This window comes from Pogonomyrmex barbatus, unplaced genomic scaffold, assembly GCF_055798465.1.
Source record: "Pogonomyrmex barbatus isolate J1 unplaced genomic scaffold, ASM5579846v1 scaffold6, whole genome shotgun sequence".
In the NCBI taxonomy this organism is placed as follows: domain Eukaryota; kingdom Metazoa; phylum Arthropoda; class Insecta; order Hymenoptera; family Formicidae; genus Pogonomyrmex; species Pogonomyrmex barbatus.
In genome coordinates, this window is record NW_028297160.1 from 7698326 (window position 1) to 7820479 (window position 122154).

Sequence of the window (122154 nt, forward strand, 5' to 3'; positions counted from 1 at the left end):
TATTTATAAATTAATATTTATTTATTCAATTATTTATTTCTGTTTTTAATATAATTTATACTAGAAAAAATACCTACTTTATCGTCGACGATAAAAGCATAAACTGTGTTGATAACAGATGGATATTGAAATTTCTATTTTCTATTTTCTATCAATTAGATAATAATAATAATTATCATCAAATAGTAAAACATGCGTTTTATTTATTTTTGTACAAAAAAATTCACATAGATGTCTGTCAATATTAGAGAATCTCAATAGAGAAATCAGTATCTGGACATCTTTGACTTCCTATTGATTTAGCTAGTCTTATATTAGGTCAAATATAAACTCTTATATAACGTTTGCATTTCAACATAAATTTTTAAAAATAAATATATTTTTAATTAACTAAAAATATTTAAAATTGTAAATAGAATTTAAATATCTAAGATTAATAATAGAAATAAAAAAGAGAAATATGTAACATCACAGCCTATATAATCTTGAAAGATGATTACTTAAATATCGTTTGTATACTTAAATATCGTTTGTTATACTTTTATTATTCAAAGTTAAAGATTTTATTGTCAAAAAGATCATGCTTAGTTTTTTCATTTTCTAGATCACCAATATCAATACTTCTATTTTTCTTATTTTACGAAATTTTTGTTTTATTAGTAAGCTAGAAAAATCCTGAACTTTAGTTTAGTTAATTAAAGAAATAAAATTAAGTTAACATAATAATTTTTTATAAAATAAAAAAGAATATTATATTAGAAGTTAAATCTGTTTTAATATTTTTAAACACATTGTCTATATGTTTGATGTAATATGTAGATTTAAAAGTCTCCATTTTGTCGATTCTTAAGCTCATTGCTCAAGATACGACGAAGGAAGGGGGATATTAAAAATGAATACAATTAAAACGAGAGTCAAGTATATTGTATCGTACTTTAATGGTAGTCTCTTATCCAAGAGTACGCCGCAATGGCTCGCGAGGATCTTCTGCTCAGAATTTCCCTCGCAATTTATGTTACTATAAAATGGTTAGAAGCCAGAGATTTTCGCATTACATACCCTCGCGAGATTTCTCGCGGCTTTCGAATTATATCTTGAAAGATTATTAATTGCGCTGTTACTTTCGTCGATGAGAAAAAGCCAATCCGATGCAACATGTGCATCCTAAAATTGGATTGGCTGCAGATGTATGCGGAAGAAAGCTCGAAATACAAAACATTAACAATTTTACGCATCTTAACTATATATAGTATAACAATACCATATATACTACTAATAATACTAATATTTAATTGTAATAAATGCAGTTAAGTATTGAACATATCTAATATTATATTTATTGTGATACCGTTAAACAAATGTGTAACGATAATAAAAATTTTTATTTATTACATTTGTCGAAATTAGGAAGAATTATTTAAACTTCATATAGAATGCTTCAATATATTAATCGTAAATATTAAACTTTAATTTCGCGGCTCTCTCCCACCTCTCGTCTACTTAATTAAAGATCGCTCTTTTTGTTTCTATCTATACTTAATAATATTAGTCGATAATATTTCAATCATACCAACACTCTGCTATAACGCGCCTTCTTAACAAAAATAAATAATGGTGAAAAAAGATATATCGATAAATGTTTTCTGATATTCATTATTACTGATCAATTAATTTACAAACATGCTCATGGCAGATATTAATTATGTTACGTATAATCAATCATTTGATTTAGTCATCATCATCCCATTTCCCAGTGTAATAGAAATCATCCTCATCATGTTAAATTGGGTATAACATTTTTTTATTACTTTCTGATAAAAAGAAATTTAACTTATTACTTTCTGATGAGAACAAATTTTGTTTCATGTTTGATTCATCATATTTTTATTTTGTTAATATTTAAAAATTTGCTGACTACTTGTTTTTAGATTTTTAAAGAAATAAAAAGATTCATTATTAAAAATATTTATAATTTTGATAACAATTTTGTTGTAACTCTTTTTACATGTAAAAAATTATTATCGTTTCCATAAAGAATTTATTTGCTCGATTTTATGATAAATCATAACGACTTTAGGTCAAGAAGAGCGCAAATCTACTCATTCAAGAAGTTAGAAGAAACTTGAGGTTAAGACTGACTATAAGTCATAACTCTATTCATTAAATCTAGTATTGGTAAAACATCTCATTGTAAAAAGTAACAATATTATAATAAGAATTTAAAAATTATAAAAAGTTACAAAATTATAAAAGTCTATAAGAAACAAAAATGCCGCGCTTTTAATTTCTTCTAACGACGAATTACTTATTTGCATGCCTCTATGTGAGAAACATGAGATTTTCAATACTCATGCTTCTGAACGAGAAAAAGCTGGATTCATCTCGCCCAAGATTTATAATACCAGTCTCTCTGAAAGTTCACTTTCAAGTTAACATAATAAAGACAAAAATTTTGATTGAAATAAAAGCGAAATTATATAAAGAATTATTAATATTCCATTTACAGTTAATAATGAAATGTTCGAATGTTAAATTTGAATTTTAATTAAATCATTAAAAGTTTTATGCGAGAAAAAAATACATGAAAATTCTAATTTTTCATTCATTATTATACGTTTCTTAAATGAGATTTTATAGATATTCCTGTTATGACTATTTTAGAAATCAGTTTTATTTATTTACTTTCTGAAAATTTGAAAAATTATAAAATACTTCAATACGGTATACAGGGTGTTCCGCGAGACTTCTGCCACTGCTCGTAAAAAAATACATAGGACCGAGATGAAAGTTCCATTTTGTGATATTTGCAATAATAATCGGATATTAATTATTAAAAATCACAGTGCAAACGCGCGGTAAGATACTCCCGCTCGGCGATCATCATTGATAAGCGCGTGAGGAATTGTTTATTTCAAGCGGATCGTGCGTAGCTACTGCCGTTTGAAGTAAACAATTCTTCACGCGCCTATCAACAATGATTACCGGACGGGAGTATCTTACCGCGTGTTTGCATTTGCCGGGCTAATACGATGATTTTTAATAATTAATATCTCGATTATTATTATTGCGAATATCACAAAATAGTATAGAACTTTTATGTTCATCTCGGTCCCATCTATTTTTTTACGAGCGGTGGCAGAAGTCTTGCGAAACATCCTGTATAATTATATTAAGATTAAATTATTAGAATACGTTGATTCAAAAAACTAATATATAACGTTATAAATAAAAAAACTAATAACAACTTAATGTAGAGAAAAAGTTTTGCGAGCAAAATGTATCGGATTCTTACAGATTAAAGATCTGAAGGTAAATATTTTATTCCAGTTTGGTATAAAATTTTATCGAAGCGTCCAAATATATAACGCAATGGTTTAATCAACATACACGTAGAAGTTTTCTTAACAATTCGATTATTTATCTGGCAAGCTTAGCAATAAATTATTTGGCACTTGACCCTCTTTGAAATCCCTGTTAGATATATCGCTAAGCTTTTTTTAATTCTTTGTGATAGATACAATGCTTTCTTACGTTCATACCTTCTTAATTTATGCCACCTAGTTCGAAATGCGCAACGTAATTCAGGCCTAATTTCGTTATCGTTACGTCGCTTACACAATTACACGTTGCGAGAAGTCACCTTAACCTATTGGCTGTTAATTCTAGAAAGACATTTCATTTATATAACAAATAAAAACTTCGCTACGAGACATTGTTTTATATCGCAATGGATATTCCATTTTTATGTACCATTTTTATGTTTTATGTCTTACAGGTTGAGGAAACTTACTCGCCATATTATTACTCGCGTCTCCTTAACTCAACGTAGAGTTCTTAATAGGAGAGGGTTACTTTAGAAAACTTAATCGAACATATTGTATATATTCAATTGCATATATATAAAAGCTATACATAACATCGTTCGAAATTATTTTCACCACCAGGAATGTTTCTTTTCACTTAGCTGCGCGTACTTACTGATTAACAATTTATTTCACTAAACTTAAATATAAATAATAATATAACATAAAATAATAAATATCATATATGTGTTTGTATATATATGTACATACACACACATATGTGTATATATATTTCATATACATCGCGCAACAATCCAATTAGACGATACCGATACGTTTAGCTGATAGATGACCGAACAAGTGCGAATACGTTGCATTAATTATTAATTAAGATATCCTATCGTAAAATTTTGGCGCTATTTGGCATTATTTAAATTCGTCCAAATTTTTGAGCCATGCTTTATCATCGTTTCTGAACGCAATTTTCAAACTTTTGACGATACAAACATGCGAGTCGTTGCGCCACTATGAAAAAACAAATAATTTGCAAAAATTTTTTAATTTATATTATTATTATATAAATTTATCAGTATTCATATTGTATCATCGTGAAACAAACGTATTTGGAGAGATGTGTCTAGATAAAAATTTATATCACCTGTAAAGCCTGATGCTGCATTTATTCAATGAACATGGAGCAAATAATGGTCCAATCATACAAGATGTCGGGTAAATTACTTGGCAAGGAAAAGTATACATTTGCATAAATTCTATGGAGACTTACAAACTACAAAACAAACGACTCCGTTTTCCTGTTATCCGATATTCGATCGCTATGTAATATCGCACTGGTTGCTTTCAGTCTCGCTAATTTTTGTTTTTAACGTGAATGTTATGCATTTGCCGGAAGATATTGACATGCCGACGACGTCATCATCTTCTTCTGGAACATATGGCAGAGCGGACTAAGGGGTCGAGTTCGAAATTTTCGTCTGCTGGTCGCCTGCTACTGTATGGAACACACAGTGAGATGATGCGATAGAGCGTGGTCCAATAGAATAGGAGTGCCTGCAGCCAATTCTGTACCGGCATCCGCGCAATCGTCTTCACAATCGAAGTAGTTGCTCTGCGCAAAAAAGGACAGTGAATATTAATGTTTGCAATAAGACAATAAAACACTTAAACCCAATTTGAAACAATATAAACTTATAAAAAAAACATAATAAAAAAACAGCATCATTAATAACATATTTATTATTAAGAAATTAATATATTTTCTATTTTTACAAATAATATTATTTTTAAAAAAAATTTATTTTTTTCGAAGCATGATTAAAATTATATGCTAATATGTAAAAATGTATATTGTTTTTTTTTTTTTTAATATATTAATCGTTTGAGTGTATTAACTTGGAAATATTAATTATTTTTTTAGTTCTTGAACATTTCTTTATTTAATATTAACAAAAATTTTATAACTAATAGTTATAAAATTCATAACATTTACATCGGCCTTGCAACCTTGATAGAATCGAATCAGAATTTTCCGACCGTAACTAACGAACCCTGAAGTGCGAGCCAAAATGGAACAAAATGGAGTAAAAAGAGTTTGTTCCGTAATCGATGTAGTAACAGAATTGTCCAATTAGTATATAAACTAGCCAATATCAACTCTGTGCGAATACAATTGTTGACATCATTTTGTATGCAATTGCATCTGCATACGCGCGATTCATAAAAAGAATAGACTGTGAATATTAAATAAATCTAACATGTATGTCGGTTAATAATTCAAATAAAATTCTAAAAATCACAATATTGCCAAAATGTAGCACTTACAAACATAATGCGATAAATCGTATATACAAAATTCTTAATATAGAAAATTCTTTAAATATAGAGTAGTTACATTTTACTAAATGTATTTCATTAAATATATATCATTCACTAAATATATTTCATTAAATTTATCTTACAATTTTGTTAAACATAAAAAATTACAAAATTGTGCCAATATAATTTCAAAATCTCCAGTCATCTAAACAATGCAATCTGATTGAAAATTAAAAATTTGATTCTTTTGAGATTACAAAATCGTTAACAAATTCTATTCAAAATTAAATCATTTTTTAAATAATCTAAATACCAGATATCGATATCAAATGAAGTATTACGATGTGATTATAAAAAAGCGTAGCATCATAAATCATCATTAAATATCATTAAATCGTAAGTAATTACCTGGCAGTCGATGCACCGACAGCTATCGGTCAGTGAGCAAGTGAGGCCGAGGATCTCAACAGCTTCCTTGTAAAGCTCGGCGCTCGACTTCCGCCGTCTTGGCGGCGAGGTGGGTGCGCTGACGGTGCCGGTGCCTGATGGTCTCCTGCTGTTCTTCAGCCTCGACGAGAACTCTCGAGACAAGGAGGACGTCGACGTTGATCCCCTCGGTCGATTGTCGCTCGTAAGCAATGCTCGACCTGCCGGAGATGCGAACAGCTGCAGCATATCCATGTCCTACAATCATACATTCGCTAATTAGTGGATGCTATACTTACGTGTTACGATATCATCGTGCAACATGTCTAATATTTTTTAATAAAATTTATTAAAATTATCTTTTTCATTAATTATAAAAATTTATATATACCAAAAAAGATATTTTATAAGCTGCAAGGATATAATAGGTAATTTGCTTCACTTTAAATAGTTTAGGTAATTTAAGTAATAATCTAAAATTCTGTCAAATTATGTCTGAAAAATTTGGAAAATAATATTTGTCATGGAAGATGTATATAATGCGATTTTGAATTACACAAATAACATCCAGCTTGTTAAAAATAGTTTTTATTGTGGAATCAAAGAGTACTACGCACCCAACGGATTTCTTTCCCCGGAATCCTATTCGTTTTGGATTGCCAAGGATTTCATTCGCAACACGCTTTCAAGAGATTTCTTTAACAACAGCGAGTATACCGCGAATATTATGACAATGAAAAACATATCTCCGAGATAGAAGAGATGTGTTATTAAAATTGTAATATTAATTGAAATGTTTATTGCGATGCTTGGGAACATTACTTTCCAGAATATTTCCTAAAATAAAAATGCATAAGACAAAATTCACATAATGATTTCTTTCCGTGTTTTTTTTTTTTTTTTCGTTCTCGAGAATAGAAGTTATTAAAATTACGTTATTAAAATTGCGAGTCTGCACGAGGTTCCCATTTAATTTTATATTTTAGTATTCTTCTCGACTCGATGTATGCATCTTCGTAACTATGTAAGACAGATATTTCGGGGCAATTTTTCACCGCGTTTCATCTTTATGGAGCTTGGAATATACTTTAAATCGAATTTTTCATATAAACGCATAAAATTACAGACAATGTTCTGAATATTTGTTCATGGATTTTATTTTGAATTCTTCTCGTAATGACCAAATTTTTTCGTTTAAAAAAGTTTTTAGCCATATAACTTATCTTCATTTTTTATGGAGAGTGGTGCAGGCATCATTAAGAATAAGAAACTACGTGCGGTCTTTTATCACCTATATAAGAGAAAACTTCTCATGTGCAAGACAAGAGGATATGTAAAAGTTGAAAACGTAAACTCGAATGACGATTTCTACTAGAGCGATTTGCTTAATTGCGAGCAGATCATTAAAAATTGTTCGCTAAAATGAACGTATTCATGTAATGAATGCGCTTCTACATTGCTAGTGCCCGAATCGCCTCACCGAAAAAAAATAATTGGGAGAACGAATAATTGAATTCAACTTGAAAAGTTAGAGAATTTTAAATAAAGATATCTCGTCTTGAGCGTGAAAAATCTTCCTTTTGCGAAACTTCGCAACTCCTGCATGAGTACCATTCCGTCAGTGTATTGAGAAAACCGTAATTTCGCCAAGTTGCTTCTGTGCTGTCCGCCATTATCTAGCTTGCTCAATGCTTGCTTACTCGTATTTTCGTCGGAGAGACTTTTCATCGAGTTTGCTGAAAATCTTATTTAAACTAGTTGCGATCACCGGGTCGAAGCAGCGCGGTTTTAAAGGCATCTTCAGTGCGTAGATCGGCGCTCGGGAACTGTTGCATATTGTGAACTCTCTCCGAAAATGTAAGATACACTTTTGCGAGCGCAACGAGCTTCGTCTATGAGCGCATTTGAAGCAGCTTAAGCTTTCCGCTTAATGTATCTCAATCTGCAAAGGATTTAAAAAGGAAAATGGAAGTCCTCCGAGAATAAAATCCAGCAATATATCGCATTCGGTGTAACTTGAAAAACAAATTTATTAAATAATCTCAGTTTTATTCGATATCAGAAAATGTTAATATTAGTATTAAATCCTTGACGTATTTTCATCATTGGTTTTACTATTCGTTTGACGAATTAATAAAATATGAACTAATTAAATATACTTAGCGTCAACTGTAAATTAATTAATTTAAACATTTGACTCAATTTTAATAAGAGAAATTATAAATAATTGAAGACGCAAATGTCTTATAAAATATATCAATAAATTTTATTATTTATTATTTAATTAAATTATTATATATATAGATTTTATGACGAGAAAGATAGAAAGAGAAAGATTTTATGTGGATAGTTTAAGTTAACATATAACGAACATTAGATTAGAGTATCGCGTTTTTAAATATGTACATATCTCAAAAAATTTAATTTAATATTGTAACCTTTAACGATAGCAGCTCAAAAATTTAATAAATTTTAATTACCTGATCAAATCGCATTTTATCGAGAAGTTCATGGCGAAATACATACGAAAGAGTCACTCGAGCGCGAGCGGCTCCTTTGTTTCGATAGGAAACGTGTCTTTGTCTTCTCATTGTTCAGAGTCTGTAAGAGATGCGGTTAGTGCAACTTTAACAAGAACGTCGATACATTACTGTCACGAAGAACTCCAATAGAGGTGCAATTATCATTTAGTTGTTTATCGCGTTCAGCGAAATCATAATTTAATTTAAAATATTTGTATAATATGTTATGTATCTCGATGCAGCAAAGTAGAAAGACACGTTATATTTATTTATTCGATGCATATTTCATTAATTATGCAGTAATACAAAATAATAAATTTTTATAATGTTTATAATTTACATATATATATATATATATATATATATATATATATATTAATGTAGAATATTATTACTTATTTCTTTTATGTATCGTAAATTTATAACTATAAATTTCATGGAAATCATCGATTTTCAGATATTCGAATATTTGACGTATTTGCAAAAAATTTCCGATTAAAGAAAATGATCAAGATATTATCACAGACTTCTGCGCTTAGGTTTAAAGTTACAAAACTGGAAACCATTCTTTCAGCGTTCCAAGTTCTTTATCTCTTCCTATTTCTAACGTTATCCACTATGAAAGAGGGATGAAAGCGATATCCTTAACCCTTTACCACGACCGATCAATTCTGTGCGAGTTCCCGTATCGAGCGATTATATCCCGGGGAACAAAAACTTTCTTTTTGGCTATAGCTATTTCTCTTCTCTCGGCAGCGGAGGCGCGATCTTTATTTTATCATTCAAGGATGATGTCTGAAGAAAATATCATCTTTAGGATAGCTAACAACGAACAAAAGAAAATAATGGAAAATGACAAAGAGATCAAATAGTGGGTGATAACAAGCGGCAAGTTGATTCGATGTACCAAGTATACCTTGGGAAAGATAGTATTCCATACCGATCCCTCGGGACGTATATCCCGTCGGTCGTAGTATATTTCCAGCTGCGCACGAACTTTTCTCGAATCCTTCAACGCTGATAAATAAGCCGGTCGAAAGGGCGAACTCAGATAGAACGACTGACGAAGACTTTTTGCCGCAAGGAACCGGATTCTGAGAAGGAAGTTTATGTAGTGGGGAAAGAAATAATTTTTACTTGATGTTGAAAAATGTACTGCAAGATATAGCTCGCCCACGATGTATTATCCATTATATTTCTTTTTACAAGCTCAAGTGGAGAAATTTCATTTAGGTGAATTTACTGATATATCGAGATAATTTCAATTATAATCTCATAAATACATAACATACAGACAAAACATTATATAAAAAAAAAGACTATTCAAATCTTTTTTGAGATTCAATTTTCCTTGTTCCAATTTTCTCCTGTCAGTAAAATTTTTCTGTTATTTATCAATCTTTAGCAATATTAAAAAATTGAACTGCGGAATATTGTTAAAATGAAATCTATTAAAGCTTATTCATTAAAATTGAGAATTTGACCATCCGGAAATTAAATTCTGTGTAAATTTTCAATATGCTTTGGATAATTAACTTTAAATATTGATTAGAGATTAGCGCAGTTATCGGTTAGCCGATGGAAAATCGGGTAAACTAAGAATACCACAAGCAATAGGTAGATTATAATACGTGATTTATCCAATTTATGTATGCCGAATAACTTAATTGTTTACACATCATTCCGATTGCTTACATTTATCAAGCCATGAATGAGGAATTATGTTAATTTTAGTCAAGAAAAGAAAATTATAAAATGAAGTGAGTTAATTAAAAAGTATGAAAAGTAAATAAAATCAATGAAATATAGACTAAAATTAACTTCAATGTAGAAATTGATATTAATTCATATTGCAGCTATTGCCGTTATCATTTAACAAATATACATTTTAAAATTTAATTAAAGAAGCTTTAATTAAAGAAGAAAAAAAATAATATAGAAAATAAAATTTTATTTTATTTCTATATTAATCAGCATGATACATTAAACCAAAAATGCGAAAATTGCAATAATGGGAGCAATAACAGGAAGTTCATATAAACAAAAATATCTTTATAATAACGCTTCCTTCCGTTTCCAATAATGTGCAACAATTTTCCAAATACCAAATCGGTATTGTTATATCAATGTTATATATTACATAAAGCTATTATTAATGTTCGTAGAATTTATGGATTTATAAAACGTGTTTAATGCAGTATTATTTTGTGATTTAATTCTTTTCTGTGTGGATATTGGATATTAAACATTTCCCATTCAGTGCAATCCAGCGTCATTAAACAGCAAATGTGCATCGTTGTACGGACACGTACAAGCTCGCGTGCAAGCTTTCCTGATCATTCCTTTGGAATTACCGTTTATCACTCTATCAGAGAATCGAGCGATGCAGCGATAATATTCAGCTGCATTTTGCTCGCTCAGGAGAGCAGCGCTCATCCATGTCGTTAATCTCCTATAATCTCATTGTCAACAGGAACCATCGAAAGACAGCTGCTAATGAAGAGAACCCAGCTAATTAAGTTAATTAATATCGACAGCAGCTCTATGAAAAATTTTCGATAAAGGGATGAAAACGGATGAAGGGGAGGTCACAAATGTGCATACGAGAAGGACACGCAAGGCGATTTGCGAAACGGGATAATTATGCCGGTTCCATCGTACCGATGGCCAGGTAATGGGAGAACATTATTCGTCAGAGATGTTTAGCCGAGGATTAATATGCGCGAACGATATGGCGCGTTAATGTGATCAAATTAGTAGAATACGCGCATGGCAAATCCACTTTTATTGAAACTGGTATTTTTATTAAACCCCTTGAATTAAGTTCGCGCACGCGTTCCGCCTGTAGTAACGATGATCTCACTTCTTTGTGTTTCACGAAAGTTCAATAATTGTCACGTGTGAATACGAGAGCAGTATTATCAGCGATATTTAGTCAAATCGTTAATAATAATTTGTGTAAAATGATTTTCTTTTTTAAATATCCACTTGACTGTATATAATAGTCAATTGGAATATGTTACAACGATTATTATTATAATAGAATGTCTAACATACACATATATATATATATATATATATATATATATATATATATATATTAGAAGCTAAAAGCTAATAAAATTAGAAGCTAAAAGCAAATAAAATTAGGAGCTGAGAATTGTTTTGTACTTTATAAAAGAAAAAAATATTAAAAGAAAAGATTGAAGTGTCAAATAACAATCTCAATGTTAAAATCTGTGTTTATCAACAGAAAACCCATTTCCAATTTCACTCTGATTATTGGCAAAGAAAAAACTGTTGGAGGATCATCTTCTTATTCTTTCATTGTGATTAATGGCGTCTACGACAAAGACATAGGGCCAATTTTGAATTAAAAGTTGCAAATTAATTAATGTTAATATAACAAACATCAAAACAATATTAAAGAACTTAAAATTGGAATATCAAAGGTCTGCGTGTGCGTGCGCAGGTGCGAGTGTGGATGCGATACAATTGCGGTTACAGTTGCGGTTGCGGTGCGATTGCGGTTGCGGTTGCGGTGCGATTGCGGTTGCGGCGATGGTGCAATTGTGGTGCGGTTGCAGTTGCAACGCGTTTGCGGCTGTGGTTGCGGATGCGATTGCAGTTGCTGTTGCTGTTGCGGTTGCAGTTGCGTGCGTATACGTTGTCTCTCTTTCTCTCTTTCTCTCTCTCTCTCTCTCTCTCTCTCTCTCTCTCTCTCTCTATCTATCTATTTATCTATCTTCACGCATTTCAAATTTAAATGTAAATCTTAATATGTTAAGAGAAACACATCTAAAACAAAGTTGAAAAATTAAAAAATGGTTGGATATCTTAAATTGTCATTAAATACAAAAATTGTCTCAAAGTTTATTATATTTAGATTATCATATTTATTTCGGATATTATATTTATTAAAAGTTTCTCCTAAAAGAAAAGCTACTATAAAATATAAAAAATATGATTCTAAGTGTACGGCTATGCATTATATTCTTTCTACACTTCTTTCATAAAAAGATCATTAGTCATTTTGTTTATTTTTGATTCAAGGAATATAAAAAATTGTAAAAAATTTTTTGAAGAAACATTACTTTAGAAAAATTATACAAGATATTGAAAAATTAAAACTGCTTAAGAAGCGTTTAGATCAGAAAACTTTTGAATGAACCATTTTATACATATCTTACGTCATATTGTTATATATTGTTTATTGTATTATATTGTCTGTTGTATTATATCGTCTATTATAAAGTGTTTGATGCATGAAATATAATTTAATACGAGCATAACATTCGTGACAACAAAACATATATTTGATTAAAGTTATTTTGATATATTTTCAGAAAGCACAAAAAACAATACGCGCTATGATGCGTAAAAAGGGCTTTAATTGACGCATACGACATTCGCTTAATTAATACATTTTTCTACGTTTCGAGCGAATCGTTTCGATGTGGATCGTACACATCACAAATTGCAAATCGTTTCTTTTTTTCCCTTTTTTACGCTGTCGCTTATATGCGATGTTCCAATAATCACAGGAAATCGCTTGCAAGCACACGTTTGCGTCGCACTGCTGATTTCACACTAATGCAAATTACTAAACGAAATTACTAAAGCTAATGCACGAGTCCAAACGAACGCACTTTCATTGGGAACAAAATGCTTCTCGCATTAATTAGCCAATCATGAGGCACGTTTAGTCGGTACTTTGCAACATCTGCAGGGCATTCCAAATGTATTATAATCACGTTTGTTAAATGATGTTATCGCCAATAGATTATCCGAATAACATATCAGTGGTACCGTTGCGCCTATCGACTTTGTATCAATTTATGCATTCCTAAATGCGCGTTTGCATCGTTATTCGTAGATCCGATTCCGATAGGCATTGTTATCGAGATAATTATTACGACAATTATTGTTTCCATAAAGGACGTTATAATATCACCATAAACATTTTAACACTAGTTGCAGCAATAATCTATGCATGTGTGATCGTGCATGTTTGAAAAAAAATCAATAATGTATTCTTCAATACTTTTCATTTTATTACAATTTATTCTGATATTTGCTGCGATCAATATCAGAATAAATTGTAATAAAATGAAAAGTATTGAAGAATACATTATTGATTTTTTTGTTTTATAATATACTAAAACATTACAAAGCGCGCCATTCGCGCACGCCATATATGGTTTAACATTATAATTTTATATAAAATATTTACATCATATATTATATAATCTCATCACTAAAACTTCACAAGTACTATTAATGACATTAAGATTTAACAGTTATTCTTGTAACACAAAGAGATCAAAGCGAAAGAACAATCAATGCCGCGGCAAAGCATCGAATTAAAATCTTACATGGCCTATTTTACGAATAAAATCTAATATAAAAATAACTCTTAATATATCCACAGTGTATTAAATTTTGTGTGAAATATACAAATTTACAAACATATTGACAAATATCTCCGAAAATGTTTAATATAATTTATTTTATCATATATCAAAACGATATATATATATATATATAATAATGGATTCACTATAATTACGAACAATTATTTTTATAATAATGATCTAATTCAAATATTTTTAACATTGGACATTTTTAAATTCTTATTCTGGCTCTTATTGTAATTTGCATACTATTATTTTGTAATACATATATATATATATATGTATAACAACAGCTGGTTCATTTATTGTAATAATTGTTTAGTGTAATACACACAAGGTATATAAGATATCTATATATCTATCTTTGATAAATCTTTGATAACGAGTCTATTAAACAAAATAGTAAACGCACGATAATAGATTATTTAGAATAGAAGTATTTAAAATATAACGATTACAGCATTTGATGTTGAGTCACCAAAGACATTATAGCGTTTCGTGTCAGTTATGTAGATATTCGTAATATTGTTGAATATTTCGTCTTACACGCTTTGTTAGGGCCTTGAGAATTGTTTACGCGCCGTGGTTAGCGCGTGCGGTGTGTACATACGGCAGGTAGCGCGTGGCGTGTTTATGAACGGCCCATGTGCTATCATTCATTCACCGGCGTTCGTACGGGCAGGTCACGACGCACGTCGCTCCGCATTTTTTTAATTTAGTACTTTAAACGTTGTTATATCTCATGAAATAATATCTTATATAATAATAAATGCTTATTAATTCACATAATTAACGATTCGTAAGCGTACCGAAATTACGATTTATAACAAAATTATATATATATATATATACTTCGTGACTTATTCATAACTTTTTGTAAATAATACCCCTCTAATGGGTACGGCCTTGACGTGGCAGAGGGGCTCAGTATTCTGGGATTACTCAAGTAACACTATTAGTCGGCAAAATACTGACTAGACGTTAGCCACTGTTGGTTCGATGATTTTTTTCTGATCAATTTGTCGATCAATTTGTGCTACTTGAGTACGTATCCCAAAGACGAAGAAGCTACCCGTTGCACGATTATTAGTAACATTAATATTTCCATTAGGTAATATTATTGTTATTAATAATGTATTAACACAACATAGCCACGAGTCGTGAAATGGCTCTTATGTGGCAAAATTGATTAATGCGTTTCACGCGTTTCATTTTGAACCGACATTCCGCCGTCGATTTAATTGTGAATGAACGAATTGCAGCCAGTTCGTCGCGTCGCGCGTTTGTTTCGGGAGTGCCGTGATCGGACTAAAAGACTTTTCCTCATCCTGCGAAGGCTCGTTCGAAAAATCATAGTTCGTCGGACTGTCCGGGAGTCGCACTGTCAAGGGGTGCAGGGGGCACGGGATCTCATTAAGTAGTCCTCACGTAACGAACTTGATATTTTTACGGGCAGTTAAACGCGGAGTGCGGAGTCAAGTATCGCGCGAAAGACTTTTATTGAAAGTTAATCCACGCGCGATTATAATAATTCGCGAGTGTTTTTCGCGAGTGTCCTGTGCTGTGAGGACATCCGACGACCCGACATTTTGAGAGGAGGAGGAGGCCTAGGACAGGCATCGGGCACCGGCGGAGCAACCTTGCGGTAAATATATTTTTCTTCGATATTAAACTCGATATTAAACTAATTGTTTTTTTTCGTTTATTTGCATCATTAAATTTAAATAATTTAAAATTTATAATTCGGGAAAGAAAAACAAGTTAAAATTTAATATGAATTTATTTCTTAAAGATCTATTAAAGATTTTTTTTTAATTATATAATTATTTTAATAAATATCTAATTGAAAAAAAAGTAGATTCGATATGTAAAAATTACTAAACTACTACATTTAAAATATCTATTATTTAGAACGTTATAATTTGCATATTCTATTTGTGTGTTACAGAATCATCGTAGCTACGTTAGATTAACTCCGCTGTTGCGCATCGTGTCGGTGAGTAATACATTTTTTTTTATTGGGGTAACAAATCTATGAAACTTACATTAAATTATTTTTATGTATTTATTATAAAAGTAATTGGATATATCTTTATAGATTCGTTGCCCTAAAATGGATAAACTTATATAGTTTAGGATATATACTTCGTCCTGATATAACATCATTTATTAATATATTATATTATAATAATATGATAAAAAACTAATCCTCGCGGAAAAGTGTCAATAATTAGAGTCTTACACTTCTTTTTATGAATGGATTCTATTTATTATATATTTTGTGTTATAAAAGTTATTATAGTAAAACATATTACTGGCAGATAATTTTGCTGTAAAACGATATTTGATAAAATTGATATATTTCTCATATTATACTTCTTGTAATTTGATCATTCAGATCTCTGTTGTTTTTAATAATATGAAAAAAAGAAATGTTGATTTCGAAGAGATAATTATGATATGAGCAGTATTTTTTTAATGCCTATTATCTTATGAAATTTCGAGATTATCAATATTCTTTTAAATAAAATGACATATTTTCATTAACCTAGTAATATAATAATATAATATTTTAATCTATATCTAATAAATAAATCTAGTAATATAATATTTTAATCTATATCTTATATGGTTAAATTTGTATTTTATGAATTACATTATTATGTTAATGAAAACGTTTCATCCATCATTTAAAAAAATACTGATGATCTCGAAATGATCAGTGATGAATTATAGAAAATCCAGTTTACTACATTAATTTATTCGTTAGATAGTCACAAAAGCTTTCACGTTCACTAATATAATACAATTCTAATTTAATAATAACAATGCATAATATAACACTAATATAACACACAGCTAATTATTTGTTTATCTCATATCAGTTCCTATTCCATATGCATTACTGCGATTAACATTATCTACGAACAACACAAGCAGAGCTGGCTAATGGATATCTATCTAAATAGATTTGCGTTAATTTGTATATGCAAACTATTCTGAAACGATTATTTAGTAAAAATGATCATTTGCTAGTAAATATTTTAAGGATTTATTACATAGATTCGTGGTTCGCGATTGTTTATCTCTTGTACATATTAATAGTCTTGAAACTTGAAGCCCGGCCGCGTATATGCTACTTTAATTTAATTGATATCAAAGTTAGCGCATCTCCTTTCATACAATTTAATTAAACTCTCGTTTAATGAGTATCAATTAAATACTATTGCTATTGATCGCGAAATCTAACGTGATTCTCGCAAATTACAGTTATACGATTGTTTGATTAATTATGTCACGAATATTCAATTAATCGGTTATCATGATTGGGATCTATGTGTTATTATGCATGGAATAGCGCAGAGTTTGGCTATGCAATTATAGCAATAATTGATGGATCTAATCGAGAATCGCATACCTATTAGAACATGGAATAATGGTATCGAATAATTGCTTATTTTGCGAGAGGACTGAATTTTCCGAGTTACCCAAATTATCACACCCTGCAAATCTGCTCTTCTCGCGATAGATGTAATCGGCTTTACAGTTAGATAAGAGTAATATTTTGTAACGCGCTTCGACATTATTCCTATGTTTACGTTATCTAGCCTGTTTTCGACCACAGGACTCCACCTCGTGATTTCGACGATAATTACAGTAAATGGGTGCATTTTGCAGCCAGCATTTGTAGTTCACAGGCTGATTACGTATTGTACAGCGTTGACGAAAGGTGTGCTCTCTGAATTAATTCTCTTCAAATATGTGCGTTAAGCCGCAACATTTGCTTTATAATGAACTAAGAAAGCTATTCTGTCCAGAGACAGCACGTTCATGAAATTGCTACTTGCATATAGTATAATCTAGTAACTAAGGTGACTACTGACTCGGACTATAATTAACTTATTAATATTCGCAAACGCTTAAAAACGTACGATAAATTAACGATAATGCGAGACAAACACAAACAGCTTCGTACAATTGTGATCGCGATGATTTATGAAAGGAAGCGGTCCCGGATCACGAGAGGATCGCAATAACAGCTGTACCTAAGTGGCCCATTACGTGCCGAATTGTACTCACCGGCAAGGATTCAGGCGTGTGGTCCAGCACGTATATGCTGTTCGTGTATCCGTACAGCATCGTGTCCAGATCTGAAACCCAAGGAGAGCGAGCAGAACATTAAATTGGATCTAACCGGTTGCGAGCCGTGCGGCACACTAATGCCGGTAATACCCGCGCGTACTCACACTCGCGGCTTCGTCACCGCAGCATTCTAATTTACGGATGCGGGATGCAGCGTGGCACACAGAGGAGAGCAATTTCCTAACACGGCCACAGGATGAGAGCACGCTCTCAAATTCCCGACGTGTTTCCCTCCTGTGTCCCCCCCCTCCCTCCCCTCCTCTCCTTGCTCTCGTAGCCCAGTGCATTTCCTTCAGGACTTGGCGAGTCGCTCTAACATTATCTTACGACAACATTGCGTTTAACTGAGTTCAATGTTTACGTACATAGAACTTTCTTGTTATTACGTCACGTTGCGTTATGCTACGTTGTATACCTCGACGCACCTTTACGGTTCTTTACGGTTTGATTGTTTGGATATACAAACCCATATTTGTTTTAATGGGGGTAGATACAAATAACTAAAAACATTGATAATTAGTATTATTGTCATATAAACAGTTAACATTTTTAATATCTATAATATAGTTAATTATATTTTTAATGACGAAATTGACGTGATTCACAGACAAAATATTTTTTTATAGAAAAATCATGTCTAAATGTAATTTATTGAAACCGCAATGTTGATTATAAATAATGCTGACGCAATCTATTAAAAGGCGAAACAAATTTTTATTGGCGCTCGTTGGTTTAATGAAAAAAATTCGGTGAAAATAATCGGGTAGAGACAAAAGCATTATAACCATTACGTGTTCACGAAAAATTAAATAGCAAGGCAACAGCAATTACACAATCAGAGAACCACCGGCTTCCGCCGATGCGAAATTTAGTGATTCGATTCGATCATGTGGATCAAAATACCACATAGATACGACCGCAAATTTACAATGTTAATGATTTCCTATATGCGGTTACAACGTATAAGGAACATGTAATGTTATAATTGTGCATATTATTTATAATATAACGCAAATACTAATAAAAACCTTCTACTATAATATAATTAAATTAATTAAAATTATTATGTAAAGTATATAACATTACTTATCATGTTACGTAATATGTGTATATGATGAATAATCAAATAATCGTAAAAAAAAATACTCTCGGTCTGACCAATGAGAACGTTTTCTCCTTCCGTGATTCCTTTATCACTATGCATATCAGTTGCATTTTTCAAAAGGATCGTTGCACGATTTCATAAGCAATATTCTAGAAAGATTGTTGAATGCTCGAACGGTTATATTCATAGTGCAATACCATATCCCATCGACGATTTATGAATCAGTATCTCGACACTGGCGAGCGTAACAGAGCAATTTCTCAAAAATTATTGCGCGATATTCCGCCAACGGACGAGAGGCACTTCGAACATTGATAGCGATTCATTGCGATATGAAAGTTTTCAACCTCCTACCTCATCTACTGCATCGCATTCGTGTTTCGTCCGCAATGCCAAGCGGATATAGCGGAAATCAATCGGATCACAAAACCATCCAACGATGGTCGATTTCCGATGAAAAGCTATAACTCGCTATTTCCGTATCTCTTCGATGAAGGATATGCGGCATTTCACGTTACTTTGATGATTTGATAAAAATTCCAATTTGGGCAATTTAGCATCGCGTTGCTAAAAGGCGCTGGTACCGAACATGCAGGGTCACTTTGAGGCTATTGAATGCTCTAGATCAACAAAATTTGTCTCGACACTTTAAGCTTCAGAACGAATGTATGAGTATAAATTTGACGTAAAAGAGTTTCAAAGAATCAAAATAATTTTTAATTTAATTTAACATAATTTATTTAAGAAGATAAGATAAAGATTTAAATATATGTTATACTGTGAAAAGAAAGATTTGTTGCTAAGGAAAGCAGTACGCTTACAGAATAGTTGATAATAATTTTCATTTTCAACTTGCATTAAACAAAAATATATAATATAAAGAACATATAAAACATATTAATATATGTATTTATATGTATATATATATATATATATATATATATATATATCTCAAAATATACAACATATAACATTATGAATAAAATTATATTTGCAAGTTTGATGCATATTGTAAATTGGTGAATTTTTGAAGATATAAAACTGTAGGAATTTGATGCATATAATGTGTGCAGTAACTCGAAAATGCGTGAATTATGAATTATAAATAAGCATAATTATGATCCAATAATTTCAAAATTCAGTTTCATGAGGATGTTTAATCGCGCGAATATAACACGTGATAACGATTGTTACGCAGCGTATTCATATAGAGAATTAGCATGGAACGGTCGATGATAGATAGATTTATTGTTTTTGATTTACATCTAGATTCAGCTTGCCAATTCTGATCAAAATTGCTTGATTAAAAATCGATCCCTTGTTATGCAAAAATTGATCACTCGCTGCAAAAGTTTTTATTCCAAAATATTATTCAAATGAGCAAGATTATCACAACCAACAGTACCAACAGTATTTATCTATAGAATTATCAATCAGAGAAGAGGAAGTAGATGGATAGTAATAAATATTTATTTTGAATTTAAAAAAACGTTAGAAATTTACAAAAGTTTTAAATTTTATCTATATCTAAGTATTTTATCTAAATATTTAAAAATTCTGAATGCACCATTGTAAATTACAAAGTAGTCGCTAATCTCGATGGCAACAAAGTTAATCTTAAAGCTTGTAAACTTTTTAAGCTTGTAAACTTTTTTAAAGAAAACAAAATAATTGTGGCTTATAAAATCTAAGAAAAAGCGTAAGAGAAAAGCAAAAATCTCTAGCAATTATAAAATGAAAAAGAGTATCTGTTTACCGGCATTAGTAACAAATAAAATTATCTCTAAAGATTTTATTAATTAACATGTTACATAGAGCGTTCGTTCAAATAATTTTATCAATACTGTATATATACAGAAATTATTTAAAATAAATTTACAATAAGTTAATAATATATTTAGTATTGCGGTTTAATAATGCTATTTTCTTCAGATTTTGTTATATATAGCGTTATATATAGCTATGCTAGAATATATAGACCAGACGGAGAGAAACTACAAAAGAGGCGGAAATACAAAGCTGGAATGCATACGTCGGCGTCCCGAATTGCGCCCGTAAACCGCATCGCCGTTGCATACCACAAATATCGAAATTGTTTCACGCCACTGATATATATCTCTCCCATATTCTTCGCGCGGCATGAACTGTAATCGGTTATAACTGCTATGACGCCGGTTATACGATGCGGTTTTCTATACTCCGTTAACTAACGCATAGACCGTGATATTGTATTAAAAGCTTCTGAGGTAACATAAATTATTGCATTTGATTTGTGTTACAAAAGTTTTATCAAATTCATGAAATCGCATACTTTCGTCATTATTTTTGAACGACAAGGAACTATCGATTATTTTTCAGAAAAAGCAAAACTATGTCTCTATCTTCGAAAATCGATCGTTTCTCTCAAAGAAAAATACTGTGAGTGATCGCAATGTACAACTGCAGTCCGCTCGATGCAGCAATGTACCATGAATGCATCAGTTACGTGAGCGCAACATCGAGCCAATCTTGACAAATCTCCTTGTGTTACGTGATAGTCGATAGATGTGCTATGGCCAAAGCCAATTCTCCATTCCGTACATTCCATCACGCGTACGCCCTCGTTTTTGCACGAGAATGTGTCCTATATTTGGAATTTGGCTTTGATCAATTTTTAACACATGAAAATCACGCTCGCGGGAAATATCGTGAACTGCAACAAAACAATCGTCCGATTGCTATGGTAAAACATGACCGTAAAAAATAGAACGAGTCATTCGTGTTTGCGACAGGAATTGAGAATTGACCTATCGAGTTTATTTAAAAAATTCTCTCCGTGCGAGAGATTGTTGAATTCCCGGATTCCTATTGTCACCTCTCGATTTTCCCTTCCAAAAAAGAGAGAAAGAGAAATAAACAATAGTTTGACGATTCGAGAAGATATATTGCAAATAATTGTTTATCAAATAAAAAAATAAAAACTAGATTAAAATAGAAAAAACTCCATTTTAATTTTATTCAATAAAATCCTCCTAAATCACTTTTTTTTAAAAAAAAGTATGCACATATATTATGTCTCATCTAGAATTCACTCTTTTATTCAATGAGGTATAAAGAAATCGAAATGAGCACGCTGTACATCAGACAACGAGAATTTATTGTTAATTACTTTTCCATATCGAACTCTATTGGACCACGAATCCCATTCGTCGTGGATTTATCGCCATTATTTTTACACTCCCTTGTGAATACATGACTAAAATGTATGCAGATATTCGAACATCGCGATATGATATGAAAAATGTAATTTATAGCTACTGATTACTGTGAAATATAAAGCTTTGTCTTTCAAAATAGAAGATAAAAACAAAGCTCTGATCTAATATATATAACAGATTTAAGATAAAATTGAATATTACTCTTTATTTTATATTACTCTTTATTATAATTTTAATAACAAAAATTTGTATAGATCCACAAATACTTAAACAAAATATAATAATATACATGTTTTCAATATCACATTTTTTTGCATATTTTAAATGTATTACAATATGTACTGCTCGTAATAATTTCTTAATTTTAATAACTAATTTTTCTTTTCTTTATATTGAAATATGACCAATTATTTTGATCGCGATGTAAATTCAATTTTAAAAACTTTACGGTTATGGATAACAACGATTAGATATTCCGCAAGACTGATTTAATTCTCTATTCGAACGCTAATTCTACAACTTTGCTGATTTGCGAAATACCATAATTGGTGAAAAACCATAATCAGCGCTATAAATGCAGAAACGATAAATTCAACTATAATCATGATTCGGCTGTTGCATTTTTCTAGTAATAATAATATTACTGATATAATGATTTACGTGTGACAAGACGCAGAGATAATTATTATTGTTACTCGAGATAATTCGGCTCACTAAACTGCATATATACATAATTCTACTCAGATTCTAAAGAAATTAATTGTATTTATAAAAATTATTTGATTATACAAAAGAAAGAGTACTTTTGTTTATGTAAAATACTTATTATATGGCTTGATTAGAATTTAATTTTAATCAATTATTACATTAAAAAAATGCGGCAATAATATTTGCGATGATAATATTCTCCAATCTTTTCCTATTATTTATAATTTTGTCACACTACTATCAAAATTGTGACAATCAAGATCGTTTCATTTCGTCCATTCGCGGAAATTCAGATGCGGTTCGCACTGACAGACCGATCACAAGATCGAAGTTCCACGAAGTCCAGGAAATCGTGCTTGTCAACTGCGCGCACGTCGACGCTCGATGCAATTTCCGTACAATCAAACGGCAAACACGGATTCGTTATACGTTGCTATACCCCGTTGCAGCACCCTTGTAATTCCATATGCAAATTCTATGCTGCAAGCCCGAGCACGCCGTCGTGCCAGAAAATCGAATCAATAATTGTATTAGGAAGGTCGGATGCTACGTTCAATCAAATAACTCACTTTATATATGTCGTAGCCATCATCATATCGAGAGATATAGCGTAACATTTTATAATTCATAAACAATTTTGTTGAGACAAATGATCTTTCGAGTGAAATTAAGCTCCGCTTTATTTTATCGATACAGAGAGTATAATAGATTGCTGGCGAATCCATTAGTCTTTCGAATCTTACTTTGCCATGTAATATCCATTACGCATTCATTCGTAATTCAAATTCACGTTTATCATTCAAACGAATTATTAATGATGATTCCCAACGAAGAGATTTTTATAGAGACGCAAATTCTACAGATAATTCCTTGCAAATTGAAAACGCAAATTTAAAACGCTTTTTCGATAAATGTCGCGAAATGACACACACACACACACACACACACACACACACACACACACACACACACACACACACACACACACACACACACACACACATATATATATATATAGTAAAAAATTGATATATAATTTATCTATTTATATTGATATTTATTTATTCTATTTATATTGATTTATTTATATTATTGATATATATTATTGATATATAATTTATCAAAAATATTATGTTATAATATTTTTGAAAATATGAAAGATAAAATAATAAGATATTTGAGATTGTAATAGATAAATAAGAGTAAGCAATGTAGGAATAGCTGAAGCTTAGGCTTTTCACAAGGCTTTTCTGAGTTTCCGTATCTCTATATAGCCGCATGACCTAGACACCCGCAAAATCTGGTCATCTATCTACGTTAATCAGAATACGAGCCGTTATAAATTATGACATTTGATATGACAACGGATAGGTTAAAGGTCAAATTAGACTGACATTTCCAAATTACGCTGGAACCAAAAGTGCTAAAATCGAAACCTGTATCATTGCACGGAATATTTTAGTGCTTGACGAAAATCACGCTACAGAAATGCATGAAAATGGCTTCTGCAAAAAAGATCGCTGGCGAAGCCATCGTTAAAAGTTAAAATACCAAAAGAAACACAACACGCGAAATTTCCGCACACACGCGCTATAAAATACGATGTACTACAGTCATATGAAAACAGTTGGACGATTTAAACTTTATGGCATACAAGCTGTATGGCAGAGTTTTTTCAGGAAGGTTCTTCAATTTTTTCACACACACACACACACACACACACACACACACACGCGCGCGCGCGCGCGCGCGCGCGTGACACTCTTTAGATTTTGGATTAAGAGAGGCAGATTGCGGCGCTTAGCAATGTTGCAGAATACCGCAAGTGAACAAATATTCCCGCAATGACGAACTTTATTGCACCGAGATGTGCATGGAGTTTTTGCCAGCCAATGCACTTCGCGGAGGGTTGATAAACAGCCGTTGCACGCGACCTGTTACAGACCCATTTTTTGCACCCATTTAAGCTGTCTCGCGCAAACGGCGATGCATAAAATCGCTCAGAGTGTTTATTGGTAAGCACCGGGAATGCTTATAATTTATTTTACTTTCTTCCAGTCATCTGTCATTTGTTCTTCCAAATCCATTTTACGAAAATTTTTCTTTGCGTTAATCACAATGCGAATGATTCTTCTGTTAAATCGATTCAGTTATTAGAAATGAACATTTGTTTTTCATACTTTGTAAATCATTGCATATGAGTTGAAAATTAAATGAAATATGTACAATACGCCGATTCGTATTATTTTTCAATAGGATATATGTATGCACGCGCATAATTCCAGTTTCAAACTTTGTTAAAAATTACACTTTTGTTGCGAGGCTAACATAGCGCGATAACAAGAACCCAATTAGCCTTCCGTTCTCGCTGTATTTACTAGCTACTTAGAAAATTCATGTTATAAAAGTCTGTAGCTTATAAGATATGCTTCTTAAACTTATTTCATAATCGATATTTTCACGTCGGTATTAAACTTCTTGTTGAAATAAATTTTAGTCTTATTCATGAAAAATAACATTACTATAATAAACTGTGGCAACTTTTTTATTTCTTTTAATCTATTTCATGAAAAATATTATTATAAAATTTTAGCAACTTTCTTGTTTTTTTTAATATACAATTCTACTTTTCTTTATCACAGGTTTTCACTAATTAATTTTTATAATAACGCGTGTTTTTCCATTGCGTATATTTTTTTATTTAACTTGTAGACAATTTCACTTATACCATATTATCTTATTGCTCAAATCCTTCAACATTAATAAAATTATTAATATAACAATTACGTTAATGTTAAAATCAATTTCTGCTAGATTTTTAGATTAATATAATAAGATTTCTACTAAAAGGATATTAGAAAATGTGAATCTAGAGAAAAAAAAAAGAAAAGAAAAAATTATTCGCCTAGGCAACATGTAATATACTTAGCGAGGTATATTCATTTCTGACGTGTAGATGATTGAAACGTGAGAGAACGGAAAACCGCCATCCCAATCAATAGCCCGTGATGAAACGGGCAACGGCTATTGGTATAGCATTGATGGCGTATAGACGCTCGGTCGGACCCTATGAATTATTCAATGTTAGCCAAGCGGACCTCGGTGTATTTGTCCCTACCGAGTTGGGCCCTATATCGATCGAGACACTCACTTGGTCTCTCGTTTCTTGACCCAGACCAATAGTAAATGCCACAACTCGTCCTATTGACCCTGAATAAGTCAGCTCGCACGCATAACTTAACGCCCACCGTCGTTACTACCCGCATAATATCGCATAAGGCAAACAAGAATCCGCTTGTTTTACCGGATGTATTGTAAAAGTTTGCCTTGAGAAAGTTTATCATGGCATATTATAATAACGCGTGAAATTATGTAATAACTTTCTCGCCTGTTTACTCGGCAAATATTGCCGACAGCATTATAAATCGTTCAAACATTCCCTGCAACACAAGCTAGTAAATAGTATTGGTATTACAATGAAAATTTCATCAGATATTAAGGTATTTAATCAAGGATGGGAAAAATATTTTAATTAAAATAAAAATGTAATGTTATTGGATAAATTCATTGGATAAATAATAATTAGCAGTAATAATAAAAATGGCAAATTCTATAGAATTCTTTGTACAAAATGTATAGATATGAATCTCTGTTATTAAATAAAATCAAGAAAAGATGTGTAATGTGTATCTTTATATAAATTATCTTAATTAACTTTTAGATTATTACAAGAAAGGCAAATAACAGATTTATTCTCTCTAATAAATTATTAATTAATTAATTAATTAATATAAATGACGCGCACATGCACGCAAATAAGTAAGACACTTGACAACTAAAACTATTTTCGATTAACTCTCAGAATATCGAATAAAGGATGATTGCTTTTATTTGCAAACATTTACGAACACGATACGAATCATGTCCCCCTCGGCGAGCAAGTTTAATTAGATCGAACCGTTCGTTACGGCTGATATCGAATTCTCGATGATATCGGGAAAGGAAAAAATGTCGATAGTAATCGTAGTCGCGATTCGCGCATGTAATTCATTTCGTCAATTATCACCGATAAATTGTGTTCGGAATGCATTATCGGTGCATGGTCGCCTACGCATATAAATATGGAAACGTGCAATATGCATCGCACGAAATACGATGCGCTATGAAATCGATGCGTAATGATTTATTCGCGAGGATGCGTGGCGCTTCGACATGCGTATTATCTGTTTCAAGCTCGCATGAGTATTGAGCTTTCATTCGGCTTTTGTGAATTGTGATTCGTTATTGCTGTCTCTGTGATATCACGAGATTAAATTTTTGATCAAATACTTTGTAATTTAAATAAAAACTCCTTCAAAGTTCTTCAATCGTTAATCATCTCATAGATGGCCATTTAGCAAGTCAATTAAGTTTTGGAACAAGTCATTCAATTTTTTATTATATCTTCGAATATTGTTAAATAACACTGACGTCATATTTCATCGATTATAAACTTTTTCAAAAACATTTCAAACGTTGTTATTAATTCAATCAAAGTCGATTTGGTAGTTTTAGAAACTACCAAAAAAAAATTTTAAATAAAATTTTTTTTTAAATATGCAAAGAGAAGAAGAACATTAATATACGCAAAGTAATTAATGTATTCGGCGCCAGATGGGCTTCTTCTATATTTGAACAATTCCCGTGTAAACTTTTGCTATGTTTTAATCCCATTAGCGACATTTCGCATTCTATGCGGATCGCATTTATCCGAGTTCGTAACGAAACGCTCACATTTACTATGGGCTTCGAGGATCATTATTAATTATACAAGAAAACGGCTCCGCTGTCGGCGTGACAGTTGCCGATCTAGAATTTCATATTAATTAATACAACAGACGGCGCAGGATGCCCTCATGCGCGCTATTATTATTAATTTCAGTATGCGCGACTCGCTCGTCGCAAACTGTTTCCGCATTATAACTTCGTCCAATGTTGAATTCACGAGAGAAGTGTATATTATTTTGTGATGTACTTAAGCTATTATAAACTACTAATAATATACTATGTATTAAAATAAATGGACAATCATTATATTTTTTATAGAATTTATGATATGAATAACCAGAATAAAAATGTCAATTACGTCAAATTTTAAGATGAGCTAAACTATGTAATATCGTTAACGAACTATTGAAAATAATACGGTAGAAATATTTTCACTGCATTTATTATTTGGTTCCATTTTATTTCATTTAAACAACATGAATATAGCATAATATTAATATGTACAAAAAATGTAATAATACGGTATTATTTGTTAATTATGATTGAAACTTACTATTTTATAAATTAATTATTAAATTATTCTAAAAAGAAGCATTTCAAAGAGTAACAATCTTTCTCTATTTTGCATCTTCTGGTCATCCATTCTTCCTCTTATATTGCCAATGTGTCAAGCCGGTCGTGTTATAAATTTTAAGAAGCTTAATTCCGCGTAATTACCAAAGTTTCTAGGTTGCCTCGCGAACACGGGAATAACTGCGGGGCAAAAAGAAAGAACGAGGAAGGAAGAGAAAGAAAGAATGAAGACGAAAAGGACCCTTCGAAACTTTTTAAGACCGAGCTCTTTAAAACATGCCGACAATTTTCGATCGGTCGTTATTTACTTTTACACGATCCCGGCAGCGCGAAGACTCACAAGAGGGTTAGAGGAAGACAAGCGGCCGCTACGAAATCGACGACATTTTGATTTATGAAGTGAAGATGGAAATCCCACACCGGGGACACAGGACCGAGGGTCGCGTCCCTCGGGACTCCCAGACGCCTTTATCCCGTCGCGGCGCCAATTTTTTCGATCTGCATCTCGATCATCATCGTGCACGTCACTCGCTCGTAAGAGAGCACTCGCGAGAGTGCTTCCTCATGAGATTTATGACGTCCCGATGCTGTGGAAAAATGGAGACTGAAAATGCGACGAAAAGAGAATCGATCGTTTCGAGTGGCGCGAGTTTATATTTCGCTGTGTGAGATATGCCATTTTCGTCAAAATTAAGTTATTTGTCTAAATCTATTTTAATTTCATGTGGCAACGAAATAGAAATTTAACAAGAAATTTAAAAATAATAGTTTATTAATTTAATTTGTACTTTATATTATTCAGAATACTGCGGTTTTTGCAATTTGACCATAACAACCTTTTAATTTTAATTGCGACTGTCACGTTTGTTGCAATTTTAATTTTATTAGGTCAAGTTCGCCACAACGTTGACCGCAATTCTTACCGCAGCTATTTCGCTACTGACGAGTGATCGAAGCTCCTCTGGCAAGGACTCTCGTCGTTGGCGGTGCGAGGGGTTGACGCGCTATTTCAGGAAGGCATAGTGATTACGCTTCGGTCGCCAATGAGAGCTTATCTCGGCGGCGGCTTTTAAAGAAGACGCCGCTGTGTACACGTATACCGTTAGTAACCACCGCCAACGGTCTTTTCATCCCCTTGACCCACCCGTGGGCTAAACTTACGCCAGGCTCGGTAAGTTATTACATCGTGAAAATAAGGGGAAAATTGGAAAGCGGTTTAACCGTGAAAACGGTGTCAATTACGGTGTCGATGATATCGCTCCGGGGAGGGAAATGGCGTTTCGCGGTCTGTACCCCCGCGTCAGGGAATGCTTTTAACGGCACCGACACAAAGGACGGATGCGTTTACGACAGAAAATTTCTCGGCGATAATTTTCTAACGATGCTGCCGGGTAAAATTGTAATTATCAGGCAGAGAAGGAGATAAGAGAAGAAATTAATTTATTGTGTTCTGGGGCGAGAACGACGGAATGCAATCTGATGAGACGTAACGAGGGAGTAATTCGTCATACCTTAGTTGGCGGAAATTTGTAACATTGCCTTTCAGAGGTGAGTGATAGCCGTCGTGGTGTGATGATAAAGTTTGAGAGATGGACGTGAATAGACGATGGAGGGTTTGTGCTTATCAAGCTAGTGCCGGAAAATTTCTGACTTTGCAATCTCGTTTCTTAAATGGCTTTTCTTGCTTAAATACGGACGTGTGTCCGTGTATGTGTGTGCTTCCCTGTACAAAATTATTACAATATCCCTAACTCCCATCTTTAAATTTAGTTAAGTTATAGACTAACAAGAAAATTATTTTATAATTTCATTCGTTATTTCTCATTTTAATGTAATCACGTTGCTACGATCACGCAATTAATCCTGACATATTTCATTAAATTATCGAAAAGTGAATAATATAATTTCTCTACTTTGGATACACGAATATTATTGATAAAGTTCTCAATTTGCCAAATTTTATTGTACTTTATGTAATCACGACGATTATCAACAATGTACAATGGCGTCAAGCCGTAGCCATCTATTTCAGAGCCCGTAAAGCCATAACGGAGCGTGTTTACGCGGACTAATAAATTTCGGGAGTTACCGAAACTCCTTTCGAACTTTATGATAAAGCGTCGGTGTCACCTACCGGTGGGTGTACATGGAGTTCTTGCTGCCTCTACGAGGTCTTCGCGACTTCCGGGCGGCGCCTCCAGCATTGTCGCGCTGCCGGAAAATTTCTTTACGCACAGCAGGCTTAACGCTAAAAAAATACAAATAATATATATAAATAATATATATCAAATATTATTATTTAAATATCATTAATATATAATTAATATATTATTATATATATGATTTTTAATTTTAAATTAATCAAATCTAATTATATTGTAAACAAGTGCAATGAACAAACATTTACTTTTTGTTGTAAGTCAGTGCAATATGAAAAAAAAAGTATTAAGTGCATCTGTTTATATTAACAATTTGTATTTATTTTTTCTTGTACAAGATAATTTTGTAATTAAATTTAAACAGATATATAATACTTTTTATTATATAATTCATAGTTTGTTATCTTATAAAATTGCAAAGTACGATCAGTTAAATTAAAATGACTTTGAATTAGGAATATTAATTGCGAAAAGAGTAAGTGAACTTCCAAGAAAAAATTCCTGATTAAATGACTTCGTCGGTATAATAGCAATATAATTAGGGCACAGAGATTGCTTAGCATTTTCAAGCGATGTAGTCCACTTGACATTCGATAGCACTTTCCTAGGAAATTGGAGATGCCACTATACATATTTATAGGCAGAATCCTTTGGGAATTTGGCAAGCTATCGGAGTAATACTCTAACTATCTCGGGATAAAAAGATCAAAAATGCCTGACTTGACTCATGCTCATGGGAGCATTAATGCTATTCAGTGTGCGCATATTCAACAGTTAAATTTCTTTTTAATATTTAAAAAGCGTATTTTTCATTTATTCAGTCAAGAATACAACTCAACTATTTTATGAAAAATATTTTGTGAAAAGAATCGATGAATCATAAACATTTTTAGTACATAACAATATGTTCCCGATATAATGCTTTTAATCTTAATTAATTCTATAATCATATAATATTAAAATATTTTTATGCATATGATATTAAAAACAATGACTATGTCATTAAATAAAATATCGCTATTTATAATATATATTTTTTTAATAGATATATTTCTGATTTTTTTAATTTACTTATATTTTTTTACGCTTACTAGATAATTAAATATTTTACATTTTTTTTGTAAAAAAGTACAATTATATAAAGTTCTTCTGAAAATATTTCTTTTATCAATATAAAGCTTTAAAAATTATTCAAATCGGAATTTGCAGAAGTTTTTAGCAAGAGATATTCGTTGAAATATTTTTATCTGTTGAAACAAAAGTTTGAAAGAAGTGAAATTTATTAAAACTTGGAAATTAAAGTTTCGATGAACGGAATTATCGCCGCTCTTCTCATTCTTCATCCGTCATCTGGCTCATGTGATACATATGTGAAATTCAAATGCTTATATATATCGCAAGAATTCAGATCACACAAAATTTTATTTATTAGAGCCCATTTATGTTCATGCACTGCACTTTTCCTGCACTTTTTTGCATGTAATGGTCCCCCGATCGAAAATGCAATTCTTCCATTAAAAACTCAAATATAGTGCACGTTATTTGAAACTAGGTCAAAACGAGAATTGAGAAAGCATTATGGCAACCTAGCGGCACGATTTATAGAATGATACAATATAATATTGTTAAATATTACTAATATTAGACAGAATGATCTGTTTTCATCAAAAATGAAAACTATGTGGGGCTAGATGGGAAAAACTAGATGGGGGCAATATGAAAAAAACTATGTGGGGGCTAGATGGGAAAAATACTTAATATTTTATATTTATAATTTTCCATTATTGTGAAACTCTGACAAATAACAACGTATGAAGAATATTTGCTTTGCGAGATAAATGTATGATTATATGCAATTTGGACGAAAAATAACCAGAAATAAACGCGAATATACAATTGCACATTGTTGTGTTATGCGTTGTGTTATATCTCACAGATGCTAGATTGACTTGTAACTTTATTAGTTCAAAATATAACATTTTAAATAAAAGCACAGCCAAGCGTGTTTTATCAACTCACCCCGCTTTACGTCTCGCCACGTGTTCGTGATTTCGCCGAATCTGCCCAGCCCGTTTGGTGTCCGTCCATATATTCCTTTCACATCGTTCAGATGTTCGGTTTTTCTCGATCCTGCAACACAATAACAATTTTATTATTAATGTATGTCCTAATATTATATTTCCTGCAATATTGTCCGTGAAATATTTGAAATAAAAGCTTATTATAGATTCAAAAGAAGAATATTTCCCCTCAAATGCGTAAAACATGAATTATACAATTGAACAATGCATAAATGGTAAAACAAAAACTATTCGAACAGTTAAACGCGGTATGAAAAGTTTTTTTTTTTACATACGAATTGACGCCAATGATCAAACGAAAAGTCACTGACCAACGAATTGTCGTAACGCCAGGGGCATTTCATGCGTGAAACTTCGCGGATGAATGCGTCACGAAATAATACATTTGCGGCGGGGTGCGTGACGGCCATTCTTGGTGAGAGTGACTTTTTCCACATGTCGAAACTCCATTTTGTTCCGCGAGATCTACGGAGATTACATTCATGTCCGCATGGCAACTAAACGCGACGCAATTTGACGTGTTGCACATGCAACAAATGCATAATGCGACCGACCTGCATATGCATGAAGTCACGAAACGCATATGTACACGTATTGCGATGTGCGCGCTGTAGAATACAAGAGGATAAACACGAGCGACGGGTAAACAACCGCGCGCCACAAAACGCCAGAATCGCTTTGGAACATTAGAACATTGTAACTTAAGTTTTATTGCAACCACTGCGGTAACGGGAATAGTAAAATAAAGTCCGCCAATGCCGCAATGGTACTTATTTCCGTCTCATAGATTCTCTTCATTATACTTCACAATAAATATACATTTAACGCGAAGAAATATTAAGTGTAGACAGCGTATAATACTTTTATTTGATGCAAAAAAGTTATAATTTATCGCGCAGTACTGTTGAATTTAACAAATACATAATAAAAAATAACGGACTCTCAATATTCATAAAACAAAAAATTAATAAAGGGCACTGAGAATATAACATGGTAATTACATTCATATTTTCCTCCATCCAATCATATATTTATTCTTCAATTATATTCCATTTGTTAAATTTAATTTAATTTTGTCTATTACTCAGATTAACTTTTAGTCAGGTTTAGTCAGGTTTCTTTACGCCGCTGATAATCATGACTTCAAATAATATCCTCATAAATCGATTTAATTGCTCTTACACTCTGCATAATTATTTCATCATTCTGTGATGCGCAGCAAATGAGCGTGACTTTTACATTGAACATTCTTGTGGCGCTAATAAAATGTGGCCGACAGCCGAAAGTACCTTTTACGATTGTCAGACGCAAGTTAACGCACGCGGGAATAACGCGTCGGTGGGCGAAATTGCTCGTAAATTCTACAGTCCGGGAATCTTTTATCTCTTAATGTGATTTCCCCGTGCCGTTCCTTACCTACTAACTTACGTTACGAGATAAGGGATGCTGCCTACTCGCTTCTTAATCTTCGCTTTTTCACTTCGCTTTTCAGTACGCCCGCCCTATGGTCGATTGCTTTAAGTGCGTATTTCTCTCTCGACGCGAATACAATTTGTTCTCATATCGCTTTCACTATTTCTATAACAAAAAAAAAGTATAACAGCACATTATATATTTATACATATTTTTAAAATTATTATGATAGAGAAAAACAAATCCTTGTTTTCCAATATAAAATATCTTACTATGAAAAACTTGAAAATGCCAATAACCGATGATAACTGGATTATTGATTGGTCGAAAGTATTATATATACTATACACCGTGATATTGAAAAAAATTGCATTCACTTCTGCGAGAGAAATGTATTTTTCCTAAATGACTATTGGTGCGCAATGCTTGGCTTTGCGAGTGTTATCTTTTATACTGGTCTTTCTTTTTTTGTTATTAAATAATTGTTATTGCTATAAAAAAAATTCGTTGTTCGTTAACAAATAGACTGTAATATGGGATAAATAAATTTAAAAACTTCGAAAAAAATATGATCAGAGAACTTCGTTTGTTTGTTTGTTGTTTTACGTTACGTCGGTTTTTATTTTTACGATATGACAATAATTTTATAAAACGCCAAATATTCAGAAGATTAATATTTAATAAAAACTAAATGTGAAAATATGCATATACTAGTGTTGTAGAAGTATACTATTAATATTTACTGTTATGTCATATGCGAACATCATTCATATATGAACGACACTTCTTGTTTCTTGTGAAAGCACTCTATCATTTAAATATGGATGACATAAAATTTTCGTGAAAAGCTTCGTCGTTCAATAATATTTTATAAAGAGAAAGAAGAAATAAATTATGAAAGAAAACATATTTGAAAATTTTTTATAAAACTGAGAGAGAATATTCATATATGGATAGCATGGTAGCATTGAATTAAAGATGATTTATTAATATTGATGATTTATTAAGAATTAATAAATAATTTTCATATAAAATATGAGCATCTCTCTCTCTCTCTCTCTCTCTCTCTCTCTCTCTCTCTCTCTCTCTGTCCTAAAAATATACGTCTCCGCTAAATCATTCCGTGACGTAACTACGTGTATGATTTCCCATTGGTACTAAGTATAAACGGATATGACAGGTAGGCCAAAGAGACGTTCAAAGAGAATGTAGATATTAATATCTAAATTCCCGTTACATTTCCAACTCCTGCAGAAGCAATTTCAAATGCCAATAATGATGAGAGATATAATAATAGAGAGAAGAGAAATTAAAACGAAAATAGAAACTAAAATAGAAATTAATACGAAGTAAGAAAAGTAAAGCAAATTGCGGAAAATTATTAGACGCATTTAGTACTAATAAAAAGTACTTAGATTTTGTTCCGTATTATATTGGTACGTTTTAACGCAGGTGGAGGAAGATGTAAGACACTGTAAAGAAGCTAATAAAGATGTTACAGAGTCTTCGATAAGCGGAAATTGGCACGAAGGAAATCGATTGATATTGCAGAGGAAGGAGAAGAAAAATGCTAGCCAAGTTGCATCGCGGTAGAAACTACACTCTTCCGTCATGTTACTCCTTTCTCTTGGAAACGTTTTGTTTTGATGCATCTCTTTCTATCTGGTGTATCGAATCGACGCATTTATCTGAACTTTGCAAGGTACGCATATCCCTGAAAAGTGCGGTACAAAAAAAAGGAGGAGCTCGTGACCGGGATTACCGACAAGAATATAAAGCAGCCGATGCAGCAGAACAGTCATAACCATCCGTTTCTTTACCAATCATTTTTCTTCTTCGTCTACTATCAACGCATTAGAATCGCATAAGAAATGCAATAAGAAATTTGCGTGACGATCAATAGCCTTGGCGGATTTCCAAAACGCAAATGCAAATTAAACAACGTGAAAGAGATAGATGTTAGCCATGACATACGTATGCCGAACAAAAAAGGTTCTTTGGTCGGTTCTTGTGTAAAGGAAACAAATTTATTGGTATTAAAATTAAATGTACTAAAAAAAGATAACCTACAGATAATAGCAAGTAATTTATACAGATAATTAGACTTGCACTTTGCTTGTTTTTAGCGTTTTAAAATAAACAACACAATTAATGAAGAGAATATTGTCATACAAAAAATAAATATATAATTATACTTAACTATAATTAATATTGTAATTAATTAATATCAATTGGAAAAAAGAGTAAGAGTTTTTAAAAAGTAAAAAATATTATATCAAATGACATGAGCTGTCAAATGATATCAATTGATAATAATTTAAATAAATCTAAATTTTTAATGTCAATCAAAATTTTATCTCATAATTATTATATAAATACTTTTGTAAGTTAAAAATATATTTCTTTTATATCTTATTCTATCGAATATCATTATTTAGTCTCTGATAACAATAGTATAATTAAAAAATAAAAATAATTTGCTCAATTAATATTTGTCATTTTTAAATTCTACAATTTCAACAAATAAAAAGATATTTAAAGATAAAATACTTTTCCGTAATGTTCTTTACCGAGTAAGAGAGGTAATGAACCGTTTGATAAGTATCGCAGCCCTTAAGGGATACTTAAAGTATCACTCAAAGGTAATTTCACAAAGGAAGGACACCCTTGACGCTGCTAGTATACATAATGCATCTTGGAAAGTAATTAATCATAGATCCTTGAATTTGTCTATTGAGGACAACTAACAGAATCCTTGGGAAATTGAACTGCAGCTCAACACTTCAAGAAACAAACATGTCAAAAAAGAACGATTATTCAAATTTTAAGATTTTATAATTTAAAATAAAGAGAAATTATTAAATAAAATTAAGTTAAAATTATGTTTTATTTCGTAACATCTCGTATTTTAATCTTAATAAAAAATTTTTTTCAAAATTGTTATAATTATTTTAAGTTTTTAAAAATTACATTAAAGTGATTAACATATGATGCAAAATATAACAACTCTTTAAAAATTCATCAATACTTTAGAATTGTAATAATTAACGAGAACTTTACAATGATGTTTAACGCTGCTTCATAAGAGCAAGTAAATTTTACACATTACAGAACATTTATATTATATCACTTTATCTTACTCTTATTCTTATATTATTCTTTCCTGCAAGAATTTTTTTTCTTAATCCTCATATATCCTTCCACCAAATTAGTTGTAATTTAGGAAACAGGACGCTCTTTTGTCTGACATTTCGTTTACGCGTCATTAACCGGGCTAGTAGTCAATGTGTTATATAAGTCCGACAATCACGTAACACACATGATATGTTTACATTTAAAAGCTACAAGCAGTTAAAGATAATAAATCGATCACTACATATCCTTTTAATATATTAAAAATTATTTTTATTAAGAATTATTAGATCATTGTAGAAAAATTTTAAGCATCAGAATATAACATCTAAAAAATTATAAAAACAATGCAGTAATAAAAGTAAAGTAAATTTATATAAGGATAATCTGACATGAAGAATTTATGCCGTTCCATCCACAAGCAAGAGACGATATTAGATTTCGTGATAAATGTTGCCAGAAATTATACGCTAAACGCAATTCAAATTCATTACACAGCCTTGCACTTAGCTGGAAATGCTGTAATTTGCATATTTCTCTCTGTAAGATCGTTTCATCACTGAATACGTCACACAGTTAGTTGAGTACAGGACAACGTCACAGTTGAAATTTACATTTTATTGCATTAGTAAGCATCACGTGATGTCAAATTATTTTATGTTTAAAAGTTTAAATTTTAATTTTTCTATTATTTTTTAGTATTAAATATTTTAATTTTTATTTAGTTAAATAGTACAGAAGTTTATTATTATGCATTACAACGTGACATTTTTTGCACTAAAATTTAATTCGACCAAAAGAAACGCGATCCTGCAGTTGAAACAGACCACAGCAAAATTACCATAGCCAAGCAAACTTGGCGGAAAGTTTCGAGTAGAAAGCAATAACCCGACCGTTCTGCGAGGACATTGCGACGCCTCCGCAAATGTATTCATTTGGAGTCCACGCGGCGATGTTCCCCTTTTTAAAGATTCACTTAATTAACCGCGAGGACAAAGGACGAGAAAACCTAATAAGCCATGTTGTTAAAGTTCCCTATTTTTTTTTTACAAAAATTCAAAATTAATTACTTTTTTAAACATATACAATTGATAACCTCTAAAATTCGTAAATTGTTTTTGTACACATTAAATATAAAATAATTTTCAATGATAGTTAAGAAACAGTTATTATTTCATCTTAATTATTATCGATTGTTGCCATTTGTATTTGTGATTTTATTTGTTAACTAATAGACTAATAACTGACGATATATGAGAAGAACGACATATATGAGTTTTACACACCAATTATGTCTTATGATTCTTTTAAATTATCCCGATAACTCTCTTTGCTGATGTCCAAAAGTCTCGAGGGGTTCTTACACGTAACCGAGTTCCGACTGAAGAAACTGTGCATTGAGAAGTAGCAGATAATGAAATTGATACGTTTCAGATCGATTTCCGCACCCACGTTGCTCAATTACATCTCTCTTTTTAAGCCTTATCATCTTTATTTGTCAAATGGCAGAATTGAGAAGTTGGCCTAAAAACATGACAAAATATGTAATAATGTGACAGTTATAGAATAATTAAAAGATATTTTATTTACAACATCCGTCTCAAAGAGATATTATTTTCGAGTAATATGATCGGAAATGTCGTTAATATGATTTTAGAAATATCAGAATAAGTGAAAATATTGTTGCACAAATTTAAAAGTATAAAAATATCTTTATTATAATTTGATAATACTTCGCAAATATCAATTTATTGTAATAATTAAACAAAGTTGCTCATCTATTTAAGGAAACTTTCGATCACACTTTCCAAGTTATAGGTGATAGTTGACGCGATGTTTAAAATACAATTCGATTGTGTAACTTCGTGTGTAAAATTTAAAGGGTCTCACTCAACACTGATATATATATATATATATATATATATATATATACATATATATATATATATATATATATATGTATATATATATATAGGAATGTCTCGCAGAAATGTCGAGGATATTGGATGCGCCCATTCTAAAACAAGATCTCTCCCGTTATAGATTCAATACACTTCTATCTTACTATGAGACTAGATCTTACTATGTCGGCAATTGTCCGGTCTCGATAAATATTTAATACGATTATAATGATATTTAATACAATAAAAATAATTAATCGTCCCAAGAAGATTGTGATCGTGCTAATATACATTTTAAACAATTTTAAATAAAATATCCTACCTTATATTTAAATATAATATCCTACCAAATCTATTTTAAATAATTAAGATATAATAAATTCTTTACAAAGAAAAAAGAATTTTTTCTTTGTTAGTATTAAAAATTATTAAAAGACTTGTAAATTAACTTGATCTTCAATTAAATATGATATGTTAAATTAAAAAAAGATGTAAAAAAGATAGATCAATGTAATTAATTGTGTAAAAGCAAATGTTTCGCGAAATCTTCTTAGCGGCTAAGACATTTCCTGCATCTTTGACACATTGTCTAGCTCTGCATAAGCCGCTTAGAATTTGTGCGCATGCAACGCCTGCTTTCGGGACACACGTACGCACTGGAAGCGTAGTGAGATACGGATTGGAACAAACACAGCAGCGATAACGCTGATATATCGGAGGATTAGGAGTTCGGCGATGCCATTGGAATAGAAAATTTCCTTTCCCTTTAACAGAATCTCTTGACGGCAAAGAAATTTTGTTGTCGTAAAACTCCAACGTACCAGTCCAAGAGATGAGCCGCCGTAATGACGAACTTCTAACTGCGTCTCACATTCAGAAAATATTCGTCTGCCATTCGCTGCGATGGAAGTTCTTTTTCTGGTTATCGTTACTCTACTTTATGTAACTATGAATATTGTAACATTGCAACTGTAATAATCTTGATCTTGAGATGGAATTTAAAAAAAATTCTTTTAGAATGAAAAGAATATTTTATTTAAAAAATATTTTTTTATTTCAAAGAATTTCTGCTATATCATCACAAAAATGGAATTGAATTTTATAGCACAATAATTTTGCGATTGAAATATAAAAATAATAAAGATAACATATTAAATAAAATTCTGATAATAATCAAGCGTCAATAAAATTATTATATTATTTACATAAAAACTTATTTAATAATATTAAATCTACAATAATTATATATATTTACGTAAAAAACATTTAAACATATATTTTATTATAATGATAAATGTTTATTATACTTTTTAGAATATATTGCACTTTTAGACCAGATATTCGACAATTTCAGACAAGAATGCGGGTATGTGAGATTTACAGCGTCTTTTGTCCACCTGATAAACGGTGCTGGATTCTCACGAGATTCCCACAATAATGGAGTACGCGCATTGTGGTGAGCACAATGACGATCTCGTCTGGACATTTCAAAAACGAGTGTCTTTGGCAGTTTAACAGAATTTGTGAACAGATATCGAGAAAGTCTATTATTAAATAATGCAGTAATTCATACTGCTCAGAAAATTACAAGTTATAGTGGATTTTTTTCAGTTATGATTAAATTAACTAATGGAAGTACAATAATAAGCACTACATTGCTCATTTGCCAAATAAATTTATTTTATTCAAAATTATATAAATTAATAATTAAATTATATAAATCATGATTAAAACACTTGTCAGATATAATAATAAGTAATGGAGCTTTTGTTCACAATCAATAACAAATAAATGGAATAATAGAATACTGATCGACTAAATAATTCAAATTACAAGGATTTATGAGAATACGAAATGGGAAATAATGGCTAGGATTCCCGTAATTCTGTTCTGTATATGTAGAGAAGATGTAAAATCATCATTTGTCCTGTGGCTTCCGTCCCTTCGGTGACTTACATTTCCCTATCCCTACGTCTATCTTCATTATCCCTTATAACGTCCTTCTCTCTTGAGATCGGATTTTGGGATAAGTCGATATAGCGTCAGCTCTGAAAATATTGCGATTACTATTTACGACAAACAAAAAATTAAATCATGTATCTTTTCTCTAATCATTGTAATTTTAGAATCGGAATTGTTGTAAGTAACAATATTGTATGTAAGTCACAATATTTGACGTTTATAAATTCTGAGGAGTTTTATTTTTTAGTCCAGCTTAATTTTATTCCACAACAATCAAAAAAATTTATAAGTTACATTGAAATATTTACTCAATAAATACTGAATATGAAAGAGGACTATCAACTAAAATTTTGCTGTATTGTATAAATTTTCTGATGTGATAAGCGACTTATATAATACATAACAATACAGCACAAATATCTCAGAAACGTTGGAAAAATACGTTAACTTCACTTAGATCTCAAAGACGCATTTTATCTCGACATTCCGACTTCAGGGAATTTCTGTTGAAAATATATTTCCGTCCTACTGGCATGCCAACAAAAATCATCATAGATGAATGTGAATTGTATCCGATGTGCAGCAATTGCAGACGTTTGTAAACGTCAGAATAGTAGCCGTCACAAGTTTTCTGCGCGAAAACTTTTCGTTCGGGGGAATACTTTGGGAAAGTTTGGTGTGATAACGAGAATGCATCAGTGGAAGTGTTACAGAATTTATGAAGTTCCGACGATGTGACCTGATGCTATCCCTGTAAAGATCTTTCTCGTAATCTCACCCTACTTTTTCCAGATTTCCGCGCTATTTCTTCTCTCTGCATAATGATGGAGTAGGAAAAACTCTCCGCAATTGGCAGAAGATCGATTACAATAGGTGGGGCTAAGTACTGCCCCTGGGAAATTACAGAAATTCCTGACAGCAAAAATTGAATTCGACTCCGTCTCTGATGAGCATTGGATTTATGTAAAAAGTCAACAGCAATATCACGAAGAATTCCGGTGGGATGGTGGGCGTTCCTAATGTAATATGCCAGATTGATTGAGAGTAGAGTTAATCAAATCTACATTAAATCTGCACTTAAATGCACTAGATACCACATCGTTGCTATTATTCATTTTTTATGCGGGGAATAAATAAATATTATAAATAAAATGAACAAATACATAAATGTCGCCCTCAAAATAATATTTTGATCGTAAAATCGCGCTAGCTATTTTATTTTCCGATATCTGCGGCTTTTAAATTTTGTAGATACTTCATCATCGCCAATTCTGACGCCCATCCGAATTTGTTTATGTCATCATGTTTGTAAAATCCCATGGCATTTTACTGTACTTATTAAAGCTTGAAATACTATTAACAAAAATCATCAAATGTCAAATAAAATTGATGTTTATTATTTAATATATAGAATAAAATTGCGTATTGTAATGAAATAAATAAATAAAATAAGAAGGTTACATTATTATTCGAATGTTTCGATTCGTGTCGATTTTTTCTCGTTTTTTATCATATCTTATACGCCTATCAATTTAGTCTTCACTTCTTTGTTATAAATTTAAAATTTACTAAGTATATAAATTATTGAATTTTTATAAATTCTGTGTCCCAACGAACAAATGGATTACCGTCCTCAAAATCGATTTTTGCAGCTATTGTTTTGGAAACGCTCCCACCATTTGTTATTAATATTCCAATATCCGTATACAAGATAGAATCGTCCATTCGTTTTGAGATTCTCGTCCTTTAACTTTTAGTTCCTCCATTATGGTCGTTCTTATCGTTCGCGGAAATCTGTTTACTTGAGTCACTGCGACGTGCTTGGCACACTTCCTCGGCTTTTCTAACTTTGCTTGGGCTAAGCTGCCAAATTGGCCGCCATTACTCATGCGTGAATCGTGAAAATAAAGCGAGGAGAAATAACAACGAAGAAAGAACAAAAACAGGAGAAAAACAGAGGAATTGAGTGAGAAAGCAGAATTGAATAAGAAATCAACATCGTCCTAATTGAAGCTGAATTATCGACGATATTATATATGGCATTTACTAAGTATTTTTATTTAAAAATTTATAAAAAGAAAAATAACATACATGAAAATATTAAATACTATGTTTTTTCATCAACATACAAAACGATATCTTTTCTCTATCTCTTATCTATATTAAAGAAAATAAGAGAGTTGCCAAATGTCATGTCCGTTTACAATGTCAATATAAAACACATTTTCTCGTAGAATTGATCGCGTTGGAAGGTATAAATTATACATCGTATTGGAACGCGAAAATGCACAATGTCGCATCAGATATGCATCTGCGACAGGTAATATATATTTTTATGTTACTGCAGTGCGTCATCTTCACGTGGCGCGGCTTACCACGTGTTACTACGATTCCTTCTTTCCTTCAGTTTGAGTCCGCTCTTATATTTTCAAGTCGCTGAAAACGCTTTCTCTTCCACTTTAGTTCTTTCTAAGAGCGTCTTTTCACGAATAATAATGAAACTTTTCACATTCAGCCATATTCTGGCAAGTTACTCCCGCTACTTTTATTAAGGAGCTGAAACAGCTTTTACTAATGCCGTAGATTTACATTATGCGCGTGTATTCGTTGTATTCAACATTATGTCGTGTGCATGAAATAAAGAGACGCGTATAGTAGTAACAATAATCTGCAATAAGCAAACAGCACGAGTAGAAATTAGACTGCAACGACTGCAGCAGTAATGTCCGCCAATAGGCAGACAACAGAGAACATATCTGATTCTCAGCGCTATTGCTAGAAATTTCAGTTCCTCTTTTATTAGAACCACGTTAAAGAACGCAAAGTTATTCGGAACGTGCATTTGAAAAATACGCGCAATTGGCTCTTCTACCCGATAATTTATCTTACGAGAAAAGTTTCGTGAGACCCAAATACGGCTACTGTGCAATTAAGCTTCCTATTATTTATCACCCAACAAAATGCGTTTTCCAACACGCGAGAAATGAGATTCAAACATACATAAAACATCTCCCGCGTTTCTCATTCACAACATCGTTTCTCGTCTGTCTCACATATCTACCGGTATTACCGGAACACGATATTCCACTTACAAAAAATTTTTATACGATAAATGCATATCTTCATTCAGTTCGCTGGCACTTTAATATTCCTTTGATAAATTCGACCTACTTAATGACATCCGGTTAGTTAATATTCTTGCTACACTGCTTTCCGCGTGAATTTTTAATAAAACCGCGCATTCGCCGAGCCATGTCTATATTATTTCGCGAAATATCCGCCTGAGAATATCACCTGGTACTCTCGAACGTAAGCAACAGAAAATACACTACCTCCGGAGTATGAAATGCAGCTGAAACAACAAAAGCTCGATTACAAAAAGAACATAGTCACTTTAAACGAGATAATAATAATAATAATAATAATACGAAACTGGATAATACGAATAAACTAATAATACTGGAAACTGGAAATTGGAAACTGGAAAATTTCAAAATATATTATTATATTTTCCCGACAAATCATATTTATGCAAATATTTCTTACATGAAATATAAACTGCAGTACAGTATATTGCAATTGTTAGTTAACCATGCTTTAAAAGAAACATTGGGGATTTGAAAATACAATCATAGAATTTTATCAAAAGTTTAATTTTTATAAAATCTAATATTTGTTTTACCTCTATCATATTAATTATAAAATATCTGAAATAATTGATTTATTTATTTTTCAACTTTTATAATAATTATTTAGATATTACTTTAGATATATATTTTCATTTTATACAAGAATCTCTTTTCTAATTCAATCTAAAATTAGAATGTACAGATTCATAAATTGATTTCGCGAGTGTTATATACGTCGACATAAAAAAGGACGCTCCTAACAGTAGTAACAATAACGTGGTTATTACATGGCGTGTTCTCGGATAATCAAACAAAATGAAAGCAAAAAATTTCTCCCCGCACCGTCGACAACGAAACGTGGTTTCGCTCGCAAAACTTTATTATCGGGTCACCATCGTTGCTGAAAAAGAGAAGGCAGAACGATAGAACGTATCCGGAAACCACGGAAGTATACGCGGTTTTGTTTTCAGTGTTCCGCGGGATCGTGTGGAAAAGTTTGCTATAGGAGTTAAGGACATGTCATATATACATGCATAGGACAGCTCGATGAAAAGCTAATATGAAACCCTCCTGCGATATCGAAAAAAATCGGATATATCAATTGCAATTAGAATTCCATTTTCATATTCATAATTTTTATTTTCATAAGAACAATGATTCAATAAACAGTAATTTCATAAAATTATAATTGATATTTATAAGAGTAGAAAAGTTACAACAAAATAATTACATTAATATATCTTTAAAACATTAAAATTGTGACACAACTACAACTACATCGTTCATTTTTATATTCATAATATTTTCAATTTAATAAGAATAATAATTTAATAAATAATATATTTTAAAAAATTATAATTGATATTTTTTTTAAGAAAAGCAGGAAAATAGGTGATAATTGTACTTTAATATATTTTTAAAGAATTAAAATTGTCTGACACAATTATAGTCACAAAATTCATTAATTAATATAATTGTACAAATACACAATTTTTATTTTTATATTTTTATTTCTAAACATTGTCAAATTTATGAATTTCTACATTAACATAAGTTTTTCTTTATAACCTTTTTAATTAATTATATACAGATGAAAATTTCCCATAAGCTCATAGATTAATGAGCTTAGAGAGGATTCTGAAGGCTTAACATATAAAAATAATAGATCCTGTACACGAAGGAACGAGAGATTATTATTACAGCACGATAAAGTATCTGTACTTCACGCAAACATGAATCATAAAGGAAAAGATAGGGACATTATTATGATACTGATAGGATACGAAATAACATCAGAAGAGAGAATTATACGAAAGCATACACTCGAGCTAGATTTTTGATGAAGGCCAGACAGAGACAAAGATGCTGTCAAAATATGAGGAAGAAAGCACGAAGTCAAGATTTATGACTTCACAACCAATATTGATACGAGGCTATAAATCAGTTGTCATTTCTGACTCCTTTTTCTCATATCCATATTTCGCCTTCTTTAGCGAATAATTCTTCATCACGTGTCTTATAAAATATAATTTATTAGCGATAAAATCACGAAGTATGATACGTTATCTAAAAATAAATTTGTTAATAATAAATTAAATACTTTTTGTCATTGTGCATATATGCTGCATTAAAATGAAAGAAAATATTTCACAAGACTTTATTTAAATTAATTTCAAATTGCAATATTTTGATCACAAAAGTAGAAATATGATACCAAAGGGATCAATATGACAATGTATGGCTCTCCGCATCCATCGCAGTTCACAGTGGTTTATGTTCTGTCACGTCACTTGGCGTAGCAGTACGTTATTGTGCTAATATCTGTGTGCCGGCGAGTACATATACACACCTATACTAATGCGATGCCATGCGTGGATGTGACCAGTGCACTGCGTGTACATCGCAGTTACGAGAACACGAACGGGAACGAATACATCACAGTTTCGGACAATTAACCGCGTCATTCCTTTCATCCCTTCCCGCAGAAAGATATTTTTCGGAATTAAAAAAGAATTGTTTTTCATTAAATAAATCTATTTTTCAATGACATTACATTAAAATATTTCTAAACAAGCGCAAATATTTCTATTTTATGTGCATAAACAATTATTTTTAACAAAATCTCGCTTTATCTTTTGAATTGAATTTTTATATTTAATAAAATGAATGGAACGTAAATCACTCGAAAATATGTCATTGAAAATTAGCATATATATATATATATATATATATATATATATATATATATATATTCCACGATATCATATTTTTTTCTCTAAAAGTCGTATGTAAATGAATGTCACGTTTTTTTCTCATGTCATGTTTTTTTCAGTTTGATAGTTTAGCTTTATTTGTCAGCATCGAAGTTGTCAGCATTGAAGAGTTCGGTAATATAACGTCAAGGATAATATTCTGGAGCTTTCTCTATCGACTAAAGTATATACTGGAAAATAAAGTAACGAGCGAATTTTCCACAGGCGAATAACTTTTTTATACTCATGATGGATAGCTAAATTAATATTATTTCGTTATTTTGTGGACGAGAAGTATTCATGAGACACTACAGCGACGACAGTAAAATAAAGTATAAAAGTCGAACAACGTAGAATAATTATGAACGAATGAAAAATTCACGAGTGTCCGATTGCATAAGAGACGAAAAATATTATTTCGTCAAACGTAGGTATTTCAATAAATGTGATTTATGTGAAATCTTAATTTCGTCGATATCAAATAGCAATTCGATAATATTGAAAAAATTCGGTAAATGAACCGCACTGAAATGTTTGGCAATTAATTCAATTTTAAATATGCACAAAAGTATTTACTATATTTTAAAACAAATTAAATGAATATTGGATATACGAAACCCGTATTGAGTTTTTCGCTACTCGAATTCCATACAACTATACAGCATTCATCATACAAATCGATTCGGATTACAAGTGGGTCCCAGACGTATCTTGCTAGCCAACAGAACGAAGTTAACAGTTTCTGGATAAATTTGTTCCGGGTACCTGGCACAGAACGCAGGCTTAAAACCTATCTCGGGTTACTCGCCGTTAAATTCCCCATTTTGGCAACAACATACGTGCGACCATGGGGAAGCGTCCGCTAAAACGCACAATTAACTATTATCGCCGTCGCGCATCCTGGAACTTTGCTAATCGAATTTTCGTGTGATTACGCGCATTTTCCCATTCAATGCGAAACGCGTATTAAATCCCTTCCCGTAAGCAAATTGCGCAATTGCCCTCTTGCCTTGTCACTGATGATCAATCACGCGACATTCAATAGGCATTGATTAATTGGAAATTAAATTGATGCGACTTATGACGGCATATCAACCGTGTCTATGTTAAATTGCAATTGCTTTATAATACAATTAATTACAGAAAATAGTAAAATTTATTATTTCACGAATAAAATAACATATTCTTGTTATTTTTTTACTTAGAGAAAAAGAGAGGAAGTATGTATTGAAAAAGATATATATACATTTTTCCTATATCGCGGTTTTAAATTGTAATTTTAAGTCTTGTGCTTCCTCTTCAAGCGATTGCAAAAATTCAAACGCTACGGTGTACGTTACAAAATTCAACTTTCAAAAAATTAATGAAGCCTCCGTGGGCTATGCGAAGAGTAATGCGCACAGGTGCTTATTCTCATAAGAAATAGTCGAGCAGGAAGCGTGTCTATTCACGCCGAGTCGGACCGATCTGCAAATGGAACATGAATGCAAGCCGTGCTGAATGGTAAACGGTGTAACAGCAGGGAGATGAGTCTAAAGCAGTAGTTGACGCGGAGAGCTCGATTTACTTCGCGCGACGAGCAATTTGACGGAGTGCGCCATAAAGGGAAGTACCTGGAGTTCGAGAGAAGGCGTTCTTGCCAGTGCAATTTTGATAATAGCGATCCACGCGACATCGGATATCATTGTCGATCATGTCTATCATTACAGTCTATAGAGAATGTCTACAGAAAGTATCAAAGCCATTCTAGTACTTAATAATGCTATTTTTAAAAATAAAAATTATACTATTTTCATGGATGCCACACTCCCTTTCTTGTATTGTTTGATCGTAGAATAATATTAGATAACAATTTAATACAGTTCATTTAAAATTTATAATCAACTGTGTGTCATGATAATTTATAATTTATTTTTATGAGATTATTAAATCCATATATTTTATATCCAGCATTAATATATCCGTATAAAACGTTCTTCTGAATATTTAATCCAGGTTTCAACAAGATTTATTTTACAAAGATAAAAAAACCTGAAAGGAAAATATTTGTATGAAAAATATAGAAAGAAATAATAGTTTAATAAACAAGTAGTCGATTTTAATCATTTTAACAAAGGTGAGTATGAGTATAATTTCAGATTGATTCACGTTCTAAGCCTCTCACATGCCGGTTTAATAATACGTACTCTAGGCGCATATTGATTACAGGCGCTTAACAATGGACACGTCAGTTTGCAGTCGCTGTTCCATTTATGCCAATTTCCCCCGAAGCAGTTCCAAGCTGCTTCGTTACTGCTCATTGAGTGTGTTCCAGCAATCTTATTAGTCGAACCTTAGTCGACGCGCCGGCGGACCAACTAGAACGCTTTGATAATTCTACATGGCTTTCAGTGCACATGCCATGATTCACGTCCACCAGAGTAATTGCAATCTCGATATTACTATGCCATTGGATATTATTTTAAAAACTTGAAAATTTCAACTCTTCCATTTATTGTATCACTCTTATTTATGCAAACTAAATTTTAATTTAAAATGACAACATCGCACGGCAAAGTCAATATTCTATGATTTATAAAAAATACATAGAATTTTATTTCGTTTCTCTTATATATCCAAGTTTAATTAGAGATCACAAGAGTTGATTTATCTTATATAGCAGAATTATATAGCAGAATTTTGTAATTTCACGATATAAACAAAAATGATAAAATATTTTATATAAAATATGAAGGAAGTATCTTATATCCAGAGTTCGTGCGACCCATTTTTCTCGAACAGTGTCACATCCGAATTTTTTACAACACTGTGCAACCTCGAACTGTTTGCGGCCGCTTAAATACGTGACTTCGTGCCGTGAATAACTGATACCGTGGAAACAGAGCAATAAAATATTCTCGCATGAGGACCGGACAATGACGTCATTCTAGAAACTAATTTCGATCTTTCAAATCTTTTTCAAATTCCATTTTATCTCCTAACAAATAAAGAATAGAAATAATTTTAATTTTTTTTCTTTTTTTTGCTACAAAAATAAATTATATTAATTCAATTTCAATTTAAACAAGTGACTATCATTCCAATAATTGTTGGATAACAAAGATTAATTCGGAATAAATAAAAAATCTTACAAAAATTAAAAAATAAAATTTATTTAATAAAATAAAAATAAATTTATAAAAAAATTTTAAATATTGTCTGAAAAGAGTATAGTTATAAATAATATTTAATTAATGTAACATGTATTTTGAAAATAACATCTCATAAAATAACATCTCACAATTTTTATTTGTCCAAATAGTTAATGATTATATCTGTTATCAAAATGATTATCTTTAATTCGCTAATAAACTTTCACGATTGCGGCATTTTTACGAAGCGTAACAATTTATTGTTATAAAAACACGGTAAAAAGGTAAAACATAAGATTCTAGAATCCTAATCACTTGCGATAGAGGAGAGATTACGAATTCCTATATAAAATTACGAAGGGAACAATAAAAGAGCCAGAATAATATGCCGTTGCGGCAGATTTTTAAATGTCGCGGAAGGATTATGTCGTAATCCACTCAGTAGTCGAGGATTTTCGTTTATTGTTCGGTAGAAAAAAAACGAGTCTGCAACTTACAACTACAGATTTGTAACTACGAGGAATTATGCAAAAATAATCCGTAATTAGTACTTCTAAAAAATTTCGCATCTTCAAATTTTACATGTGCGTGTAAATGCGTGCGTGCACATGCGTTAACTCTCTGCTCAATGATTCTAACCGGCGCCTAACAACATCCGCCCACGCAAGCATGGATCCAGACTTGCGGCAATCCAAATAGTTAACCGCCGCCAGTCGGCCAGCTCTATTGATTTGGTGGTCCCGAGGTGACATAACGCGGTTTTGCAGATTCTGACGCAGTTTCCCGAAGTGTGTGAAACGTACTGCACGATAATGCAGCTCGTGACAACTTCCCTTTAAGCGATAACTACCGGAAATCGTGCGAGCGAGATCCCTGATTTCGCCAACACACGAATATGCACGAATATCGCATTTTAACCTCGTTGTTTGTCGTCGTTGTTTGATTTGACAGTGACTTTGTATTATTTCAGAATTATGACAGAAGTTGTCAGAAGTTAGCCGGACAGTAACACTACTTTCCTTTGATCACGGGAAAATAAAATATTCACTCACAAAGTTTTACCGTAACAACTTCAAGGGAAACTAAATTAAGTTAATATTGCAATTTTATGTGATACATTTTTATACGTCACATGGTACGCACAAAGCTTTTATTAAAACGATTTGAAACAGAAATATTATTTATATGACCTGAGTAAAAAATTGTAATAGAAACTGTACCGCTCGATAGCTTCCGCTTTAAGAAGACATAAAATTACTAAAGCTATAATTGCAAATAATTGCTTCAACGGGTCGACATTTTACTTTTACGACTGCAACTACCCGCCGAAACTTAGCGTTCCTGCAACTTCCCTCATATGCCCGTTAAATAAAAAGTAAGTGCCCTAGGGAGATAGTCCTGGCCCAGGAGAAATTACGTAGAGTACTCACGGTTTAGCAACTAATAAGCACAACAAATAGATTGTTGCCGTGGATAAATTCGTAAATGATAAAAACAGAAAAATTCTCAAATTACTACTGTAATTGCCAGCATTCCGTTCTGCAAATGACATAAAACTAAGTAACAGTTTTATGTGAAACTTTTTTTAAAATATTCTGATGAAACATCCAATTACTTTCGTTATCATATACATTACTATGCTCTATTGTAAAACTTTTGTCTTCATGCTATGAAATTCTATATTATCAAAGTTCAATCTGACTAATAATATTATAAAGTCGAGTTTGAGTATCTACTCTCTCTTTGAAATTTAGATGAATTCAACTTTGGTTATACAGAATTTAACAAGCAGTAGCAGCAGCAACCAACTTTAACCTTTAATCAATAGCGATAATATCGAAGTTTATGCAATAACAATGAGAAAGAATATTTCTAAAATTATCATTGGAGTCTCATGTAATGGAAATTCTACCTTCCATTGTATTCTTTGCAAAGCTTCATATTGAAATGTTTTTTCCAATTTTTTAGATCAGGTTCGGTCTAGCGTACTATCATAGAAAAATATTCTCAAGATAAGAAGTTATCTTTTCTTCCCTTCAGACGCAGATCAACCGTTATTGTACGCTTCACAAAATTTGATATTCTATGTTCCCTTGATATTTTACCTATAAATTCAAAGTTTGTCCGAATCGATCAACTTCATACTACAATAAACGATGCATTATTTTAAATAACATTCAACTAAAAAAGATAAATAGACAGTGAGAAGAACCATACTACAAACTATATTTTACAGGAAGCTGACAGCAGTTCCTCGGGCTTAATTCTACAAATCCGACGCCATTTTGTAAAAATATTTATCATACAAAAATGTATCGCTGGGTTTTACGATCAGTGACACGGAACTTAATTAAACAAACAAATAAATAAAGCAAACATAATCCGGTGTATGTTCAATCTCGAAGGATTAATTTATCTTTCAGTGCACACATGTTCGGCCGTATCCATTTTTTCTTACTTTTATTGTTTTTATGTTCGTAATTCGTTCGTTTTCACGCTGCCGGTCGAAATGCATGCACATGTATGTGCGTGCCCCTATCGATCGACGTTTGGCACAACAGGGTGCCGTTATCACGCGACACAACGCTATCAACGTATACGATCGTTGCAGAGAGATGTTGCTTTAGTTGCAGCAGCCACTTTGCGGTGCCATTGACGTCAGAGCGGATCTCTAATCGCTGTTTGCGTTTCATGCGCCGAACAATAGCTATGCTTTGTTATGAGAAGGAGAAACGTTTCCATTCCTGACACGATCGCCTTAAAGAATAGATGCGCGATCCGTGCAATTCCAGCTCAAATAAAGTTTGCATTATGCGCAGATTTCTCACATTTGCCGGTATTATCATATAATATGATGACAAGGCAAAATTACATTGCTTCCGCAAATCGTGAATAAAAGGACAAATTACATTAAAAAGCTAGGAATAAAAATATTTATGGAGAAATAGCGAAATATAAAAGCATGTGCTTTGTTATTACTAATACTTTTGTGATAAAGATAATTCAAAGTCTTTCTTATCTTAAATATTTTACTAAAAACTGCATAATTTTAATAAAAAACCTAGTACGCTTTGTTGAAGATAGAATGATAATATAAGACGTCATTAAATATTGTATAAATTACATTTAATTTTTATAAATCATAAAATGTTTGTGAAATAGTCGAAGGCAAATAAATCATCTGCAATTCCAAAAATGTCCTATGGATTGTTGTCATCTTTGCCAGCACGAAAAATCTATAAAAATATCTTATTAAGATTCCACCTATGGCATGGCCATCACGTACTGAATCCTGTTATTGAGAAACATGGATATAAGAATAGTGCAGCATAATCCGTTTCCAGCGTGATTTTTCTATGTCGATTATAAAATTTCTTTACGGAGTCATAAACGGAATCGAGTTTGTGCAATCGATGTCTTATAAAATACGTGCATCCTTTTAGAAATATATTTTTATATATTATACTATATGTATATATAAAATCTACAAAACTTTTTTTAAATTTGCGATTTTTAATTCCAAAATTATATAAAAGTAAAACATCCAAGATGTTTGATGCGCATTGTTGATCAAATTGAGACAAAAAAATTCTTTTATGTATAAGAAAATTTAAAAAATCTTAAAAATTTAAATAATTCACGATTTTAAGAGATTTATTACAAGCAAACATTAGGTCTTTTTCTTTAAAAATAATTATTCTGAAATTTCTAGGTATCTTATCAAATTATTTGATATTTGTGATTCAAGCATTAAGGAAATTAATTATTATCGAAACTAATTAGCACATTCATTAGAAAACTTTTGACGTTATATTTTCCTCTTTTTGTGTATGAACAACTTAATAAATTCTTTTACCGGTAAACATGATTTCTGACTTCTTTCGCATAGGGATCTTTCGTTGTTAGATTCAGTCTGGTCCTTACATTGAGGAGACGTGCGGAAATCCAACTTTCAATAAGCCGGCACGACCTTATTAGGTGCTTCCATCCTGCTCGCAAAGCCATTCAATTTACCAAGAGAGATTTTCGTCACTACGGAATGGAAGAAAAATCAACGATAGTGGACGAATAAAAAAAATTGATGACCAGCAGAAGAAAGATAGTAGAGATTCAAATGTTTGCAAATTTTATTAGCATATATTTCTATCCCATAAATTTTAAATTATCTCAATATTTTATAAAAATTGAGTAAAGATATATAAAATATATTTTTTTTCTTCTTCTAGTATAAACTAATTTTTATACGGTGTATGTCACAAATGTTTACACAATATACAAATGTACATACTTTATTCATTCAGAATATAAAAATACATTTAGAAATAAAAATTTTTTTGCATTTCCTTTTTATCTTCTCTTTGCTTTACTTTTTTTATAAACAAAAATCTTAAAAATTGTAAATATTGAAACTCAAATACATTCACAATCGGAAAATTATGTTTTTGCGCATAATTATCAAGAAGAGAGAAGATGCAAACTTATAAATGATGCAATAAAGTCTATTTTATAAAATTACGTAATCGAGTCAACTGCGCGAATTGACGAGATGATGACGCGAAGTAAAGGGAAGCATTTTCTCATAAGAAAATACAATCACGGAGAGAAATAAAAGGGGCGAAGAAACGAGTAGAGGCGACACGTATATATACCCAGCGGGCGACGAAAAAAGAAGGAAAGAATTTGCGGATTCTATTTGCGCGCTGGGTGGTATGGCGTATAGTGAAAATATCAAGGCTCCAGGCGTTTATGTGTGTCTGTGACGCATACGCAAGCACGAATTGTTGTACAGCGAGAAGGAAAAGCAATTTCCACCCGACGGCGATGCTGAATATGTCCACTATTCGAGCTACTTTCCTCTCGGCCATTCGAGGTTTCGTCCTCACTCCTTCACGATTGAATGAACGCCAAAGGCGTACAAATATTGCGAGAAATCGTAGAAATTAATTACCTCCACAGGCAGACTTGTTAATTAAACTACCAATTCTCAACAACCAATCCGAGAAAAAGAATTGTCTAATTGAAGTCAATGCCGCCTTTTATCTATTTACTTTTCTCAAAATTTGAAATTGGCGAATATTATGATTACAACTCCTTAATAGAAAATATGGCTGAAATCGATGCATTCGTGTACGAAGAGAGAGAAAGAGAGAGAGATAGAGAGAGAGAGAGAGAGAGAGAGAGAGAGATCATTATTGGTTAAAATATAATTCTTGATAAAACAATTTGCGTTTTAACATTTCTAAGGCGAATGATTTTAATTTAAAGAGAAAAATATTACTTAATATTTCAATTGAAATTAGCGCGCGCGCGCGCGCGCGCGCGCGCGCGCGCGCGCGTGTGTGTGTGTGTGTGTGTGTGTGTGTGTGTGTGTGTGTGCATATAAATGTATATATATATTTTTTTTTTGTTGGAATAATAACACTCATAGTTTTATTTCAATTAATTCACATTACTTTAATATCGCACAACTCAGCTTATAACATCTTAATGAAATATTAATACGAGATATCGTTACATCCGCAATAAACGAATCATTTCACAAAATGAGTAGAAATGATAAAATATTATTTTATCAAGAGACAATTTGCTTGCTTTCACAAGGATGTCACGTAACGAATTAATGATATAAGCAAATATAATTAAACCACGATAAACAGAGATCTAGAAACGAACTCGTACATGGAATACCTCGATTCCCAAGTGGTATGTGAGTGTGCTCTGAGTGTACTTTCTTCGTATGAGTTTGCTTGATCAATCAATTATTCTTGAACTTTTTAACATCTATCAACTTTATTCAATAATTTGAGCAAATTCAACAAACAATTAATTAAACAGAATTTCTACTCATTACCAAGTTGATCAGGAATTAACCATCTCAATCGACAAAATTTTCAAGATAACGATGGCGCGTCGCAACAGGACAACATTCCATTATTTTATATTTCAACAAACGAGAAGCGGAATAAAACAACGTGCACACGTGCGTAAAGCGAGGCAGGCGAATACACTTCGTTTTTCAATTTTGTAATCTCCCTTCTCTCTTTCTCCCTTTTTCTGAGGGAGTTTCCTACGGAATAACAGCCAGCCAGTCCATACTGGAAGAATAAATTTCAGATTACCGTTCCCGGGGAAACAAGCTTCTCTTGCAAAATAAAGAGAAATCCATTTAGCTTCTTTCATGAAAATACAAGTGATTGAATTAAATCTTGCGCAGCACGTGCTGTACACTTTGCATTTCTCGAACTTATGAACGCTTCGTCATTCACTAAATGCTCTAAAACTAGTATTTTCGATCAAAGCCGATAGTCCTTCTCTTAACGTATAGGTAACCAAACAAATAACCGACTAGATCATAGATTCAATAAATTGTGCACTGAGCTGAGAGATCGATAAGAACCGTCCTCTCGATCCTCGCTGCATTTCTGAATAAACGCGAATGTCTCACGGTAATATTAAGCGAAACGATGAGCCACATAGAGCCAAACGCAAATGCAATAACGAAGGAACTTATCGTGAAATGGAATAAATTTTGTCCGGTTCCATCTCTCCAACGAGTTTGCAGCGCCGTAATTGCCGAAACGGCGTCATATAGGAATAAACGATGAAGTTACACTTTCCCATTCTGTTCTTTCATTTTATCTCTCGCTATCACGCGATGTAGCAGCTGATTCGTCCAAAAGCTTTCTTCCACTTTCATAATTATATCTCATTTTTTTCAGAGTTGTCGTGAATTAACGTCTACTTATTCGTTAAAGTATCATCAGCTTTTTACAAGATAATCTCATGAATGTGTATTTCATAATTTCATTTGTTCCAACAGCAAAAAATTACGCATGATGAATAATGAATAAATCTTTTTGTATTCTTTAATATTTAATCTCACTAAATTCACTTTACATCAGAATCTTTAATTGTCTATCGATTTCTTTCCATTCGCATGTATATGGAATTGGTGTTTTGGCAAAGAAATGATCAAACGCAGCTCGAGGATCATCACATGATCTAATTTCCAAAAGAGCTCGCTAAATGATTAGTATTGTCATTAAACTTTAAATTTAACGGAAAATTTTGTATCAAAGAATTGTAATTGTATTACAAATTTTTTTTTAAATGAGACATATACCTGCAGTACTTTTATATCGTTCATCTTGTATATTGAAGTATCAAAATTGTGCATATAAAATTTAAGATTACGAGTAGCATCAATTTTGTCATCTTCTTGATGAGAGATATACTTTTGTTGAACAAAAGATTGATCTCTATATAGTTCAATTTCCTCTGGTTCGTCCATTACCACATAAATTCTGTACATATTTCACATTTAGATATAATATAAACTGATTTCTATTTCTTTTTAAAGCTTGTAAAATAAAAAATTTTTTTATAATAAAAATAATTTATTTAAAAGTAATGCTTAATTCCCTTATTTAAAAGTCATTTATTTATAATTTAAAACGAATTTTAAATTGATTCTTTTTAAAATATAAATTGATGTCGATAAATTGAGTTAACGTTAATTTAAATTTTAGAAATGTTTAACTTCAGCTCAAATTTCTAATTATTAAAGTAGAAATTTATTTCGGTATATACATTAAATTAAGTCCTCCCTTCAGGCTTATGAAATCATAAATAGACATATATTCTTGCTCAGAGACTTGCCAATAAATTCTAAATGGTTGTTTTTGACATATTGCTCCAATCTGTTAGTAAATTTATTCGTATTATAATCAATAGATAATAAAGATTAAATTTGTACACAATCATAATTCGTAATTATTATTAATATTTTATTGAATATACGTAACATGCATACATATTGAATTCATTATCCTTATTAAACAAAATTAACAAAATACTAGTATATTAATTTCTCTCAATATAAAAATTGTGAAAACTTGAGCTCTATTTTCAAAAAAAATAAAATAACAGGAGAGAGAGAGAGAGAGAGAGAAAGAGAGATTTGATATGCAAACAATGAGGAATTGGGTGTTAATCGTATCAAATTTATGCATTGCAAGTGAATATTAATTTATTTTGTGAATGTATTTTTTATTGATGAAATGAAATATTGATGTATATTTTTTGCATCTGATGGGAGTAATTTTTATTATAACATGATATAAATCGTATAACACCAATAATAAATTTCATAATCATTACAGGAATTTTGTATCAAAACACATTAATTGAAATAATATTTTACACTTCGAAATATAAATAATCTGATAGCTTCAATCTTTATTAGAAATCAATTAAAAGTATTTATCTGAATATAAGAGGCAAATACAATTTATTTATTGTATTGTTAAAGAAATTAATTATTGTCAAGAACATATAAATTTTGCATTAAAAATATATTTTATAATTGCTATGTTCTACCTCTTTGATTCCTGCTTTATTTAAATCGCGCAATACTTTCTTTGATAAAAATATTTAATATATCTATTATTAATCGTGAGAATTAATTAATTAACACATACTAACAATTAAACTAATTGTTCGTAAGAAATAATCACATTTAGCTTTCCTTCATATTTGATGAAATTTTAATTTGATGAAAAAAAAAAGACTACATGCAAAATAGATAGTCGATATGTGCGAGGTTTTGAGTTTTGCGGTATACATGACGACATGGAGATGACCTCACGTACACCAGGAACCAAAACAAAAACGATTGCATACTAACAATATTGTCATTTCATTGTATTATTTAAAACAATGCTCAAATTTCATTATATTTTCATTTCATTATATTTTAACCCAATTCCAGCATCAATGATCACTGATTTCCTTTTACCACTTGTGTCTTCAGACACCAAATGTATGTAACTATGCGTGTGATGTTTTATCTCAGTCATAATTATATCATAAATATGACGAGAGCGTACTTTTTTCGACATAGAATATACATTGTCTTTTTAGATGAAATATACAATTAATTTTGATTTAATACATAACATTAATTTAATACTTCGTAAAATAAAATTATATTGAATATTATGTTTTTTATATTTTAAATAAAATATATTATATAAATATATATTTTAAATAAAAATAATTTCGATAAGTGAGCTGTTACTGTACATTTTTAACGTCATTTTATGGATTCATTAGCGTCATCTAAGAGAACAATTAATTTCCAATCCAATTAAAGAAAGAAAGATTGAACTTTAGAATAAAATTACTGTTATTCCTATTATAATTGATGAGAAAATTTTAATATAGATTGATATATATATATATTATATATATATATATATTATATACATATATATATATATATATATTATTGATATATATTTTATATACATATATATATATATATATATATATATATATATTAATAATAGCAATTATTTTAACTGCTATATATGGATTATGCGTTTCTTAATATTTACATAAATTATATATGTTATTTAATTGTTTTAGTTTAAAAACGATTAACTATTATATAATATTAATTCGTAATTTTTAATTTGAATATCTTTAAAAAGCATTTTTAAACTACAAATCAAATTTTGTAACGTTCTTTTCTCAAACTACGTCTAGAATATTTAAAATATTTAAAAAATTTAAAAATTATTAAATATAACTAGTTTATTTAAGTTTCTTAATTTAATTACGATTGCAAATATTAATAGTAATAAATGTGTAGTAATAAATGTAGTATGAAAGTTAATATGAAATTAATTTTCAAAATTTATTTCTTAGAAATCATATTTTATGTTATTTAACTAAATTTTCTCTGTAGAAATGCAATTAGAAATAAAAATTATAATTATTTCACACAGCTGAAATTGAATTACATTCGATATATATAAATTTGATCCATAGTATAGAAAAATTAATTACATTTTCCATTATATATTTTACAATGCAGTTTACAATGTGTCATATTATTGCATATTATTGCAATTTGCACTAATTATTTACACATATTATAACTCTTTGCATTATGGAGTATAAATTGCACAATATTGCATATATTATTAATACAGATATTTTTTAAAATAAAATTGAATATACTAGTTTTACAAAAACGATTTACTAATTAACATATAAAAAGCAAGCAATATAGCAGACTAATGTTTTATAAAATCTTGTAAAATTACAAATCTAATGATCTTTGATCAATTTCCATTAATTTTAGAATTTTTAAAGAATCTCATGCAATGTAAGCAATTATAAATAAAAACGCATTTACATTAGTGAATAATTCATGAATTTCTGGAAACTGTTCGTTTTTTAAGGTTATCATTGTTCTCTCGATTATTAGACTCGGATTTCGCACAAGAATTACTTGAACATTTAAATGCAATTTCGGCGGCATCACTACAATTGTACATACATGTTAAATTTAATCACAATTTTAAAAAATATTTAATATATTTTTATCACATAATATTTTATGTATTTGAAATGAAACGAAATTATTAAATTATATACAACTTTATATCAAACTATTATATCGAACTCGAAAATTTAAAGAAATCGACTTTGTGAAAAATTAATTAATTATAAAAAGGTTAATGACACATAATGTGTCATTGTGTTATAAGAATATTACAAAAATTTATAACAAAAATAGATTAATAGATTAATAGTTTTGGGTTAAATTTTTTAAAAACATGTTTTTGTTAATTTGTTGATTCTAAGAACTATATAATCTATAATTTGCAGAAAGAGAATGTAAAAAAGTTGAAAATATTAATAATTTTTATAATTTAATTACCTTCATCTTACAAAAGTTTCTTCTTTATAAAAATATCAAACTTTTGTTCTTTCTTTCTATTATTTAATTTAATTAAAAATATTTAAAAAATTATCTACGTCAAAATCAATTTTTTGTATTATCATATATGTTAACGGTATATTTTTATGATAAAATACTAAAGCTTAACTAGTCATTAGGCTATTAAGCACATATTATCATTCGAATATTCTACACTCATTTTAAATATACTCTAAATACATAATCAATATAAACCGAGTGATAAATTTCAAGAAACAAATCAGAGAGAGTATTTTAATAGTACATGAATTGAATAGTGCTATACTTCAGTAATATTTTTTTACAGCGTAACATTGAAAATAATTACAATATTTTCATGTTTGCAATCTTTCGGATTCAAGAACACGCGCACAGGAAGGACTTCCGAAACTATAAGAAATCATCGAAAAGGACGGTCTAGCGAATATATTTCGAGTTCGAGGTCAGGCAGCCTCTTTCACGAGTGTCTCACATACATATTCGAGTGGCATCCTGCGGCTTGATCCACCCAAAAGCGGCCGTCTTTATAATGGAAATGTCTGCTGGCATTGCCTGCCACCGTGTTTCCCCAATGCGAAATCGTATCGCCGTGTTCTTGAACTCCTGAGATTCCCGCGAGACATAAACATTCGTCTGAAGAGATGCTGTATAGACAGAAAAATAGCCTCTCTCTCTCACACACACACACACACACACACACACACACACACACACACACACACACACACACACACACACACACACACACACACACACACACACACACACACACACACACACACACACACACACACACACACACACACACACACACACACACACACACACACACACACACACACACACACACACACACACACACACACACACACACACACACACACACACACACACACACACACACACACACACACACACACACACACACACACACACACACGCTCATACATGTACAGTAACTTTCTTACAGAATTTAAATGACACCTACATCATAGCTCGGAACAATAAAATACTTCTTTTTTGACAAAATGATAATTCATTGTAATGATTCATTATACTTAAAATCTTAATTCCATGAAAAATTGATTCTATGCCAAATTAATATAAAGGGTTTCCTCCTTTAAGTAACAAATTAATTTCACAGAATTTATTTAAAAGAATTATTATAAATGTATTGAAAAAGAATTTATTAAAAGGTGTTATCACAAAATCCAGTAAATTCTATCTCTTTCTCTCTCTCTCGTCATATAAAACAAACGAACAACGAAAAAATGCAATTTCTCGCATGATCTAAACTAGTTGAAAAAATTTCAATATTTGTTCAACAAAGTTCTATGTCTTATTAGAGCTGTTCCTGTAGAATAGAAATGAACGCCAGTCAACCGTAGATATCGCATGATTGCGCTGTGATGCATAGAATGTCTGTCATGCTCGTCAGGACGTTCGTCAATCTAGTTATCAGGACAAAAGTTCAGCCACCCATATAATAATTTCATTTTTCTCATTCATAGTCTACATTCGCATTTAAATTGAATATTGATTTGTGTATTATAAAAATAGTTATTTTTTTCGTTAATTAATATAAATCTACAAATGCATTTTGAGAATTATGTTTCTATATTTATATTACATTATAATAATTGAAAATTAGAATTATAAAAAATCATATAAAATATTTTTTACATCAAGCATAAAAGATAAAGGAGGCATACAAAGCTCGGTAAATGCTTGTTTCCCTCTCATCTCGTTTCTTTAAGCATCAGTTATTCCATTAACTTCTCAGGTCAGGTCACTGCATGACAGTAGTTTAATGTTAGATGCTTCCAACATGTCATGTGGCGGAATACATTTTGGAGAATATCACTAAAATGTTTATCTCGATTATACAAAGCGGCTCTCGATGAGCGGCTTTCTGACTCGCGATTCTGACTTTGCAAATGGAGTCGCGTCTTTTCAACAATGGGCAAACAGAGGAACGGTCGAGATTTCCGTGCGCTGAGGACCTTAATTGCGTCCGCGGCAAACATTTGCATTTCAAGGGGCTTTCACTTGTCTGCATAATGTGCATGCATGATACAGGTGCGCGGGCGCGAGTTGGTTCCGGCTGATGGGGACCAGTATAAGTACCATGAGAGAATGCTCCTTGTACGCTCGTGTATACTCATACTGTACACGTATGTAGTGATGAGCTACTCGAGACTCAAACAGGTGCACACTCGTTTAACGGAGCGCGAGCCGACTGTGAAACTCCGGTCGAACGCGATACATTGTCGCACTCCTCGTATGCTTGCGATAAAGTGGATTTTTCTTCATTCTCATGAAAATTCGTTACGTTTAATTGTTGTTAAATATCTCTGTAATTTATATTCGAATGGATCATTTTGTCATTAAAAATAATTCATATTTGGCTCGTGTTAGATTCATTATAAGAGAATTATTGTTTAGCAATTGTTATATTAATTTATATATATATATATATATATATATATATATATATATATATACATAACTCGATACATACATTACACTTAACGATTAATGAATCAATCAACCTGCAATTGCAAACAAATCTATAATCCATGAGCTATTGTATAAATTACGTAGTGTATAATCTAATTTTAGAATTAATAATTCAGCGTTTAATAGAATTTAATTTTCAGTTCATTATTTTACTCTCACATTGCACATGATGAAGCATATATACTGTATAAAAATAATCAATACAAAATAAACGTTCTTTAAATTATTCATTTTTCGCGGAAACATTTTCTTTTCGCGAGAATGTCCCACGCGATGAAGTTGCAATTTTGCGCATTACACGAAACTAAGTGAAACTGGAGCACAAGCGAGTCGGCTGTAAACTACGATTAAAGTTCGAAACGCGCCGTGCCGTACGGGCGTTATCAGTAACGCCATTCGTAACAACGAATCCTCTCTTCGTCCTACATTCTCCCATGATAAAACCTCCCCATATTATTTTCTATATCGTGACTATCTGAGGACGATCCATTGTGTTTCTTATATTATAAGAAATATTACTTTCGCGGGCTTCAGCTCTTAACAACAATTTTAACGTTTTCAATCGTAACTAAATTTATATAATAAAAGAGTAACATCACGAAAATGTTGTATGCATAATAAAATAAAATTTCTGTATTTTTCAAGAATAAATATTTAATATCATTTTTTTAAAGATATAAATATTTTCATGTACTACTAAAGAGTATTAAATTAAATAAAAATTGTAAACAAAATCCTGCAAACGCATTGTGCTCTAATGAGTTAGAGTATTTGTCGTGCAAGAAATCATGTGGGAAATGGTTAGGCTCGCACTAACCAGTAATTCCTAACCAGCGAGCTTCAAATTTCGCCTGGCTCTCTTGTGCGAACGATTTACGCGAAATGCAACGAAGCGTGCACACACCCGTTCATCACGTTTCCCCTCGTCGTTCTCTCGAGCATTGATTTTGTTGCGGCAATCAAGAGAGCCGGACCCACGCTGAAAAGGAGACAGAACGAGATAGAGGCCAGCGGATCGGAATCCAGTGGCTCGTGTAACTCCGATGGAATCGAAAGGTAGTCGTTTGGAAGAAAATCGCGGATCCTCCTCCGCATCCGCGCCCCGCGTTTCTCCATCCGCTCTCTTTCTGGTTTAAACTTTTCCTTTTCGTTTCGTTCTTTCCTCTTGGCTTCCCATTTGGGCAACGGCTATACAGCAATGAACGATCTTCGCAGCATGTCTGACACTGACCGGCAGTTTCTACTTCGCAATGGCGATTATCGTTCAACCTTTCCCCTTGTTATCTTGGATTACGCTTCGTCGTTGTACACGCTGCATTGGTGAATCCAACCTGATATCCAATTAACGATATATTGAGTTACAATGGATCACTGATGTGTGTTAACGACAGATAATGGTTACACAAATATATAAATCAACGACTGATTCGATTTAACTCTGAATTGACTTAAAAAGAAAAGTAAAAATTTGAATAGATTAATAAATTTTATATATGCAGCATACAATTTTATTTTAAAAATTTATTATACATATAAACGATTAATCTATCCATTTTTGGAAAACTATTTTATATAACATGTTTATGTGTGTGTGTGTGTGTGTGTGTGTGTGTGTGTGTGTGTGTGTGTGTGTGTGTGTGTGTGTGTGTGTGTGTGTGTGTGTGCGTGTGTGTGTGTGTGTGTGTGTTTTATTTTATAACATATAAAATACATTAAAATTTTCTACTTTACTTTTCTCAGAATGCTTTCGCTTATATCACACTCTCTTTTTCGTAGAGTGAATCCATCATTTCTGACTACATTTGCTTCCAAGATATCGTACGGCAATCAAACGTTTTGTCTCTCATAAATGTTCGCGTGCTTGTCTCTGAGCAGTCGCGTGCGCGGGCGGAATATCGCGGGCCCGATTTAATCTTTGCACGCGCCCACGAGTCGTTTCTATCGTAATTTTAAACGGGACGCCAGTGCTATTATGCGCAACGATGCCTCAACTGTTGCATGCGAAGGATTAATTTCACGTGCCGGCGCGGAGATCTTGTTTGCAATTTCTTGCCCCGCGGGTATTAATACAGGGCGAAATCTCCGGGCCTGAAATTTCTCCCCCGACCCAATTCGCTCTGTGTACATACCAGCCGCGTGATCCCGTGGGAGATCTAAAGTTCCAGTCATTTCTTGCCCGGCAGGGCAGGTCGCTGAGATGATCAATGCGCTCATCGTTCCCCAAAAGTCCTTTCGCGATCGATATCAATCAAACAACTAATTCCGATGCCTGCACTGAAAGGCCACATTAATCCCGAAAGTTATAGGGACTAAGTTATAAGGACACTATTAAGTGACCGTCCTTAATTAATGCTTATTAATCAACGGGAGAATTGCGTACAAAAGTTATTTTTTCAGCTATTTCATAACTTAATCAGAAAATGTAACTAGCCAGAATTATTGCGTATATATATATATATATATATATATATATATATATGTGTACGATATTGCCAATTAATTTCGAATAAAATTACCAATAATTTCGCGTGCTAGAAATATATAATTTAATTGATTTTGATACATATTAATAATGTCCAAATTTGTTTCACAACAATTATTTTTAAATTACTTTTTTATTAATAATAAAATAATAAAATAAGATATTATTCACTGCTATTCACATATAACAAACTTTAGTTGGATTTAAATGAAAAATATAGTGAAAAAATCTTTCACACACACACACACACACACACACACACACACACACACACACACACACACACACACACACACACACACACACACACACACACACACACACACAAATTACATGTTGAAAAGTACTCGAATTTTACTAGAAACCGATAGGATCTACCCTTGCATTACAAATGTTAATTCAAGCGATTCTACGGATAGCAGTGTTTCTGCTCAGATGGATTCGGAATACTAGCACTACTCCGGTATTTGACCCTACGGCTCTTCAGAAGCCCTATTGCCATCACTAAACTCCCTTTACACTATCGTTCGCATCAGTACGAGCTTCATCGTGTAAGCGCAAGGTCATACCTTGAGAGAAGTTACGGCATAATACTCCGAGCCACTTTCCGGTCCATGCGAAACTTTCAGTGAATTTAGCAGACCGAAATTAATTAACGGAAGACAATGTTCACCTGCGACCACCAAATTGGCTCACTCTGCTTGCAGTTACGAAAATTTGACGACAAATTCAACACTATTGTACGATAATCATCAGACCATAAAATAATCTTCAGACATTTAAATTTATAATATAATCCTAATTAATTAGTGCGACACTATAAATAATAATTTCTTCTAATTTTCTGATTTTATTAATTTTCTGATTAATTATTATCTATTTTTATTTTTTCAATTTAATTATACTGTAATATAGAAAAAGAGATAAAATATTTTATTAAACTTCATTCTGTATTTGCTTAACAATTGGGCTTTAATGGGCTTGTATATTTCTTTCTATCATATTTTTATACCTATTTAATATATTCAACTTTTTTTTTTAAAACAAAAAATTTACAATAATAGTCAGTAAATTCCAAATAACAGCTTGGTTAAATTGATTATTATAATAACAAAGTACAATTTTCTGTGTCAACATTAACACGAAACTTAGTTCGTCATTTGATCGACATAGAATAATTTATTCTATCGATTATCCGCTCAAGTGGCATAGTCAGCGCGTGTGATCGACATGCTGAAACTCAGTTAAAATCGCCGACGACGCGGCAAAAATTTTTAATGCACAAACTGTCAAGCACGAACGGCGCGAAAATCCATTAAAATTTTCGAGCGCCATTAAGAACGACGACGTAACTGTTTTTCTAGACAAGATGTCGAAAGTCCTTCCGTTATTAATATTTTCATAATGTTACATCTTCTTTCATAGGATTGTGCAAGTTACAAATTGTTTTTGCACAAAATAAAAGACAAGCGTGCACAGTTTTTCTCAAGCCATTTGCATCTTAATATATCGCGTATAAAGAGTTAAGATAAATACGCGAGGAAAAAAACCGATGCATTTCGTAATTACTTTCGCATTGAATCAAACTTTTTAATGTAAAACGAGTGAATTTAAAACAAATGTTTATTTAATTTATTGATTACGTGAAGTTTATACTTTTTATATTTTTTTTTTAGAGATCCCTCGATCTGACGATTGTTCCTCGATGGTCTATCCTTTAAGAAAATTTATGTTATAATAATGAATAATGAATAATAGAGAGTGGACTTACCTTGACCCAGGTTTCGTGTTTGAATTTCACCGATTCCCAAAAACGGACACCTCCCTCTCGTTCGCGCACGTTTTACAGCCTTTGTAGAGCGCTTCGTATAGAATCGCCGTGTCGCCGTGTCTTTCTAGAGAAAAGAGGAAACAACTGCCATCAATCTCGGTCACGCGAACGACAGTTTGCGAACTAGTCGATCGCGCCTGATTTGAAAATTACGAAAGTCGAGAGTTTACACTGCCGATCGCAACGGACGTGAATAAAGACATCAATGGCAACACGTTGAATGGCGTCTTGAAGCGGAAACCGTCGCGTACAGATAATGCCACATGTTTGTTCTCTTAATATATTACATACGATGGGTTACGGAAAGTTTAGACAAATTGCCGCGGGCTAAAGTCATTATATTTCGTTTATAGAACAAAGTTAAGAGCATTCCAGAAAATACGTGTCGAGTAATTTCGTCTAACAAAGACGATGTTTACGTAGTAGTATTATGGTTATTATGATATTCGTATAGAATAAACTGATGAAATTTTCAAATTACATTAATGTAGGTACAATAATTGTTTCAGTGATGATGTATACATAATATATAGTATTAATTAATTATTCTGTATTAATTAACTGTTGTTATAAGCTACGTATTATATATAGTATAAATGCTTTTGATAATATCAGCGTTTCCGACATGTGATGCTCACGTGTTTGGTATTTGTTATACAGTATTATGTTACCTTAAAAATAACACTAATATATTGTTTAAATCTATATTTTCTAATTAATTGGTAAAATAATAATAAGAAAATATTGGTATAGGTTAAAAAAATATATCTAAAAGACATATTAAAAGAAGGTTGTCAACAGAACTGCGAAATAAGTCACAAATAAGTGTGTAATTCTATTTCCTTCTTTGTATATAAAATTTAATAGTAAAAAAAATACGCGGATCGAAGCGTTTTCTATATATTGGGAAATTTCCTCTTCGCGGAGCGAAACTTTAAGAGAAAGTAATTTGAATATTTCGCTTCACGTGTGCGTACGTTTCATCGACGTTCACAGTCTGCTTCGTAATTTCAACCGCAAACATGGCTCACGCGATACGATTCATATACCACGAAAACATCGCTCCAGGAAGCTTTATATCAACGATCTTCAAAGAGCGGAAAATAGCGCCGCGCCTTCTCATCCTCCCTCTCTCCACGTACATTGCCGTATTTTCGTCCTGCCTTTCTTGTTTCATTCGGGATACTCCGCCCAGTCAGTCTTTTCGGCACACTTTATCGCGTACTACATTGGAAGCGGTTCATGTATCCGCCATAACGGCGCGTAATTCTTTTCCTTTTTGACAAGGATCTCAGATAGTGAAAATGAGATTTTCAGGAGCAATTTGAAGCGAATTTGCCTGCAAAAGGGTCGAGATGGGGGAACAGATTCAAAAACGAAGAGGAAGGTCACGTTGAAGAAACATGACTACGTCGACGATAACAGCAACGGCTACAACGAAGAAGATGAGGAAGAAAGAAAGACGACTGCAGTACGGGCAACTTTATTATGGCTTCTATTCAGCATCTCAGATTTTTCCGTTGAGTCAGCTTTTGCATCGTACGCTGTAACTCTCGAGATTTTTCAGCAAACAAAACACCACGAAACCAATCCATGGAGATCTTTTGTAAACGCATCTTTTGTAATGCGCGTTTCACCTATGCAAAGCACACAATAGTGTAACACTGGTCGAAGCGGCGTTAAAGTTATTTAAGCCATATTAAGACTTAGGGATGTTCAAAGTAAGGCGAAATTGCGAGGCTGGCACTATATATCCCAAAGTAATCCGACATATCTTTCGCCTTAATCCCCAAGACCGGATACGTGCGGCGCAAACTTGCCCCACAACTTTCCCCTGAGAAAATTTCTGAGAAAATTGCGCTAACCGCAGAGTTCGTCGATATGTGAGGAAACTCGTGTCGTGTATTTACCAGTATGTATACATATTCAGAAATCCATCAGTAACGAAAACATAAACCACGACATTGAAGTTGCTAAACTGCATCGCAAATTGCATGCGTAATAACTCTGCAATCGAGTAAACAAAGTGAATCAAATCGTTTTCAAATTAGGTAGAATAAAACGAAGTCGAGGGAGATTTTTTCACTCTTTTGTCCGGCAAATAGCGCATTAAATCGCAACAATGGTGCTCGCGCGAGCTGTGAATTTCACGTTACTCTATTGATGGTCTCTTTCAATGCTTCGAATGAAGATTGATCGACGAAGAATGACGTAGTACAACGTAACATTTCATAGATACAAAAATCGTTTTAGTTACTACTAGCACTGCGTACTATATACATAGTTTCTAATTATATTTTGTTTGGCTATTTTTTTTATTTTTTTCAAACTATTTTTTATATCTTGAAATTGCCAGAATTTCAAATTCGATTTGTATAATAGTATAACAGTAGATTTAAATAAATTAATCTATCTATCGTTTGCTCACCGCAAAAAAGTAACAGTCAACTATATACCGCAGACTTTCTAAATTTTCCATCCTTGTTTCCGCCAATATAGGAGCTGCACAAATTTCCATAAAATTGGGAAACTGCGGCTGAAACGAGGGTAAAGTCTAGAATGTCGTATAAATTCAAACTTCCGCATCCCAAATTTCTTTCCGCCGATATGAACCACATTCTGGCATATGTAAAGAGAAATTAAATTTTCACGAACAAGAAACTTTACGATTTAATATAATATATTTTTTGTTAAACTAATTTATACATTTTTTTAAATATTAATAAAACTATTTATCAACTGAATTATAAAAAATCGGATTAAAAATGTAATTTGTTTTAAAGAAGAAATTAAACAAATAATGATACATCAAAAAGAGCTAAAAACTTTTCAAAACTTTTAAAAATATTTTTATGATCTATATATAGTTAAAAATCTAAAAATTGTATAATGTGTATAAGATATTCAGTGCAAATTCATTTTTATATATATTTCCATCCTTCAGAAAATTTCACGGATATACTTTCAAATTGCTACTCGAAGGACGAAAGTTATTTGATGTTCGTACAAGTACATGTCGATTTTTTCCAATGAACCAACTTTGCAGAAATAAAAATGGAAAAGTTTTCGAAAGAATTGGTGCCATGAAAAGCCACGACAAGCCACCCTGGTTAAGCAAGAAAGAGCACTTTGAAGCTGGCCTGGTACCATCACATTCGAGTGGGTAATTTCTCCAGGTTTTTCGTGACGACGGCAATCCGACGCTTCAATCGTTGGTAGTTTTACCTTTAAATTCTTTTATTTGTCGACGTCGCTCTTATTTGTAAAGATTCAATTATTTAAGTGCTATTTAATCGCACACAATTTCGATATTCTTTGATTTCAAAATTTAATTTAAATGAATCTATTATAACTAACATATATTTTAGTATTTTCTTGTAAGAAATTAAAAGTCTAATTTTATGAAACAGGTATAATTTATTTAATATAAAAAATTAAAAATTCAAAAATATCTTAAAAATTTTTATTTTATGTTGAAAAAATTCTTATTTTATGTTTATACGTATAGATCTAGCTTCTTAAATAACATCATCGTTACTGTTTCCTTACTTATCAAATTTTTTCGTTCATTAACATCCCTTTAATTTAACATTTTCACTCATATTGCCCTTTGATTTTGAATCTTTTGAACTTTTGCACATGATCTCACTCAACACGGCAATTTTCCCCCTTCTTTTGTGAAGAGTCTAGCAATCCGAATCTTCAAAACGAGATCGTTACCGGGTTCCCTTCACTTTGAACACATCTCCGGTACAGCAGTCGAACGCAGCTTCACCTTTCATTATCGTACTTCAAACTGACTTACAAAAACGTAACACTATAGAACGTAACGTAACACTATAAGAACTTGTACGCCAAGAAATTCTACAAAAGGAAAAAATTAATATTAGGAACAACAACATTACTATTTAATATTTTTTTGTAACTCAACATAATAAAAATAAATGATAACTTATTAATGTTTGTAATTTATTAATGATATAAGTCTAATTATATTAATAATATATAATATTTAATAATTAATAATATATAATAATATATAATAATATATAATATATAATAATATATAACATTAAATTTATTTATTATTTATTATTATTTATTATTTGTTACATGATTGATAAGCAAGTAATTTTTCACTGTTTGATAATTTTATCATTATAATACGGTTTTTTATAATATTGCATTGTATTATATAACAATTGCGTAAATAAAAAAATATTATTATTACATTCTTCTCAAAATTTAATATATATAATTGTTTAAATGTACAAGAAATAAATTATTTTTAAGAGGAAATTCTTGTATTGAGAGCGAGGATTTTGGTACGAAAGCATTTTTAAAATCCAAATCAAATGTCGCGGAAAAAATCCATCGTCAAAAGTTAATTGCTTTTTTATGATTAAGAAAATCTTCAATGAGAATCTAGCGCCAATAAAAGTGATAAAAGCAATGCAGATATTGGTAATTGCCATCGGCGATAAAGACGAAGGAAATAAACGAGATACTGTTTCCGAGGCACTTTCAGAAAAATACGTGGCGTGTACTTGCGGCATCGTGCTGCTACAACCTGCATTAGAACCGAGCATTTCCCATTATTTTCCCACTATTCCTGGTTCAGATACTTTGCCGGATTTTACTACCGAAATAGCGAATTCAATTTCAAATGTGATAACAACTCAAAAGCAGTTAGAAATTATTGATAATCTCTATTTGTATTTCGAAAACAATTTACCTATTATATTTGTAGAAATTATATCATCGAAACTTTCTACATAAAAAATAAACGTATTATAAAAAGATAAAAAGATATGTGTAATCTGTGTAAAAAATCGGTTTTTGTTTTTTTTTCGAAAGAAAACAATATATATTATGTTAATACACACACACACACACATAGATTAAAAAGTTACATACAATGTATTTTATAAATGTATTTAACAAATTTCTTTCTAAGATCCATTATATTTTTAACGGTAATATATATTTAATAATATTTGAAATCTGTTTAAGATAAGTTTTGGAAAAAGTAATTTTTTATAACAAATCATATACATTAAGCTTCATGAACTTGCAATCGTTTCTCTTTTTAGCAAAAGCTAAATCTGGGTGTATATATATTTAATTACATACATTTAAGTTCATTAACTTAATTAACCGAAGACGCAGTAAATAACTGAATTGTACTGAATTAATGAGAATACCGACTCAAAACATGGTAGATACGTAATTAAAAGTCGCGCAAATTTTAACTTTCATTTTATATTGCATGGTAGAGTAAACAAGATAATCTGTAACATTCCATGCGCATAAAAGATTTTCATGAAACTCGCTCTACCTGCTTGGAAAATGTAATTATACATTTATCCATTAGTAAGATTATATATATATATATATATACAGACTTCAATATTTCATTTTGCTTTTATTTGTTGCAATAGTTTATACAGGAATATATTTGAATTATTCTTGAAATTATTCTTCTTCGCTTTATAAAAATATTTATAATAAAAGCAGGAAATAATTAAATGCATAGATTTAAAAAATGCAAAAGTTTCTAATATTTCTTTAAATTCTCATATTTCTAAAACATTTTTTTTCTTGCTAAAAAAAAAAGAGAAAAGGAAAATATACTAGAGCTTTATTATTCCAGCATGCTAGTTAACGCATGCACATAAATTGCTCCTGTTGTGCAAACTTTTCCGAGAAATCCACATAAAAGAATTGCAATAGCCAGCGCATCTTTAGATATTCAGTTAAATCTACAATGGTCTACCGTTATTCAAGTAGAGAAGCGCAGTGAACAAACATCGAGAAAATATTCGGTACGCTGGAGATCATGCCGTTCCGAATAACGGCGAATGGCCATCGACGATCCAGGAAGGAGGCCATGTTCGCTGGATATAATAAAAGCGTTCGTTCGTCGAGCAGTGAACCTTTGGCGATATTGAATAGCATGATCGTGGTGCAAGGGACCGAGCTGTAAAACCATCGATACGCTTGTCGAGCACTGCACCTACTAGTCCGGTTGAGCGCGGATACGAATACGCGTCTGACCAATACTCGACTGCACTACTGAAAATTAGGAGCGAAGTTCTCAAATAGCATGGGATATCTGCTATATATAACGAGTTAATTCAATGCTATCGGACAATGGAAATTCTACACGGAAGATAAATGTAGAACTTTCTCGTAATAATATTCTCGAGATTTGTACTTATTTTAATAAGAATATTATTTTTTGCGAAAAATTGAAATAAAATTGACGATAAATTGATTATGTAAAGTATATATTATTAGTGTATACAAAAACCTATGTACTACTTCTTTTGAAATGATTGATAAGGTAAGAGAATTTTTGAAAATTTTAAAATTAAAAAAAATCAGAATTATAATTTAGCAGAATTTAACAGAGTATCAATTTTTATAAACTTACGTGAAAATAAATTCCTAAATAAAGTAAATCGCGATCTTGAAAAGCCGAGTCTCCCTTCCTTCCAAGCTCGCAAAAAATTTGTCGGCGCGCAAAATATTTCATAAGGATACGAGAATTATTCACCAGCCGATGAATGATTGGTCACATTACCAAAAAATGGAGCCGATAATCGAATTTTTCCAGCGAAATCCATCATGCGCGCTAGGGGAGCGGTACGATTATCGATTATCACCGCGCGGTGTAGCATTCCGCGCGGCACCGCTGCCGCGATTAATGCTTAACAATATACGCCGTGGATTAAGTGCACTCGGCAAGAGTAATCGATGTTGGTACCTGACGGTCTGTGAATGACTGATCGACACCGTTTCCGCATCCTCGCATTTCTGTCTCGCGTCGCAGTGCCATTGTTCGTTAACTAATTAGATTCTCCTCGAGATTAATTTGAAGATCTGTACGAAGCGAGAACGGAGGAGCCGCCGATTATTATTGCTTGTCAGAATAATCGACGACTGGATATACGGCAGAACATGATCGACTAGCGACAACTGAGTGTAGTTGATGGAACAAAGCCTCTCGTTAGGTATTGCTTGTTAGGAAAATAAGGCACCACTGTGTTAATAGCCATTATATCTGACTTGAATGGCGAGCCCACAAATAATCATAATATAATTCTCAATGAAAATATTATGAATAGATGTAATTAAAAAAATAGTTTAAAAAAAGAATATTAAAAAAAAATCTTAAAAATTTAGAAATTGACGAGAATCCTTTGAATTATTCTAAGACAATTCGATAGTAAAAAATTTTATTTTCAGAAAATCAATAAAGAAGAAAATATTTGGCGTTGAAAGCTATGAAAAATATGATAAAAAAATAAAATAGAAAAATATAAGCGAAGAAGGAAAAGGAGAACTCAACAAAAATACCGTCGGCACCATATCAGAATAAATACAGAAATTAAATCACGAAATAATGATCCATTATTACACGCTAAAAATAGCATATAAACATCTTGCAATGTGAACAATTTTATCCTCAAGGAACGCTTTACTACCAAACTTTTCAGAATCAATCCGCTTAATCGGTCATATATGACATGTAACTCAGATGAATCCATCATTTTGTGTAATCTAAAACATTTATGATAGGAATTCCACGTGAAGGAAATTTTGATGCATGAAAGAAATTTTGGTTATCTTTTAACAATCTTATTTCTTTTATAAACAACTTTAGATATTTTTTAGACATGATATACTATGTAAAGTATCATTTAAAAAAAAGTTCATATAATAAATGTATAAGATATATAATATTAAAAATATTGTAACGTTATATATAAATTTAATCGCAAAAATGTTTGCGTCAAACATTTTTTGTTTCCTATGTTGTTTTCTATGTTAGGTGTACTGCGAGTGTACTGTTTTTAGTTGTAGCAAAATACATAACCAATTTAAAAACTCAAGTTATAAAAATATTACTACCGTTTTTTTCAGTTGCAAATGTAATTACAGTAGTTTGGACGGAAACTGCAGTAAAAGCAGTAAAGCAGGAATTTACGAAAAATACGTAGCGCATACGCATTTATGCAGAAAGCGAGATGGAAGGAAGCAAACATTTTTTTACAACGCTCTCGAAAAATAATTTTTATGTTTCGCATACAAGAAGAACGAAAGTAATGCAACCGACATAAATCTGAGAATCGTGCTCATCTATGGCGTCGTTAATAATCTCTGAGCATGATCCTTTTTCTTCCGTTCTGTATCTTTCACGTGACGCGCAACAGCCAGCGGGCAGGCCGGTGCCGAATTAATTACAACGATAAATCATCCGATCTCGTGCTGACCTCTCTCGAGTCACTCCCCTCGGTCTTCGTGCCAAAAATAAATTAAGTACTAATTAATTTGTAATAAATACCTATATCTCTCCATAAAAAATGAAAAATGCCGTGTTATGAAAAATGCCGTGTACAATATTCGCTCTTTGAATAAAAAAATATATTAAATATGATATCAATTAAATTAATTATATGAAATTAAAAAATGTCAAAAGCTATCAAAATTAGACGAATGACAAGTTCATATTTCATCATCGTGAATAATTTGGAAAATAAAATTTGGCATGGCAGCCCTTTATATATTGGTGACTTAACGAACGTATTCACAGATTTTTAAATCGCGCACAATTTTCCAGCCGAGCCGAGAGAGCTCGGATAACAGTGAGCAAGACACTACGAAAAAGACAGAAGCGAAAATTTATTCGCGCTAAATGACGGGGTTTGCTCATGGTAAACGCGGGATCTAATTCGCGATCAAATTACAAACTGTCTCCAGTAAAGCGTTGAAAATTTTTATCGAATTTACCGCGGGAACGAAACGCCCGCTTCGCAATATATCGCATATACTGAATAAAAAATAGGCATCTTCTCTTCTAAAATATGTTTGATACTATAATTAATGTTTATCTCCGTTAGACAAGTGCATAAAAAATTTTACATTACCAACGCGTACATTCAATCTTGGCTATTAATTATTAAGCTTATCCTTCGTTATTCTCTGTCAGTTAATTGAAATATTTCAAATGACCATATTTGTAATTCCATTTCATTAATATCCTGCGAAACGAATAAGCATTGACAGCTTTAGAGTTATGTTATCAGAAACATGCGAAATTCCACAACTTTACAATTACTTTACACTTTCCGTAATATTACAATTTTTTATTAGATATTTATTAAATATCAATTTCAAAGGTACGTCGAACTTATAAAAACAAACGTAGAAACAGAGGAGTCATTGAAACGTGAAAATGGACTTTGAAAGAACGACTCTAGCAGACACAAAGAGCAACAAACACGAGAAAGAAAAGACGGCGCAATGACAGACGGGGCGGAAAACCCCGGCATTTCCGCGGGCAAAAAGGCCATCATGAGGGACGGAAGGGGGATTCTCCGCTTCCGCAGTTTCTTCTTCCTTTCGTCCTACCCCCGACTGGCAACAACGGCACCCCCGGGAATCCACGGCGTGAATGCAAAATCATACTTGCCATGACCGCGCCGAGCCCTCCCCGGAGAGCAACAAGCCTGGTAATTACAAAATTATTACTCGCCGTTCCCGCGATAGCTCTTGCGAGAGCTGAGTAACGAGACTGGCTACTGGCATTTTTGCACATGCGAGCACATGCAGCTGCAGCTAACGTCGCGCTTGTAGTAATTGAGTCTTTAATCCCGCCTACGCCTTTAGATTATTCCGGTAGACAATACACTGGAGATTTAAAGAACTCTTTTAAATCCTCGATCTCTTACAACTCGAACTACTTTTGTTAAATCATGATAATATATGCGTCTATATATTATTGGAATATTCTGCAGATTTTTAGTAGCGTTTAATGGCTTTTAAATTATTATCACGTTAATTTCGTAACTGTTTCAGAAATTAAAGAAATATAACGTTCAGTTTATCAACTCCATAACCGGTTTTAAAATTACAGCAATAAAACCATTTTAAATATATCAAGCGTTCTAAAAGAGAAAAACAGACATTAATATTTCGACATTTATATTTCGATTTCAATTCTTCACACATCCGGTGAAATTGATATTCTAAACTTCTATTTTATTCTAAAAGTTTATAAAAATGCTAATTAAGCATAAAACTTACGATAATAATCAAATTCTAATGATCAATCGCGGTATTTCACTACTATTGGAAAAAATAAACTAGGATTTAACGCATTATTGCAGTATTATCGTAACTTAAAGCGATAAAATTGTTATGCATATTTAACACCCTTCCAATAACGGACGTCGATCAATATAATCCGTCATATTAGATGAAAACAAAAATATTTTTTGATGCGGAAAATACCTCTACGAGTTTCTCGTTCGCGGAGTTTCCGTTCCTCGACGTATTCCCCTGTTATATCGGCGTTACACACAAGAGCTATGGAATAACAGAGCAGATGTAATATTAACGTGCAAATAAAAACGGAGAACATAGTGGAAGTCGCCGAGCGAGAAATGCGCACAAAGCGCAACAAACAAGCTAAGCCCGCGAGGCATAGGAATACGGACAAAGCGAGAAAATACATTGTAGCTCCTGATCATTGGAGGATAGTAAGCTGGGTAAACGCGGGATATTCTGCAACTTGCTCTTTATACCGCTAATGAATAGCAACAACGTAATTCTATCCTAGTAATTTATATCACGCAGCTTTTAACCCCCTCCCTCCCTGTTGTGTTAGTAAAATATAACAGTACAGCATCATTTTACCATATTGCAGTGCTGCTGCGCACATTTAGTTCTAAAATAAAATGTGATATTTTTTGTATACAACATATTTATTTCTCGTTCTGTGAAAATAATTTTTTACTAAACAGGATATTTTCCATAAAATGAGATATTTAGAAAAATATGTTTCGCTCAATTTCTATATCTTCACAAAATATTAAAAACATTCAAACAAAAAAAATTACAAAAATTTTATTTTTTTCATTGTTATAAACATTCGCAATGATGATGTGCAAAATTGTTAATTATTAGAATTTTATCTTGAAGTGCTACGGAACTAGCCTAGAACTAAGAGAACTCTCAACGGAGATCATAATATTCGATTGCCTCTTGTACATATTTTGCGAGAGAAATATGCATGAAGCATTAGCGCATTTTTGATTTTTCGAACCTCAATAAAAAAAAAACAGAATAATTAGTTTTTTAGAAAATGTCCGAATTGTATATTTGTGTAGCGTTCATAAAATACACTTAGTATAAGTGCTCTTGCACCTGTTCCATACAAATTCAACACTAAATTGCATGGCGTACTATATAGACGACCAACAATATTTATGAGCAAATTATGCGGACATCTTACTCGCTCGTACGTAAAACAGAAATTTTGTTCGAGATAATAATTCATATTATTTCTGGTCGACGCAATTTTTTGCTATACCACTGCTATAAATATGTAATTATCGTAAAGGAAAAAATATCTCTCAGCATAAAATAAATAATTGAAGAATATAACACAGTAAAACATTAATTAATTCCGTCATATTTAATATTACGCCAACTGCGTTAACATAATTAAATTTTTTTCTCTTTTTATAAACAACAAAAAAGTAGCTTATCATAAATGTTACAAATTATAAAAATAATTACCACGTATTAAAAATATCAATATCATTTGTGACAATGCTTGCATGATAAAAAAAAAATTAGTGAAATAACAAATGGCAATAGAAGCAACATCATTTATATAAGGTATAACTGTCGAAGTATTGTAAGGTCATGAAAAACGAGGCAGTCCGAAAATGGATCATCTATCCGCACGCAGGTGTTGTAAGAATTATTGGGTCGCTCGCGGACGGAAACATTCGCTAACATTGCGTCCTAGAAGATATATCACCCGGCGAGAAGAAATTTACAAGCTACACTCTCGGTCATATGGAACTTCTCGCGCGCTAACTTGCGCCAGCAATCCATCCTGGCGAAGTTCGCGCAATGGTAAAACTTTTGGAAGAACTGTAAAACTACGGTGGACGGAATAGAATTCGTCGCGGATTACGAAGGAGAAACTGAAGCGGTACTTCAGCACGGAATATTTTTTGCATTTTGATTCTTTCACCTGAATTGTAAAACTCGAAATCCCGAACATACAATCGAAGAATGCAATTTCTTGTTATTAGGATTATTAATAAAAAATATATCTGTATATATATATATATATTTATTTCTTGGCATATAAAATAATAATTATTGTATTATATGCTTTTGCACGTTACGACAACAAAGTATTCCGATCTTATTCATTTGCACTCAAAGTTATATCTTATATTTCTAACGCAGCGGTAAATTTTTCAATCAAAACCGAAATTGCTACAATTTTCTGCATGTTGCGGGCATTACTGCATTTCGCGATACAACGCAACGTAACTGATACATATTCGAGAAAGGGTGCACGAGCGGAAGAGAGTTGAAAGTGCTACGATACTTCACAGATCTAGTCACTGCAAGCTTCTTTCCGACAAACTTCATCGAAAGTTTAGTGCGCTGCGGAAGCGTATTCCATCGCGAGATTCTCACAAACTTTCCTGTATCTGTATTGTTTCTTTCTTTTTTTCCGTTCTTCCCTCCCTTGTTTTCTTACGCGTCCATCCCGTCTGTCTCTTTCTTTTGCCCTCATGTCCTTTTTTTATTCGACATTTCCAATCGTTGCAAGCTTACGAGTAACACGTACTGCTGCTTTCAGCAAAATCGAACTTTCTTTCTGCGGTTGACGTTTCTGAGATAACTCTCCGTGCAGAAGTATTGTATACTATATTTCTGAAGTCAAACATTTCTCTGCAACTATTATATAAATTCTTCAAATCTAATGGATTTAGAGAAAATAAATATTTTTTTTTAATAAAAGCTTAATTAAACTTTATATCTTTTTTCTAAAGATTATTTTCCATATTAACTATCTCTTACAAAAATTAAACAAAATTAAACTATCTCTTAAAATTTCATTACAATTCCATTACAAAATTTTAATAATATCATGCAATGTTATAAAATTATATATTAATGATATATAATTTGTCACAATACTCATTTGCAAAATCTTTTAACTACATTAAATTACGTAAAATATTGAATTAAAAGAGTTGTGAACGACAGCAACTTGCATTATTTTAATCTATTAGCTCAAAACAATCGTCCGCTGGCGGAGACAATAGTGCCGGAAGAATTGCACAAGCATCAATTTCTATAGATCCAGCCACAATGCATTCTTTATATCTATAACTTCCAAGAATTAAGGATAAGCATCAGGTTATCCTTCGATTACTGGCTAATGCAGCCGACGATATCAGAAATAAAGAATAATCTAAAATCCATTAAATCGTAAATAATCACAGTAACAATTTTAAAATCAAAAGGAATTAAAAAATAAGAAAATATTTGAACATTTTACATTTCTAAGCACTGATACTTGCCACAAGAAAAGTTGGAAAAGGAAAGATGTAATGAAACATAAAAGATGTATTAGTATGAATAATGAATATTGAACGAATGTGTTACGAATGAATAATTCGATGTTCAAACTTCACTTTACTACTTTTCCAAGTTTCGCAATCTGAGACATGAATATTCACATTTTGCTTCGTGAATTGCTTACGGCTTATGTTTTTCTTAGCTGACAGATTGCAAAAGGCGGATAAAGAATGGCAAGAGACAAGAGAGACAAGAGAGACAAAAACTCAGGAAGAATTACAAATGAACATTTTTTGAAAGACGGAGAGCGCCTGTAATCTCTTAATTAAATAGCTAAGCAGCGTATATCTTCGAAAAGAAAAAATTAACGAATAATCCTGCTTTATCGCGAGGAATCCAAATACCGAGACGTCTTGTCGCAGAAATAATCCTTTAAAATGCCGCCACGCTCATTGTCTTCAATCCGCAGAGAAGTAATCTTCCTTCTTTTAGTTTTTTTCTTTCTTCTTTACAATCAAATGACGCAGCTACAATAATGATTAAATGTTTCGAGAATTTGTTTTATTATATCCCACAAAAGAGTTATCAAAGCGCTTATACAAATAATATAAAAAACACGATTATTGCTGTCACAAAAATTTTTTTTCTTTCTACGTAAAATTAAATACAATTTTTTTCAGAAATTATTTAGAGTATTTCATTCACTAATTTTTATATTAATAAAAAATGTTAAGTTTTTTTATAAAAAAGAATTTTACAAATGCAGCGGTTTAGAAGTCATTTAGCAAAACATGAAATTAAATAGACTAAAATAGAAACTAAATTGCTGTACAAGCCAGAATGTTAGAGAAACTCAACTTCCAATAATCACTAGTTTGCAAATTCTACGAATACCGAACTGTCACAATTCTTTGAAGACCAAGAAAGTTTTCAAGAAGTTACAAGCAACACGAAGCAATATATAAATATATAAATCTAGTTACTGAAAGTTAAAGAAATTTTGATGAATGTCTCTTTTACCTCTCGGAAAAAATATCAAAAATTTAATTTAAAATTCTTGTGATATTTTATATTGTATGATAAATCCGATAATTTTCTTGTGATATTTTATACTGTATGATAAATCCGATAATTTTCTATTAACTCCAAAATGTTATATAAACGTTATATAATACAATAGTTATATCTATATAATACAATAAAAATAGTTTAACGATGTTAACAGCTACATTAACTTTTCTCAATTCAGGAAAAAATAGGAATATAAATTTCTTGTCGCCCTATCCTTCGAAAAGATATTAAGATGACTTCTGCTCTATAAACGTTGGAATGGTGAAATGACGATGTTGGGAATGGAATGGAACTGGTGATTGCTATTGCTACGGGAATTCTACAAGGACTAATCTAACGAACCACCCCTTTGAGAGATTAGAAATTAAGGGGGAACGGGTTGAAATGCGACTGTTGAAGGAAAAGCAAATATTTCTCCGTCATGCCTCATATACATATATACATATAGCAAGAAATATATTAACAACAGCGTATGTCAATAGCAAAGCAGCTGCGTTGATCTTGTAACTTATCTAGGAAATTAATTTCACGAAATTACGAATATTTTTAATAATAATTAATTGCAAATGATAATATTTTATAAAACACAAAATGTCAAACGTCAACAGAAAACATTTAATGCGAAATATATCTTCTACCAATAAATCTTCTTCCAATAAGTTCTAAAAAATGTTAAGATATGCAATTTCATGTCGAATTCTGATCAGACTGAGTTGTCGTACGCCCTGTTGAAGTTCAAACTTTGCTCGCCCCGACATTCTGCACGTCTCCCTTGGGTTTTTCACGGATTTCGGAATCGCAGGTGCGAAGCCCAACCACATCGCCTCGAGCAGGACTTTACATAACTAAGCCTGGCCGATGGATTTACTCTTCGAGCTTACATCCCCGACCACGTTCCCCGATCCTCCCCATTATACACACACACACACACACACACACACACACACACACACACACCACACACACCACACACACACACACACACACACACACACACCACACACACACACACACACACACACACACACACACACATATTATATACGCGCACATACGGCAAACGGAAAGAGAGCAACGTTCGTTCTCGACGCGACAGAAACTCGGTCGTTCAGTTTGATCCGGATCTATCGAGGATGCTTCAAAGTCGGAATCGAAATCGAACCTCCTCACCTAGGACCCGTCTCTTCACCTCGATAGCTGAAGTATCCTGTGCCTGCTCTTCTCACAATTTGATCTCGGAGCGACGTAATCGATTTTAGCCGAACTGTACATTCACCGCTGAATAATGCTCAAAGATCCGTGGACTTGGAAATAATCGAGTGTCCTCGACATCTGAGGATTCATCTCACACGCAACTAAATTACTATGGGACATTAATGATATTATTGATATATTACTCCACGGTATGCCAAATGATTAAAAATTAATTTCATCCTTTCTCGAAAGACGTATATAATAATAGCAACAAAATATAAATATAGTTAAAAATCTAAATATATTTATTTTTTTTTTAACTAAAATCTTTTTCAAGATGCATGTCACACCCTTCAGAGGTAAAAATATATTGTCGGTTAAGTCTCAAAAAACTAACTATAAATTATAAGCTAAACTTTTTCTGTAAAGCAATAAAAAGTAATGCGTAGTACATGTCGACCATTTATGTATCACTTTAACGATCTTTATAAGACACGCGAGTCGTGTCAGTGAGAACATGATGCTGTTTGCTTTACGAGCAAGCCGACGACATAACGCCTGTCGTTAATGTTCGATTCCCGCGCTCTTCTTTTCTGACTGTTTCTATGACCCCTCCAGGATCTTTTTGCCGCCACTATTCCGCATCCTTAACGATTTTCTGTCGACGCACGTGCCGCGGGCGTGGCGCTTCAATGGCTGCTCGAGAGCACATTTGAATTTATCGGTCGATATCGGAAACTACTTTGCTGATCCACAATGGCTTATTGTGGCCTCGTGGACCCGCGTGCTGCTTGCAAAGTGCAGCCGCGGTTTCGCAACGTTAATATCACAAGCTCTTCTATCCGCCGCCCCCGTTTTTATGATCCGCTTCGATTTATTCCTTTGGCCATCCTTCCATCAGCAAACTTTACTGTTTTATCACACATAAAACTTTAAATCGAAAAGGTAATAAAAGATTACAATACTTTGTTGAATATTGAACGCTAACTTTTTAATTACACAAGGCATGTTAAGCCTTCAAGTAATCTCGGATATTAATAGGTGCATGCGTATGCGCTTTGGTAATTATCAATATTTAAATATAAAATATTTTTGTGTAAAGTATCTATGAAATATATGTTGCTCTTAATAAAAATATTCAATAATTTTAAATATTTAAATATTCAATAATTTCAATTATTTAATACATATATAATACATATTTAATACATATATAATAAATATTTTTAACTTTTATACAATTACACTCAAGTTTTTTTGTTTCAAGAAAATTAAACAAATATAGTTAATATTTAATTAAAATATATCTCTCTATGTATAGAATATATAAAAATATATAAAATACTTCTAACATACATGAATGAACTCCAACAAGATCAGAAAAAGAATTATTTTAATCAGCAAATCATCAGCGAACACGTATCATTAATATCCATAATCAACTCAGAGCGCTCGTTCTTTCTCACAAACACTTCTTCGATATCCGATAGTTTCGTATGCATCGCAGCGGGGACTAATCAAAAACTTTCGGAAGTTTCAAAACAGACGTCAGGCGCATCGCGAGCAGCTTCTTCTCACCAAAGAACTTCCCAGGTGCGAAAACTTGAAACTAAATGCTGCTGGCTAGATGCAAAAGTTTCCGCCGCATTTCTTCGGCTAACGCCTGGTCGGCAGAATAATCCCGATCTTGACGAGGATAAGGCGGACCCGCGCAGGATTGTCAAAACTCTTAAGCCAAAAATCTTGTGCCTTTAACTTCTCTTTCTACTCTCTTCTACAACTCTCCCGTCCCTTACAACTAATACTTTACTGTGGAATTAACCTTTGACTTTAAAAAATATATAAAGATACAGTGCCCCTCTGCTCCAGAAAAATTTTCTCAGAGAGTCTTTTTTAGATATCCGCTGTCGCAGAATAAAAATCCAATTAACGTTAAGATAAAGCAAGAGCGTGAAAAAAATTGGGTAAAGTCACCTTTGTATTCCATGCATGCAATTTTTAGCCTCGTCGTCCGTAGAATAACGCGGCAAGATGAGAGGGATGATATGAGAGAAGGATTTTATTCTCCTTTCAGTCACGGACACCCGCGGGAAATGTGCAGCGAGACACACGCGAAGTCCAATAACTTTTTTTCCGTACACATCGACGGGTGTGGCGTCGCGATGGATTGCTCTTCAATCGCCGGTGCAGGGCGCGATTTTCTCGCGTATGTAGGTATGTAGCAAATCAGCAATGATATGAACATCGGAGATATTGCTTCTTGGATATTGCTTTCGATATAGCTTTCGATATAGCTTTCATCTGACGATTTCGCAATGAAATCAATTGTTTACGATTTGACATTCTCCCTGCGAGTCTGACGTTTAAGTGGCGCGAATAAACGTATTGTTACTTTTACATTTTTTCGCGATTCCATCTCTCAAAATGTTATAGAAAATGCAGACATTTGAAATAAAATGTGACTGTCATTTTTAACTTATATTCATTTAAACTTTAATGGCATAATTTTTACTTGCTGATTTATAAAATTTATTACACGTAATATGTATCATAAATTTTGTCCTTACATTGTTATAAATTGTATTAAGATCGAAATTTTTAATAATTTGAATTAAGTTGGCAATCTACAGAAGTTTTTATTCACGATGAGATAATTTAACTTTAAAAAATGTGAAAATAGTTGTGAAAATATATAATTATAAAAATGTTAAAAAGAAATAAAACGCAGCTATAAGAGAGAAAGACGAATCGATTGCAAGACTAAAATGATGAGTAATTGGGTCTCGTTTTCATGAGGCGGTATCAGTAAAGAAAACAAATGACTCCGCACTGATAAAACTGACCCGCAGTCACGTCGAGGCAATAAAGATTTGCAATGGAAATGGAGCCGTTGCGATTCCTCCGGCGACAGTACGTTACTGTTGGAGCATTGAATCCCTGCAGTACCGCACCCGAATCGTAAAACACTGACCTTTTGCAACGGTATTATTTATATAACAAATATATGACGGAAATTATATTAGATCATAGAAAATTTTTTTATATGTACGCGCGCGTTTATGGTGGAATTTTCTTTAAGTTATTCCATGTGGAACAAGAAAGACTAAAAATGAAATAAAAGAAAGTGCATATGTGTGTGTGTGTGTGTTTGTGTATATGTTGCATGCTATGCGCACGCGTGTATATAATGTGTATACACATTATGATGGATACACGCAGTGAATAACATGATTTAAACCAATATTATTTTTCTCATCTTTAAAATTTTGTTTATATAAAAGGAATTTTGATAATAAAAAAAAGATGAATTCATATAAAAATTCCATTAAATGGGAAATAATTATTGAACACCTTTCCCATAGAATAGTATACATAACTACATCCGAAGCAAAGCGAAGGATCTGCTAATGACTAATTCATTGCACATTCCGTTCCGTCAAAGCTCAACCGCATAGTGCTTCTCGAGTAGTATAGGTCAGTATTGGATGCAGCGTAGTGGAATAACGAGCAAAGCTGTTCACGAAAGCTCTCGACGCAAAAGACATTTTGCACAATAGTAAAATATTTCATAGTCATAGCAATAATTTAATACTTGCTTTGTACAAATCCGCGCTTTTCCGAATTTTCGATCTAAAAATAAAAAAAACGCGGTATCAATTTAGTATTTACGTCTAAATATTTTCTCACGAATAAAACCAATACGTTTGTGAAAAGATTCTCAAACACGACATGCAATGTAAATAAGAAAACGAACAAAATCTGTAATGCAAATATGAAACATTATGATTTCTAATTGAATTGCTGCTAAACGAAATGATGAATTTTTCGTAATTGTAAATTCGAAAAATTCAGTCTAAGATATTTTTTGTAACTATCTATATATACTAAGTTGCAATATATTATATAATATATTACAAATAGAATTAATAAGATAATAATTAAGTAATATTCTTTGATTTTTTATAAATATCAATATTTTATGACAACTCATTTTTAAAATATATTTTTAATAATAAAGGCGTACTGTATTTAATTTTTAAAAAAGTATTCTTATATTTAACATAAAATATACTAATTGTTCAAATAAAAAAAATTCAAAAATCATTTCTTAGGAATGTAAAAATATTTCTAAATTGAATACAGATAATAGCTTTAAATTCGATATAAAACTCGCATCATAATACGCTCTTATTCGCATCGTCATAAAATCGTGGCGCGTCTTTGTAATAGTTCTTGAAAGCTAGAGAGTCCTAGAAGAGCAGGATGCGCTCATCTTCGTCGAGCACGAAGGAAAACGAGCATGAAAGCGAATGGAAAGCACGAAACGCGAGAGATGATTTACGACGGGCAATTTCGAACGGGCGTATCTCAGCCCCGGGTTCCCTTCACACGTATTGTCCGAAGAGTCGTGGTAAAGTTAAAAAAATCTCATTCGCGTCGAAAACAGAACAGTACGTTGCGTAATAGACGTGCATCTGTGCGAACAAACGTCGATGATTGCCAAGAGGAAAATACGTCACCGATTTCACTTCAAAGATGTGAATTGCTGAAGTCGCAATGGATAGCATTGATTTCACGTTCGGTGTATAAAGCACTCATCAAAGTGAGAAGTAATATAAAATTTAAATAAAAATATTTAATCTAGTTTACGAATTATATTTACTAAAGAAGAGTGTAAAATAGAATATTTACATTTTTAAAACAGTGTACTGAACTGCTGGAAAGCACATACGTAAAACTTCAGACTTTAAATTGAATAAAATGGAATGTAATGGAATGTGTCAATCCAACTCGCTTGAAATTATCTAAATGCGTCTATATCACAGACGAGATTATACGAAATATACGAAATATATAATGAGATCCCGCGGATAATCGCGAAGCTAAAAAGGAGACGAGATGGCTGTGAATAATTGATGAAAAGAAGATTGAAAGACTTCGGTTTGCCGAGATCAAAATGGGATAAGAGATTGAGAATGAAACGCGAGAGAAAAGTAGTAAAGAGTGACATTATTATATATAAAGGATGCAGAGACGGGGAACTCTTTTTAGAAAATTAAGAGAAAAGTCGGGTGGGATTTATCCTTCAATTCATCTGCTATTTGATCCTTGATGACAAAAAGCACTCGGCATTTTTAGAATACTGCAGTTTTTCATTCATATATTAAAAATGTAAATAAAACATGTATGAGATATATTTAGAGGGATGCGAAGGTGTTAAAATTAAATTTCATTAAATTTTCTTTATTTTTATTCACAAAATATTGAATTGTTAAATTATTCCTGCTGTATTCTGCATATAATAATACGTGCTTACGTATTATATTGACAGTTGTGCAGAATCTAACGAGTCACGAATTCAATAATTTTTAAGTCGGTGATCCATATAACTTGCTAATATGGATCAAATCTAATTTAAAAGAGAGTGAACACGATTTATCCCAATAACACTGGAGCAGAAAACAATGAAAGCTTCATCGTCATATTTTAAAGATCAATTCAGTGAGACGAGGGAAGATTAAGACGTACTCCCCGGACACCAAAAGTCAAAGGATCGATTAAATGAGACTTGGAAGGGATGGAAGTCCCTTGGGCAACAAAACCTCTATGAGGGCCGACATGGCAAAATGGATTCTAATCGTCCTGACGCTTCGACCGTAGGTGTTGCAAAGCATTATTCCTCCATTAGGATACTGAATAATTCACAAATCGGATGTCTTAGTTGTGCAAACTCCAATGATGGAACAAGGAGAAGATGGACGAGGGATAAAAAACGGAAAAAGCAAGAGGAAAGGGAAAAAATCTCTTAATTTTTTATTTACTATTCTATAATAATAATAATAATAATAATGCAAAAAACAGACCGATTTTCTAAACTCTTTTGATACTAAATTTTTTACTACTCGTTAACATTTGAAGAAAAAAAACTGATATGTTCAAATGTTTTTGAGTATATATTTTTTTTTCATAATTTCATTATAATAGCAAAAAAACTAGAGTTTAAATATATATATAAAGAGAGAAATAATAATGGTAATTTTCTGCATTCTACAAATTATATCGCCTTTCAATGTTCAATACATGTTCAATACATCAATACTGTTATAAAATGAAATGCATTAAAAATGTTTTGTTGAAATTGCACTGTACGTGCATGCATGAATTTATACGATATTTCAACGAATATCAATCACCGTGCGTCGCTCGCGTAATGAAGTCCAACATTATCGTAGCTGCACCTGCCTTCGAATCATGCTCGATTTTCCATGCAAAAGTTGTAACGAACCAATGGCGATCAAGCCTCGATAAATTGTCTGTGACGGTACGGCGGAACGTTGCATGATGTAGTGTACATGCACCGTGCGTAGGTGAGAGATTGTATTATGCAACCAGAGGCCGAGCACGATCGTGCGCGCTTCACGCACGGGGGCTAACGAAGTGCCTCGTGGGAATTGTGCATCGGTTATAGCTGCAGATGGATCAAAGAGATGTACCAGTAGTCCTTCGAGACTACAACTTGGACACCTATTCTACCTGCCCATGTAGTGAAGCTACCATAACATTCAGCGTAGAGCCAGCCTGATTTACGATCGTGATAATGGGCATTTCTCTAATCTTGTTAAACCGTCATGATAAACGAGAGACATAAACATATTGCGATTTAACAAAGACGATTATAAGCTTATTATTACTTTTTAACTCTATTGATAACTGCGCACTTGCGTACCTAACGATTATTTTTTATAATATTACGCATCAATGTGTATATTACTTCACGAGGTACATATTACTGATTCAGATTTAGGTAATTTTAATTATTTCAGTTGCAATTTTTGAACAGAAAAATTTACACCGCAATGTATCTCCGGAGCAATCATTTCACGAAGCACTACTCATGCCGTGTGTATTGAAGACAGCTGGTGTTATTCCGGAAGATGATTGTAGGTCGGCCGCAACGGCTGCGGCTACACCACTGAGCCCGTGGCGTTGCGCTGTTTCTACTGTGATGAAGGTGGCCTCGGCGTTTGCCTTTACTACTGCATTGCCCGTAGCGCTGCGCTTTGTTCTACTTTGATGTCCGAGATGCCCGGTGCGTTCCACAGCTGGCCATAATAGCGAGCTAGATCAGGGCTGTGAAAATAGCGCTTTACTTCAGATCTTGTAAAATAGATTATAATGAGTCACGCATACTTAATTTCCGCATACTTTAATCCATGTATTTATAACATAGAAAAACATAACCAGAGATATATTTTGATATGTCATCGTGAATAATTATTCTTATATAAATAGAAGCTGATATTAATATTAAAATAATTATGGGTACCTTTTAATAATCCATTAATACATTTAACATATTTAATCTTTTAATAACTGTCATGTATTGGTACAATCTTTTATGACTATCACGTTTTATAGTGCCTCTTGTAATTGTACTTTGAGTAGTCTGCTATGTATATATAAAATTTTCTTTGAGAGAATTTTCATATTTCAATATCCCGAAAAAGTGGCAATTATTCTAATATTAGATATCCGACAACGTCTATGTTCGTCTATTGTCTATGTAATAAATGATAAGAGAGAGAAATATTTTCTACATGTATACTTTATTATTTAGGTGCTGTAATGCATATAGCGAGTCATTCGTCTTCGTGAATTAATGAGCAATAATATGGCAGAATATTGTATATGATTAATTGATCTCTCAAGCTGTTCTCTAAAATGCTGACTCTGTATGTTAGCAAAATAGGTCACAATTACTCTCTTATATATCTTACTTTATATATCTTACTAAGATATATAAAAGTTTGAGTTAATAAATAAGCAACAACATTTATTTAATTATTAATCAATTCAATTTTTCTAGTAAAAACGCCCATGAATATCAAAATATAAAATTTTTCTTATTTTATTTTTTCTTATTTTATTTGTATAAATACTCATAAATACATTAAATTAATAAATTCCCCTTGGACATTTTGAAGAGCATTATTTATTTTGCATATTTTTAAGAACGGAAACATATACGTGTGCGTGTAAATAATTCTATTCCTAATTTTAATCAATCCTAAGAGATTCCAAAATTTACAGCGACGTAGTATCTTGAATTGTAGCAAGTGTAATCGATGAATCGATTTGTACAATACAATGAAGGTAATACAGCGAAGTTCTGTAATGCGATTCAATGCAGTTATTCACTGCAGTTCTATTTATTCACTTCAGTCTAATATAAGTCAAACTGATAATAATTTACTTAGAAAGTTTCAAGAGCGACGGATCGAAAGATATGGCCGTACGCTGCACTGTATATTCAAAGGTCCCGTATCGCCGATTCGATTTTATGTCAATGCCGCATCGCGCGGTGACAGAAGAGAAAAGGGAATATTTCGAGTACAATGGTGGCTGATAGTCGAAAATGAGAAAGTTTCAGTCGGCTTGCGTAACAATTCTCCGCGGGTAATTTTAATAGTTCACAAATTGCGCATAAATTGTCACTCCATGTCAGTCCATGCATCGATAAACTTTATAAACTTTATAAAGTCCGAGTGTAATAAACTGTTTCAATATTTATTATATTAATTTTACGGTTTTTGGTCTGCTCGCAAATCAACTGTCGCAAAATATCTCAGAATTATACCAATTTCGGATTTGTTAATATTTATTCGAAACACATTAAACGAAACACTTTACTTTTCGTATCGCTTAACTTATGATATATCTGATACTTTCTTATATGGATTAAACAAAGCGACCGCACCAATTAGCTTTCCGTGAGTTAACCCGGTTATTCGCCCACGTAATTTCGTTAATTATACAGCGATCACTCGGGATACATGGCGTTAATTACAAATCTCTCTGTATACACACACTCGCCTATCTGATCTATACTTACTTACTTCGGCGATGCATGCACAAACAGACACAAGCATATCAAATATCAAGATAATGAATCGATAATCCGTTCGAAGTTTATGAATATCGCTACAGTGGAGTTTCGACAGAAGTACAGGAGATTTGCAAAAGCCGCTTACCTCCAGCTTTTCTGAACTTTGTCATTTATCGAATCGCCGCCAGGTCGGTAAAAGAGGGATAAATAAAACGGGAAAATAGATATGGCGCGCAACGGCGGCGGTGGCGGCGGCGGCGGCGGCGGCGGCGGCGGCGGCGGCGGCGGTGACAACGACGACGAGAAAAAAATGTACGGGTTGCGCAGGGATGAGAAGACAGGCACAGCGCGACGTTGAAAAATCTATTTATATATGTTCGATACTCTGGCCCGAAGTATACCTGGTGTGCCGATGTGTCAGCGTCAGATGTGACGACATCACACAAGCGAGATGGAACGTCCGTTTGACCCGCGCGACATCGAGTTTTTCCTCACAAGGTCGGGATTTCTCCGAGATCCGGATATGTACGATGCTTCTTATTTGTTGTAAATTCAGAAAACTTCTCAGGCACTATGAGTCTGAGAAAACTTCTCGATGCCCCTTTCATAGCTTGTTAGTAACAGCGCGTGCTTAGCATCATTGATAATTGAAGAAGATTGAAGGGGAACATTAAGAAAGAAATAACGTAAAATGAGTTCGAATAAAACAGAAAAAGAGAGAAGAGAAAGTGATAACAAAGAAATATAAAGGAAGAAGGCTTTCTAAGGCTTACCGTTTCTCAGGGATAATTTTTGATCTACGATATTATTAGCTGAAGCTTATATATAACCGATATCTATTTCCATCTATTACTAGTTCAATTATTGCATCCAATTAAACGATCGGTTATTGCGTAATGTTAATTTCCCAAGCGGTTTTCCATGAAAACATAATCGACATGAAACAATACAATAATCGTTCGCGCATAAGGATTATCCGTTATGATCCACTTATCTACATGATAGCTTAAGCTCTCCGGGATTGTTCGATTCGAGCTACTTTAGTCCGCTATTCGCCTTAAATAGCAGGATTTCGCCTGATCCAATTGTATCCGATTTACTTAGTAATAAAATACTCATTATACGGTAATCTCTTTCCGAAATGCTGTAGGATACTATTAACTAGATATTTATATGCTTCGTTCCAATTAGAGGCGTTCTCTCATTGATCAGCAGAATCTTCGCCTCGAAGTGCTTCGATTAATTCTGCCTGAATTGTTTTTAGCTACGGCTGCATCGCATCCGATAATCGTAACAATGCCGAAATTTATTGCATTCCGTATTACAATGTCCTCTCGTTTCTTCGAAATTCGAAATTCTTCCTATGAAACTAACTTCATTTATCTCTCCCTAACCCTCGATACCGTCGTCCTTAACACTAATCCTGAATAACGACGTTCCGAAAGACGCGCCCATAAATTCCGACTAATCCATCTTAATTTGAAGGGAAGAGTGACTATGTCCGTTCTCTCGACTACGAAATTTTATCATTGCATACAAATGCATTCCACCGGAAGGATAACGCGTTCATAGCAATAATAACACCGGCAATTATATTGTTTGTTTAACTTAACTAGATACGTCCAGACTTCGTTAGAAGTTATTCCATTCGTATCGTTCCGATCTTCCTGCGTTTTCGATCTTCTTGTTTTTTAGTCGCTTTTCTCACTTGTCCTATTATTGCTCCGTGTCAAATTTGTGCAGCTTCATCTCCTTATTCTTTTCCTCTCTTTCATTCTTTTTACAGGATTTATCTTCTCCATAAAAATGCAAATAAAATAAAATCCAACGTGTCATTAATTTTCTATTGAAAACGAGATAAGTGAAACATGTTTCCTAAATAATCGCATACTTGATGGGCACGTATAAGATCGTCCTATATGTATAAAAGTCTGGAGTACTTTACAAAGTTTTCTACTTTTCGCAGGAAGAGCACGAAGGAACGCTTTCACTTGAATCGATTAAAAGACGAGTGCGATACAAACGAGAATATTCCCTTCTCGTGCAAATAATAAAATAAAATTACATTAGAATCAATCTATAACTGAGTAATTTAAAACATTTCTTACAATACTCATCAATTTTAACCAATAACGTTCAATAATGTAAATTACAATTAAATATATTAAATAACATAATGAATAATATTCTCAGCGAAAAATTTAAAGACGATTATTGATAATTTATTAATAATTATTCAAAGATAAATTATTACTTAATTATTCAAAGAGAATAGAAAAGAGAATTTCTAGCAGACATTAAATATTTATTTTCTTTGAATTCCCAAATGACAAAATAATTAATTAATAAATTTTATCTTCTCTCATATTCACTTAAAAACTAAGCATAAGATAAGCGATATTAATCAAATTGAAGATCTTCGGAAACAATTGAGAAGACACGTATCTCCCTAAAAACTGCATTTTTCTCGCTTTGTGCACGTTTATACGACATTGCGGCTAAATTACCTCGTTACGACGATATAGTTGTTTTCTGTTGAGCCACCTGCAAGACCCCGTTTGTTCGTGGCGAGAAGAGGAAAAAGGCTAAGGAAAATGGTACTTTTAACAGAGATTAAATACTCGCCTCTCAGAAAAAATGAGGGAAACGAGATAGGAAAATCGTGTTACGGCTACGTCATGAACGAGCAATTGTTTAACAAGGACACTTCACAATGTACGTAAACGCACTAACAACGCACGTCATGAATGTTTAAGGTGAAAAAACACAGAGAAAATGAGAACCATGTCAGTAAGGCTACGACTATTTAAAGGTTTTGTGAATTTTTAAAGTGACGTTTTAAATTATTCCCTGTTTTCTGTAATTTCGTCCTCATTTAATCGTCGCAAAATCAAATTTAACACAATTTGCATTTATATAACTTAATTTAAATAAATTAGATAATACGTGTAAAATGTAAGTTTTCTAATTCAAGTAATTGTAGCATAACAGTTTGCTCGAACAATTTGATTCGTATTTTGTTCGCGTATCTTGTTCCTCGCACAATTATATTCCATATTACAAAATATATATATATTATCCTAAAGCAATATTCCATCCATCAGTGTTAGTTTAATCTACGATACCCGATCTACATTTATATAGAAATTTTGGCAACAACGGCCTAATCCAGCAAATAGGATGTACGAAAATGAACTCTGATCGAAACTCGCCACGTTCGCCATTTCGCACGAATGGAGTACGCCCTCCCTCCGTTGTAAATCGTGGGATTTCTTAATGCAGACGTGTGGCCGCGTTTGCGTTTCGTTCTGACGTGTGACAATGAATGACTGTTTCTGCATATACGTGAACGCGGAATGTCGAAAAATAAGGATCGATATGCCCTTAAGAGTCGATATTTCCGATTAAACAGTATTGGCTGTTAAAATTATTTTGGCTATGTAATCGGAATTGATAGTGTTTTTTTATTATTTTACAATATTTGTAGAGATTTGCAAAAAAGATTTATTGACATATGCAAAAATAAAATATTAAAATTTACAACGGCAAACAATAAATGGAATAAAAAATAAATATTAAAAATGATATCTATATCATATTCTATTTTTTCTGCAAATATTCATATCACATATAATGCTAAAAATGAAATGGTGGGAAATTATATGCCATGTATAATTTCATATGACACGTACTTTATTTCAGTAGAAATAATACAATTGTGTAAAATATCTCAAAAATATTGCTATATTTTTTATTTACAAGTTATTTTACAAGTTTCAAGTTGTTTCTTCTTTAATGAAGACATTGAAGCGTCATTTTCTTTCGCTATATCAACTTTAACGGATAAAAATACTTCAAAATGTATTTTCTTACAAATATAATAATAATCAATAACGTTATGGAAATAATACTTTATTATTTTGTAGTAACGGATTAATTATTAATTATTAACATGTACATCTATATAAATTAATATATTTTCGATTTCTTAATTCTCTTCAATTAAAAAACCAATCAGGAAAATTAAATAGAAGATTTGCAGAAAAAGCAAATAAAGATTTTCACCTTTAACATTAAAGATATAATCTGTTGAAAATTTTACGTAACATGAAGGTTACTTAATTTAATATAAGAGTGACATTTGTATTTTATAGAAAGTTAACCCACGTATAATAAAAGGAAAAATATTTTTATAAAACGGAAACACAATTATTTTATTTAAAGTGCATAATTATCTTTCTTTTTATCTTTACAATTATTCTTAATGCTGCTGCAACATTGAGTCATATTGCATGATTCATCGCAATTGAGTCCGATTAAATTTTAAAATTTTAGATAAATTCTAGAGCATAATCTTTGCACACGCATTAAAATTCGCTACGTATCCGGACGATTATTCTTCATTTCGCAGGCTGAGCGCCCGTCGCTCTCGTCGTCATTGAGATTCACCTTCGTGATGTCACATAGATCTTCGTAGAAAATACGTTCGCCTGATGCGAATAAATTGAGTATAGAGATCTTCGCGGCTGAGAAGAGATTATGGTAATGCGAGATTGCGCCATATTTAAGTGGAAGTCGCTTGCTACCCAGTCAGCAGTTAGCTATTAATGTCAGACTTCCGCGTGACTCTCTGCGTGAATGCTAATTAGAATAATAATGTCAGCTTGTCAGAGAGTTAACGAAATACCGAAGTTAATTGAAATATTCTAACGCGATGATAAGCGGATGGAACTGAATCCAGAAAATAATTATATAGCGCCGGCGACATGCCGGCAGAATCACAAAATTAATTCTGTTATTTTTCAATAACGATTTATATTGATAATAAATTCAAAACAAAATCTAATGTTTGTTCTGCGAAGATACATCGGAAATTTTTTTGGAAGCAAAGCGTTTCCAAAGATTCAACGCAAAAGACAATATTCTATATATTAACCGTTGAATGTTTATCTTTGTATTAAGTAAATGAAATTTGGTATTAATTTTTCTTTAATATTTACGTGTATCAAATCATGTTGATGAAAATATCATTCCAGTAAATTTTAACTAAACTTAGAGAGAAAAATGATCCCAACTTCAGAATTACTCAGCTCCAGCGTGTTCTCTCTCCTATCATTAGGCTGACTAATTTATTTTCCGCCGTTAAAATAAAATACGATTAGTTGTTCGTCTTTATACAAAATCCTAATTAAATTGTGGCCATTACGAAAAGACAAGTACAATATACGAATATAGAAGAAGCTCTTGGAAGTTCCGATCTCCTTCATGTTTTTTAATAATATAATAATATGTTACTATTTTCGTAATAAGTACTTTGATGTTGAATAAACAAAAAGATTTCATTTGGATAATTTAAAGTGACAATACGCAATAACCATTTTTATGGAAAGATTTTTCATAAAAAATATCGTATAAAATTCGACAATTTCTTTGACCCAAAAAAATGCTATTCGCAATAATTCCTCATTAGTCAACTAATTGAGATTATTACATTATTAGCCTACTAATTGAGGTTTCTGTCGCCCGAAATACCGTGCGGCACGGCGCCAGCAGAAGCCAATTTGCACGGTGAATTTAATTGAAAAATGTGGCCGGGTACGGGCCGAGATTACGCGGCGAAAACGTGCAGAAAATTCACGGCCGTCTGCCGCAATTAGACACGATCGAGCGATTTATTTCTGACATAAAATTGATCGAATGAATCCCGGCAAACTTATTAAAGCCTGACAAATAACGATGATACTTTCCCATTCAATTCCAACTAGAATCACATGTGCAACTTTTTGCTGTATTAAATTTTATGTAATGTTTTGCTCATTTTATTAATTTATTTCAGTGAAATCTGAATATTTGCATATTTATTATCATAAAATCATTACGGGAAGTTATATAAAAAATAAAAAAATATATAAACTGGATATATAAATAACAATTTGCGTTATAAATTCCATAAATTAGATAAGGATGATACTAGTATTGTTGGAAATTCTAGAAAATATAATCAGCTTGCGCTGCGTTGAAGTACATATATTTCTCAGTCGGTCTTAAATTATCCTCCCGCGCTTTGCCGGAATTCTTTGGCGCAATCGCGATACTAAGCATGGGGAGATCGTCCTTGAGTCTTTCGAAATTCCAAAGAATCCCTCACGAAACTGCAGGACCGAGTATTCCGTCCGGTAGTGAGGGAATAAACGGCGAAACCATGGCAGCAGGACTTAACGGGAATGTAAGTAATCCAGAGAATTCTCGCGTAGACGGAAACGGCTGTTAGAAGAATTTAATATCGGTACACATCGCCAAACAATGTGCAAGTCGCTGACAATATTTGGCATTTCCCCTCGTGTAATTAGTCGCGCCTTGATTTAATCCCTTCGACGACGGCTGGGAGGATTAAAGCGATCGATCAACGACGACGTCGTACACTGTTGACGATCGCTTAACCTTAGATGAAGGATGTCAATATTTTACTTTGCATAAGGAAGCGAAACCGCTATTCCCCTTTTCATAACATGACAAAAAGAAAATGCAGACTGCAAACTTAAACACAATGCAATTTAATATAAACTGTATGTAGGCTTTATTAATATATTTTTTGTTACAAGATCAAACGTATAAAAATTCTTTAATTTCTCATATGGGATTAAGGTTCAATAATTAATTCTCAGCGACTTGGGTTAATCCGCTTAGATTAAGATCTCGTTTTAAAACATTAAGCTCGAAGATACACCAGTGAAAGAGTTTAAGTAATTTTGCGCGGAAAAAGTACGCGAATGAGAAACGGAAGAAACGCAAAAAAATATGCGGCATAACGGAAAATGGCACGAGCTCTGGCTTTATAAATTTTCCCGCTATTTTAATCCAACACATAAGCTGCTCGATTGTACCCGAAGCTTTCGCAAAAATTGAAGGGCTTTAATGCCGCTATTCACGTATTACGTGTGTGTTTTATATATATATATATATATATATCAGTTACACATAACGAAAACATCATGGCACATCAGTATGATGTCGTTCTAAACGCATTTTCAAAACCACTTTATTTCTCGTACAATTTCTAAAAACAATGTCAAATATTTTGAAAATTATCTATAAAAATGCGAAACTCGAGATCTCTGCAAACAGAGTGTCCTCAGTGCATAATGACATTTTTAGATTATTTAATAACTGTTTAATGCTTTCAAAGCTTTAACCAATAGATATCATTTATCGCAAGTTATTAATTTTATTAATTATGTACATCTAAAGTTAAAATGTTTTCTTAACATTATTAGTGATTTATGTCCCAAGAAAATATATCTAAACTACGTTCCAATTAAAAGTTGTGCGACAAGAACTAACCTCATTTTTCTTTGAAATTAATGATAACAGAGGGGAGGAAATGATGAAGTATAATATCTACATAGATAAATAATCTAAAAGTTCTTTCATAACAGTTATTGAAGTTGGCTATTATAAACATTACGGATAATAGAACTGTGAAACAATATGGATTTTAAAATCGATACGTGATAATATTTTATTTAATTGTTACATTAAAAACTAATTTTTTATCTAAATAATAAGTAATGTGTATATGTATAATAATACGTTCATGGTTTTTTATTATTAAAGATTTCAGCATTTCAGAAAATCGCACTGTTCTAATAGATAATAAACACAGAGATTTGTATTGTTTATTTAATTAAAACTTATTTAATGTATACCGAGTGCTTTTCCACATCATATAACTTGAGAAAATTTAATCCATTTTATGAAGAAAAAAAGAGAAGAACATCGTTATCAACATTTTATCAATAAATCCATAATAATCAATTCTTTTAATTAATGCACACAATTTGTACTTATATATAATAAGTACGATAAATAGAATTTTCATATTTTATTCCATAAATTCTTCTTCCATAAATGCAAATAAATAATATTTTATCCAAGCTTTATCAAGATTATATTAACGAATATGGTCAATTTATCATTAAATATATCGAGATTGAAAACGTCATATATTTCCATACATCACACTGCTCCGATGAAACTTCAATAATGCAAAAATATTTATATATATATTTTAATGCTTGTAATATATATATATATATATATATATATATATATATATATTATATTTATATATATATATATATTATATATATTATCTTTATATATATATATATATATATATATATTATAAGCATTAAAATATCTCCGTATTTTCCAATGGCGTGTATAAATTTAATTTAACAGTTGGAGATTAAAATCTGATGCAGTAATTTTAAATATAAAATCGATTTCTTTCTTTTGTCTTTATCTCTCTAAATTAAACTTTTGTTACAGGGGATTCCATTCACAACTTATCCCGATCACATAACACGAATAGTTAGAGAATCTTCGATTAAGAGAAACTATCACATTGATTCTCGAATCCCTCATAATCCTATGCCTATCGTTACTTATCTGACCCAGTTTTCGTACGTTTTCTGTATAAAAAAAAAACGTAGAGAAATTTCCGGTTTAATCAGACTTCCGTCACGTGCAGCCACAAGTATCGTCGTCATCCTAACGATGTTGTTCGATAATGCCTGTCCCCGGTTTTTCTCGAAAAAATAATAACAATAAACTTAATCCGGATAAAAACTTGGAATGCCCCAATTTCAGGGAGGTCTCTCCCGATCTCTTCAAATCCTTCGTAGCAGGAACAACAAGCCCTGCCATTAAGCTTACAATGTCCCGCAGGAATAATTAAAGGATCCATCCGCATCAGATATCATAAAAAAAAAAAAAAAAAACGAAAAATCGTATACCTTAAAAAAAGCAGAGCTTGGATAATCTTTAAATATTATTTTTCTTTTTAACATAATTAAATGAGACGAGACAAAATAATGTAAAGACATAATAGCGTAATATCTCTTTTATTTGTAGTTTATTATTTGTAGCTAAGAATTACTTCTAAGAAATCATTAAATATTTTCTTAGACTCTTTTCAATTTATTATTATAATTATTTTCTAATTTATAAACAGAAAAATTATAAAAAGCTTAAATAAAAAATTTGACAAGATAATTTCCTGTTTTAGCTACATCATTTTTAATTCTTATTAGTCATCTAAATATTAATACTACGGAGAAAAAGCTGTTTGATTTCACTTAAAAGACTTTTACAAAGTTGAACAAGATAATAAGCTGCCTTTTGTGAGATAACTTTGTGTACTTCAACTTGGATGTAGCCACGATGATCGTGGCCACGAGAGAGGTCCGTGTCTGGGCGGCTTTAACTATTTCCTACCGGCCGCGAACAAGTGCGGCGTGACCCAGTCCGTGTTTTTTTTTTTTTCACGAAAAAAGTGTGAAGAGGGGAAAAATAGGGTGAAAATGACGCCGGTGCTTTGCATTCTCGGGCATTCCGCGATAAAAGAGGTAAACGCGTGTGCCCTCGAGCTTAGGAAGCTGAAAATGCACCAAAAGTGCGTACTTTTGAGTATTCATCTTGTGAAAAAAACATATTTTTATTCTACAGTAAATTGAAGGGCACTAAAGTTAATAAAAAGAAATTCATTAAACATTTGGTAAATGTTATTCACAAAGTCATTTCACTCATTTTGAAAAGTCAATTTGGAGAGTTTCTCACAGAGCTACACAGAGAGATAAAAGTTTATATATACATCCTTTTATTTTTTAACATGATTTACTTTTATATTTTATTAATTACTATTAACCAATATTATAGATATGTACATACATGTTTGTATGTACGTGTGCGATCAAAAATGAATCAAAAAGCAATGAATTACCAAATTAATATGTACTGATTTAACTCACGTTAATGTTTGCGATGACATACGTAACATCATCCGTGATAATCCCGCGATACGCTTTCTTCCTCATTAAATATTTGCTACAATAAATTTATTTTAGCGATTCTATATATAAATGGCAAAATGAAGTCAAGATAATTATTGGAATAATACAGTGTAGTATTTTGCTGGAATAATACAGCTATGAATAGGAATTGTCGATAAATACATCGTTATACATTGTGCGATAGCTTTTTCATCGCGTTTTACATCTACTCGTTCCAAAATGTTTGAAAATTCGTATCGGCAGGAATTATTTGTGTTCGCAACATAACAAAGCACTTTATCCTATCATCCGCATGTTGATTACAACACAATTTATTAATACTCACGTTTGCAAGACTTTTCTTTTATATATATAATATTATTTAACGTAAACTTTAAGTACTAAACAATTGAAATTCTTTTTTTCTCAAATAAACGTTTTTCTTTTTTTGTTTTTGTTAAAAAAACATTTTAATCTTTACTGGACAAAAATAACATAGTATTTTTATTTCATTTCCCTCAAAAATTGCTTATTCCGTTTTTTTTTGATATTTTATTATTTTTCTCAAAATCATCTTAACTATCATTTCAAATCCGATGTAGACAGAAGAAGAAAGAAAAGAAATTCCTACTTTCACCTTTTGATTATGACGGTGCATTAATTATGATGCTTTAATTACAAGATTTATCGACCGACATAAATTATTAAATTGGTATCTTTAAAAATACACTGAAAAATAAACAATTCTCTTAAAAAAAAGATACAAGAATTGTTAATATATTCATTTTTATGTATATAATTTGCAAGATTATAATTTACTGAACTGTATAAGGAATTTAAAACAAATTTGAAAGTCTTTTCCATATAAAATATTTAATAAATTTTAAAATCATGAATAGAAATTTTTAAGCATTAAATTTTAATCAAATATTTTTAAGTATATGCTAACTTTTTTATTATGTATAAAAAAAATAAAAAATTCATTCGGTATAATCTATTTACTTCGTTGCGAGAGCAGTACGTTTTTCAACTTGAAGATTTCAAATATTAGATTTTACGTAGTGGTCCATTATTCTTATTATTACTATTGATTTAAGTCGGGAGAAACGTTTTCATTGGCGGCTACAGTAACGAAAGCTTTTCTCCCGTTGCGATCTATCTTCACCACCCCTCAGAGAGTCGAGTGCACTTCCTCGCCATCCAAAATCGGATGATACCGCGCGAACTCATTATAGCCGCTCGACTCCGTCCGGCGATTTGCATAAATTTTCCATGACAGGGAATGAAATTGCCCGCAAACTGCGGCGGATGGTGAAGTTCCGGTGTGTTCTAAGCAGTCGCTAACGATATGAACGCGCTGAACACGTGTGTGGTGTGTGTGTGTGTGTGTGTGTGTGTGTGTGTGTGTGTGTGTGTGTGTGTGTGTGCGCGCGCGCGTGTGTGAAGCGCATTGTTCTGGGTATGTGGATTAACCTTTCGCGTTTCGACGATGATAAAATAATAACAAACTCCATCGCGGATGAATATGATGATACTAGTGCAGAAATTGAAAGAGCAACGGTATATTTCCAGAGACGCGCCAACAATTATTATTTAATGAATAAAGTAACGTCAGTTAATCGCGTCGATTTTATCTCGCCTGCGCTTCATAATAGCTTCATGCACTTTTTAGTAGCGGCATATACCATGAACTTCATCGATAATCCGGCATCATAGAGCAACCTGGCATCATGATTTAATACCGGCTGTTGCGGCGCCATTAGTCGAGCTCATATAATTTCTAGCTTGCGCATTATTCGCTTTAAAAAGCTTTCCGATGCTCGCGATTACGTACACTTTCTCTTTGCGCCACCCGTTAACTTGGCCGACAAGCGGAAAAAGTCAGTCGCGCGTATAGATGAAAATATAAAAATAGGTAATGCATGCATATAAACACAAATACAGTTGACGTATCGATGCTTTAACAAACATACACCCGTGTCAATTTGATCGGTTTAACTTAATCGATTAGATAGCGTTGAGAATTTTGCATTTTTATCAAAACTTGATTGACTGAATCTTTTATGCAAAAATTAAAAAATCATATAAAGACATCTGTATTCATTAAAATAATCAAAAATAATAATATCAAAAAGTATCAATAATATGTATGAGATATGTATGATATCTATAATATTTAAAGATTTAAATTATTTTTCAACGCAAAATCACATTTCATTGTTTCACTGACAATTAGATACGGATTTGTTAATATAGGAATGGGGATATACTTTGTATATATCTACATATATATCTACATAATGGATGTTAGCAGAAATATCCTATTAATGACAGTCCATTAGGCTGCCAGCTCAAATTTTCCCCAATGAATCCTCTCCAGTTGCGCGCTGACGCTCGGGACCACTTTCATTAAAAAGATAAACTTACTTTGGCCTATATATATATATATATATATATATATATATATATATTTCATTGTTCACTCCATTCATCCAATCCAGCATGAAACAGACGACAAGTTTATTCACTTTAAAAAAATTATTGACACTCGCAAAGAACGACAGTTACCGATCTCTGTACGAGAAAGCTGAAACTCGATGCATCACCGAGTGATAAAGTTGCAATAATTGTGACATAATTAACATGCCAGCACAAATTGAAAATTTTTTTAAAATTAGTAATATAAAAAAATTAATAATAATTGTACATATAAATTAATTTTATAAATAAAAGAGCATAAATAAAAGAAGAGATAAAATATATATATATATATATATACTCTGTTAATCAAAAGTCATAAGTGCAAGATAAAGAGTAAAGATTAGGTAAATTATATGTGCCTGTTTTATAAAAATAAAGCGATTTATTTAAATTTAACTAACTGGCGGCAATTTCATGTTTTATTATAATCAATAACGATAAAACAAAAAATAGGATTATGTAGATGCTCAAACGCCTTAATTATTATTCACAAGGTAAAAGTCGAAGCGCGTTGAGGAGATGTAAATGCAATCCCATGCAAATGACAGAGCACTCGAACGAGATTCGAGTGTTCGCCAGCTGGAAATGCACGTTCCGCGCATAAAAAAAACTCGATATAAGAAATGAATGCAAAGCAATGTAGGAAACGTAGAAAACGAGAGAGGAAGAGAAACCGTATCCAAAGATTTACCGTGCTGAATCTCTTGCTAGCTGTCCGGTGGTATGTTGTCCGCCCCTTTTCGCGATACCCTTTTAGCAGCCGTAAATTTATGTTATGCAAATACAGATTTCCACGGGAAAACATCACGAGAGAGGAAAAGTGACATTTCGTTTTATCGCGCGAAGAGAAATATAAAACTCGCGCTTTGTCGTTTTGGCTGTCGACGAAAGTTTCATTACCATGCATTAATATAAATCGAACTGAAAAATCACAAATAAAACGCTTCAATTAAAAGCTTTCAAATTGAATCGGTTGTTATAGCTGCGTATTGAAGAAATAAATATATAATAAATTTTAATTAGACGGGATTTTAATTCTACGCGAATATTACAGATTACGAGTTAAAATAATACGATTAGTAAATAATGAAAATAAATATAATCTAATTAAGATGGAAATTAAAAAATTCTCGTACGATTAACCAAACAAAATTTTGCTTTTACCGAAGTAACAAATTTTTGTCAAGATATTCTCTCAGATGTGGCTCGGAATAAAATCAAAATCGCGGGAATGATTCGATAACAACAACCGCCGCCACGGTGAACCACCACTATGATAGGTTACCGCCGATTTAAAGTGGAAGAAGCAATTTTCAGACTATCGTACCTATTTTCGTGCGCGTCACAAACAGACGCCAGTTATGATCACGATCTACAGCCGACAATTACGTAGCCACAACTTTAAATTGATTCCCATTGTATAAAAAAATTATTAAAGTCAAACTTGCAAAATTTGTAAAATTATTAATTATTAACATAAAAAGATATACTATCTGTAAAAAAACAAAAAGTAAGCAAATAATTGAGAAATATAAAATTGCTTAAATTATATTTACTCTAAATTATATTTACATTTCTGTAATTTAAGTATAACATATAGAAATAAAATTTCAAAGGTCAGATTTTTATAAATTTAATTAAAGAGATGTATGAAATGTTCTTCTGACAAAAATTCTAAAAATTACGCTGATAATAATCCTTTACTCTAATCATTATATTCTAGGTCGCTCGATATAGTATCTCAGGCTTGGCGCACGGGCAAAATGTTTTATTCACTTAACTATTAACAACGCAATATTCGCCTTATCTACAGGAGACAGGTCTATAGCATGATGCTTTGACGTTGTATGCACGGCAGACGTTTGACATGAAAATTATCTAATATAGGCTCATCCTCCTCCTGTCTCGTTATTCTGAGTCTTCCGCTAGTACACACAATGTGTATGTGTTTGTAGATGAAAGAAACAACGTCCATGCATAATGCAGAACCATGTGGGTGTTGCATAAATATTTAGAACTGACTTCTATGCAACGTATAGTTCAACATTGACAAGGTGACATATATTATAACGGCATGTATTATTGTTAATACGATGCATTGTCTACCTCTTTCTGAAAATTCATACTATTATTTTTGATATACCGAGCATTAAAATAATGAAAATCACGATCTTTGTTGGAAGGCAATCTTGCACATTTTTTAATTGTGTTTAATTAATTACATTTTTTTAATTATATGACTTATACGTTATATTGAAATTCATGTAAAATTTAAGTTTTAATGTAATTAATAAAAACAACTTTAAACAGCAATTCTATATATTGCTTTATTATTTATTTGATTATTATTATTATTCATTTACTTAAATATTTTATTATTGCATATTTCAAACTCATGCTTCTTATATTTCCTTTCGTATAATCAAAATATTTTTGTGTATTAAATTAATATTTGACAAATTTTGCAACAGATTTTTTTATGTATTATAAAAAAAAGACAACATTTTAATTAAATATTTTAAATTAAAACATCTCGAATATTGATTTTTACTTAATTATTAACGTAAAATTAATTTTCAATATTAATTTGAAATAAACAATAAAAGAAATATAATTTCACATAATGATGTACTGATAGGCGTAACGTTTTAAGTAAAATATTACTTTTTTTGTAATTCCGCTTATCAGGATTTCATCGCAAAATATAAATAGCATACAGATAATGAATATTATTATATTCAACGAATGTTCTCGGAAAGTTCGAAAAAAAGAAAGCTGCTATAAATATGAAAAATCGTGTGTTAGCGATCTTTAAATGGATTTTTCAAGTGGATCGGATTATCAACCGAGTATTTTGTTACGATGAAGAAGAGCAATGTAGGACATTAACGCAGCTCGTTTCCAGAAGTTTAGAAGCGAAAACAATTTATAATAGTAGTTATAGATGCTTGCGCTTTTGCTCCGTAACTCTGCAATGAGGAAGAATGATACTCTACAACTCTACATTCCGCACGTTGTTTCTGCGATTATTTCCTAAATATGACATTTCATCTTACTCGTTAATGAAAACATGCTCTTTTCTTAAATATGATTAACATTTATATCTTTGGTGCCAAATTCTGTGTAAATCATTCAACAATAAAGTCTTGATATTTTAACAAAATGAATAAAAGCAATAATCTACATACGATACAATATTTCATATTTCAATATTTATGCATATATCATTTTTCAGTATGGATTGTAATTTTTTGCTAAAATCATTAATGTCAAATAGAATATAAAAATATAAAAGAGAATCTGAAAATATTTTTGCATATTTTGTTTAAAATAATTTTACATAAAACAGAAAAATATTCAGATCAGAATTATCTTCATTAATAGTATATTTGAATAGAAAGTAGTAGCATAAAGAATATTGTAGCGGCATGTTGCTTCTGTATAAATTATTAAAAATTTTAATTATTTTAAAAAATATAGGTTTGTGAATACTTTGCTATAGAAGCATATTTTTTGCTTAAAATACACAATCAAATCACAATAAAAATTTTCCTAATGAATGAGAATATTCAATCTCATATCCGGATATTTTTAATTTTATAATATACGTGCAGGCTTTCTGAAAATTATTTTGCGTAATAATATGTTAATAAGTTTTAATATGTTCACGGAATGAACATCAAATACGCAGCGTATTTGCGAAAAGCGGAATTAATTGCGTGGCATCGATTGCGCACAATCGTTGGCAGAATTTTAATTTTAACCACTCGTGCAGATTTAAATTCCCGTTTCGAGCTTATATATAATCGTTAGTGATAAGGATGATTATCTAATACGTCTAATACGTTGTAGATCCTAGAAGCAATCAATCGCTCATTTGTCACCATCCCTACTTAAGCATCAGTTTGAATCAGGTTCGAATTACGTCATGGAAACTGTCAGATTGGGAAATAGTTCACCAACTATTCCTGCATAGATGATAGCCGAGTTTCTGCCCGACATTGAAGTCTCGTACGAGCCATGCGTTAGTAAGTGTTGGTAAGTAATCTTCGTTATTCTAAACGTATCGTCCTAATGATCAGCCATTTTGTGTATCCTCCTACGAATCGCTGTAATAATCGAGCATTCCGGATCTCCTTATTGTAGTGAGTGATGTAAACGCAAATTTACATACTATGTACACTAGATTGCATCATTAATCACTTCGGTAAACAAAAGAGATAATCAAATTTCCATATGTCAATATACGGGCTTTCGCATGGAAGAAGGAATCTATAATATTTGTATAACGTGTACATTTCGAGTTACGAGTCTCGACAACGAAATCGAGATTATCCACGTCCATGATTCGTGCCCCGCGCGAATACTTCATTAGGCAAACTGCGCACGTTGCGCGAAACGAAATTTGTAGCGGAATGTAACTCGCGCGCACATTTAGAATTAACTATACGGGACCTTCGAAGTAATTCAAATTTTCTTTTGGGCAACTGTAACATATATCATGCCTCCCACGTAACGTGCTAATTAATGATATCATCGTAAACTCAACGGATATTAAAAGTTTCGAAGAGAAGCTAAAAATGACAAACGTAGGAATTCAATTAGGCTGAGAGAAATAAATTATCAGATAACATTTTATGTTTTGCACATAAATAAATAATCACGTATGTCTAGCCATAAAAACGATGCTGTTTGTCTGGTTTAAAGAAATGTTACACAATAATAATTTCTTTTTCACGTCACATTTCGTAACTACAGTAACATGAGAGATAGGATTTTGAGCTGCGGATTTTCGTTATATACATCCACCATCGCTAAGACGTATGTGCGGATGTGAAGAACGAGGAAATGCATTTCCTCGACTTCGAACAAATGATTGCGGCTTAGAAGAATAATAATACGCATCCTGCACATTTGTGAAGACAAGAGATCGCTCACCGTAACACAATTTGAGGCTAGACTGTCTTTAAATGGATAACATCTACAAATCAAATACAAAGCAGCGATTTTTTAATCGAGTCTTTTAACTATATAAAAGAATAAAACTTTCCTTTTACGGAATTCTTTGACCTAAATGTTTAGGTATTTATAATACGAAAATTCTCCTATAATTTAGACACGATCTAATCTTGTGCATATATTTATACTCGCTTTGCATAACGTATACGGTATAACATATTGTTTACGTGGCTAATGTTAGTTCATAAATTATCTGTGTAGAAAGGTGCATACTTATGCAAATTATATATTATATATAATCGGGCTAAACAACGACTGTTTATGTTTGCGGAACGATTTGCATCGTTTTAGGCGAATAATATTTATATATATAACAGTTTCAGAGAATCCGAAAATTCCAAATATATATTTAATACTTAATTAAAATTAAATTTTAATAGATGGTTTATTTTAATATTTTAACATTTTAAATAGATATTTTAAATCATGTGGAAAGACATATAATTATCATTAATGAAAGGTTAACATTTAAATTTTCGCTAAAGTCAAAATATGTTATTCTTGTATAAATAGTATATAATCTTGTGTGTGTGTGTGTGTGTGTGTGTGTGTGTGTGTTTGTGTACACACATATATATATATATATATATATATATATATATATATATATAAAACTGTACAAAATATAAAATAATCTGTCTTGCAAGTTAACAAATAAACTCATTCAATGTAAGTTAACTAAATATTAAAAAAGTTTCTTGTAATAGAGAAATACCTCGAAAACTGTTTCGAAATATGGTTCATAACACGTCAGGCATTTCGCAAAGCGAATATAAACTGAAACGGGGCACGAGCCATATGGAGTGTATGAAAGCCGTCGTTCCTTAGAAACTGGTAATGACGAAAGACAGTTAACCACGAGGACGGAAGTCGCGAGCTGTCTCCGTGAGAAACTCGCGCCGTAACTTCGCTTTGCGACGCGTACTTGGAAGGAAATTGCACGCGCTCTTCCGCTTCTGTCTCTGTCTCGCACCCTCTCTCTTTCTCTTTCTCTTTACTTCGGTAAACATCATTGCGATCTACGTTCTACAGTTTACAGATGTCAAGATAAATCTCAAAGACTGAGATAATCATCGGTCTTACGAAACACGCGTTTCCCATCCGTCGATAGAAGTGAGAACTCGAGATAACTTTTGTACAGAAAACTCGTTAACTCTTTCATTTCGAGTTACAAGAAAACTTACACAGGGAACAGATTCGATTACATGAGCGAGAAACGCGTATCGATCTCCATCGTCGAGAAACGTAAGGCCGGTGATCCTTTTTGAGTGAGGAAATAAAACGGAATGTCGCGACAATTGAGTCAAATTGAGAGTCCGCTTGCTCATTAGAGTTTTTGTTTCGACTTCTATTACTTTTCTTCACAATGCTTATTGAACTGAAAAGAAAGAAGAATACGTAAATCTACAATTCCAAGTTTGATCGATTCATCAGGATAATAGTTTTATGATAAAAAAGTTAGATAGAATATTTGACTATGACTTATTTTAATCCCATAACTATAATTATGTTAACTATGTACAATATAAGAATAGATTCTTAATAATCTGATCAGTTTGATAGCGCGAAAAAAACGCTACTATGAACATCAAATAAACGTCATCACTTCGAGATTTAGCTTAAGCGCGTCTTATTTTTGCGTCATCATATCTTTTGCGCGTCATATCTTTGCTTAAAATAAAAAGGATAGGACATATATCTATATGGGAGTGTATAATATACGCGCACCGATTTTATGATAAAAAGGAGCGACTATGGTAGCGACTATTTTTGCTATCCTACAGTAAGTAATATGAAATGAGAAAAAAATTAGGTCTTTAACAGGTCAACTAGGAGTGCGAATAAAATCTTATTATAAAATACATCGGACTTGAAAATTGCCTTCAAAACAGTATACATTTCGAGATTGCTAATTGACCTAAATTGGAATGGAGTTGCCTATATAAAAGCTGTCACATTCGTTACTATTAAATGACAAAGAAATGACAACTTCGTTTTGTACCAATACATTTGTTCGAACTTTTGGCGCATTGACGAAATCTCATGGTGACGACACGCCTACAGACAGATTGTGTACTATTCCTGGCGAACGTGCATCCAATTTGCAACAACGGATAAACGTACGATAAATTATTCGCGACGCCCGTATGCCCCTATTATTCCCATTTTAACGTAATGGAGAGCTTTTCGTACCCGTAGAGACCGATGGTCCCCTTGGAATGACTCCAATGTTGCAGTGCGATATGTCGCATCGATATAAAAAGCTAGTATCGAGCTGGCGATAACGGAAATAACGCGCGAGTCCCGACTGCAACATGAACGATACATGGCCATGATCTGCATTTCTTTCATTCTTTCACTACAAGAAACATCGAAATATAACAATGCAGAAAGTGTATTATTAATTATATATACTGCGTCAGGTCAATCAAATTATTAAGACATTTTGTATTACGCGCACAGAAAAATTTGGTATCCTCGGTATCGCTGTAATAGTTTCGAAATTAGTTCTCACACATTTGAAATTGGAATAGCCTGACTTTCATCTGCGAACAATCGAACGCAAGATAAGTTACGTTCCGGCGATCGGGTATCGATTACCATGAATGGGTTACAGCGAGGAAATCGAGGAGGAAAGAGGGGAAAAAAGAGGTACGCCGTCTCCTTAACCTCGCTTTCTGCTTCCGCGAGCAAGGCAAACACGTTTCAGGCTCTACCTCATGCGAGCTCCTCGAACGTGCTGCACACCAGCTTCGATTTGAAACTTGGCGACGTTTGTCGCAACTTCATTTTCAGATAAGTGTCAGACACTTTATCGGTGGCAATTGTGCCTCGATCCCGATCTCGTACTTCGTACCAACTTTGAAAGATACAAATAACAGTTATTAACTTTTTAAACTTAAAAACCTTTTGCCAGATATATCATTTTTATAATAAATTTACCCGGGACTATAAAAAATTACATATATTTACGCATTCAGCAAAAATTATTATATGTCCTTACAGGAACCTATATTTAGAGATTTATAAAATATACTTATAAGTTACTTATAAATAGTAATAGTATACTTATAAATTTTATCTCTTTAGTAAAATAATCGTATGCCTTTCATATATATCTATCAAAGATAAAAATCGTCTGCATTGCAAAATATCAAATATCGGCGATTATGTCAGTAATAAATAATTCAATACATCGACGAGTATATAGTATATATCGAACTTGTCATCTCAAGATCGACAGAAACGTGCCACCCATGCTAATTAATCGAATCGATATTCAACCGATGAGCTTTAATAAATTCGATTAACTGACTCGACTGTATTTAACAAAAATTACATCACGCCAATTTCGTTGATTGTCCGATCGCGTTATTTTAACAATTAAAACATAACAAGTTCTTAATGAAGCGACGATTACTCTCTATTGTGCAGTCTGAACTATTTCCCGATAAATTTGTTCGTTTCAAGTGTAGTCTCGTTGGCGTTTACTAATTTATTGGACAAGCTTCCTGATTGTCAAATTTAACGAGCAAATAATGAATCACAGTTTATACTTAATTCCCCTCAACGACAGGGAAATCCATTCGCCAATAAATGCCTCTGTTTCATTGTGGAGCCTCGGCATCGATTGGTTCGTGACATTCATGAGCTTTGAAACGCTACGTTTCCAAATTCAATACGATTTCTCGAGATAATTATATATATCGATAAATAATATATGAATTTCACTCTTAGAAGAAAATTATATGAAATATTTTTATATAGAAAGACACAACACAATCTTCCTGTATTGCGCTATCATTTATGATATGTTAAATATTTGTTTTGTAAATTAATAATTTCATATGATCATATAGAAAAAGCTTCATTATGAATTATAGAATGACAAAAGATATGTAAATATTGAATAGGTAGATATGTATATTTAGCTCATACTAAAATCTCTGTTTACCCTTTATTAAATTATTCTTAACAAATCGCGTATCGCTTCGTTATCAAAAATCTGCTGATATTATCACATATTTAAGTTTAGTTATAACCGAATAGTCTCCAATCAACTGCATCAAAATCGAGCATTCGATCAAACTTTTGACCGTTGAACGCGAACGAAGTCTCGAAAGAACGACATCTCGGTTGATCCCTTTTGTGGTTTCCGACTGGACGCTTACTCACCCTTTGTCGATCACCCGAGGGTCGGATGCCCGCACAATCTGTGACGTCGACAGGAAATGTCGCACAGATCGGGGATCAGCTGAAGCGGACGAAGTGTGACGTACCTTGCACCACCCGGTGCTCGCAGTGGCGAAAATGACGATATAACTTTTCACCATCGAGCACAACTGCCCTCACTATTCGAGGGTGCGCGGACGACTGAGATCCGACCGTCGCCGTGGGTGTAGCTGTGCGGTAGCAGCTGCCTCCCTCTCACCCTCTCACCCTTTCACCCATCGCGAGAAAGCGCACGCTCTCTTTTAGCCACGAAGTGCTCTCTCTCTCTCTCTCTCTCTCTCTCTCTCTCTCTCTCTCTCTCTCTCTCTCTCTCTCTCTCTCTCTCTCTCTCTCTCTCTCTCTCTCTCTCTCTCTCTCTCTCTCTCTCTCTCTCTCTCTCTCTCTCTCTCTCATTCTCTCTTTTTCTCTTTCTCGTTCTCTCAGCCACGAATTCTCCCTTAACTTCTCGGAATCTTCCATCCTCCTCGCACTCATTGAAGCGTGTTCTTCGTTCTCGTTCCGATGTTTTTCCACGCAGTCGCTCCCTTATTTTCCATCTCGTATTGCTCTTCGCTCACATTCCCAACTATCTTCATCCCCCTGACGTCGATCTGACTCCCTCTTCTCTTCGCGTTTCCGCACGTTCCTCTCTTTTGCATTCCGGACTAATGTATCCTTTCTCCGATGTGTAGATAGTCTTCTCTTCTTCTATTACTTCCTCTCCCTATAACAAAGCGGTATCTCTTGTTCTCTCACTCCAGGGTGTCTCAATCATCTCATTCATCTCGCCTTTCTCGCGCACGATTCTGGAGCATTGCTTTCGTTTTCTCTCTCTTCAACCCGCATTATTTCACCCTCCACCATCTAGATCTTTCTTCGAGTTACTTTCTCCTTCTTTATCATCTTATTCCGTCTTTTTTGCACACACGCATACTGTCTTGGAAAATTTCACACCCTCTGGCAATCCTAAAGCAAGAAACGGACGCTGGACCCGATTCGTCGACCGAGTCCATCCAACTCGACTGGGAGAGAAACCGAGAGAGAGAGAGAGAGAGAGAGAGAGAGAGAGAGAGAGAGAGAGAGAGAGAGAGAGAGAGAGAGAGAGAGAGAGAGTTAGCTTCAATGAGGGAGGGCGAACGAGTGAGTAGTGGTAGCTTCGGTCAACGGAAACGACAAAGACAAACGACGACAGCACGATCCGCGAGGCAAGACGAGGGAGAAAAACGAATTATGCGTCCGAGCGTCCATCGTAGATGGGAAGGGGCCCGATTTATTGAATTCAGGGGACCTATCGTGAAACTACTTGCAATTCCGATCAAAAACGAGTATCCAATAGCAATATTGTACGTGTTTTGCAAACATGAATCTCTTTCAAAATCGGTTTATATATCAATGATATAGCAGTACTAAAAGAGACCCGAAAAGAGAGAGAGAGAGAGAGAGAGAGAGAGAGAGAGAGAGAGCCAATTTATTGAAATGGACTTTAAAATATAATATATAAAACAGCTAACAAAGCAATTTATTTTAAATAGTTTTATTTGATCATATATTACCTTTTACAAAGAGAAAAGATTAAATATTTGTATGTTTAACTGTGTATTTATAATTTAAAAATAATTAAAAAAAATTTTGTAAAAGTATCATATAAATTTAGTATTTTGTAAAATAAAAGAAGCATACTATAAAAAAAATTATTTTATAAAATGCAACACACAGAATTAAATAAAATCTGTTAATGGAAAAAGTTGATCATTTTTCGACAGATCGATCGACAGTCGATCATTCTGTCCATCACTGCTACGTTATTCGAACGGAAAATCGAATTATTTAGAGAAAGTCTCCCGATACGTTACAAGCTTTAATGCAAACGGTCCCTCGCAAAAGGATCTGCTTTAGTGCCATGCTGGCAAGATTCAGCGATACGTATATCAGAACAGAGATTTCCAAAAGATTCATGTCGCTCATGGCGTGTAACGAAATTTATCGCATCATTCGTTTTCGAAATAGAACGAATGTGCGCGACGTAAAACAAATATCGGAAGCTCGTTAATCCCCAAATCGAATAATCTCGAAAGCTTTTTCCTCATTTTTTAGTAAAAATTAAAGAATTAATCTGTTTGCGAGCAATGGCGTTTGACATATTTATTTTCACACTTTAACATATAAAATTATTACAATAATCGATATATATTGTTACGTTCGCTGCGATCACTCTTCTCGCACTCTTTCACCGCGCAATCCGCGCGATCCGAAGGAGTTGCGCTCGGCAATGAACAACACTTTTTTACAAAACACAAAAGGTTTATTCAAATTAGACAACTACAGAAATTCGTCACGGACACACGTCCGTACATCACAAATCACCATGCAGAACATTAACATAAACCGTTGCCCCTTTTTTTCCATATAGCGGCTCGACTTCACTCGGCCGCAGAAGACTCGCGCGGGCATAACAATATTATACTATATATCAAACATATATATCATGCAATGTCTTACTTGGCAATTTCATCCTTCCTCTCTCTTCTTGTAGCTACGCATGAAACGGAATTAAACTGTAGCTAGACAATTCGCTTAACTTTAATTCGCATTCTCGCACCTCGTATTTTCATGTCCGCGGTCCAGCCGTACACGAAAAGCTAGAATTGACAATTTCTCATCTAACTTAAACAGTTTGCGTGAGAACAACCCGGCGTCCCGACATCGTCGCGACTTGTACGAAACAACCATGTAGACAGCTTTCAATTTGCCACGAAATAATTTACACTTTCCAGTACAGTGATTCCAGTGGGAAATTTATTGTGAATATGCATGTAGTACTTATGAATATGAATATGAGAAAATTATTATGCCAACGGCGGCGCGCGATGTGGGAAGTTCGCACATAGAGAAGCCCTTCTTTCTCCGTCTCTCTTTCTCTTTATTTCCCTCTTACTTTCCCTCTTTCTCTGTCTATTCATCCTTCTCCCCGAGTTCTCTCTCATTTTCAAAATTCTCAAGAAAACGACGTTTTACAAATGAATAGAAAAGTCATCGTTATCATCATCATCATCATCATCATCATCATTGCGTAATTGACGGCAGAAATTAAATTTGCGCGAATGAATAATCTTGAGAATTGCGATTATATGTGACAGTGCAACAAACTACATTTAGTACATAGAACGTTTCTGTAATGTTCCCTGGGTAAGTCACGACAACCACATTACTCGTGATTTAGCGCAATGGTCAGGAAACGTCTGTGCGCAACACATGCTGTAACGGGCACGCATTAAAGTAAACTTTAGGCTATTTATTCAGAAGTAGTGACATACGAGCCACAAATCAACTTGAATGACATAAATAATCTAACGTCACAAAGCTGAAGCTTATTCTGCTCCGAGTAAATCCGAGTAAAATATATATTTCAAAATAATGTAAACGTTTAGAGATTAACTTAAATAAAAATTTCTAGGTGTAAAAGTCAGTAAAAAAAATTTTAAATGTTTAAAATCCGTATTCATAATCGATGAGGCGATGAGGTCTCGAAAACGAAACGAAGCGGAATGAATAAGAGACTGAAAACTGACTTGAAAAGAATAATAAATTTCTTATACAATCAGTATTGCTGTTGAATTTTTCATAGTTTTGTGACCAAGACTTCATAAATCTGTATATCAATATAAGTGTCTGGTTCTCAATATATCATTTCAACACTATCAATATTAATATTATATATATATATATATATATATATATATATATATATACATACACACACATTAAAAACATATTATTTCAAAATCAAATGCATTTTAATTAACGTGAAACTAATTAATCTCAAAATAATATGAAAAATTTTCTGTTTACAACAAACCATAAAAATTATTAAAATTCACGTATTATTTTACTAAATAAAAGATTATCGAGATTTTATAAAAATCTGAAATATTAATTATTTGTTTTCTATAATATTCAGTTTGCTTTTTATATTTATTTAAGTAACATTAATCTAAGCAAACAAAAATTCGGTCATCTATATTGTATTGGATACTAACATTAATAAAAATATTAAATAGAAAATAAATATAAATACAAATATCAACAATAGATTATTGTCACAATAATAGATTATTTACTCCGAAATTATTTTACCATCGATATCTTCTAAGTCTGCTTCTCTTCTCAGGTTGTTGATTGCAATCACATAACACAACACACTCACGTACAATAATTAATTACTATCGCGCGACTAATTCTCTATGATAATACGATCGCGCGACACCTAATATAGTATTCCTGATATTAAAATTAATTGAAACACAACGAATCGTTCCTAGTCTACTGAAAACAGGTGTACCATCAATTAATTAAATTAATTTATAATTTGCAGTCAAAATCGATTGGATCTCCATTTCAAATAAATAGACTACGCAAAACGTGTACCTATTTCGATAATTGCTTATCTGAAATAACCCTCAATTACCCATCTAAAACACTTAAAAATCATTAATTGTTAAATTGTACGGAATGATCGCATCTTCTGGTACTTGTCGTGATTTCCGTTCAAGTGATAATCGTTGCGTTGCTGCATATCCGAGACCATCGCATTATCATTTGCATTGCGAGATTCGCGCAGCTGCTCAATACATCGTCGCGCAACTATTATTCCTCGAGACATAATCGCGACAAATGCTGCGAGAAAACGCGATTATTCCTTACGAGCTATTATTCGTTGTTATCGCGCAGTTACTTAGAACTTTTATCACTAATAGTTTGCGAGCGTATCGAGGCGACTGCTGTTTATCCAAACAGATCATGCAATTTATTCGTTAGCAGTTATAGAAAGACAGAAAATGAAATGACAGGGAAAATTTTAATTTTTTGTGATATTTTTTTAACACGATTTAAATAATATAAATATATCTCACATCGCGCACATCACATTAAATTTTCATATCAATATCATCAATATATAATTTGTTCATTATGATTTCCGGATTCAGAGATCGGAAATGTAGGAATCATTTAGTTCAATAATGAATCAATTAATTCAGATAATGACTGATATAAAGCGTGAAATAATACACGAATCCAGATCACATAATATACGTAATGGAAAGCCGTAATGTGTACGACCTGTTTATTAACAATTAATTAAAAGTGCGAAAAACAAAATGTTTGATATAAAATTATTTTGTAAAGCGTTAAATATTTTGTAAACGTGATTCTCTGTGAGAGAGATCTTATATAGAGTGCATGCGTTTATACATAAAACGCATTAATAGTTATCTATTAATAACAAAAAATATTTTAATTGTTTGTTAATAATATTTCGTATTTTTCGCAAGATTGCGTATTTTTCACATGCGATTAATATTGGGAGTGCTGTATCAATTATCACAGAATTATCATATTCTTTATCGCTTTCAATAATTAGTCATCGTTGTTATTGAATTTTCACAAATATTGTGTAGCTGCAACTAAAGAAATTGAAAAGATGATTTAAAACATTTTATCTATTAAATAATACACTACAACATGACACAGTGATTTAAAATAGTGTATTATTATACAAATAAATTATTTCCACCAAGAAGAAATACTGGTCCTGATAAGAAATACTGCGCCAATTTTTCTCTGGCCTCCTTTTCTTCTCTTATTTTCCCATTGTCACTACTTCGTGGTGTTTATACATACACAAAATACCTATTCGTAAAAACACATTAATTATAATCAAACCTGATTAATCACTATACAACAGTCGTGTAACATTTTGTACGACATTCTCGACGTTAATTGCAGGCGATGCGCATCTAATCACATTGCGATAACAGAAAAATTGCCGCGCGAAAATATGGCATTCGCGACATCATATAAACGTGAATGTAAACAGAACGACTTTGAAACAAAAGAGATTCGTAAGTCAGCAATTAACTTCATAAGCTTCACCTTCTGTCACGAGCAATTAAACTGGTGACCTGATAAAAAATGTAAATATTAATTAAATTGATTGAAAGTTAAAAAGAATAACTGCATCTTGCAACTGATGGTTATACTAACGAATAATTTATATTTAGTGTTATGCATGTGCAATATAAGTTCTCGTGAATTCATATTCTAGCGTGAAATAATTCGGTTGGAATGCAGCCTTGGCGTTACTTTACGCGGCATAAAACGTGCCATTGCAAACACAAAGCCACCGCGCTATCATTCGTATTCTGACTCGGGTAAGCAGATAAGCAACACGAGCAATTTCTTGTAACATCGTATTATTTTTTAAAATGCGATTTAAAAGATTAACACTTTATATACAATATAATTGCAAATATAATAAAATAAAAATTTTCTGTGATAGAAATTTCTATTTTAGTATATTACAATTCTCACAGTAGCAGCTGTAATAGCGATTTAATGAAATGACCTATAAAGTAGTCGCTCACGGTAATAAGATACAATAGGGCGAAAAATTGCTGGATTTCCGGATAAACATTGCGGGAAAACAAGGGTGGCGCCGCGACGTCGCCCTTGTTCCTGGCGCCATGCGTTCTTCATGTACAGTAGACGAGAGCATTAACACTTATCCTATTTCTGTCAACGAGTGAACTGTGAAACGTAAAAGAAATTCAATTGCATCGTAAGTTTAATCAAATATTTATTTAGTAATTTGAGAACATTCTAAATATTACAAGAAAAAATTCTAAATAGTTAATTTAACCATAATAAATAAAAATTAATTAATTTATATAATTTAATTTTATATATATATATATTATATATATATATATATATATATATATATATATATATAAAGGATGACATAGGGAAAACGATAACAGGGAATAATAATGATTGAGCTGGTATGTGGGGATAATCAAATGAAGTGGACGTGAAAACGGGACAAACGTTCACCATTTAATCTGCCGACTATGCGCACTCAAAAATAGTTCAAGCCCACTCATCTCGGCAGTATGTCAGCGCCCTCGTAATTTATTCATCCCTTCGTCCTCTTTCTCTGATCTACCCTATGACGTCACGGCGACCCTTAAAGTCCATCCGGCTCCCGCGATTGCGTTGCAGGCGGTCGACACGGTCCAACTTTTTCCTGGCAAACAAACGACACGGAAGAGAATTTAATATGAGCCGACAGCAGATCTCTGTTCGTTTCGCGAATACTATGAATTCGTAAAAAGAATCGGACGTGTTTGCATTCGCAGAATAATGCATTGTCTCCGTGTATTCCTTTGAAAATCCCGTAGTAAATAGCATAGATGTGCATAGATAAATATAGAAAGATGTGCATTTTAAATTAAATCACAATTTTAGTAATTCTCAAATGATTTTCTATCAATATTTATACAAGTTTATACTTATCTTTAAGAAATATAAAAATACGGACATTTTTTTGTACAACATAATGCATATCTCGAATATACACAAGCTATTTTTGCAATATTTTCCAAACTTTCTTCAAATCAATGTGTGCTGTTAGGTGCTGGATCAAATATCCTAAAAAATAACAAAGTAAATAAATGAAAAATAAAAAAGCGATGGGAAATGGATGTTGTTGTGTTTCACAGCCCCCGACAACTGTGTGTACATTTAAAAATTGGGTGAAATTTCGTTCACATCGAAATTTATTTTAATCGAGTTTTTGATATAGAAAAGCCTGCCAATTTGTGCTCTAATTATATTTACCAAATCAATTTCCCTCTTCACCCGCATGGCTTTGCTGTATGCCGACAGTCGTCGTTACGATATTAAGCCGAATATGTGCTGAGCATACCAATCAACGCTAGGCAGAGCTCGTTCATCCAGCGACATTAATTCGTTTGCAATTAGAGCGAAATGTCGACAACGATATGACAACGGAATGCATCGGTTTTAATCCACATTTACCAAAAGCGAAAGGTTGGACAATAAAACGTATAATACCTGTATTGTAGATTGATAATACATGTTATTGTGTCTTTAATCACACCAAAATTCACAAAGTAATTTCATAGATTTAAAACATGCAAGAGGAGAAAGCGAGAGAGAAGCTATATTACAATATAGAATCAAAATTAATTTCCTGTGAAATTATGATTAATAATTCTGTAATTATTTATATCTCGTTGCGTAATATTTTTGCACATTTTTGTTATTAATTAAAAGCCTATTTAGTACTTTTCATAATTATCTGTAATTTATTCTTATCTGGCATTTATTACATATTTTAATTATTTGGTCAACAAACACTTTAATCATAAGATTAAAAAGCGATTAGAAGGAAATAGATGACATTAATCTGGTAAGAGAAAAATTGCTAATTAGTAT

The 122154-nt window shown here is 32.3% G+C and overlaps 2 protein-coding genes across 6 annotated transcripts; both read right to left on the reverse strand.

Moving 5' to 3' along the window:
- Positions 1 to 919: 919 nt before the first annotated feature.
- LOC105422842 (uncharacterized) lies at positions 920 to 114037 on the reverse strand. 5 transcript variants are annotated; one of them, XM_089082310.1, is made up of 8 exons: positions 113821 to 113962; positions 67696 to 67819; positions 34160 to 34309; positions 32670 to 32780; positions 30626 to 30739; positions 18079 to 18149; positions 6045 to 6320; positions 920 to 4929 (listed from the first exon to the last, which is right to left on the reverse strand). In XM_089082310.1, the coding sequence occupies exons 5-8, from the start codon at positions 30693 to 30695 to the stop codon at positions 4810 to 4812; spliced, it is 537 nt and encodes a 178-aa protein (XP_088938436.1). In that variant the 5' UTR covers positions 30696 to 30739; positions 32670 to 32780; positions 34160 to 34309; positions 67696 to 67819; positions 113821 to 113962; the 3' UTR covers positions 920 to 4809. The 5 variants fall into 5 exon arrangements, with proteins under 5 accessions (XP_088938436.1, XP_088938435.1, XP_011630682.1 ...); XM_089082309.1 differs by having other exon boundaries at positions 34148 to 34309; XM_011632380.2 differs by lacking the exon at positions 34160 to 34309 and having other exon boundaries at positions 113821 to 113862.
- Positions 53104 to 60644, reverse strand: LOC148935142 (uncharacterized). Its single transcript, XM_089082468.1, has 4 exons — positions 60356 to 60644; positions 57733 to 57851; positions 57275 to 57458; positions 53104 to 57173 (listed from the first exon to the last, which is right to left on the reverse strand). The coding sequence occupies exons 1-4, from the start codon at positions 60479 to 60481 to the stop codon at positions 57045 to 57047; spliced, it is 558 nt and encodes a 185-aa protein (XP_088938594.1). The 5' UTR covers positions 60482 to 60644; the 3' UTR covers positions 53104 to 57044.
- Positions 114038 to 122154: the final 8117 nt, after the last annotated feature.

Excerpts from the sequence above, each read along its gene's own strand:
- LOC105422842 (XM_089082310.1), bottom strand. The coding sequence starts at position 30,695 with ATGCTGGAGGCGCCGCCCGGAAGTCGCGAAGACCTCGTAGAGGCAGCA. Across the intron at positions 18,150-30,625 it reads AACTCCATGTACACCCACCG|ATCTGGACACGATGCTGTAC; the intron begins GTAGGTGACACC and ends CTTGGGTTTCAG. Across the intron at positions 4,930-6,044 it reads GTCGGTGCATCGACTGCCAG|AGCAACTACTTCGATTGTGA; the intron begins GTAATTACTTAC and ends TTTTTTGCGCAG.
- LOC148935142 (XM_089082468.1), bottom strand. The coding sequence starts at position 60,481 with ATGCCGCCGAAATTGCATTTAAATGTTCAAGTAATTCTTGTGCGAAAT. Across the intron at positions 57,852-60,355 it reads TTCATGAATTATTCACTAAT|ATTGGAGCAATATGTCAAAA; the intron begins GTAAATGCGTTT and ends ATTTACTAACAG. Across the intron at positions 57,459-57,732 it reads CTTAATTTAATGTATATACC|CAGAATTTATGTGGTAATGG; the intron begins GAAATAAATTTC and ends GTGAAATATGTA.